Source organism: Lycorma delicatula, chromosome 8 (assembly GCF_047948215.1).
Source record: "Lycorma delicatula isolate Av1 chromosome 8, ASM4794821v1, whole genome shotgun sequence".
Lineage (NCBI taxonomy): Eukaryota > Metazoa > Arthropoda > Insecta > Hemiptera > Fulgoridae > Lycorma > Lycorma delicatula.
The window spans coordinates 51235968-51380146 of NC_134462.1; the positions used below are offsets into that span (position 1 = coordinate 51235968).

A 144179-nucleotide genomic window follows, 5' to 3' on the forward strand; every position below is an offset into this window, starting at 1 on the left:
TAAAAGGTGTTGAAAATAACCTTCTCTAACATCAATACAACATTGTACACGTTTCAATTTTTTTTCAAACACTGTAACCAGCTGATGTACTGGAATATCTCGTAAGTAGGCCGTTATTCCGTTTTTAGTTCGTCAATCGTCAGCAGTCTGTTGCGATAAGCTGCTTGTCAGACAGGGCCATCGTGTAAGCCACAATCCCCTTGAAATGATTCGTTCACCAAAGACATTTCGTAAACAAGTCATTGATCTGTTAGTTGTGTGCACTGTGGCGCCATCTTCTTGGAACTAACCATGATTGATTTCCACTTCTGTTAAATGACTAATGAAGTTTGTTAAAACAGCACAATAACGATCACTATTAACTGTACTTTTAAAAAAGATTGCACCCAAAATGTGCGTTCTATTCACAACGACCCAGACTCCAATTTTCGCTTCGTGTATTTTGTGAATTAATACATCATCCCAGATGAAACCACGCTTCATCGGTAAAAAAACGTAATGTTGAGGATACCTAAGGAATTTTAGTCAATAAACCGTTAAAACATTGACAATAATTTAGTGTTTTGGTATGATTAGTAGGTTTTAGTTCATAACACACTACTTTGTAGAAGAAAAATTTCAGTTCTTTTCTTTCAGTTTTATGCGTGGTAGCAAGTCCGATATCTTGCTGCCGTAATAAATTACGTATTGACTTTGACGGACTTTCGGCTACAACATCCAAAATATCAAGCAGTTTCTTCTGTTCCTTTAGTTTTGGGTGATCTTCCACTTCAATCGGCGTCTTAAACAGAGCCTGTTACCCGAAATTTTTCTCTAAGAGTTCGAACTACGTTGCGATGAGGTACAGGAATATTTGAAAACTTGTGCTTACTAAATCAGTATACTTGTCACCCTCACCAAAGACATGTTCAAAGAGAAAAATTCGTTCCTCTGCAGAAAGAACCATTGCATTTCTCGCAACTATTGATACCGCCGGCCTCCGCGGCGCGAGTGGTAGTGTCTCGGCCTTTCACCCGGAGGTCTCGGGTTCGAATCCCGGTCAAGCGTGGCATTTTTACACACGCTACAAATCATTCATCTCATCCTCTGAAGTAATACTTAACTGCGGACCCGGAGGTTAAAAAAAAATCTAAAAACTATTGATACCGATAAACGAAACAACACGAAATAAAACGAAGCACATTCAATCACAACTCAACAGCTGACGTCGTGGTTTATTACTGAACAACGCCCAACGAACCCACAGGGCAAATAACCTAATGACGAAAGAACAAAATGCACTACATAATTCTAAAGCATACTACACAGTGACTTTTCGAACTTACTGTATTTCTTTTCTTCATTCTTTCTGGTGACGAAATCCTTAGTTTCATAAGTTATATTTCACATAATTTGAATAATTTATTGAAAAATAACCCTTATTTCATGATTTTTTCTATGTTTTTTTTTTAATACTTATATCGTAATCACCGGTTAAAATTGGGTTAAATTTATTTAAAGCATTAAAAAATTTCATAACAAAAAATCGAATTGCAATTGTCTGCCAAATTTTATAAAATATAATTTACGAAAAATAAATTCTTTATACAAAAAAAAAAACCTTTTATTAATTAAACAATTTTTTCACTTATTACATTCTTTTAAGTATCAAAACTATTTTAGTTATTTGTTGAATATAAAATTGTTTTAATAGAAATACTGAAGGTTGTTGGCCTCATCTTCTTGTATTTTTTTTTAAGTTTTTTCCTTTTTTTTTCGTTTTGTTAGATTTATTGCCGACCTGATCGAGTTGATAATGAGAGTAGGCTGTAATTTTCCCCCGACCTGCCGTGTTGTATAGTCTTCTTTTACCATATGATGGGGAATTTTTAACGGAAAGAATTAGAATATATTAAAGAAGTATGTTTTGTGTGTGTGTGCGTGCGCATGTGTATACACTTACGTGCGTGTATTCATATGTACACTCTTGTATGTGTTGTTGGTGTAGTAGCTTGGATTCATCTATGAAGGTTATATTACTACTAGGTGACGATCCCTGACTAGAAACACGGACGTGCTTCTATACTGGCTTGCTTCTTCGTTCAGTGGCCTGTGCCTACATCCTAATGTCATCTAGTTAACCCAACTTTAATAATCGTAGCTCTAGAAAAAAATAAAATAAAACAACTTATACTCATCCTTCGAATAATTTATAGTCTATGATATTTTTCATCTATTTCTCAACATTATAAAATCTATGAATGAAGAAACCCACATTCATCCGATATGATTTACATTTTCTCATAATATATCTGATGAAAGAAATTTGTTCAGCTGAATGTAATATGCATGTAGAAATATTTTGTTTATGAATTGTATATTATTTATTCATAACCATGAGAGTGTATATATGTATGAGTGGAGGGGTGATTGATGATAAATGTAAAAAGGAAAGGTTTATTAATCATTTTCATAGATAAATTAATAAAACAAGGGGGGGTCTACAATTTAATAAACTCTATAAACAATATAAATTTTTAGTTTACATTCTTCTATTTATTTTATTTTTTAATGAATTAAAGTTTTTTCATCCCATTCTTTTTAATATATTCCGTCAATGTTTGTTATTGTTCCCTCATTTTAATGCATACATCTTATGTTCGAATTTACTTAAAATTATTTCGAATAGAAGTAAAAATAAATTCAATTATGAGAACTAATCTTTTTAATGTAATTTATTACTTTCCTGACGATATAGCTAGTCTGTGTATCAGCTCTTTAATATATTATATAAGGGAAAGTATGCTAATTAAAGTTTTTGCAGATCTTGACATTTCATGACCCCATCTAACCAAATAACACAATTTTACCACTGAAAAATTCCAGAAGGACATAATATATGTTTTTGGTTGATATCTCTGAACTGAATAAACCAATTTGGATTAAATTTAGCACAATGATTTCTGTGTATGGAATATTGATGTCATTTACTTTTGGCACAGACTGCAGGGAGATGTCTTCCTTACAGATCGTGTATCTCAAAAGTTTACTGAAAGGGTAAGAAACATTTTTTTTATATAACAATACCCCTAAGGTATCCAAGACACTTTCTGTTAGTGTTTGTTCTTATTTAAACCTCCATAAAGGGGTGGGAACAAAAGAATCTTTTTTATTTTTTTTTTATTGGATCCAAAGTTACATTCTTACACTAATTAGATAATTCCGTTATACATCGTAAGCAACATAAAACCGAACCCGCAACGTAACCGCAGAATCGGTCAAATTTTATGAAAGATACGGATAAATTAAATAAGAAAAACATAAAACATAATTTAAATGTTGCATTTATTTACCTTATTGTAACAAAATATGTTCAAAATGACCACCCTGGGTATCAATGCACTTTTGTGCTTGACTGATCATATTGAGAGTCGTCTGACGCAAAATGTTGTTGTCAATTGCATTGATTTCTCAACACAAAAAAAAATGAATGTTCACCTTCAGTTCATCAATATTGTGGAGATTAGATGCATAAACTCTCTTCTTTAAGTAGCCCTAAAGGAAAAAATCGCAAGTAGACAACTCTGGGGAATATGGAGGCCACCGTCCTCTACTGTCAACTCGTTGTCTGTTTTCTTTAGTTATTGCACCGTTGTTGTAACGTGGTATGGTTTCAGTCTTAATTCATAAAGAATTTTACAAGTTGTGTATTTAACACGATATTGTTGGGATAACTTGCGTAGTGATTTTTTTGGACTGGCGGTAATTTTCCTTTCAGTATCGCAATGGCTTGTTGAGTCCTAACTGAAGGTTGCCTATTTTGTTTTGCATTTGAAACTGAACCTCCTGTACGTCATTTTTTAACTAAATCTTCGCTGGGATATAGACATCCGGAAATTTTTCTACGAATACTTGACGTGATTCTTTAAACTATCCAAAACGAATATAAGCCTCAACTATAGCTATCCTCCCCTGAATTGAATTAGGCATTTTATACCAACACAACTGCACTCACAATACTGTACTACATCAAAAGATATACTGTACTGACACGTAACCACCTGGCAAACGGCAGCAACAATCAGTAGTAACATATACATCCACTAGTCGCGCTAGTTGTGTGACAGTCTTTCGTAAATAGTGTTGGGTAGCGGTTTCATTATGGGTTCAGTTTTATGTTGCTCACTCTGTATTATTAATGTCATTTGGGTTATACTTTTGACAATTTCTTTCAGGATTGGAAATAAGCTTAATATTTTGTGATCGGAAGTATTGTGATCGCGAAAAATTTCAGATTTCAACGGAAGTATCTATTTTGACCATCCCTGAATCTATTTTGACTTGTTTCAGTATGACTTCTGTACGTACGTATGTATCTTACATAACTCAAAATAGATTAGCCGTACGATGTTGAAATTTTGGATTTAGGACTGTTGTAACATTTACTTTGTGCATCTTCCCTTTTGATTGCAATCGACTGGACCAAAAGTGTCCAAAAAAGCCTAAAATCCAAAACTTTTTCTTAACTGCAATAATAAGTCCTCATTGAGAGCTTTTCAACGATATATCATAAGCGGTACTTATTTTTATTGGTTCCAGGGTTATAGCCAAATAAAAGTTTAATTAATGAACTATTTGGATCTTACTAGACCAAAATCGATATCATGATATCGGTTCAAATCCGACTTCATCTCCTTTTTTCTTTAACTTTTTTTTATTTTTAGTTTAAATATATTGATTTATTAATAATTATTAACCTCTGATTATAACAAATTTTTTCAATAAATAATAATTCAATGACAATAAAAAAAAAAATAATGAAAAAATATCAGAAGTTATTAATGAAATAAATTTTTTTTTACTTTTCAGTTTAAAAAATTGTGTGTATATGTATTTTGATAGAGGTACAAGGAAGTCATGCGATGTCCACATCAGTTGTTTTGTCAATTATCATTTTGCTAGTATCTTCAGTCTGGTTCAACCAATTTTATGAAATTTTACAATAAAACTTTTGAATATGGGTCATCAATGCCATTTAATTTTGGTTATTTGGTCATTTACATGGTTATATGGTCATGGAGAAAATGTCACCATGGTTTTCACATCCCAAAATTTTACTCAGTAGAGAATAACATTTTTACATGTATAAGTATCTGTTAGGATTCTGTACACTCTTGGTTGAAAGTTTTTTGTTTTGTTTTCATAATCAAAGAGTTTGCTAATGTATATGAAAGAAAAGCACAATTTGTCAAATTTGTTTTTGAAAACCAACTAAATGATTTTATAAGTGTGCTTACAATTAAGTTCACTTTTATTATTAAGTAATCTTCATTTATTGCCTCCTCTTGTTCGAACATATTTTATTAAACAGTGAGATCATTTTATCGTGCACATAAAATAATTACACTATAACTCCATTATGGGCTTTAATATATTGATACTCACATTTGATTTGATTCATGCAATCTGTGATTCATGGACTGTTCGATTCATGTAATCCAAATTTTTGGACCCTTCATAGGACATCAAGGCAAATGGAATTCATCTCAAAAAATATTGTGCAAAGGGGTTTGGGACCTCTCTTGAGGAAAATGATGGATATTTCCAACACTTGCTGTAAGAGATTACCAGTTGTGCATAACAACATTCCATGAATCAAATCAAATGTGAGTATCTCTGTATTATAGTTCATAATGGAATTATATGTATAGTATCATGATGTGTACGATAAAATGACCTCACTCTATAAGATATAATATATGTTTAATTTTTGAACCCAATATTTCATTAAGAAAATCATTTTAAATGATATATTTTTTATTGCTTACAAATAAATTTTCATTTTTATTTAAATTTTAATTATTATTTAACTATTAAAAATAATTAATTAAAATTCAAATTAATGAAACTATTCCATCTAAAGCCTTCCATAGCAAATTATCAGCATCTTCCTTCAGTACCTAGTAACACCATTATTAATGGCATTTATCTAAAATAAGCAAATAATCAGGTTATGAATTTGGTAACTGTGTTGTGTTTGATCAACTAATCAGATTTAATATAATGTATATAAATGTCATATTGTTTAATTGTATTGAGATCATTAGTTGTATGTTCTATATGTAAAGTTTGCTTGTTATGATTATGTTCTTTATGTGAATCCTATATCTAAGAGAGGTAATTTATAAAATTTAATTCTGTTGTATGCATTGCTTATAATATTCTTTGTGTTTATAGATGAATGTGCATCCACACTGTCTGATACAGAACTTACTGCAATTATTGCAGATTAATTTTTATAATCTGAGATTACTTTGTTTGCTAGTGTGTGTTTTGTTAAATTACTGTACAATCTTATGTATTATGTTCATTATTCTGAAAAAGATTCAGTTACTCTCTTTCCTGAAAATTGTGGCCTAATTGTATAACTCTTGGTTGATAATATGTTATGTATTTCTGTCAATATTTTTTATTCTGTTATAAGTTTTACACAGCATGGAATCTGTAAACATGAATGAGTAACCAGCCAATCATCACGCAAAGAACATAGTAAGAAAGGAGCATTTTTACTCATATGTTGTGTTAACTCATAAGTTGTATTATGAGTAATTATTTAATTTACAGTGTGTTTCCTTTTATTTTAAGGTATTTTTTTATCTTTTTCAGATATGTTGAAATCAAGGAATTTGATTTGAATTTGAAATGGTCTCTTGTGTTTAAATGTCACAGAAAACGTTAAATTTGAATACACATTTATTTTTTTATTTTTTATTGACACTAGGACTGTACGGCATTCTCTTACATGTATTTCATTCAAAAGTACACTATCCTAATTGTTGTGATGCCAGAATAATATTTGTCTGTGATTTTCTTATTTATAGGTAAGTCCTTTAAAAATATTGCATGTTAAAAACAGGAGACTAGATCAATTCGTAAGCTAATTGTTAGGTTAAACATATTGTTTGTCTAGTTGATATTTTATTTGCTGTACATCAAGTAATTTTCTTCTATTGCAGCTTGTGTTAAATTTGCGATTACCAATACTACGTAATTTGTGATTACAAATAAAATGTGTTCTGGTGGTATGTAATTGTTTTTAATGACCAAACTATTGAATAATTTAATAATGAATAAACTATTTAAATATCCTTCACTTTATTCATATCCATTGTAGTCATCAAAACCTGAATTTAATGTATTTAATGACTTCGTTACATAACAGTAAGTAACCCACAGTAAACCAGGTAAACCTGGGATGGCAGTTGTACTGTACTTTCTCTTAGAAATACATATTATGTATTAAATATACATATTTATCAAAAGCTTACTCTGTGTTTAAGCTATGAAAAAGTTCATAGTCAACTTACAATTTATACAGAAATATTCCTGTTAGAATATTTTAAAATCTTGTATTGCTAGATGAATATCAGAGGGGTGACAGGGATAAATTGAAGTATGCAGACATCAAAAATCATTAATATATCACTATATATATATATATATATATATATATATATATATATATATATATATAGCAGCAGTATCCAGCTACTGCTGCTGGGTTTGGGTGTGTGTGTACAGGCAAATACAATTACTGCTACTGGCTTGCCAAGCCTGACTTAGCTGTAGATGTAATGCAATGTAATTGTAAATGTACCAATAAACATGTAGTCTGAGACTAGTTCAACCAATCCTGAGACATATGGTTAATTGAAACCCAGCCACCAATGAACACTGGTATCCACAGTCTAGCATTCAAATCCAAATAAAAGCAACTGTCTTTACAAGTACTCGAACCTTAGAACTCTTGACTTCGAAAATCAGCTGATTTTGCAATGATGAGTTTAATCATTAGACTAACCCGGCATATTTAATCTGTCACTAAATATTAATAAAATAGACCGTATCCTTCTAACTAAAAGTTTATTTGATGGCACCATCGTACTGCATAAGATATGGCCAATTAAAATTTAGCCAAAATAATGGGCTCATTTACCCAAAATAATGAAAGGGAAAAAGACCATTTATGATTAGCATTTTAATAAATCCTTGTAACTATAAAGTCTATTTTTGTTAATACATTTAGTTTTTCTCTTTCAAAATATTGGATATTTTTATTATTTTAATCTCTGTTATTTTAAAAACAGTAACTTTATTTCTGCAACTGTGATAAAATCTGATAGTAAATATAATCTACAATTTTATATTTTTACCTTAAAATGCAAGCGACCTTTCATAAATATCTGAAAAAAATAATTTTTTGTTTAATTTGATGTAACATGTCAAATTATTTTTTAACATGATTTTATCATTTTCACACCCACGCAACCACAAACTTAAATTTTTTAATTAATGTAAATTGAATTTCTATTTTTGAACTTACTAATTCTTTATGAACAGCCTCATTCAACTTAAGACTGTTTATTTTAAATATTTTTCTATATATTATTTAAAACAGATGGGGGAGTTGTGTAAGTCGAGTACAATGCAGTTTGATTTTTAGGTGAATATTGGAGAAGGAATGTTTGAAACTTTTTATTCAATAATGCAGACAAAAAATTTGTTAATTTGTTTATTTTTAAGTTATGGATAAGTGTTTATATACTCCTTGAGTAAATGGATTGGGGAAATAGTATATCCCGCCATATACATTTTTTAAAAACATTATATGAATGCTAGATTATAGACATTCCTTAGTCTTTCTTGTAAAATATTTGTCTCTTATTACTGTGTCAACTGTCTTGCAATTTTTGTTTTTCTTTGAATTTCAGAAAACAGTGTCTAAATATAGTCTGGAATATTCCACACCATGATACACTCAGTCATGTAAGTATTTTTTAATGCATTTTTCTGCTTATCAAACTTATGTTTGATAAGCAAATTCATTACACATAATCTTCATTTTGACTGGTAATTATGAACTATAATCATTTATAGTCCAACATAAATATAATAAATAATTGTCTCGATGATGAACATTCTTAGTTTAATGCTGGGAATGAATTTTACAAATATTCAGATCATGATAGTAAATCTGAAGAAGAATTATTCAATAATGTATGTTACATCCAAAAATTAAGTAAAAAGAGATAGTGAAAATAAAAAATTTCTAGAACCAAAAGGAAATGTGAAAGGTATAACTAAAGAAGTTTATGCATTCACCCAAATTGTAGTTACCTAAATAAGACTGTGAGATGTACTAATTGTTATATGCAGAGGAAAGAATTTAGTTGAATTCATCGGGGGAGATAAAAGAGATTAAAGATAAAACAAGGCCAAAATTTGTTCACTGAATAAATGATATATTCGATTGGCATGAAAGGTGAAAATTACATCATTATATTAAAGTTGTAAACAAAAGATGCACTATTGAATAAAAGTTTAATTTTTCACTGTTGTTATGAGTTAATAAACAAATTATTGTATTAGTGAATGATAGAATAGTTAATCTTTAAAAAATGTTTACAAAAACTGAAACATTGCAAGATCAGAACAGTTTTATCTAGCATATGCCAAAACAGACTATCATATATTACATTACAGACTATCATATTACACGTAATGTTGCAAAAACAACATACATACATTTTATTTCGATTTAAAAAATATTCTAAAAATTAAAACATAATCATAATGAAAAATTTTTAAATAATTAGAAAAAATGAGTATCAGGATATCATAAATGAGGAACACAATACCTCATACTTGCTATTGTTAAAGTAAAGCAGCTACAATTCAAGAGTTAAATTGTTTTTAGGTATGTTGAATTTTGCCTACTCTAAATCAATTTTTTAAATTATACCTGAATCTATGAATGTATAATCCACTATTATTAAACATACCACATATTTGAAATGTGATTATATTTGAAAGTGTTTTTATATATGAATGAGTCTACTAGTTTGATTTATATAATAGTCCTTACTTTATAAACTTTTGTGAAATTTTGTTTCTCTATACTAATTGTTTTTGTACAAAGAATTTTTTTTAATCTGTTGTTAATTTTAAATGCTACTTCATAAGTTTGTTTTATGAACGATGTAAAAAAGCCTATACATATCGTGATTTTAGTTTTTTATATATGATATCATTTTTGGTAACTGTTTGTTATTCTGCATTTACATAGAGACTATCTAATCAATGATATCTGTACTCAATGTAATCTATCTGTAATCAATGATACCTGTAGAATTGTAAGAATTTTGTGAGCTACTGATTGTGTAGTATCATTTTCTTCGATGAAGCTGTTTTCAGTCATAAAAAATTAAGTGAGACGTGGTAAAAATTTGTGAACGTTGCTTGATGAGATACATATATAATATCTGCAATAACAGTTTTTTCATAGATTTTAAAGTTATGTTTTTCGTTTAACTTTGTAAAGTATGTCAAGAAACTCCCATGTTAATTGCGAGAGATACAATATTATTTCAGTGCATTGTTTATCAACAGAAAGAGAGTTTATTAATTTGTTGCTTTACACTGTCTGTTCAGTCTTTCCTATTGTTAATATATATCTAAGTATCTAAATTACAAGAGACAGAGTTGATTTGCTGAAAGTAATAATGTTTACTACCCCACCAGTTCCTGTATCAACAAATCTGAATTCACTTACAGGACTTAATATCCTCTACTTTTTAGTGAATTTGGCATGTTGATGTGCATATACCATATTCAGCTCAAAAGACAAGAAACCATTTCACTCTTCACTTCCCCTAGTATTTACTCTCCTGGCATAGGAACTTATTGTTGACAATGGCAATGCTATTTTTGGGGGCAACTCATCTCTGTGTCAGGTCACCTAGTTACCTAGATCCCCAAGAGGTAACCTGATACACATTATGTACCTTAATAGATACCTTATACAACATAGCTACATAATTATGAAGACTAGCATTATATGACCAAGTTAGTTTTAAATTGGATGGATATTTACCTCAAAATCTAACAATATCATAAAAAATATAATAACATTATCATTCTGTTCAAAGGAAATCAACATAAAACAACTCTTTATTGTATGTTTGAATAAAAATATCTATTCAAATTGCATTGTCATTTGTATCAATTTAGATGAAAATTGACCTTAAAGTTTTCAAAACCTAGAAGTATAAGTTTAGTTATGAACGAAGTGGTAAAGCATTTCCCTGTTCATCCTCAAATTTCTTTATATGTTCATTTTATAATCAGCAAATTTATTATACAAAATGGACTAATATAGATGCAAGCTTTTATGTAGACAGTATAAAATTGGTGTCACATTGGAATGTGACACCAATTCTGAACGAGGAATTAAATTGAAAATAAATAAAAAGTTTTCTTCATTATAATATGAAACTGAAAGTAGCTGAGTAAAATTTTTATTCATTTATTTAGATTACCCTATTTCTGAAACTGTCACCACTGTAAATTTACTTCCATGAACTTATGAAAGTTTTGCCACTTTAAGTTGACAGTTAACAACAGGTATTAACAATTTTTTCTTAATAATAAAAGTTTTATAAAACCTATTAAAACTATTATTATTTTATAAAATTTATTATTAAAGGTTATAAAGTTGTATAAAGGTTATGAATCAAGACAATGATAAATTTAAATTTGATTTTATTTTCACATCATTTTGATTTTAATGCATAATAAATAATTTTTATTTAAAAGTAATAATATTAATAATAAAACTCTATAGCTATTTATCTTGAAAAATCAGTTTTTCAAAAGTACATCATAATTTGAAGTAAAGTAATTCTGAAACCAGCATTTGCAATTTATAACTTAATAGGATTTACACTGCAATGTGTACATCAACCCAACTTTAGACAAAATGTTTATTAAAGGTTAGAAAGTAGTATTATATAAATTAATATAGAAGTACAAAAAAAATTTTTCATTTCGGATATATAAAAATATGCTTCAGCTATTGCAATAATTTTTTTATTATTATTTTTAAACGTACAGTTGCATATTTTTAACAATTTTCCAGTACATTTAAAGCAAAAAAAAAAAAAAAAATCATCAAATATTTATTTATTAGGATAAATAGAAATAAAAATAACAATGGGCCATAAGAGTAAACTATGAATAAGATCTATATCTAATAAGATCTATATCTTCTGTTGAAGTTAAATTTTATACTGTAAGATGACATTAAATTTTTTTAAAGTGATATTCTGAATAAAAAAGATTATTTAACATAAATTTTCTGTAGCAGAATTTGTGATTATTCCATATGTATGATTGTTTTCTTCAATTTTTTTTAACATTTAAAACCAGCGGCACTTAATGATAAGAGAATTACTGTCAATAGTTTACATTAATTGCAATTCATTTGCTAAAAGTAGTTATTAGTTTGTTTCAAGAAGCTGAAACCCACTGAAAAATAATTAATTTTAGTACAGAGGGAGTAAAATTTTATACTAAAGCATTTCTCAGATTATTTAGAACCGATAAATGGTATTGTATGTTTTTATTTAACATTTGAGACTCAAAAAGACCATCTTTCTTTTTCTGTTTAGCCTCCGGAACCACCGTAAGGTGTCTTACTTCAGAGGATAAGTGAGGATGATATGTATGAATGTAAATGAAATGAGGTCTTGTACAATCTCAAGTCAACCACTTCTGAGATGTGTGGTTAATTGAAACAACCACTCTCAAAATTAGCTAATTTGTGATTTTGAATTTATCACTACACCAACCAGTTGCAAATCAGAACATTTAGTAAAGGAAGAATTACATATAAATGTATACTTATATCAGATCATAGAATCTGCACACTTAGTTGGCTCTTAATTTTAACCATTAGCATGTAAACCATATTTGTTTAATTCTTACATCCATTATGAAGAAATCTCAATCTCCTTGCTATTCTTTTCAAATGATAAAATTATAATGGCTATTATTTACACATTACTTTACTGAGTTTGTTCACTATTTTTATTAATTATTTAAGAGTATATATTCAAATTATTATTGTTTATTTTTTTTTATAATGTATAAACATAAATTTCATTTCCCATAGACGAAGAACAGATTCAATTTTACTGAATCAAATCTGAGTGATGATTGACTAATTGAAAAAACTTGGACTATTTGTAAAATGATACGATTACACAGTTGCCCTCACCATATCATTTTGATTTTAAATAATTCTATTATTGATATTCTGTTATACAGTAATTATCTTTCTAACTACCTGTCATAATAAACTGGTCTTAAATAAATGTAGGTTTTATACTTTCTCTAAACAAACAAAAACAAAAAATTTAGAAATTACAAAAGTGATGCTTTGAGATTCACATTATATTCTGCTTGGTAAGAATTTAAAAAAAATTGTAGTAATTTTAATATACTATTTTTATTTTAGAAACTAACCTTACATAATCAATTGTTTTCTTTTGTGGCATTGAGTATTACTTTGTGAAAAATACAATTTTTTTTAAATCTTAGTACCCAAACTAAAATAATGTTAAACAAAACTTACTGTATCTTAAAATTTCTTACTTAAAATATTATTTTTTCCTATCTAAATTTCCAAATACTATATTAATAAATACGTATATACATATATATTTACAACAAATTAAATAAAAACAAAGAATAATCATAATAATGCATCACTATCAAAACTTTTAATCAAAATTAAAACGTCTTCCACCATCAAACCTGTAGCCATATGCTGGTGAATTATTTGCATCTACTAATGCAGGATTGCGATGTTGGTAAAATGTTGCATGTCCATGTGCTGGTCTTGATGAACCAGTAGCAACACCATATGCTTCACGAGCATAAAATGCTTCGAAGTCTGGTCCTTTTTCTGGTAAAACTGTATCTAATAACTGATCATCTGGGTCATATGGTCTTGCATATATTATTTGTAGAATATTAAATATCAACAGTATCTGAAACAAATCATTATTTATTTATTTCATATTTTTTATCATTAAGCCATATATGATTTATATGAGTGTATGAATAACAAGATTTGCTGTAGAAAAATTATGTTTCACAGAAAAATCTTACTTTGTCAATGAATTAAAAAAAAAAAAATATTAGTTAAAAAATCTTAATAACCCATATTTTTGTTTGAAAATGTACAAATAATCTCTAATGATTTCTAAATTATTATCTTTGTTTTTTTTTTTAATTAAATAGTATCTCACATAGTAGCTTTAATGTTATTATTTTTAAACATTATTATGGACTTTAACCTCTTTTTTTGTAATTATTGTGTACTTTTAATACACACTGATCAATGTCTTACTATGGTTTACCTAAATTCATTCAGAAAAATGGTAAAGCAATTCTTTTAAATCCATTAATCATGATATTACTGACAGGGTATGTCAAGAATATCATATAAAAAAATGACGTTAAATTAAAGTCAATAATAATGCATAAAAATAATAAATATATGAAAATGTAACATTTAAGCATTTACGTGGAGATATTACAATAATAAAAAAAAATTGTCAACATCAAAATTACACTATGTTGTCAATTGACCAAAAATAATAATGGAAGGTAGTAAGGGCATGTTTGAGCATAATAAAAAATTATAACAAATAATTAATAAAAAAATTAATTAGTTGTAGAAAATTCAATTGTAACTGGGATGGGGGTTCATTGGTTACTGAAAATTCAAATTGTTCCAAGTTTACCTTAGATCATTTATTTATTTGTGGTTGTTTCTTTTTTTCTGTTTTTCTATCTACCCAGTACATCTTCATTTTTTCTGATACCTCTTTCCTTTGTTCTTCAGAAAGTTCAGCTCTGTTCTTATGTTTTGGTGCTTCTCTGAACCTTTTATTTTCATCTTTTAATATTCTCTTTCTCTTATAATTTCTTCAATTATTTTCAGTTCTTTTAGGTCTTCTTGGGCTTGTGTGAACCATTTGCCTTTAGTTTTTTTACTTTGGAAGAAATCAAAAACTTGTTTAGTCAATCTACTGTTATTCATTCTAAATAAATGGGAGTAAAGTGCAGTTCATCTTTTCCTTATTGTTTGATAATTTTCCAATTTTAATATGAAGTTTGTTATTTGGAATTAATTTTACCTGATTATTTTGTAATTTAGGACCTAACATTTTTCTTATAATTTTCCTTTTTTTCTAGATTTTCTAGTAGACCTAGGACTGTTGCACAGTCTTAGGGTTTCTGCCACATTGAGTGCTTCTAGCTTTATCATAATTTATAGTGTCAAAATTTTGAGTTCCATGATAAAGACTGTTAGTTATGTGTGCTTTTTATTAGCTAGAAAGCTAATTCCATTTTATTAGCATTAACTGTAACGCTTTTAATTTCAATTTTATTTTACAAACATTAAAATTTTACCAACGTATTTTTATTCATGCATAAATTTACTAAGGAGGGATGATTTTCTACAATATGTGTATAATTTTATCAGCCATGACAAAATTGCAGTATGTTTAAACATAAACTTAACTATATAAAAATCAGTTATTTGTCAGTATATGTTCCATTGCACTGCATTACAAAAAAAAATTTATTTAAAAAATTGTGACTAAATTAGGATTAAAAATGAATTAACAGCAGAAAGGAGGGTAATCTTATGAGAAGTACTTTGCACTGATAGTTCCATAGTTGAACAGGCATCATTATGCTTTTTGCAATTTCATATAATTAAGAAATGATACCTGTTAATGGAAAAGATCTCAAATTCAGTAATCATCATAACATGAAAAGAAAAAATCATTGATGCATTTATAAAATTATAACATTAATAAATGTATTTTTAAAACAGAAATTGGAAAAATGTTTTGATAAATATATACTATATAATTTACAAACATTATCTAAATCTACATTATTAAAAAAAAATCTCTTCATTAGTCTCAAAATTCTTTTTTTCTCAGAAACTGTTTTTATCTAACTTTAAATTGGCCATATTTATTTTTTATTACATTAATAGGAAGTATAGAAGTTAATTTTTATTTCATATATTTTTTTATCACTTTCAAATAACTAAAGCCTGTAATAGTAAATTCCAATTTATTTACAAAGCAACGTTTGTTTATAAAAGATATTATTTTTCAGAAATATACTTTATAATATAAAGCAATTACTGTAAATACTCCTAATTCTTTTTTAACTATAGCTCATTTACCAAAATATTTTATACCTTTTTTTTACCACACAGATATTTTTACCACATAGAGTGGCTGCACTCTTATTACATTTTTTTTTGTATTTGATATATTCATGGTATATATATATATATATATATATATATATATATATGTTCTCATTAACTGTGTACCATTACACAGCATTGAAAAACAAAATAAATGATAAATAAATAATTGGAAAATTGGCAAAGTGGTGTTGAAATATTTCTGATTCCTATAATGAAATGAAATGTAATCAAATCTATAACAACATAAGTAATATGAAAATAATGGGAGTAAACTGAGCAGTAGAGGAGAATCATTTGGCTGGCTGATATTTCATCTCCATAATAATTAGAAAAATCTTAAAATATTAACAAATTCAAAAATTCTACATGTAATCTACTTTTGCAATCCATGGAATTTCAAGAATTTTAATTTTTTAATTCTTTACTGATTTTACCCTTTTAGGCGACCTTTCTTTAAATTTCAAGCCATATCGTACAGCAATTTTGAACACAAAATATTTAGTCAACTTGAGTTTCTAATGAAAAGATTTAAATTTTTCTTTAATTAAAGAATAATAAACTTCTCAAAGAGCACTATGTGACGGGGTTGATTATGAGATGAACAAAAATCAACGATCAAAATTTTAATGAAAGATGCTCTGGAAACAGTTGTCATGTTAATATCTAGCAACTGATCTCAATTCTTTTTAAAAAATGTTTTAACTTACTGGTGCACTAAGTTTGTTTTTTGTTTAAATTAACATGGAATAGACTAGGTAGCATGTTATTCATACCATATACTTTGGTTTTATTATATTCATCTGCAATTCAATACACATACAATTATTATTATTGTACGTGTATTATTCAATACACGTACAATTGATCATCTCAAAACATTCAGATTGTTAGCCAACACTACAGTATCATTCACATTGTGAATATTATTTATTCTACCCTTACTCTTTATGCTTGAAGTTTCCAAAAATACTTAAATGAAAATAGATGAGTATAAAAACTGAGAAGCAATGATGATAAATACCTGCTTCTACCTCCCCGCATCTTATTTGTTCCTTGATCTTTGATCATTTCACCATCAACCCAGTCATATGGTATTCTTTGACACGTTGATTGTAAATACAATTTCATCTTTAGTTATTTCAAGTCCTATAGTACAATGTTGTTAAGGGTTGTTAAGGATCAAAAACTATTTGATCCTTAACAAAAGGATCTAAAGGTACAATCTCACACAGTAACTATAATTTTTTCATCATCAAGGATTCATTTATTATTTCTATGTTTATTTATTCAGCTGCTTTTTAATTCTTTTATTTAAAAATGCTTTATATGTTCTTACTGAATGAAAATGTGATTTATTTATTAAATATAATTTGAACTACTTCCAGGTTGAAATATTATATTATTTTTTTAATGTGATTAGCAGCACTGTGTTTAGTACAATTATAGAAAAAAAAGTACATTTGTTGCTGTGATTTATTATTATTTATTACTTTTTAATGCTGATCAAATTAGTGACATTATAAAAATAAGGATTCTTATTTCTAAACCTTGCTTTACCTTGTAACCAAGGTAAAGCAAAAAATCATAGTCTAATGTTTGAACATCTCTCAACCACACCCATTTTAACAACAAACTCTTTCCACAATCTACTAAAAAGATAAAATAAAATTTCTGAAAATGCATTACAGTAATTACTGCTGCATTATGTCAAAAATATGACAAATTGTTTTTTGATTTGTATATATTATATATTTTCTTCACAAAAGTTTTTTTTTTATGATTTATGTTTTAAAATGTTAAAAATTCAATTTAATTTTTCAAATAACATAATTTTTTTTCTAATTCCCAATCAAACAGCTGAAAATTAATATTTTGGTTGCCACTAGATTATTTGCTATCTAAAATCAGCTTACATGAGTTGTTTTTATAAGATTTATATTACTTGTAATCAGTAGTAAAGTAATTTTTTCCTACAGAAAACGTTTTAGTTTATATTTTAATAATAGGTTTGGTCAGGGATACACTTGTAAATTTTTCAGTACCAAAACATTTGATTTTGTATTATAGCAGACTAGAAGAATATGGTTCATAGCCACAGGCAGCTGGCTACATGACAATATTATGAAAAACACACATTCATTTTTATATTTGTATTGTGGTAAGAAGTAAAACTTATCTTCTCCGTATCAAATATTTAATTTTTTTTTTGTGAATTATATTTTTAGCAATTTATTTTGTTATTTGCCTGGTATGATTTTTATGATTTGGGTTATATTTTTAATTAAGTTAAAACAAATTTTATGTTAAGGACAAATTTTTAATTCTTTCTAAAAGCAATACCAGAATGGTGTTTCGGTACCAATGTACCAGAATACTGATGAGCATAGTAGATATTTGTTAATAAGAATGTTGCCAGTTTTAATCCACTACTGGCTCTTTTCATAATACCATCTAAAATCATTAGACATACTTCAACATATCTAATTAACATAACATATCACCAATCAATATATCTTCATTTTCATTTTGTTTTAATATGCTTTTTTTCTTACCCTTTACTTTTCTATTTATTTTGAACAATTTTTTTTAAGTTAAATGTTTTTTTATTATAATTTTGCAAGTATTTCTTTTAAGTATTAACTTTCAATGTTTCTTTATTATTTCTGTGTATCATTACTATTATTTTAACATAAAATTATTTTTTTTTTCTTTCGGTTTGTAACAAGTTCCATAGTCATATGTTAAATATTAACTATATTTATAAATATTACAATTTATATATTTTTTTCTTACAAAATAATTTCGACACTTTTGCTATTTTCCCCGAGAGTGATTTCAAAATAAAAATGGAGGTATATATGAAGGTAAGAATTTTTCAATACAGGTTACGGTAAAAAATTATGCGAAAATATTTTTGGCGGGAAAAGTGATTGATGTTCCGTTTTAGGCGATCGGTATTACGTTTATGAATCAGGTTATTTGGTTTGAACAATGTTAATATTTTTTTTATTTTTCTATTATTGTATAGTCTTATAATCTTCCATTAAATTACAAAAATTGAATCACCATATTTTTACAAAAATTGAATCATATTTTTCCGCGCTAATTGAAATAATTAGTTTATTTAACTTAAACCCAAATCTTAACACGATTAAAACAAATTAAAGATTAAATGTTTAATAAATACTTGATAAATCAATGTTATCTTAGCAAGAGTTCATTGTAGGCTATAAATTATTAAAAGAAATAAATGTTTTTTTCATTAGACATTTTATTGGGAAAAAACTAATAAAACATAATCAAGAATTATGGACAGAATTCTGAATATATTTTTTAAGAACAACTTATTTTTTTTATTTCTGGCTTCATAAATAATAAAAGTAGCAACAATTAATTTGGGCCAATACAGATTATTTTAGTAGAAACATTATTCATCGAAGTGGTATCAAGGCATAGGGTAATGATTAGGTATTCAACACGTGCGAAATTAAAAATGAAATATCCTGTACTATTAAAGAATGGTTGCGGGCTTTTGTTTCAGTCAGATAAATATCTGCTATACAATGATGTCTCGACATTTAAGTGTTCCGTAAAAACGGTAAAACAGCTGTAAAATCAGGGTTAAATATTTTGCAACGATAAAATCAGAATATAATGTAAAAAACAAGTTTTAATATGTACTTTTTTAAGTTGCCGTAGTCAGCAATAATCTATTACTTGCATTTAAAACGTGCATTATGATGAATTTTAAAACTGCTACTGAAATTATTTTAAAATATGAAAATCTTTCAAGTTATATTGTTTCTTACCTTAATTACATGAAAACAGAGAAACGAATTAGTCAAACTAGCCATATTAAATACGGATTATAATCGTACAAAAGTAATCTTGACAACCAGTCAAGCTTTCTCTTTCATTCAACGAACCGCACTTCTGCTTTCAGTGTACCGTTGGCTTACTGTTCTTGCGCAACTCGCTTACTGACCTCCCCCTCCCTTTATTTAACAGTACGGGAGGTCGTCTTAGAACAATAGAATTAGGCGGGTTCTTATAATTTCATTGTATAGGTATCTGAAAAGTCATGGTAAATAATACGGACAAATATTATAATACAACCTCTTCAGTAATGCAAATATTAATTGATAGTAACTAAAAGAAAACAATAGAGCGTATCGACGTAAATATTTTTGTAGTATTAATATTTTGCATCAAAGTTAAAGTGCGCTTTGAATTTATAATTTTTTTACAATTCCGTGCAGCTGTGCGTGGTTTTATTTTTAACAACGGTATAAACCACATAAAATTATTGCTTATTGTTAAAAAGGAGCCTAATTATTATACATTGCACTTTATTTAGTCGTACACTTAAACACAATCTACTGGTTAAAATGGTATTGATAATATGTGAATATCAAATAATATTTGAAACTTAAATCTTATTATTACAAGCTGTGTACCCTGTGATAACTGATATTCTTTATACCCGGAAAGGAATCCTCAGTAAAAATTATTAAAAAAATACGCGGCGCAGATCAAACATAAGGGCCGATTAGTTATAAATAGCGATTGGAAAAAGTGATTGGTTAGAGCATGCACAGTAGCTTCATCACATTGCCGTCAGTTCACCGTTGTTTACTTTTGCAAAACCGTGTTAAAATGAGTGCGGTAGGGTAGTTCGATCAGAGATTAGATTTTTAAATGAAGGAAAAGGAAGGCAATGATATTGGGAGTTTAAGGAAGGTTTAAAAATGTTCACGACGAATAGAGGAGTGGGAGGCAAAAGGGAGAGAAAATCGTCGCTTTACGATTAGCAATTTTTCTCTAGAATTTCCAGAAATTTCAAAAGCAACATTGTTGAAATTCGTGACTGACACTCTAGGCTAACATAAACTGTGTTCATGATAAGTGCCGAAAATGTTGACAAGTGCTCACAAAGATCAGAATGACATCTGTACGTGCTTTTCTCGAGCGCTTTAACCATGGGGAGATGAATTTTTTTCCATGCTGTCACTGGTGACGAAATGCCGATTTCGTACGTAAATGCTGAGATGAAACAACAATCCACGCAGAGACGTCATTCCAGTACACCTAAACCTGAAAAACTCAAACAAGGCCAATCTCGAAGGAAAATCATTGAAACTAAATTCCAGGGCCAAAAACGTGTACTTTTGATTGATTTTATGAAACCTGAAACATCCACCACATCACAACTCTATTGTGAAACACTACTTTTTAAACTGCGTCGTTCCATTCAAAACCGACGACAGGAATGGTGACATCAGGATTGTTCTTCTTCACAATAATCCATTTTCACACACAGCTGCATGCAGAGAAGCAATTAAAAACTTCCGAGGGGAAATTCTTGATGATCTCGCTCCCAGTGACTATATCTTTTCCTACATCTCAAAAAATGTTTGAAACAAAATTGTGATTATGTAGAAAAATAAAGTATGCTAGTGTTTGAAACAAATAATACATTTTTTATTTTATTATCGATTGGCCCTTACTTTTGAATTGCACTTCATACATGTAGTTAACAAAAATATAAGAGGATAGTTCTAATTGTACTTGTTTTATTTCTTGAGTTCCTGAAATTTTTTATTAAAATTCATCCATTGACATCATCACTAAAACAAACAGTTCTTACAAGGTGAAATGACAAATCCTTTTCGAAATTCAAATAAGTTTCTATGAAAGTGATTTACAATATTTGCTGTAATTTATAATTCTTACCGGCCCGATTTCATTTATTAAACAATGAATAATCATAACAATTGTATTATTTCTGGTAAGAGTTTTGTAAAGAATTTATCTATTTTTTGCATGGAAAGATTTAACATCGTTTATTAAATATTATTGTTATCTGTTGTCTATTACATATATTTAACATGTAATTTTTTTTTTTAATTCTAAATTAATAACAGTTTTGATAATAGAAATGTAGTATTTTACCTTTTTTGATAGTATCGTTTTGTTAAAAACAGTTTTATTTATATTACAGAAATTTTTGTTTTTTGAGCAGAAGAAATGATATCTGTGAGACTCTTACTGTACGATTTACAATTTCATTGTAATTGTTTTGGTCATAGTGCTTATTATGTTGAAATCATGAACTTATATACTATGAGAAAGAATTTACAGGATGAAATTGTTTTGCGTGTGCTCGTTTTCTACGAATGATTAATACAACTTTATACCATTGTTATTGAGCTTATAAGTATACTTTATGAATTTGTATCAATTCCCCAGTTATCATTTTGTATTTAGTGGATTTAGTTTGTTAACTCTAAGGTTATGTTTTGTTAGTTTATCATACAATCTAGTACATCTTATTTAATGTTTTGAAAGGATTAGCATAACCACCTTTATTTCTAAAAATAATGACAACTTTGTATGCTGTTTGATTACTGAATGTTAATACTATATATTTTCTGTCTCTGCGTGGGTTTTTTATTTTTTATCTATTTTGTTACATCATAATTCTGTATTTAATGTAACATTATGAATAAGCATAAGTATCATAATTATCCATAACTGTCAACTGAGCTATTTGTAAGGTGGGAGAAGAGAGTAATGGGGCTGTGCAGAAGAGAGCACCAGTAAGGATGTGAAATGGTAATGAGTGTGATCTAGGTAAGTGGTTGGTTGAAGCAAAAGTGTTGAAACAATGCTATTTAGTTAGTTTATAGCATTCCCGTAAACTAATAGTGAGGTTTTAAATGGTTACAGCTTAGGAGCAAAGCTTTGTAGAAAAATGAACTTTATATTAAATGAAAGAGAAACTCTAAGTTTATGTGTGCAAAAGCTACCGCATGTGCGTTTTTTCCAGTTCACGCAAGCAGCATGTGCGCATTAATCATCATGTTTATGGTGCAGAGAAAGGTTCAATGTGTGTTGTGGCTTGCTATGTTTGAATCAGTTACAAATGTTAGGCGTGAATACAGTTGTGTGTATAAAGGGGACCCCCATGCATGAAAATAACATTCGGCAATGGGACAAACAAATCAAAGAAACAAGCAGTCTATAGAAGCAAACACATCCAGTACAACCATCAGTGGCTGATGAAATGATTGAAGCAGTGCAAACAAGTTCCTTGTGTAGCAAGTAAATGTATGGTGCGCTATTGGTCGAGACAGAGATATTGGCCCCTTCTTTTTTGCTGAAAGAACAATAATGGGAAACATCTTTCTGGATATGTTAGAAGGGTATACAGTACCCAAAATACCAGAGAATTCTATTTTGCAGCTTGATGGAGCTCTTTCACATTTTGCTGCAATTGTGCAGGATTTTCTTAAATCATTTCCTCAACAATGAGTTAGAAAAGAAGAGGAGCGGATTCCTGGCCTCCAGTCTCTAGACCTTACCCCTATGAATTTCTAATTTTGGGGTTATATAAAACCACAGGTATATTCCGTTCAAGTCTGGACCACTTAAAAGAAAGGATCACTGAAGCCGTCTCTTCTATTACATCGGATGTTCTCTGCTATGTATGGCAAGACTGAATGAATATTGTTTTGATGTCTGCAGGGCAACTAAGGAAGCAATCAACAAAATATATTTAACAGGTAAGAAACTTAGAGTGTTTTTTTTGCATTTAACATACAGTTCATCTGTTTTCAATGCTTTGTTCTGAAGATATAATTTAAAACCCCACTATTATTTTATAGAAACACTGTACAGCAATGAATATTGCCCATACTTCTCGTGGAAGGGGCAAGTAGCCTAGATCAAGTCAGGAGTAGAGGAAATATTACATTCAATCTGTCAACAGCTACATCTTCGTAATCAAAATTTTCCTCCACTGCTGTTCTCTCTATTTAAATTCATAAACTGTTTTTATAGTAAGTATTCGTTGTTTCTGTTTACATTTTAAATTCTTTAAGGCTTGTTTCCCACTAGGCAATCAGTTAACATGAACCACTAATAAACTCAAAGATTAATATGAGAGTCTGTGCACTTTTTTTTTCATGGTAACCAAGATAACAAGAGCAACCAGGTGGTTGCATGCTTACTTTACTTCAGGAGAAATGCAGGATATAAAATTCTTATCTCTCACTTATGATTGGACAAAATTTATTTAAGAAATCATCAAATGATTTTATTTTAATTTTTACAAAATTTTAAAATTTATCTTCATACCATCTCTCGCTTGTAAAAAAATGAAAAAGAAAAATTGTAAGCATTTCTTTTTCAGCATTCTTCCAGTAAATGATTTATAAAGTATTTTGTTTTCTTTTTTAGATATTTGTTAATAACTAATCTAGCTACTTCCTTGACATTTATTCATTCTGCTGATTGGTTTATGCAATAATAATTTACGATTTAGTCTCCAACTCTGGTCTCCTACATACTTTTTCACTGGAAAATGATTGCCTATTGGGTAAAACAAGCCTAAAAAATGGTTTATTGATGTGAACAGGTTAAAAATAGTACAAATAAGAAAACATTGAACTGTCTAATAATTTCCACACACTCTGGGACTGATTTTTATATGAGTGTATTACATCTACTAGAGACGTATAAAATGAAATTCACATTTAACTGTAGTAAAATTATTTTATTCATACAATTAAACATGATTTTTATATTTAATAAGTCTATGAACAACCCTGAAGTTATAACCCACACTTAGGGAAACTATGAGTTTGATGATAAAATCTCAATTAGCTTTATGGAATAAAATTTTTTAAATAAGAACAATTTAATATTTGTATATAATTTATAATCATAAAATTCTATATTATATGCACACTATGTTCATAAAAAAATCCCAACACATTTATAAAATCAAAATAATAAATATTTCTTAAAAAATTACACAATTAAAAGTTATAACTATATAAATAATTAATATTGTAAAACATAATACAACGTATCGTTAGTAAATACTAAATTAAGAATACAACTATTAGTCATCTGTATGTACAACATTTTTTTACTGCAATTTTTTTTTCTAATAATAGTAATTATGATTAAATACTGTCAATCAGTACACATTACACTAATTTATTATCAATTCATAATTATCTAGAAAATTATGCCATACAACAGTTAAAATACTGCCAGATATTTGATAATTCTGATGATTTAGTGCATCTCATCTAAATTTATGATAACCCTTAACTGGTTTTGTATATAGTTAATCCTTTTTAAGTGATCAAACTGATTTGATAATGTAAAAAAAAAAGTCAAGATAAAATGAATATTTGTTATCTTTCAACACCTGAGGATGCTAACAGAAGGAATGTATATTAAGAAAGAATTGCTATAAAGCAATTAATAGCAATTGCTATTAAGAAAGAGTTGATATAATTTAATGATTAGAAATAATCAACGGAAAAACTGGATTGAAGAAAGTTGCTTGTATTGGAGAGAGAAAATTTAGAATTATATAAATGTAAATGTATAAGTTGGAATAAAAGATGAAGAAACAAGAAAACATCAAAATAAGCATGGGTGTTATTACTTATTAACTGGAGGATTTGCTGATACGAGAACAGCTTTTCATGGATGAAATTGACAATGTCTAAAATAAAAGATGATAAAACAAAAATGCTGATAGGGAAACTTTACAAAAAAAAAAGAAAAAAGCAAGATAGGAAAAGAATATGGCATGAAAATAAACACTGATATCTAATAATATGAAAATTTTAAAACAAGAGATTACAGGTAATAACATCTGTGAAAGTAAAAAATTAAGAGTATGCTGACATTCTTAAATATTTAGGCACTTTAATGAAAGAGTGATGAAACTGCATAGAAAACTACTACTAGCATCCAATTAATTTAAGAAGAATAGCTGGAAAGCGTTATTTTGAAGAATATGATATTGCATTGTGCAAAAACATTAGTCACTGAAAAAAAATGGAATTTGCAATTGAAAAAGACCTGGTGCTTCACCAAACAGGTCATCAGTCATATCACAGACTTCTTTACAGCTGAGAGAATGGAAACAGATCCCTTATTTTGTTGGCAGAATGTCTCTCCTAACAGGCACGAAGGATACATTAACTAGTTCTTCAGGTCCTAGCAACTTTAGCGCTGAGAACCAAGTAATGTCCTGTCACTCATAGAATCAATAATAGAGAAAGCGTTAAGGGTAAAAAAAAAGAGAAGGGCAATCTACACATCAGGGTAGTTGGGACAGTTTGTCCTACCCATGACCAAGAAAATGATTTTGAAATAGTAGATTTTTGTGACAGAGTTGCTACCACTCTGTGGTAAAGGACCTCGGCCTTTGATCCAAGGTCCCAGGTTCGAATCCAAGTTCAGCATAGCATTTTTCATGTACTACTAAATTCCATTTTCATAATACAGAGTGATTTTTTAGTCCTGTTACCCAAGTGTTAATGTCTGGTAATTTTTTTCTACGAAAGAAAATTTTGTTTTGTGTCACGAAGTTGGTAGCGCTACTCAACTGGTATAGATACGGCGGTGTGAGTTGATTCTCCTTGAGCTGTGTAAACTTTTGTGCCGTTTCCAGTCGTGTTATGAACAGAATATCTTTTACCATAGAACAATGAGTTATCATTCTTGAACAATATTTTGTTATGAAATCGTACGCGAGTGTAAAAGAATCATTTCCAATTAAATTTGATGGTGTTCCTCCGCCAGAAAAAATGTCAATTTCTAGGCTAGCACGCCTATTTCGAGAGACAGGTAGTGTTTGCAACAGAAAATGTAGCGGTCGACTAACTCGCTTGACAGATGATGTTTTAGAAAATGTGAAAACAAGATTGCTCAATTCTCCACGGAAAAGTTTACGAAAACTTTTCACGGAAGTTGGTTTGTCATATTAGAGTGTTCAGAAAAGCTGCTAAAAAATTTTAATTGTATCCGTATCGTGTACGATTAGTTCAACAGCTTCAGCCTCCAGATTTAAACAAGCAATTGCAATATTGCCATTGGTTTAGGTCTCTCGTAAATAATAACGGAATCAAATTTTTAAACACAGTGTTCTTTAGTGATGAAGCTTGGATCCATCTCGATGGTTATGTAAATAGTAAATAGTGGGCGGTTGAAAATCCTAACGCTTTACAAGACAAATCTTTGCATCCTGAAAGAATTGGTGTGTGGTGTGCAATATCTCATCATCGTATAGTCGGACCCATATTCTTTGAACAGACAGTAAATGGTGAAGTATACAGGAATATTTTGCGCCAATTTGTATCCTTCCTGGAACCTCAAGAACATTATTGCTGGTTTCAGTAAGACGGCGTTACATGCCACATGTCTTGAGAAACCATGGATTTTCTGCAAGAGTTCTTTGATGATCGAATAATAAGCAAGGGCTTATGGCCTCCAAGGTCCCCAAACCTCACATCTCCTGACTACTTCTTGTGGGGCTATATTAAGTCCGAGGCCTTCAAAAACAATCCTCATACTATTGATGAACTTAAAGTCAATATTACAGACTTAATTACGAATATTTCCAATGCAACTCTTAACGAGGTTTCTGCTAATATGCTGAAAAGAGTCCATGTGTGTATGACCGCAAGGGCTGGGCATTTTGAGCATATTCTTTAACAATTATGTAAGTAATAGCTGTTTATTAAATCTCTTTTGTAAGCAAGGCTTTCGTGAATTAATTCATTAAAAAAAAAAAATACTGACCAGTAGGAAAGAAAAGGAAACAAATGAAAAATTATGCAAAGAATAGAGAGGGTAAAAAAATAGCCCAATAGAGAAAAAAAGGTAAATGTAGCCCATGCTACATTGCCTTAGGGTTCAAAATGTTATCGTAATGGTGTTTTTTTACTGAATTATCAATATGGTGAGTTTCTGTCCCATTTGTCCAAGTTGGTGAATACTTTTCGGCTGTATCAAAACTGAAATAAATATGTTAATTACATTTTCTGAGATCATCAAAAACTTTAAAAAACCCATCACTGATATGAGAGTTTGAAATATTTGCATGACAAAGAACAATTCAAAGAGATTGATGCAGGTCTTGAGATTGAAAAGAAACAATGATCACTATGATTTTGGCTTTAACTACAGTCAAAGCCAAAAGCCAAAATTATGTGATAATTACATTATCACATTTATTATATGAAGATAGTTCCTACTATAGTAATGATTATAAACATGAGAAGTACTGATGTGTAAAGAATGTTATTAATTTTAGGCCAAATTATGAGTTGTTAAAAAAAAATTTTGTCAACACCTTTCACTTTTCAAAAAATAGTAAAAACTTACTAAAATTAGTAAAATTTTCATTAATATATCTCATTACCATAGATAAATCAGAAGAAGTTGTATTTATGTGGATATAGATTTTCTCAAACCGGCTGTCATTTTATGATAAAAATGATACGACTGAACATTATTATGGTAACACTATTCCTAAACAATGAGTACCTAATTTATATAGAATGTAAATCAACTTGTGGAACATGAATTTATAATTATCTGATTTATTAACAGAGTAGTTAATACTATTATCTGGATAATTAACATGAAGAAGAATTGTTTACCATATTGAAATTGCATAGAATTTTGATTCTTCAGTTATATCTGCCTGCAATCTGATTTATAAGATGGATTAATAAATTTATTAAAAATATAATTCTGATTACAAATGCAATGTATTTTTAGATCTAATCGATTCATTACATCATGTATCAGATATAAAACAATTACAAATTATGTACTAGAAATTTTAGTTTTGGAAGTAAAATTACAAAGGATGGATGAATTGAGAGAAGATATCTGATATTGATGAATCATCCATTAAAAAATGTACAGTTGATATCAAACAGAAAATTTAAAAACATTTATTTGGAATGTACTTTACCTAGTAGAGAAATATGAACATTGAGAAAATGCCAGACAGAATAGATTGTATGTTCACATGAAGAAATGTTACATTTTTTAATTGTTCCATTCATATTTATTTTATAATGGGTTTATCATTATAAGATACCAGTCTTAAATAGTAAAAAAATGTGTGGACACATCTGTGTTGTTGGGATATATTAAACAGGTGGTTTATCATTCATTTAATATCTTTAATACTCAGTTTCAGTCTATTAATATACGTACAATAAAGTTTATATTTCATGGACAATAACAGGACAGTTTACTGTATTAGGATTTGTACTGTTTGATGCAGCAGTGACATATGACTACTATTAAGCAAGAAGAGTAATGAAATATATTAAACGTGGAGCAGCAGTACAAAGTGGTGGTACAGAAATATACCAGGAAAAAAATTCTTTCAATTTACACAAGTAGTACATAAAAAATGAATTAAATTATCAGACAATAGTAAAATGTAGAAAGAACATTCACTAATATATTATTATTTGAAGCAAACACATTAAATTAAGAAATCAGCTTCTGTAAACTACAAATAAAAATTTGTTAAACGTAAGCTGCAGTTACACAAGATGTATACATTAATAACTTTATAACTTTACTCATGAGAGAAATTGTGGTCATACTGGGTCAGTGTTTATATATATGCCATTTAGAAATTACAGGAAGTTTCCTCTGTTGTCTAGTATGAAAATGGAAGGCTACATACTTTTAGACAACCTGATGCTGTGTGTATTATTCTGGATAGATGAAAAGCAACATTGGGTTGACGATATTAACTCTACTAGAGAATATAAAAAAATTAACTGACTGTTCTCACAACTATGGACTAAAAAAAAATTATTTCTAGGATTTCCCTTGTTGAACACATAACTAACTCTATTCAGCTGTGACCATCAAACTTTTTTATACCGTTTATTTCATCTGATGACTATAAAATAACCTGCTAGTCATTACCACTGTATATGTTTAGATTACACACATATTGTCACTGTGCTAGTAATATCTCAAAATTGCATTTCAAATTGTTTTTGAATTCCGCTTCAACAAACAATGTTTTTATCAAATATTACAGCAATGTGTTATTGTTAGGTATAAACAATTGTGATGACAAGATAGAGTCGTAGAAAAATTTGTTCAGTTTGATAAGATTAGTTTACATAGTGAATTAAAACTGTTTGATGGGACTAATTTTACAGATTTACTAACTATTACAATCACCATGCAGATATGTATAAATAAATTTATACAACTGTACTATACTAATGGTCTCGTATAACAATGTGATAGCAAATTAAGATAACTTTCTCCACATATTCATGAATCCTAAAAAAAATCTTATTGTAAGATTACATTCTATGATACTGGTGAAACAAATTACTAATAATTGACACTGTCATGAAGAACAGTATACACATTTGACAACGAAACTGTTTATATTTCTAAATATAATAATATATATGAATAAAATTACCAACTACAAATAAAAAATTTATTAGCCAATTTTATAAAAACAGTAGTTATTTTTTAAAAGTTTCTAGCTGTTTAGCAAGTAATATTAGGGCATAAATATATATAACAAACTTAATGTAAAATGAATCCTCAACAGGCAATAATTAAATTTATAGTTAAAATACTAGTTCCACTATTCTCAAATTATTATCATAAGAGGCATGGATTATCAAACTTTTTCAAAAAAGAGCAAGAAATTTATTTATCATTAAAGAAAAAAGTTATTTATATTAAATTAGAAGTTTTACATATGCTTGATGTATATTTTAAATTGTGAATCTGCTATGTTCATAAAGAAAACTAAACTATTTTTTTGAATGTAAGTGAAGATTTTTTAACCTTTCTCCAAAATAAGAACTTTTAACAAGTCATCTCTACAAGGTGCACCTGGATATATCCAGAACAAATAGGAGAGATTTATCTGGTGATAGGGGAGATTTATTCTAAATCCAAACAACTTCATCTATCAAGTCATACCCCATTACCTTACTAGATCACATCTAAAATTATAACATGGGACCTAGTACCAGCACAGATGAACCCAAAAGACACCACAGACAAGACAAAATTAAACGAAAAAATAAAGAACAAAAACACTTGCTTCACACTCACAAGAAAGAAACAATGGAACATTTTCAACACCAGAAGCAGGAACGTATGAAAAATTACTGGAAGGACCACAAGGCCCTAAGAAGATTAGAACATATGAAAAATTACTGGAAGGACTGCAAGGCTCAAACAGTCCCTTCGAAGAGTCTTGAATGGACTGACTAAAGTGATCCTACGCAATCATAAATGAAAAAAAATAAAAAAAATATATATATATATATATTTATATTTTAATTTAGGATGTGGGTATTTCATAGGGTATGGTGGATTACTCTATGAATGTTTTATAAATGTGTAAGGTCACTAAAATTAATTTCTGCAGCCTATTATAACTGTCTTAAAACACATGGGACTGCCACTTAGGTTATGTCCTGTTATTCTTCTTCCTTAGCATTAACCATAGTACAATCCATATACAGTAGTTATTTATTATGATAAATAAACTTTATACTCTTCTTGAGTGGGATAGACATAAAAAATGAAGCATAAGAAGGTGTCAAATATATTCCAACAACACAGATGCATCCACGCATGTTTTTACTACATAAACCCTGTATCTTATAGAAGCAACAGCATTACCAAAAAACTGAATAGAACAATTAAAGAATTTAAATGACTTCTTCATGCAACCATACCAGCTATCCTTTCTGGAAATTTCATAACATCCACTACCATGGAATTATATATTTCACATAAAGGATTTACAAAATTTTTATATTTAATATCCACTGTCTAGTTTTTTTTTATGGAAAATTCATCAATTTCAGGTATTTTTCTTAATTCACCCATTCTTGTAATTTTACTTCCTAAATGGTAAAATTTCTAGTACATAATGTATTATGTTTTAACATAAGTTGTTATTACCTTCCTTTTTTCTCATATGCGTTTTTATTTCAATCTATATCTGATACATGATGTAATGAATAGATTAGATCTATAAAAACATTGCATTTGTAATCAGAAGTATAATTTTAATAAATTTACTAATTTATCTTATAAATCTGATAGTAGGCAGAATATTATTAACTGAAGAATCAAGTCATAATTATATGCAATCTCATTATGGTAAACAATTCTTTTTCAAGTTAATTGTCCACATAACAGTATTAAATACTCACAGAAAAAATCAGATAATTATAAATTCATGTTCCACAAGTTGATTTTCATCGGAATATACATTCTATATAAATTAGTTCTCTTTATTTAGAAATCTTGATCATAATAATTTTCAGTAGTATATTATATGATAAAATGAATATCAGTATAAGAAAATCTGTAACCATTAAGATACTAACTCGCTCCAGTCTGTCAGTGGTAATGAAACACAAAAAATAGTTAATTCTTCTAATTTTAGTTATATTATTATTAATATTTTAAAAAATTACAGCCGAAACAAAAACCTTTTTATAATTCATATATGGATTTGGCCTACAGTTGTAACATTCTTTACACATTAATACTTCTCATGTTTATAAGCACTAGTATGGTACAAATTATTTTTATAATATATGCAATAATTACAATAAAAACCATAATCATAGTGATCATTGTTTCCTTTATCCCACGACTTGCAGTAACCTTTACAAATTGTTCCTTATCATACAAATATTTCATTGTCATATCACTGGCGAGTTTTTCAAAGTTTGTGATGATCTCAATAAATATCATTAACATACTTATTTCAGTTTTGATACAGATGAAAAATATTCATCAATCTCAAGGAACAGTAAATCATCATGTAAGTAATTCAGTATAAATTCATTAATACCTCAATTAATTAATGAAATGACTTTTACTCAGTATCAGTATTACAAAAAGTATAGGTTCAATTGGAAACTGGCAATGAACACAAAGTATATAATTATGTTAATAATATTATTCTGAATAAATTAATAACAAGTGATGAAATAATTTATGGTTTAGCATGTTTTTACTTTAGAATTTGCAATAACTTCTCTATATTGATTCTGAACATATTATAAACATATCCAAATCATATTTTTTATGATTCTATTAATAAGCAGCCAATTAGTGTTTCTGAATACAATATATTCATTGTTGTATATAATAAAAGCTTTTCACAAACTACTTTATGATCTAATAATATACTTCCAGATTACTTTTCATGTTGTTATTTGCTGTTTATTTTCATCATTTTGTTGATTATTTTTTATTGTTTCCACATCAGTGTAACTTATTTTTTTAAATTTAATTATGAGCCAACTATTAATGTTGTTGTGTTAGAATGTTTGGAAATGTCGTTTAAAGTCTTTAATGAATATAGCAGTAAAATCTTTGACCTCATAAGGTCAAAAAAAAATCATAAATCATAAATAAATTTCAATCTCATGGATCATAAATCTTATTCTACCAATTGACGCTATAACCTAAATTAATTATGACAACATAATTAATTTTTATTCTGATATACTATGGAAAAGATTGGGGAATTTATCCCCAATAAATTATCTATTTAATAATTTTATTTGCCTGTTGACAAAATTATTAAGTTTAATAGTGAGCCAGATTCATATTGAACTGATTTAACATTGTTGAATGTAAAATAACCCGCAATTTATATTATTTGAATACAAAGTAGTTATCCAACATACTCATGTGTGATTATACACTCTAAGTACTTTTTGGAACTAATCAGTATTTATTAAAACATACAAAAGCATTTTTATCCTAACCTCGATCCGTAATTTCAATGTGGTTAAAAGTAATGTTCTAATTTTTTAACTTTTTACACTAAAATGAGCATTTGAGATAAATTAATGGATGCATTAAACATTAAATATTTTTTAAGAATTCAGATTATGATTTAGTGATAAAGTAAGCTGTTTACCAATAGATCATTAATAGTAAGATTAGTACCAGTTAAGTTCTTCGATACCATAATTAAAATGAATAGTGTATAATAAACTCAGTTCATTTTCAATCCTGAAAAAAATATGTTTTGTGAAGTATGTATTATAATAATGGATGTATGTAATGCAAAAAAAAATTAATCTCCTTTTTATCTTTTATGTCTAGATATCTATTAATATGTATAATTTATTATCACAAATAGAAAGAATTTTTAATAATGTTCAGACATATCTTGTACATTTAAAAAAATTCAATATTCAGCAAGACCCAAAATTCAAATTTATATTTAAATAACATCAATCATTTTTGAATACTTATATTATGAATCTAGCTTTGGTAGCAAGATTCCGTTAATCAATTATTGACATTATTTCATGACTAGCAAGCATTAGTTCATAAATACCAGATGTCTAACAGAAATAGGTATTTAACCCAGTTACAGTAATGGAAAAAACTGTGTTGTGAGCTACGTAATTTAAAATAATGAATATACATTTATGCATGTTTAGAATATTTTTATTTATTTTTCACTTTATTGATTGCAATTTTGTTACTATTTTACATGATATGAAAAAAAGCTAAACCAGTACTCTGCATGAAATATACAATTCACGATTCCTCTTAAACACAAAATAAAGAAATTTATAATTCACAACCTCCTCATTAGCTACAATTGAAGATAACATACAGAAAAACAGTCTTTATCAGCTGAAAAATTTCATTTAGACGCTGTTTACATCTAGTGTCCATACATATAACCAGTTAAGGGATAAACTTCTACAATCTTCTACTGTCACTTTAATATATATGGCTGCTAGTATCAAATTAGAATAACTTTGAGCTATGATATAGTAAATAAAACAAAATTAATGTCTTCATAAGGAAACAAAGTTAAAAAATTCAAATTAAGTAAATATAATTATTTAACTATTACTACATCCATACTTAAATTTTCATCTTATAAAAATTTGTTCTAATTATGAATGAAAGAGCACCTCAATTATTATTAGTTAGATAAATTAAAAAAAATAACAATACTTATAAATTAATAAGTTTAACTGAGTGCTGAGTGCATAGAAATTATCAAATTATTATCATACAAAAATTTACATCCATACATCAAATTTTCAACTTGCTGTTCTAATTGTTCTGCCATGGTTAAATAAATTAAAAATAGATATACAAAAACAGAATTAAAAATTATTAAGTGCTATCAAAGTTAATAACACTAAGAACAAATATATCCCCTGTGCAAATTTACAGAATAATCATTATTACATAAATTTATAAACATTTAATTTTAACAGTTTTATTTAATATTCAATAGTTTATGCACTGTTTTAATGAAATTCCATAGTTAAAACTGTAAATTACTACAGTTTCAGTTTGATAGTCACAACAGAAATATGATTTAATCAAAATCATTAAAGTGAACAGTTGAGACTACCCATATGTTAACATTATTTCATGTATTTATAATTTAAGTAATTAATATGGATCTTAATCAATCATACCTAGTTATATCTTCAAAATAAAAACTTTTATTAATAATCTGATTGGCACTAGGTTCTTTGAGATAGTGTTTTCTTATTTTGAAAGAATAAACTACATTTTTTCATAAAAAAAAACATATGGTAAAAATATTAACATCTGTAGATATATGTAAAACAGGGATGCTAAAAAATTAACAAATTCATCAACCATCTGTAAATTAGACTGTTATATGAATTTTATGTTTAATGAACAGTATTAATTACTGTTTATGAATAGGAACAGATTTAGGTCTAATGAGATATGTTTATTGCTATAGAACTCTACAACTTAATCAATTTTAATATAAAAAAAGATGCTTAACCAAAACTTTCTACAGAAATTGTATTGTCATAACAACATAAATAAAATTATTTAACAGTTAGAGGTTTGTAAAAATTTAATAGCAAATTATAAGTAAAGAAAATATAAATTACTTAGAAAAAGAATTCCTGATTATAAAAAAAGGATTTCTCATTGAAAAAAATAAAAAATTATCAACATCAATGAAATTATTATTCTCAATTAAATAGTATTTATCATAATAAATCTTTTTAATAAAATGTAAATTGCAAATAAATTATTTCAATAACCATGATTAGAGCCCAGAGAAACTGTTAGACAGTTTATAGTTCACCTTAAAGAAAAAAGATGGAGGATATTAAAAATGAAATTATTCTAAAAATCCTACATTTTTTATGAACAGTATAACTACACAATCAGGTGTCTGGAAGTTATTTCAGGTTTCTTCAACAGATCAAATAGAATTAAAAACCAATGCTCTGGGTGCTTGCAACACTGAATAATTTATCATAAGAGAATAGATATTTGAAATAATAATGAAAAAAACAATATTTTTTCTAATAAATTTTAAAAATTAAGAAATAATTAAACAATTATTTCTTAATAATTACATACATGAATATTAAAAAAAATAATAGTAATATTAATTTGTCATTTTTAGTCATAATTAATTATGATTAGCATGGTTTTTCTATTTTCTATATTGCAAATAACTAAAAATAACTATTAAGTTTTTTTTGTTAATTTCATTTTTACTCCTAACTTGTCAGATCAATTTTAAAAAATATATATAACATTTTAATGTGATAAAATATTTTTAACATTTTGATATTTTCTGTACTTGTTTAATAAATTTCACTTTTCAATTTTGTTTAATTAAACCTAATGTACTTATTGCAATTTTTTCCTTGATAAAAATAGGCACAATTTTATTAAATTAATTTTACTGGCAGTCTTTTTTAAAATAATAATAATAGTAGCAGTAATGTAAGTATCAAGAATTATTAATAGCTGACTTAAATAAAAAAATAAAGAAAGCATAATAAAATAATTTCAGAATGTCAGAAAAAAATTAATTTCAGCACAAAATTTATGACATTTTTTAAACAATTACTAAAGTTTTTTAAATCTTTTTTAAAAAAATTAATTAATCTTTTTTTCTGTTTTAAAACTTTTCATTTAAAAACTGAATATTAATAAACTGAATACATGTTACTATATACAAAATAATTTTTTTTTCACAACATAAATAAAATAATATAAATAGGGTCAATAATAATAATATATATATAGGGCCAAGTACACAGATGGAAGTAGTTAGTTTTTCTTTTAATATTTTAAGTACTACATTTTGATTGATTATGCAATGCTACTTACATGTAAAAGTAAACAAACATAACTCATGGCTCATAACTCACAACAATGTATTTGTTACAGAGTTGTAATTTAATTTATATTTTACTTTTAAAAACCTAACACAAAACATACAGCAATAATGTACGAAGGCTGCTTAGAAAGTAACTTATGTTTTGAAATAAAAAACCAACCGAATAAAAAAAATAAATTTTATTATATACAATTGAAAGGGACAATCGTAAACTATTTTTCTACATAGTTGCCATTTAAATTGAGGCACTTATAATAACGATGCACAAGCTTTTCAATTCCTTCTCTGTAGAAATCTGCCTTAGATTTTTGGCGCCTATCTTGCATAAAACTTGTGATAAACAAAAGCTTCCCCAATACAATTTCATGCAGTAAACTTCATGAAATTTGAGGGAAATGAAATAAGAGTTATGTAATCGTAATGCAGATTTTCATTTTATCATTGATTTTCATCAACCGACCATTCATCAACCGCTAGGCCGACCATTGCATTCCTCATCATGAACATTGGTGCGGCCATTTTTAAATTGAATGCACCACTGCCTCACTCCACCTTCACTCATCATTCCATCTCCATACACCTCACAAAGCTGTCAATGAATTTCAATTGATTTGAGGTTTTTTTCCAGTAAAAACCTAGTCACTGAATACAACTCACAACTCGCGGGATTTTCTACTTAAGTGCACATTTCAATAATTCAGTACGAACAAAGTAGAAAAATCACAGTCCACATGCTACAACAGCTTGATGTGAACCAAGTGTAGAAACATTTTGACGCCAAGATGGTGGCTCTATCTCCACCCATCTTCACACTAGGTATAAATGTAAGTTACTTTCTGGACTGCCCTCACATAATCAATATACTGTATAAAAAAAAAGCACGCAACTGTTTACTCTCAAAATGTCAGTAATTTTGTTCTATTTTATTCAAGAAGAATATGTTATGAAAATAATACAAAAACAGATTCTTTTCAGTATTAAGAGATTTCAATTTTATACTGTACTTTTAGCACTAATTTATTTATAACAAATTTTTCTCGATTAAGATACATTTTCAACGAATACAGACTGGTTTAAATGAAAATATTTTAATATACAAGTTGCCAAAAAGATGAAATTGTTTATTGCCACACCTGAAACCATACCTGAAACATATCTATGCAATAGTCATGTAATTGTTTTTTTTTCCAAATATGCTGTCTCATTGCCAGAATATTTACAATAATATGTAAAATTGTTTCCTTCAAGAACATAAAGTGGGCTTTTTTAAACTATATATTTAATTATATTTACTAATGATCTAGGTTTGACTTCTTATTAAAGTGGGATTATTTTTATTTTAAAGATTCATTGAGAAAAATTAAAAAAAAAAAAAAAAAAATGTTTGTAATAATTTGTATACTGTGTAGCAAAAGATAAATATTTAATTTTTCTTAATATTAATCCACACAATTTAAATAAAAATGAAGTAATTTCCTTCTTACATGACTACATGTTGTAAATAATTTGTAATTAATTGTATAAAATTTCTTTAATCTTACAAATACTTTAATCTTTATACTTAATTCATTTTTTTGTAAAAAAGAATCTTCTGAAATTAATTAAGTCACATTAATAAAATGCCAAATATATGAATATGCACATCTTCTAAGCAGTACTTAACTATGCATCTCTTATCAAATTTAGTTTTTTATGACTGCTATAATTTATCAGACCTGTATTTTCCACACTTTAAATTATTCACCACTTATTTTTATTTAAGATTTATATATTCACAATCATTTTAAAAATATATTTTTAAAAAGTAAATCATAAGCAACCTTTTTTTTTATAACAGAGAAGTTTTCAATACAGCATAACAGTATATGGAAAAAACAAAGTTTATAAAAGTATTGAATATGTCTATTTAAAAAATGTCTGCAGTAAGTACATAATAATATACATTTCTTATTTCAATATTTCAAATTACTTTTTTGGCCAAAGGAATCAGTGTTATTGGATGAAAACTATAGAATACATTTAACCAGACATCTAAACTATTAAATCACTTCTGGTAATATTGTGCATGCAGAGTGCATTTTTGATACAGATAAGCCGACATAAAAAAAATCAATAAAACCAAAAATTTTATCCTGCATCCTGATATTAAATTTCAACATTAAAATCACATCAATAATGAATTTAATTAGCATATATTTACAACCACACACCAACAGACAAACATTCAAACATGCAAATTCATTACCACACAGTAAACACTTCATTTCCTTACCTAATGTCATTAAATATATTATTTCAGTTTATATTTATATACATGAATAATAAAATTGACAAGTCTATCAATCCGATATGTCATAAAATTCATTAATAAACCTGAATAATGATGATGAAAAGTTGGTCATATAAAACACATTCACTTACCACCACACAATATACTTAAAAATGAAACAAAATAATAATAAATAAAATAACACATTAATGTCTCCTCATCTTTCTTTCCAATTTACGTTGTTTCTTTTCATCAACTTCTGGTGCAGGTGCTTGTTGAAAGAAGTAAGGTGATAATATATTTACCCATAGTAACCAAAATCCTCGAGCTGGTGCCTGAAAAGAAAATCAATTCAATTACTTGTTTTAAAATGTTAGTTTCACGTAATATTTTGTAACTAATTAAATACAAAATCAGAAAATTCTGAAAAACTAATAAAAATTATGTAATTTTCTATTACTCTAGTGCACAACTTCTAGGTATCTATGTAAAATCAAATTGAATTTATCTCTGATCTTTTTTGTTACATGCAATAAAATCAAACCATTATGTTTGGCTTTGAAGCATTTTGATAAAATGCTATTCTTAACATCATTATTAATTTATTTATTATGCCTATACACATTCGTATAATTAACATTTCTTGGATCTCCTCTAGAAAATGAGAAAAGAGTTTCAAAATACAAGAATGGGCTATCTGACGACTGTTAGTCTATACAGATATAAATAACATAGACTGATAAGAAAAAATTAAAAGGTCTCTTTTTTTAGTAATTAGAAGCTTATTTTCGTACGTTTTTTCTAACATAATTTTAAAAGTGAGAAATATAAAAACAATAAACACTAATAATGCAACTGAAAATCTGAGTTAATCTAAAGATAAATTTAGAGGAATTTTCTAATTGTGTTTATAAAAATTAGAATAAAGAAAAATTTACTTTGCCAATAATTTTATCAATACACGAAAGAGCCTAGAATTAAAAAACAGTAAAAGGATTAAGATTTGTAAATAACATTGCTTAAATAATTTTCATTAACACCTAAATTTTTTTGTACCATTTAGTTATCGTCACATATTTACTTTACTATTTCATGCATTTATTACTTTTAAGAATCAGTATGAACTTTGACACCCTCTGATTATTTTGTAATTCTAGCCTGTATTATGTCACGGTTCTGATCAAGGTTTTACCATGGTCCTCCCTTTGATCAATCCATTCAAATGCTTGGCCAATTTTTCTTACTTTTATCCACGATATAGTGCACCTTCTACCCATTTTTGATGTAAATTATGTACATAATGTGTTATTACATACTGAAGGCTGAATAAAATATTATTGAATTATGCTGGGCCAATAGTGAAATTTTGATTTAGAAGCAAAAGCCTAATTTTTTGTTTGTGTAAATTTAAGTAAGTTCCTTGTGCTAATAGACACATTTAAATTTCAAACATATTTAAAAGTAATAAAAACAAAAATTTTAATTAAAACAATTCTTTTAATTTTAAAATTTTATATTTTGCTTAGATGCAAAGAACAGCGGCAGGAAAAGGATTACTTCAATGGTTTATAATGCCACTATACTCCCTAAAAGCTTTAAATCACTAAATGTTATTCATTTCAAAAATTCTGTAACAAAACTCCTGTTGAAAAATGTACAGTTGTTTTATACATGCGCATGCATACACACACACACACACACACACACACACACACACACACACACACACACACACACATATATATATAAATAATAAATAAAGGGAACAATTGGATGAGAAGCCAATACATGTTGACTACTACATCAGTTGGCTGGCCAGATTATCTATACTAAAAATACACATGTATAGATAGACTTGAGTTAACATTCTAACAATTTTAAACATTTACATTTGCTTACACTTACCAGTAGCCATAAAACCCAGAAGTAATTTGATAAAAGTGATAAAACTTGAACTGCTGAGGTTAAAATTATAAGATCTTTAACATGTCTGAAAGAAGAACAAATCTAATTAATCGCAGAACATCCTTAGCTATTAAAATGCATTAAAAAATTAATAACAAAACAATAGTTTCATCTGAATTCTCATAATTTTTTAACCAACTAAAACATAATATTTATTTCTGCTTTATTTCACTAAGAAATCATTCATACAACTTGAAATATACAGTTTCTATATATATATACATGTATGAGTGTATCTGTATAATTTTTAATAAACTATTTTATAAAATATATATCATTATATATTGAAATATCAACACACCTTCATTAATTAATCAAATAAATCCAGGAATAGTTTGATTTCAGCACACATATAATGTGGAATAACACATTTAATAAGAAATAATACAAATTATATTCTGTAATGTTTTGTTGTTTCTCATAACTGAATAATAAAACAAAATATATATATATATATATATATATAATAAAACATATATATATATATATATATATATATATATATATAGATAGAAAAAAAATTGAACAAATTGTAAAAACTGTAATGAAGCCATATTTAATGGATAGATATTTTATTACATCCATTTTATCACAATTTTCACATTACAGACTATAATGACACATTTTCACAATAAATGAACAATGAAGGGTTTTGGTAACAAAAGGATTATTATATTTCAGTACATCAATAATTTATAATTAAAATGTACGGGCCTTCTCATTTGTTTACAGCATTTTAGAACCAATACAATATTTCAAATATAAATAATAGTTTTTTGAAAGAAAGAAATTAGAAGTTTTACTTTCAAATTAAACTGAATTATAAATATATATATATATAAATTTATCATCATCATAATTTCAGCTGTTACTGATCCACTGCAAGATGATGACCACTTCAGCACTATTACGGTCTTGTGGTGCGATCTTGTACCAATTTGGTTCAGTGTACTTGATAATATCACCAATCCAAATGGCCTTTGGTTTTTTTCATGGGTGTTTAACATCAAGCGGTAATATCCATTCAAGTGCTAATTTCCTTCCATCAGTTCTTCTTTCCAAACTGCCATTTTAATTCTTTAACTTTCACGATACTTTAGTCTGATCATATACTTTACTTTCATGTTCATATACTTTAGTCTGTTCTCTCATCCATTTACAGGTCTTCCTATCCTATCTGGTAATTCCAAACAAACATCGTTCCATATTTCTTTGTGCTACCCATAGCTTCTGTAATAATTGAATGGTTAATGTCCAAGTTTCGCTTCCATAGGTAAGGGCTGGCAGGATGCAAGGATCGAAAACTTTCTTTTTAAGGCAAAAGGGGAGTTTTTTCTTGAAAATTAAAAGTCTCTCAAATGTCAGCCACCCAAGCTTAATTCATCATTCAACTTCTTTGATTGTTATCACCCTCAGTGGAAATTCGATAGCTAAGATATATGTAATAATCAACCAGTCCGAGTTCTTCTCCGGAGACAAAAATCTTTCTTTCCTTGGCAAACTTGTTGAACATGACCTGGCTCTTTTTTTAGATTCATCCTTAGACCATAGGATTCACCAGCCACCTGCAGTTACTGTATGTGTTTTTGTAATTCTTCTGGTTCTTGTATGAAGAGAACTATGTCATCTGTGAATCTCAGGTGGTTTAGATATGCATACATTTATATATATATATATATATAAATATATATAAGGTGCGACAATAAAGTAATGAGACTGATGTGAAAAAAAATGTTGCTTACCGTTTTAGTCATGTTAAGTGTTGTCTCCTTCAAAGTAGTTACCCTCTGATTGCACACACTTATTCCAGCGCTTCTGCCATTGATGGTAACATTTCTGGAACTAATCTTCTGTAATATCCTCCAAGACCCTCGTCACAGCTTTTTGGACACAGCGTTTTGTGTTGTTTGAAAATGGTGTCCCTTGACCGCCATTTTGACTCTTGGAAATAGAAAAAAGTCGCACAGAGCGATATCTGGTGAATAAGGTGGCTGTGGTAGTACTGAAATTTGTTTTGAGGTTAAAAATTGCTGTACTGACAGAGCAGTATGAGATGGCGCATTATCGTGATGCAGAATCCAATTAACAGCGATGTTGGCACGGACACGAAGAACTCGTTTACGAAGTCTTTCTAAAATTTCTTTGTAGAAATATCGGTTAAATGTTGGTCCAGGAGGCACCCACTCCTTATGAACAATTCCCTTGGAATCAAAGAAGCACACAAGCATGCATTTCACTTGACTTTGACATGCAAGCTTTTTTTGGTGTGGGTGATCCCTTTGAGCACCATTGCGAACTTTGGCGTTTTGACTCTGGATCGTATTGAAAAAACCAACCTTCATCACCAGTGATAACACGGCTCAACAAATTTGGATCAATTTCCGTTTGCTCTAATAGATCGGCTGCCACATTTTTCCGTGTTTCTCGCTGTTGTTGTGTGAGATTTTTGGGGACCATTTTTGCACAAATCTTTCTCGTACCAAAATCTTCAGTTAATATTAGACGAACCATTTCTCGATCGATGTTGAGTTCTTCTGCAATCATTTTCACGGATAATCTTCGATCAGATCGTACGATTTCACGCACCCTGGTCAAGTTGACATCTGTCCGTGAGGTTGATGGTCGTCCACTGCGGTCTTCATCTTCAACATTCGTTCTGCCTTCACTAAAAATTTTATGCCACCGAAAAACTTGAGCTCTTGACATAACCTCCTGTCCAAAAGCAGCTTACCGTAAGTTGTCGTCGTGTTTTCACCCGATTTAACGCAAAAAGAAATGGCATACCGTTGCGCAATATTTTGCGGTTTCATTTCTGTGACGAGAGACACAAACACGTGTTCACTTATTACAGCACAACTCACGATTGAGCAGTTGCATCAATGTGCCGCTTGGACTAGAAGTAGCTTATAGACCAAGGTCAAAGATATGCAGCCTACGCAAGCTGCAGGGTTGCCACATCTTGCAAAGAAAAATCAGTCTCATTACTTTATTGTCGCACCTCGTATATATGTATGAGGTCTGTTCAGAAACTAACCAAACATTTTTAATTACGTAGCAACTTAAATAGTTAAGTTGCTGCTGTTGGCAGCATTGTGTTCTGCATAACCTCCTCTGTAATCAGATGTTCTTGGATTGTTGATATCTCATTTATTTTTCATGTTATTGTTATTTGAGTGCACATGTTTAAGTGTTAGTAGTGATTTTTGTAATGTGCAATTTTTGGGAGCAATGATAAAACGTAAAATTTTGCGTGAAACAGTCACAGAAAGGTTTCAACTTTTGAAACAAGCTTACAGAGATGATGCTGTCAATTGAAGATGACCCTCAACCAGGAAGGTCTTCACCTTCAACTGATGACACATATTAAATCACACAATCATATTTGCACACATATTAAATGTGTGCAAATCGCTGATTGACTGTCAGAGAACTTGCAGAAGAGAATAATGTCATGATATTTTGACTGAAAAATTGAACATGCATCAAGTTTCAGCAAAGTTTGCTCTTCCAAACAGCAGAAATATCACAACATAATAAATAAGAGTGCATGAATGCACCCTTTGCATGGGGGGAAAGCTGGGTTATGGCTGCAACATCGACAGAAGTTCAATCATCACATTGGATTGGCAGAGGATCTCCACGCCCCAAGAAAGCACCTCAGTCTCGATCCAAAGTCAAAGTGATGCTCTCTATTTTTTTTTATTTTAATGGAATTGTGCATTTTGAATTCTTGCCTCAAGGTGAAACAGTGAACTGTGCGTTTTACAAAAATGAACATGAAAAAATTTGCAAAAAGAGACTAGAGTTGGGGTGAGACAACTCATGGTTTCTTCACCGTGACAATGCACTTGCACACTCAATTTTATGTCAAAAATCAGATCTGCCCTCCCTCAGCCTAACTACTTGCCAGACTTGGCCACTCAGTGGCCAGGTTGTTGGACCATTCTACAATCTGACCAATTCACAATCTATTTGGTGATCTGTTATATTGAATTCTAAACTTACATTGGACCAGTGTATTTGAATTTGTTTTTAAAGTAGAAATAAATTACCATCATCTTTATTTTGTCAAGGAATATCTATCTCATGTGAACTTGGTGTTTACTATTTCACTCTCATGGTGTTTACTATTTTCCCACCGTACTAGCTTGAAACTTCCATTACCTTACTTAAGAAAATAAATGTGGACTATCCTCCCCCAAAAAATAAAGATCAAAATTAATAAATAATCTAGATAAGAAAAACGTAACTAAACATCATATTTAATTTTTCTATCAGAATCACTACCACTAACCTACAAAATATGATATATGCTTCTATTCATGATGGTTTTGAATGAAAATTTATAAAGCAGACTTCTGTAATGACTAACCAAATAGATTTTATACATAAAATTGTTCCACTAACTTACTTTAAAATGTTTTCAGTTGCGACTACTTTCAATTACTTGGTGAATTAGCTCTAATTTAGTTACTGAAAACATTTTGACGTTACTAAAAATATTTATTTCAATTACTGGATCAAAACTTTACATTATTACACATAAAACGATTAATAAAACTGATAAATAAAATTTATTTTTTGGCTGATGAACTTATACAGAAGCTTTAAAGCTTGTACATAGAATGTACATAAAATGTTATTTTTTAACATATGAAAATACATACCTAACTGGGATTTGAACCTGGAACCTCTGGATAACAGGATGAGATGCTACCACTTCACCACAGAGATTGGCATAATATTTTACAATTTATTTACATGTCAATAAATGACTACAAGACTACAAACATACTGGTATGAGGAAATATAATCTCAAAATGAAAGTTACACTCATTTATAATATAAATATAAACTTTAATTACTTACTCAGCAATGCCACCTTCCATGTTAAGGTCAACACCAGAATCAATTATTTGGCCAGTTTCAGTTAACTTTGCTTTTGACATGAATACCATGAAATGATAGCTTGCAGCATAACAGATACTTGCAAGAATAAAAAGAAGCTGCAATAAAAAGTAAACAGTTCTTGTATCAATTTAATATATGAATTTAGCTGTGTCAATACTACACTAATACTTAGAAATAAGAATAAAATTATACCATATTAAATAAGTACATCAGCCAACATAAACTGGAAAGGGGATTTCTCCAAAGCACAGAAGGAGCTTTATGTGTGTCTTCACTTTATTTGACCTTTTCCATCTGACTACAGTCTGTTGTCTAACTTTGTTAGCATCTTTTTCAAAAGATTGCAGAAATATTAATTAATTCCACACGTATTTAAAAACTCTTTCAAGTTAATACAGTAGCAATAATCTTAACTTTCGTCATTTAGACTTGCCCACAGACAGTAAGCAATACCTTACTTCAAAAATTACTGTATGGTATAAAAATTCAATTAGAACAAAATGTGTATAAATTATATTAAACTACACCTTCAATCCTGACTGTGCCTGTTTAATTCTGTACAAATTAATTTCAGTTTATATAAACAATGTTTCAAAAAATTTAATTTAATAAATTAAATATATTACGTGTTGTACAAAGCATAATTTAATCAAAAATGAACATTATACAAATATAATAAAACTGTACCAACTGAAATAACCTACAAATGTTTTAAAGACCACAAATAATACTTCAATATCTGTTTCTTTAAAATATAATCCAAAAATTAATTTAAATGACAATGCATGCTGTGCATTATTTTTCTTAAATTTAACTGTAACAAACATTCTCTTTATAGGAATTTTATTTTTGGTAAAAATTGATTCCCTAGATTAAACTCAAAGCCTGCACATGGTAATATAAAAATGGAAATTTTGTAGGGTAAGAAAAATGCCATGTCTAACTGGGATCTGAATTCAGGGCCTGTTGACCGTATTAAATAAACTCAACAATGCATCATCTAGCACAGGATGCAATGTACACTTAATTTATACAAAGAGGCTTGGGCGAATCTATATTAGATCCAATCTTCTATGGAAAAGGAGTTTTACAATTTAAACAAAATTAGGTGGATATCCATTATAAGGCGTTTTAAAAAGCTTATAAATACATGGCATAGAGTAATAGTCTTGAAAGGTTTTATTTGGAGATGTTAATTTTACACACTAATTTTAAGAAAAGTCCATAAATACTGTTAATCAGTATGATACTACAGAGAAATATCAATGATGCAGATGTCTTTTTACATAGAAAATCTGTAGCTTCATGTTGAAAAATTTTCAAACCAGTGTAGTTTCACTAGTGTTTAAAACCAGTGAGAATAGAATAACTGATGGTGTATTTATCAGTGCATGTGTTCATACATCTTAATATTCTGAAAACATAAAATTTTGTTGCTTTAAAATATAAGCCCTCCTGTCTTACAAATTAAATTAAAGTGCCAAGATTTTGATGGGTCAAGCATCAATTAATACTGCTTTTCCATGCACTACTGTAATCATGATTTTTAGAATAATTTTGTTCTATTCTTAAAAACTAAAAAAAAAATATGTTTAATACTTAATTTGTATTAATTAATTATTTATACTAACAATATTTTGTATTGTAAAAAAATCTCCTAATATAAATTTCACTAAAACAAAAATTCCAACTGCTCCAAGTATCATATTTCGGTAAAATGTTACTGTTGCTGTATTTTCTTCAACAATTTGTTTTTGCCCTTTTGTTCCTTCCTTTCCTTTCTTTGGCTGAAAACATTAACAATAATTATTAAAGTAAATTAGTACAAACAGTTTATGTAAACAATAATGCTGCTAACAAATAATGTTAATTAGTGAAGTTATTATCTTTTTAAAGAGGTTTATATGACAACATACATTAACATAATGGGTACAACAAAAACATACCCCAGTCTGTAGCTTTTGCTATAAAGCTTTTTCAATCTACTACCTGAGGCACTGACTATTTTCTTACTACTGCATGTGATGCTATGTGATTTGGATTATATTTTAAATGATCTTTACACTATTTATGTGTTTTAAGAGCATCTTTCATATAAATTGTGTTAACAATTAATATTAGTGCTTTATGTTCAGAATTGTGTCTAGTTCTCAAGTTCAAGATTTATTTTTGCAAATGTGATACTTGTTTCAAAGAAGTAGTTTGTGAAAGAAGATTGTAGTTAAATACTTTTAATGCCTTTTCATCACTATAAAAAGCCACACTCAGTATATCTCATGAAAAATTTATTTAAGTTAGAGCATTCTTGTTTGTAGAATCCAGTTATGTAAACTTTACAAGAGACAAATTGAGTGCAGCTTTTCACAGCGACAAAAAAATAAAAGCATTTCACTCCACTAAAAAATTCACTTCTCCAAATTACCTCATAGAAACATGTCACAAATGCAAAAATCAACAAGGAAATCTTATAAACATTAGCGTTGAAACTAAGCAACATTTTGAATCCTTTTTGTGCGAATTTTATGAATTTTTTCAAAATATAAAACACAAAAGCATACTAAACAATATATAAATAATTACAATTTAAATAACAAATATGGTTTTTAAACACAACACAAACAACCAAAATTGATAATTGTAACACCAAATTCATGTACAAAGGCAAGATAACATTCAGAAATTCCCAGTCTCTAAAGGAGCTAGTCAAGATTAATTTTTAGTGAAAAACTTTTCAAAAAAGATTAAAATTTATTGCAGGTGATTAAATAACTGTTCTGTGCTTTTTAAACAGAATACAACAGAGGAACCAAAATTCAAACTTTCTACTCTCTTTAAAATATTATTGCTACAATTATATACATCAATGTATATTTTAGAAAAACTGTTGTGCAGGCTCTAAAGAAATAATTTCTTGATTATTCTACAACACATACTGTATAAATAAAATGTATATAATTTGTTAATAATGGCATTAATTATTAAATTTATTTTTCATATGAGTTTCTTCAACAAATTTTCATTGTTTATATATATATATATATATATATATATATATATATATATATATATATATATATATATATATATATATATATATATATATATATATATATAATATGTATTTATAGATTTAATATGAAAGCTTCCTATTGTAATGGGTACCATGATTCAACTTGCAGAAAATGTTGACATATCTTCGCATCCCTCACACCCCCCAGACCCCAAAAAACCACTGTTCAAAAGTTTACATATATATATTTCACTTTCTTGTGGACATGATAACTGCCATAATTTTTTGCCAATCACTTTCAAATTGATACATAACATATAATGACCCAAAATATCGGTCAAGTTTGTTAATGGGCAAAATCAGACCCTGGGGGGGGGGGGATTTTTTGAAAAAACTGAATATTGCTATAACTTTCTTATTAAGTATAATATCAAATTCTTTTAAAGTTCCTATTCTTTGAATAAGGGCCTAAAACTTATCTAAGCAAAGTTTTTTGATATGCACCTTACCAGCACGTTGATATGTACTCTAAAACTTTCGGCTTACACTCCTGAGACTAAATGAGCATCACATGAACAGAGACATAAAAATTCGGTACAGCCAAAAAAAGTGAAAATATCCCCACATGTTCAAGATTATGCTGACAGTCTTTTTCGATTCTGAGGGAGTTGTTTACAGTGAATTTATGCCCCGAGGAACAACAATCAATGCCGAATCTTATGTGAGTCTTTAAAAAAATTGCGTAAAGCCATTAAAGATCGAAAACCCAGAAATTTGAGCGATGGAGTCATTCTTCTTCATGACAACGCTACTCCTCATCCAGCTTATGTGACAAAAGGAGTTACTACAAAAAAAGTCAAGTGGGAAGTGTGGTCTCATCCACCTTAGAGCCCTGACCTAGCACCATGCGACTATCACCTGTTTGGTCCTCTCAGGCGAGACCTGGTAGAGGAGCATTTCGCTAATAATGATGAACTAAAGGAAGCAGTCCTTAAATGGTTGAAGGAAATTGGACAAAATTTTTATGAGAGTAGAATTGAAAAACTTGTCACAAGTTAAGAAAAGTGAGTAAAAAAACATGATGATTATGTTGTAAAATATAGTTATTTGTTCAATAAAAAAAAAAATTATCTTATAAATATCTGTTTGTTTCACAGAGGGGATGTAATATAATTTCTGATTGTTCCTCATATCATATACCGAATATCAACAAAATCAAAATTAGTGATGCACTGATCATTTGTTGAATTAAAATGCAATACCCCTTGTTGTCATTGATTTATTTTCCTATCCTGATTGGATAGTTACAGAAATAATCTGTGAGGGCGGTGAATGTTAAGAGTAATCTGCGATAATGAAGAGTAAATGTATGATGTCATTGGTTTAGTTTCCTATTCTGATTAGATAGTTACGGAAGTAATCTGTGAGAAAGGTGAATGTTAAGAGCAATCTGCAACATTGAAGACTGAATATGTATTGTTTTCCTATTTTGATTAGATAGTTACGGAAATAATCTGTGATGTTGAGGGGAGGTATTCCATTTTAATTCAACAAATTTTCAGAACTTATATTGCACCACTATTTTTGATTTTCATGATATTTTTTATATGATAATTGCCCACCTTGTAGTGGCCAAAAAATAGTTTTTTTAATTTTGAAAAAAATTTTTTCTTAAGTATAAACTATTTTTTTACATGCTAACAGGTAAAAACAGTCATTTTCGTCACTTTTTCCATGAGCTGTAGCTTCTTATTTTTCATCATGCAGAGCTCAAAAGGGGTTTTTGAAAGTGTAAAGATGGAACATCGGCTTAATGGACTCAAATTTTATTTTGTTACATAACCAAAGTTTGTAATGTTTACTGAATCTACATTTACAATTTGTTGTTTTTTTTCAAAATTTTGGCCTAAAATAAATAATAAACGGCTTAGGGTAACAGGCTTGTTTTTCTTTACTTTTAACTCATTAGTATTATTAGTACTTTTAAAAAATTGGACTGTTACCGAGTGTCTTTCTTAAAAAAAAAAAAAAATGGCGGCAAATCATAAGATTTTGAAAATGTCTCATTTTTGGGGCCCATAAACCACATCTGGGACAGGTAGAGAAAAAATGAAATTTTTACAGCAGTAAATACTATATATGTATTTTTAAACCATTTAAAACTTATTTTATTACTTAAAGGGGTTGATGAGTAATGAAGCCATCAAATCTGCTAAGAACATCATTCCTTCTAATCATGAACAACTTATCTAAAAAATTCACAGCACGTATTTTTTCAGATAATAATTTTAGGTCTACTGCACAAAATATTTTGATATGTCTATGAGCTAGCTTATATTGAATTATATTGTGTTAGTTAAAGCATCACTCATACACACAAACTCATGTTTAAACACAAAAATGAATAGACATGCGTGGACATGAATGTTTGCGTAATCCTGAATGTAAACATTGTAGAAGGCTTAGTTACTGTTTTGATTTCAATGTGATATGTTGTACTGTTGCTTGTGTTAATTAATTCTGTGGTTAGGTGCATTCTGTGGTTAATGCACACTTGTTAATATAGTAATTTATTTTGCAGTGAACTTCTCTTTTATGCGATATCTTTTATTTTTAATATTATTAATTGAAGAGATTTTTATTTTAGCTGTAGAGAAACTGGAATAAGACAAAGTGAGGTGAAATTAGTAGTTTTATAATTTATACTAATTGAATTGTTATTGCAAGAACCCTTGCATTTTATAAAAATGGATATCTAGTGTTTAATTGGCATTCACACTGAAACACGATCTCACAAATTGATTTACAATTGATCTTCAGTATTGTACGATATTTTAGAGTTTACTGAACAGCAAATAACATTGATATCTTTAAGTGGATGTACTGAAACAAAAATTATCTGCACTTTTCATAAAACGAAATATTTAAATAAATATTTTCATATTAATGGGAAATGTTGCTCTGACTCATTTAGCTGTCACACTAAACTGGTTAAAAAATCTCTTCGAGATATCTTTGACATTTTCAACAATTAATCCAAATTTAAAATTAACTCCAAAAAGAGCATTGGGTATAAAATACTTAAATAAAGTACAAAAATCACAAGATGATACAGAAAGTGAACTGGAATGTCAAGATATATTTGAGCCTTAATACGTTACAGTCGAGTCTGTGAATAAAGCTTGTTCAGCACTTGGCATTTCCACCATTAAGGTTCAAAAATAATCAAGCAGTGCAAAGGAACCAATGTTCAAAAATAAAGTTACAAAAATAGCTGTGTCAGTTACCAGTAAATCAAATGATTCCTTTGATTTAAATATTTTTACAGAAGAAACCAGTTTAGTACCACAAAATTATGCGGATTTAGGTAGGGAATATGAAGAATTAATCATTAAAATAAAGGATAAAATGAAAACAGTTACAGCAACCCAAGAAAAAAAAATATATTTTAAGATTATTTCCATGTAGCTTGAGCATTCTAAAAATACAAAATGAATTTAGTGTTGATCAATATTTAGCCATCAATTCAAACAATTATTTAAAACAACTGGAATTTTGCCACAAATTGGCAAAAAGAAACCCAGTCATGTAATTAAATGTGTCCAAGATTTTTACCACAATGATGAGCACAGCCGAATGATGCCCGGCAAGAAGGACTGTGTCTCTAAGACAAGCTGACAGGAAGAAAATTAATATTCAGAAAAGCTTATCTTATGTAACTTAAAAGAATTATAGACAGCCTTCAATAAAAAACATAATTTAAAAATTAGTTTATCTTAATTTGCTGCTTTAAGACCTAAATATTGTGTTTTGGTTGGTGGGTCAGGTACTCACTCTGTATGTGTGTGTGTCTCACCCACCAAGATAAACTCTTGTTATCTACTATAACAATGAAATTTGATTCTAAAATTCTCCTTTCAACCATGGTATGTGTTATAGAAAATGAAGCGTTAATCCTATCAGTGTGAAAAATGTCCAGGCACTAATGAAGTGCTCAGATTACTACAAGAAAGCTGAGATGGTTTTGATTCTGAAATTATCCACAAATAGTAGGTTTCTGTTGAACATTGTGCACTAACTACACAAATTCTTCCATTTCTAGAGTACTTAGATAAACTTAGTGAAAATTTAAATAATCTAAAAAGGCCTCATTTTGTTGCACAGAAACAAGCTAATTTCCTCAACATTAAAAAGGAAAACTTGTTGGAGAGTGGATGTATTGTAATGAGAAACGTTTCTCAAAATTTTCCTTTCATGATACAGGATGAAGTCCAGTCACATCACTGGTCAAAAAATTTATTCTATAGTACATCTATTTCTGAAATATTTAAAAAAAAAAAGGAAAATTACAAAGCCAAAGTTACTGTGCGATTAGTGAGTACTTGAAGTACAATACTACATCATTCTTCTGCTTTTAAGAGCAAGTTATAAATAAAGTAAAAACATTGTTACCACAAGTTAAACAATTTGTTTATTTTTCTTATGACTCCTCAGGGCAGTATAAAAACAAAATATATTTCATAAATTTGTGCTACCATCAAGAACATTTTGAAATCACAGCTGAACGGCATTTTTTTGCCTCATACCACGGACAAAGACCATGTGTTGGTAGTGGTGGAACTGTAAAAAGGACTGTAACTAAAGCAAGCTTTCAAAGGACAGTCAACAATCAAATTGTTAACACCTTCTGAAATGTACAATTATTGCAAAGGCAAAAATATAAAAGCATAACATTTATTTTCTGCTCTAATAAAGATGTTCAAGAGACTGAAGAATACCTCCCTTCTCATTATCAGGTAATCACAACAGTCCTAGAAACAAGAACCTTTCACAGTTGTGTTCCAACAAGTTAGAAATGTATTCTGAAAGTCTGGGCGACCTCTGAATTAGAAACATTTACATTAATATCAGTACACGAGGTCATTAGTATTTTTGATTGCTTTATAGGTTTACCAAAGCCAAAATTTAAAAATTATGTCTGCTGCATATACGTTGGCAAGTGGTCAACAAGCAAGTCAAAATACATGAAAATGAAAAGGAATATCGAATACACTTTTTCCATCTGCAGAGTCCTGGTACTTCATTCAAGAAATCATTGAGGGATAATCAAACAGGGGTTCAACTGGACAATATTTTAAAGATTCTCACCCTTCAGAGCTTTTTCTATCAACTACTGGAAGAGGACACAACATTACACCAAAGATGAGTGAGGACTTACCAGTTCTACCCAATAAAAAAATGGCAGGAGCACTGAGTTATGTTTGTTATCAAAAAGTGCAAGATTTATTCATTACTTCCATTAGCAGTATTAAAATAAGGTAAAAGTGAATTGAACAACTTACAATGAAAATGGCTGTTTTTACATGTTCGTGAGTTAGAAAATAGTCTATAACTCAAGAAAAAGGTTTTTTAAAAATATGAAAAAATATTTTTTGGCCACTACAAGGAAGGTAGTTCATATACCAAATATCATCAAACTCAAAAATAGTGATGCACTGATCATTTGTTGAATTAAAATGTAATACCCCTTATATGAAAATAATTCTGTTGTCTTGTTTTGTAGAGGAAGAAATTGTTCGTTTTTAAGAATAATGAATATTTTTTTTAACTGTTCATAGCACATTTATATGTTATTACCGGATACATATATTAAAATTTTTAAATTTTAATAGGAAAACTGGATATTTTTGAAGAAGCCATTAGGAGTACAACTAATATGTTATTTCAAATACTGAGTATAAAAAATGTTTAATAGTTATGATGGGCTTTTGGGAAAATACTTATGATATTTTTTTTTTTTGTAACATGTTTCACGCAAAACTGTATGGTTTGATTTTGTTGGACAGTAAAATAATTTACTGTATAATATGACACTAAATAATGTAATGTAATAATACAGAAGTCTAATAAAATACTCAGAAATTTCACACAATGAAAAACGAAATACCAATGTTGTTATTATGTAAGCAATCAACTTATTTTATGTTTATCTGAAAAGCACATAATTTTATCCATATTTAAAGGAAGGTATTACAAACCATCTCTAGTGAATAACTTTTGGAATTGTTAATGAGAAATTTTGTTATCTACAGAATATGCAAAAAGTAACACAACTTTACGGAAGAATGTTTCCTCCTTTTGTTGCAGGTTTAATTGAGGAAAAATTGGTTATACAATGCAGCAGAGAATATTAATTGTCTCTCAATAGATTAGATGTGCCAGTTATGCCCAGACCCGGAATACCTTCACAGAAAAGTATGGTGTGGATGGACCAAACAAGTCCTCCATCAGGGACTGTACGATAAGTTCCAAGAGACAGGGAATGTGGCAAATGCAGCCAAAAGTGGTCGACCAAAAGAGCTAACACCAGAAAAGTTGAAGTGCAAGCTGCGTATTGTTAGTCCCAAGAAGTCTGTGTGAAGCCATTGCACCAGTGACGGGATTGCACAAGTGTTTAAAGATGCATCCGCATAGAATTCATGTTGTTCACAAGTAGTTACCTGCAGACACTAGAAAATTTGCAGCTTTCTATCAGTATTTCATGTCAACTGTAAAGCCAGATGGGGAAGAACTCTATGATTGGTTTTGGTGTTTCATATCCACCTTGATGTATATATAAATGCACAGAATTCACGCATTTCGTGTATGGAGAATCCACATTAGCTACACGAATCTCTTCTGCACAGACAAAAAGTTTTCTGTATAGACATTCCTGAATTGCAGAGCAAAATTGAACAATGTATCGCAACAATTCATCAACAAATGTTACAACATGAGAGACCATGTAACGTCGTACTGCATTGTGAATCGCATAATGGAGGCCAATTTCAACAACTATTCTAACTTACTCATTTTCACATAAGGTTGTATCACTTTTTCAACACCTTTTTTTTTTCTTTTCCCTGTTTAGCCTCCGGTAACTACTGCTTAGATAATTCTTCAGAGGATGAAATGTATGAGTGTAAATGAAGTGTAGTCTTGTACATTCTCACTTCGACCATTCCTTTGACCATGTGTGGTTAATTGAAACCCAACCACCAAAGAACACCGGTATCCACGATCTAGTATTCAAATCCATGTAAAAATAACTGGCTTTACTAGGACTTGAACGCTGTAACTCTCGACTTCCAAATCAGCTGATTTGGGAAGACGTGTTAACCACTTGACCAACCCGGTGGGTTACTTTTTGAACACCTGCATATTCATAGAAAGTTTTCCTAAAATCATGCTGATTGTTTGTTTTGTAACAGTTTTAATCGTTAAGTTTTTAAATTTATTTTCTAGGATTTTTTCTTCAAGTACTTTGGAAAATTCATAATAAAGAAATTGATGTAAAATTTAGTAAATCAAGAGCAAAGACTTTCTTTTGATGGTGTGTTACAAATGAAATCACAACTTAATGGAATCGTTAAATTGATAATAAGAGGAACAAATAATAGTTCGTTTATTTTTTGCTTGATAAATTAATTCGCTAAAGAAGATATGAAACTTGTAGATGGAAATTAAATTTTTTAGCGTATAAAAATGCTAGGTCTGAATGAAATTCAAACCCAGGATCCCAGGTCATTGTGTATAATGGGATTATAATCTACAAAAACATCATCAACATGCCTAGTCCATAATAGGATATCATGTGTATGAATAATGCCATAAATAATTTTATCTTCAAAATCCTGTGAATAAATCTTGGACATGATAGCTGATAATGGAAAACACACTAATAAAATATTTTTCTGAATATAATATTTATCATTAAGTATAAAGTAATTTTGTCTGCAAATATTTCTAGCAATAGTAATATTATCAATAAACAACAGGTCTTCATTATTGTATATTAATTTGTTTTTTATTATTTGAACTGTTTTATCTATGGATATGCTAACGTACATATTACTAATATCATAATGTACCATCCTAGTTTTTTCTCCAATTGTTAAATTTTTTAAATTTATTTACAAATTCAAATTTGTTTTTTATATTGTATTTATAATCTGAATTAATTTATATCCTAAGTATTTTATCTATGTGCAGTTGTGAAATCAATCAAAGGTTGCATACGTATACCAGGTTTATGTATTGTTGGGAGTCTTGTCAATTTTGGTGCTCTTAGTTCAAATGGCTATAATCTAATTAATAATATTATGGTACTTTTTATTAAACTTTTAATTATTTTTAGAAATTTATTAGTGGGGCAATTTATTTCTTTGAAATTATTTTCTAATTCATACTGTTTCATCAGAGTATTATATTTTTCAGTATACATAATGACAGGTGTTGGTTTTATCAGATTTTAAGATAATGCAATTATTATTATTTTATTTATTTTTTAATTGGTAAATTACTTTTTTATTAATATTTTTGGAAACTGGTTTGCAGTCAAATATTTACTTTTGATTTTCTGGATTTTACTGCTAATGTTATGTAATTGTTTTTGTCACCAGGATTTATTTTATTAATACTTATTTCAGAACCAAATACTACATTTTTAATAACATTATTCTTACCACAATCATTCAAATTAAATTTAAATATGTCTGTATGTATTTATATATTTAATACATTCATATGCTTATTCCTAAAATAATTTTTTTTTAATTTTGGCTATTCCTATTGAGAATGTTTAATCATTCTGCTCAGTACACTATTTTATAAATTATTGTTTTATTAATAATTAAAAATAGTAATTCTATAAAAGTTATGATTTCTCGTCATTTTTAATGTTGTAATGCTTTGAGCAATAAATCAAAACTACAGATTGTAGAAACAGCATAATAGTTAATTTTATATCAGTGATGGTAAACATACCTCTCTATATTTGTAATATTTTAATTATGCTTTTAATTTAATTAAAATTTCTGAAACACTTTGGTAAAATTTTAAACATAGAGAAAACCTAAAATAATTGGTGGAAAATTTAATTTCCACAAATAAATGTACTCGACTACTAGGATGCAATTTGATACTATTTATTAACATTGAATTATTGATTATAACTATATAAGAAGTATTTGAATTAATCATGTGAATATTTTAGTATTTACAACAGTATGTCAGTTATTGTTATTTAAGCCATTGTTCCAGTATCATTTTAAATGGCTTTGAGTAGGAAAATTAAAAAAAATTAATGAAAATACTACAGCTAAACTGTTCAAATGTTAAAAATGTTGTAAATATTTCTGATGTGATAAAATGTAATAGTATTTTTAAGTTATTGTACAACATATGATTAGTTATATAAAGTTATGGGTTTGTCACAGCATTTTAAGAGATTTTGACTGGGATTTTTAAATGATATCTAACATGGAATTATGATGGAATATAAAAAATCTGAACTACTATAAACCCAAACTGGCATAATTAAAGACTTATACCATAACTTTTAAGTATAGAATGTGATGAGAACATTTTTTTAACTATTAGAATTTGCTAATAGTTTTTAAGTGTAAATTCAGTGATATGTTTGGATTTTTTGTAATTATTGAAATGCTATCACAATTCAAAATATTAGCTGCAGTATTAAAATTTCAGGGTTTGATTCATCACTAACCACTTTTTTCATTTTTTGATAATCTTTTCTTTCAATAGAAGTTTGCTGCACATTCCAGTAATTTGCTTAAAATTACTAAAAATAGCTTGTTATATCCAGCTAAGTATAAAAAACCAATATTTTGTATGGCTTTATACAACAAGCCTACTTTTTCATTATTTTGATACTAGTTATAAATTTTACTAATGAACACTATTCTTTTAAAGTAAACAAAATACACACATACCACTCTTTTCCTTAAATAAAAGTTTTCAAGCTTTAAAACAAACTATTTAGCACATGTTTTTTGTTCAACATATTTAATAATATATTTATTATTCACCCACAAACTACTTGTTATTCAGAACAAAATATTCATGTAATAAGTGAAAATATTTTAATTTTAATTCACTAGTAAAGCTATCCGTACTTGAAGAATACACAAAATTTACTGTGAAGAGAAATTAAAACTAAGCACACAGTGAGTAAAATATCAACCCTTTAAATTAACTCCCTGAACACAATTTGAATGGTGATCGAGGAGTGAATTTCCAGCTGTTTTCAAGCACTTCTTTAGACTTAAGTAAAATATATTTTTCTATTTTGAAAAAACTAGTCGCATTAAAAGTGATATATTTTAGTGCATGAAACAAGTCTAAAACAATCGTTATTTGCCTTGAAATTTATAGTGCAGGGCCCATTTAAAATGGTCAACATGTTTAGCTACTTACATTGATAATCAAGAAAAACATTGATGCTTCAAGTTTCTGTATCCAACTGATGTGGAGTATAATTGTATAGATTTTTTTATCTCCAAATGAAATCAAAACCTCTAATATCAGGTCTTTACTCACTCAAGACTACCAGAAATGGAGAATATGCTTTCAACCATATTAAATAAATGATATCATAAAGAAAACAAACTTTTTTATTATTTGCATATTCAAAATAGTAAATTTTAAGAACAGGATCCCATGACAAGCTGACTAGACTTTAAATTTTCATAAACAATTTAACAATATTGTAAAAAAATATGTAAAAAAACAATAAAATTATTTTTTTATTATCTAATCCGAAATTTAATTTCAAAAACAGTTGTAATAACCACTTACCGGCATTTTTATATACGAAAACTGAATCAAAGCACCAAGAAGTGAACTACCTGATTAATTTTAAAAAAATTGTAAAATACCTAGGTACTACTAACTTAAAAGAGGTTATATTTATTAACACTTCGTATAATTTCGCGAAGCCATTAAATAATTAAATTAACTAATAATTAAGAAAATGATTTGAATATAGCTTAAGGTTCAGCAATATATTAAAATGGTTACAACAAATTTGTGAAATTAATTAAATACCGGTAACGCAAAACTTATAATTATAACCCTCATAAGATCCAACGACCAGCTCCACGTTGGATGCGAGTTGGTCTGCTACCATTTCAGCCAACAAATGAAAATTGAAAACCAAACTTTTTAAAGCATTTTTCACCAACTTAAATCTATGAAACATTTTTTTCTAAAGCTAAAACTATTTATTTAATTGTATCTTAATCTATAATACTACATTATTTATTTATTATTTTTGAGTTGTACAAATGAATGAAGGAATTTTATATTTAATGAAGAAATGATAGAATAATTTCATTTTATTTTTTTTTAAATACTAAATCTAACATTTTTTAAACTTTTAATGACTAACATATGGTATAATTTAAGATATTAACTCTAAAAAATTCCCTTTAATATAACTGTTAAGGGAATGTTTTTAGCAAAATTTACCAGTTTTATTTATCAGCTGAAACCTGCGACCAACGGTATTGGGATGATGTTTGGTTTATTTGTTTGTTATTATTTTAATGTTTAAACATCGTAATCATGCACTTAAAATGTATTTTTAATAATATTAATTGTTAAATGGATATACGGTTAAAGTTCCACTTCTCTTGATAGTAGGATAGTTGTTTAACCCAATTTTCACAGGTAAGTTAGGTTATAAAGACAGTTTACGGAAATTTATTTTTTAGTAGTTTTAATAATGAGGTCGTTTGTAATTTAGTTGGTATTTTATCTTATTTAATTAGTTGTGATAATAAGCAGCAATTAAAAAAGGTACTGTATAATGTCAACTTCTTGTGTGAATTTTGTTTTAATTTACTTACTTTCTGTTACAAGATATTATAATCCAATAAGGATAAAAATAAATCGCTCAGTAGGTGTTCCAACTTTTCGTTCCTTTTTTCTTTTTTGTTTATTTAAGATTTTTTGAAGCCTAACTCCAGTTGCTTTAATCAATTTTTAATAAACTACTTAAAAATTAATCGCCATAAGAAGCTGTCGATTTTTGTTGTGATCTATTTTAGTACTGACTATGTAGGAAAGGGAGAAGATTTCAACATATTTAAATTATTCTAGGTAGCCAGAAAATTGTGAATAACTTATCTAAAATATATTTATTTGTCATGTATTCATGACGGGAAGATAAAAGGTATTCATGTAACCTGACAGTTCTTTAAAATAATTTTTTTTTAATGACAATATTTATTAACATATGATTTTTTACTTAATTAAGATTGTATTTTCAAACAGAAAGTTATATATTGCCCTACTTGTAAGACACCATCACCAAACAGTTGCTGGTGACCTGACATAGACATCTCGTTACTTTTGTTCTCTGAAAAGTAACATAACCAAATTGAAGAATAACAAGATTCCATGTACTACTGATTAGGAAAAGTGGTAAATGGGTCAATCAAATTTCATTTTGGTAATTTTTTTCAAGAGGCAGGGATGGCATACACAGTTTGAATTATTTTTTTATATGTAGGTATATGTTAGAATATTTTTAAGCTAAATTTTTATGAATTTTTGAAAACTATATTTAAAAAAAAAATTCAAATTTTGGCTTCAAATAACTGATGGGACTCAGAAGTTTCTGAAAATGAAATTCCAGCCCAGCCTTCTTCACATAAATATGATGATCCTATTTTAAAACTAAAAGAAAAATGTGTTCATGCCTCTAAAGAAGATAAGGTTGAAATTATCAGTTTACTTCCCCAATATATTTATATAATTTATATATATATTATGTATTTCACTTTTTTATGGACACGATAACTGCCGTAATTATTGCGCCAGTCACTTTCAGATTGATACATAAAATATAATGACCCAAAAACTCGGTCGAGTTTGTTAATGGGAAAAATTGGACCATGGGGTGGTAATGAGGGGGCTTTTTAGAAAAAACAAAATGTTGATATAACTTTCTTGTTAAGTAAAATATCAAATTCGTTAAAGTTTTTATTATTTTTTGGATAATGGCCTAAAATTTATCTAAGTAAAGTTTTTTAATATCACCAACCATTGGCCCAGGGGGTGAAAAAAATGGGGTTTCAAAGACCAAAAAATAGGGTTTCAAAGACAAAAAAAATCATACCTCTCTTAATAGGTACCGTATCTAATTGGTTTAAAGTGGTCATTTGTCTGAAACAAGTTTTGATCTGAATCAGTTTAAAGTGGTCATTAGTCCTCTAAACATTACCTAAAACTTTTGTTTGAAAAAAGTTTTGATATGACCAACCCTTACAGCAAGAGATGACCAAAATTTTGCTGTAATTGTAAGAAGATGGGCTTGTCGTATGCTTAACATGTGAAACTTTTTTCACATGCAATCATTGTCATATTTAGTAAATTTGAAGTTTTTCTTAATTTTAAGGTGGAAATTTTTTTATTCCCCTACTTAGCACTGGTGAAATCTACCTCTGCCTTTAGGCTTGCCGAAAGGAATTTTTTTTTATTAAATCCAATGAGATAGCTAAGATTTCAGAAACTCTAAAAAACCATTTTGACTGCTGTGAAAGAGTTGTTGGTATTACAAGCTATCACAAGTATGTCCCTGTGTCAGAAGGCATTGTAAGATCTTATAATGCCTTACTTCAGACTTTACGTCATGGTTACTTTACTTCAGACTCCAAGGACCATGAAGACCATCCTGTGTCAAGTATTGTATCACTTTCACTTTAGGAAAAAGACTATTGCTTGTGTGTATGACGATCAGTAGTGGATAGAAGTGGTAGATAGCCTCGAAAATGGTGATGTGCAGGTTCATTTTTTCCACCAGCTAGACCATTGATTCCCAAAGTGGTCCAGGTGGACCTCCAGAGGTCCACGGGAGACTCGACGGGGGTCTATGTTGGCGTGACAAAAAATGGGGGTTCACAATTCGTAAGGGGGGTCCACGAAAATTCATCTGATTTCCATAGTGATATTTAATGTCCTGAGTGAATTTTTTAAACGAAAAATCAATTCCATTTACAAACGTTATTTCGGTGGCAACAGTTGGAGCTCCTGCCATGGTCGGGCGATATCGTGGGTTTATAAGCCATCTTAAAAGAATTACACCAGAGGTAACTGCAATTCACTGTCATCCACCGACAACACCTAGTAGCGAAAAATCTGATTGATTGCACCAATCGCTTCAACTTGTAATTAATGCTGTTAACAAGATAAGAAGCAATTCATTGAATACGCGTTTATTTGCCCAATTGTGCGATGAAAATGATGAAGACTTCCAACGATTGCTCTTACATACTGAAGTATGCTGGTTGTCGAAAGGTGCATGTTTAACAAGATTTTACTCACTTTTTGAATCGGTTTTAGAATTTCTGCAAGATAAACATTCAGATTTAAAAGAAAACCTGATCTCTTTGAAAGCTGACATCGCGTATTTGACAGATTTGTTCAAAAAATTTAATGACATTAACTTACAATTACAAGGGGACAGTCTCAATTTAATAAAAACAAAGGGTGTAATTTCAGCTTTCCTTGGAAAATTGAAATTTATGAAGCAAAATATTAGTCGGCGCGTATTTTCCCAGTTTTCAAACTTGTCACAGGTAGAATGCCTTGATGAGGATATTCAGATATACGTTCAACATTTAATTGCCCTGCATGATGACTTAAAAATCAGATTTGAAGATATTCTGACGATGGAAATACCACCATGGATCATAAATCCATTTGATGAAACGGAAGTGGAGAATGTGATATTACAAGAGGAGCTACTCGAGCTTAGCACTAATGAGGAGCTGAAGGTGAAATTTAAAAGAGGTTATCAAACATTTTGGCTGCAGGCAGAAATACCAGAAAAATATCCTGGACTGTGGGGAATTGCGAGAAAGCTTTTGATAGCGTTTCCCTCGTCATATCTTGTCGAAAAAAGTTTTGGTGTCGTTACAAACCTTTTATCAAAAAAAGGAGCAGATTTAATATCACAGAACGGGGAGATTTGCGCTTATTCCTAACAAAACTGAAGCCAAATATTGATAATTTGCTGTCAATCCATCAAGTACATCCCTTCCATTAAACTTTTAACTATTTTGTGATTGTCATTGTAGAAGTTACATTACGTTATTAATGTTTAATTTTAATTATATTACGACAATTTTATTATATTACATTGCAATATGATAACAATAATAATTAATAGTGTAATGATTACATATTTGAATAAATGCAACACAAAAAATATACTATTTTTCTTTTGCTTTTTACCACTCTGAATGGGAAGTTATCTAAATAAAATAAGTGAGAAATGATTGCTTTCTTGTGCTGTGAGTAGATATCAAAAATGTAAAGTTGGATGGAAGCATTTTTTTATTGGCCAACTTTACTTTTTTGACATCCACTCACAGCACAGTCAATCAAAAATTAACCAATCAATTCTCACTTTTTTTTCGGAAGCTGTTAGTTCGTGGAACTCAGCCGTAACGCAAATTTTCATAGTTAGATCTGATCTTCACATTTTCCGTCGACTGGAAATATGGTAGAAATGTAGCTGCAGGGGGTCCACCGGAACCAGGAAAATTTTGAAAGTGGTCTATGAGAAAAATAAGTTTGGGAACCTCTGAGCTAGACCATGCACATCCTGTACATCATTTCAAAATTCTCAATAAGACAAAGTGTGGGTACCAATCTGCAAAGTCCTGGGACAGTTGATATCACTTGAATTAACTACAGTGACAGGTCGTTGTCACACAATTTCAAGAGAAATATCAGAAGAGATATAATAGCTGTTGGTTAACCACACCAAATAATAAATTTTCATTGCTACAAAAACAGACTATTTCATTGAAGAATAATTAATATCTCGCTGCAATTTATTTTTTCTTTGATAGTGTTTACAAAAATAAACCAATATAAAAATAAAAATAAATTCTTGAAAAAAGATGTAGGGTGCTCATTGAAATCTTAGATTGGGTAAGTTTTACAAGCATTTTTGAATCAAAATTGTATTAGGTTACTGGTATTGGTTAATTTATCATTGAATTACGACCTATCATTAATATTTTTAAAATATTGAAAACGTCAACTTTAACAACATAGGGGCTAAATATAAAAAATTCAAGTGTAAAGTAGACAAGAAACCCCCTTGGAACACTTATTTAGTGAGTCAAAATGGTTTCGCTTTTAACAGAATTTTGCATATGTTATGCAGTGTTGCATCGCAAATTTAAATTGCAGAGAAATATTTCTCAAATTCTAGACAATAATAAGAAAGTTTTAAACCGGGTGTTGCTATTTTTATGAAGTGTTAATATTTTACCCAATTTGATATTGATTTTAAGCTTCTAGTAATATTTTATCCATTTTATTTGTTGTAAGTTTTAGTTTTTAAAAGCTTTTTATTTAACTCGCTTTAGGAATAATCAAATCTTGCAACTGCTATATCTTTTGATCTATCGTATAAAAATGATTGAAATTTGATACACGTATGTAACTTCGATGTGTAAAAATAAATATTTTTACTTTTTTTAGTCATAAAAAAAATACAAAAAAAAATTATAAAAATATATTTGATTACATATAAAAAATTATTTTTTAAAAAAGCTTTTATTTAACTAATATTAATATTAACATTAATAAAAAAGGAAACAAATTAGGAAAACCCTCTAAAAAGTAAAAAATAAGAATTAAATCAAATTGAGAATTTAAAAAAATATATATAATAACAAATATAAAATGTACTGAAAAGTAAAAAATAAATTATATAAATATCTAATTAATAAAAAATAATTAATTGTAATAATTATTAAATTTTTAAATTAAAAGGTTATCTCTAGGAGCTAGTTAGGACAGTGGTTGCTAAACTGTTTTGAGGCTCAGTAGCCGTTTGTGGCACAGACATTCGTTCTTATGCTTTAGGGTGACCGAATGGGGTGGTGGCAGGAGAAATGCCAAGCAAACCAATATGCTATTCTTCGGGTTCAAACCCTCCAGGTTGAGCTGATGTCTCACATGCACCCATCTGTTGTACACATAAAAAGTGTGTTCAGGAGTGTCCTCGGCTCCACATTACAAGGAGTCCGGGGCATCCCTCTGGCGGAATCTATGAGGAAGGACGCGAACCCGCCATGAAAGGAAGTGGGCGAGGTAGTAGTCTACCTCGCCAAATCCCCTCCGGACCCACGGCTCAATCCTGGGAATCAGACGTCTCGTCCAGGTTGCTCTGTGTGGGGGGCATTGTCCCACATCGCTTGCCATTCCTCCAGGGACAATCTATGGGCTTCAGGTTTTGTCATACCAGCATATGTTCTTGCCGTTTGTTCAGCGTGTAATTGAATGGGATTATACCCGCTATCATCTCAATAGCCAGACTCGATATAGTTCGACAGGCAAAGGTAATCTTAATAGCTGCTCCTCTCTGGAGGGAGAAGAGCATCCTCATGTACCTCTTTCTGGTAAAGACCCCGATCCAGGCATTTATACTGCTTATAAAATACTGGACAGCGCAACTACCAGATCAGCTTCCGTTTCCTTTCCCTGGTGCCCGAGTAATTTTCCATCAGATGGCCTAGAGTGAGTATCTTTGATTTAGCTCTCGACGTGACCTCGCATAGGTGGGCGTTAAAAAATCCAGATCGTTTAAGCCTCATGCCGAGGTCTTAAACGACGTAAATACACCCGGGTCTTAATACACCCCGACGTGGCGACCTTCACCCCATCAACCGAGATGACAATTCGTAGAGTACTCTTCTTCCCACCATAGCCATGGTGATTGTTTTGTTGGGAGCAAGACCCATTCCCCTTGCCGCAAACCAATAACTTCTACGCCGAACCGTATCATTAGCCGTATCTTCCTCCTCGTCCCTGTTCTACTCAAAAGGCTCTCACAGGAGCGGATCCAAAACAGAGCCTTGTGGAACTTCCCCAAACATTTCCAGATCTTCTAGTCTTCTTCAGCGTTGAGGACCACGTGGTCTATTATGTAAATAGTCGTTGGTAGTGACAATCAGATATTCATTGATCCCATGTGTCTGCATTGCGTCTATGATGACTGACCACGGCAAGTTATTAAAGGCCCCCTTAACATCGAGGAGGACAACCAGCGGTATCCTCACTCAGCAGGAGCTTGCCGCCCTGTCTTTGGCTCACTTCAGAACTCGACTGACCACATCGGTGGTTGATCTCCCCCGAACAAAACCATATTGGTTGGGGGAGAAACCACCAGCCGATTCCACCTCAGCACGAATACGCTCACCCAACAGCCGCTCGAATAGCTTACCCATAACATTGAGTAGGCATATAGGTCTGAATTTGGAAGCCTCCACACAGTCAGAACCCGTTTTGGGGATGAGCACCACTCGGGTCTGCTTCCAGCACTCCGGAAAGCAACACCTCTGAAGCGCATGGTTCATTGCATCAAGGATTATACATGGATAAGCCTTAGCAAATATCCTGACAACCACAGCCGTGATCTGGACTTTTCCCGATGTTTATTTTTTGAGTTGCCCAGTAGAACTATTGAGAATTCGTTGTCATGGACGCAATCAATTCTCACTACACGGGAATAGGTCAGCCACTGCTCGAAAGGCTTGTGCCCTGGTCAGCTGAGGGAGGGTTCTACTAAACCTCTTTGTGACAATCTGGTAAGCCCTCCCCCATGGGTTGTCAGGTTCTTCCAGAAGTTGGTGCCAGGCCTCAGACTTCACCCGCTTAATCATGGCATTCAGCTCCCTTCTTGCCTTTCAATATCATTCTGTCAGCTCATCAATCAGATGGCCTTTGGCTTGCTGAAGACATCTCCTAGTATAAATTACCACCACCTTCAGGTTGGCTGTTGAGGCCGACCACCAGTAGAACAATTCTTTGCGCATCCCTGGTAGGATATTCGATTCTAATTCAACAAATTTTATTGCATCACTATTTTTTGATGTTTATGATATTTGGTGTGTGTGTTATTTTTTATGATGTGTTTGGTATGTGTACTGCCCGCCCTGTAGTGGCCAAAAAAAGTTTTTTTTTATATTTTTAAAAAAGTTTTCAGTAATACACTACTTACAGGTGAAAACAGTCATTTTCATCACTTTTTCCATGAGCTGTAGCATTCTTGCTTTACATCGTACAGAGGTCAAAAAGGGCTTTTTGGAAAGAATAAAGATGGAGGTACTTCATTTTAATGTACTCAAAATTCATTTTGTTACATAACCAAATTTTGTAATATTTACTGAAGTTACTTTTACAAATTGTTGTTTTATCAAATATTTGGCCCAAAATAAATAATTAAGTGTTTAGAGTAACAGGCCTGTTTTACCTTTTAACTCTTAGGTACTAGTAGTACTTATTAAAAAAAAAATTGGACTGTTACCGAGTGTTCTTTGTTAAAAAAAGTGGCCGCGAAATCATGAAATTTTGTAACTGTCTCATTTTTGGGGCCCAAAAACCACATGTGGGACAGGTGGCAAAAATTTGAAATTTTAACAGACATAAATAATATTTATGTACTTTAAAGTCATTTAAAATTTATTTTATTACTTAAAGGGGTTGACAAAGTAATGAAGCCATCAAATCCGCTAAAAACACCATTCCTTATAACTGTGAACAATATATCCAAAAAATTCACAGCATGTATTTTTTCATGTAGGACCCATAAATCTATGAGATAGCCTATATTGTAGATAGTTTGTTACTTAAAGTATGGCTCAAACACACACACAAACTCATGTTTAAACACAAAAATGAATAGACATGCGTGGACATGAATGTTTGCGTAATCCTGAATGTAAACATTGTAGAAGGCTTAGTTACTGTTTTGATTTCAATGTGATATGTTGTACTGTTGCTTGTGTTAATTAATTCTGTGGTTAGGTATTGTAAACTTCTTTATAAAGTAATTTTCTTAGCAGTGAACTTCTCTTTTATACGATATCTTTTATTTTTTATTTTATTAATTAGAGAAATTTTTATTTTAGCTGTAGAGAAACTGGGATAAGACAAAGTAAGGTGCAGTTGGTAGTTTTATAATTTATAATAACTGTTGTTATTTATGCTAACCGTTGCATTTCATAAAAACAGATTATGGAGTGTTCAGTTGGCTTATACACTGAAACAGTATGTCACAAATTGGCATACAATAGATCTTTAGTATTGGATGATATTTTAGAGTTTCCTGAACAACAAATAACATCGATATTTTTAAGAAGTGAATGTACTAAAACAAAAAAAATCTGTACTTTTCATAAAACCGAATATTTAGATAAATATTTTCATATTAATGAGAAAAGTTTCTCTAATCCATTTAGCTAAACTGGTTAATAGATTTCTTCCAGAAATATCTGTTATTTTCAACAAGCAATCTAAACTTAAAATTAATTTTAGGCAGAGCACTGTATACAAAATGTTAAACAAAATACAAAAACCACAAGATGATACAGAAAGTGAACCAGAATGTCAAGATATATTTTAGTCTCTCTGTGTTGTAGTCGAGTCTGTGAATAAAGCTTGTTCAGCACTTGACATTTCCTACATTAAGGTTAAAAAATTATCAAGTATCACAAAGAAACCAATTTTAAAAAATAAAGTTACAAAATTAGTCGAGTCACATACCAGTAAATTAAACAATTCTTTGATTTAAGTATTTCTATAGAAGAAACCAGTTTACTATCACAAAATTATGCCGATTTAGGTAGGGAATATAAAGAATTAATCATTAAAATGAAAACAGTTACATCAGCCCCGGAAAAATTAATATTTTTAGTTTATTACCAAGCAGCTTGGGCATTCAAAAAATTCAAAATGAGTTTAGTCTGTATTTAGCCCGTCAATCCAAACAATTATTTACAAGTGGAATTTTGCCACAAATCGTCAAAAAGAAACCTAGTCATATAATTGATGAAAATATTATTAAATGTGTCAGAATATCAGAATGAGCACAGCCGAATGATGTCCAGGAAGAAGGGTTGTGTTTCTGTAAGACAAGCTGGAAGAAAATTAATATTCAAAAAAGGCTTATCTCATGTAACTTAAAAAACTTGTTCACTGTCTTCAAAGATAAACATAATTTCAAAATAGGTTTTTCAAAATTCACTGATTTAAGACCTAAATTTTGTGTTCTGGCTGGTGGGTCAGGTACTCATTTTGTGTGTGTGTGTGTCATCCACCAAACTGTAAAACACATGTTATCTGCTGTAAAAGTGATATTCAATTATAAAACGTTGGTATATGATATAGAAAATGAAACATGCATGCTGTCAGTGTGAAAAATGTCCAGGTACTAATGAAGTGCTCAGATTACTGCAAGACAGCTGAGATGGTTTTGATTCTGAAATTATCCACAAATAGTAGGTTTCTGTTGAACATTGTGCACTAACTACACAAATTCTTCCATTTCAAGAGTACTTCACAAGATAATTTCCTCAACATTAAAAAGTAAAACTTGTTGGAGGATGGATGTATTGTAATGGGGAGACTTCTCTCAAAATTTTCCTGCCCAGTCACATCAAAATTTTCATAGTCCAGTCAAATCACTGGCCAAAAACTTATTCTACAGTACATCCATTTCTCATGTATTTTAAAAAAGAAGGAAAATGACGAAGTCAAGGCTACTGTGTGATTAGTGAGTACTTGAAGTACAATACTACATCATTCTTCTGCTTCCAAGAGCGAGCTATAAGTAAAGTAAAAACACTGTTACCACAAGTTAAACAATTTACTTATTTTTCTGATGGTTCCTCAGCGCAGTATAAAAACAAAAAAATATTTCATAAATTTGTGTTACTATCAAGAACATTTTGAAATCGCAGCTGAATGGCATTTTTTTGCCTCATACCATGGAAAAGGACCATGTGATGGTAGTGGTGGAACTGTAAAAAGAACTGTGACTAAAGCAAGCCTTCAAAGGACAGTCAACAATCAAATTGTTACACCTTTTGAAATGCACAATTATTGCAGAGGCAAAAATGTAAATATAAAAATATAACATCTATTTTCTGCTCTAATAAAGATGTTCAAGAGACTGAAGAATATCTCAGTTCAAGTTATCAGGTAATCACAACAGTCTCAGAAACAAGAATCTTTTATAGTTGTGCTCCAATAAGTCAGAAATGTATTCTGAAAGTCCAGGCTACTTCTGAATCAGAAACATTACCGTTAGTATCGGGAACACAAGGACATTAATGTTTAAGGTATATAAAAAGTAATTACTGCAGTAAACATTTCAGATTTGTGCCATCTGTCCCACGTGTGGTTTTTGGGCTCAAAAAATGAGACATTTTCAAAATCTTATGATTTGGTGGGAATTTTTTTTTTTTATAAGTATTACTAATTCCTAAGAGTTAAAAAGTAAAAAATAGGCCTGTTACCGTAAGTCCTTCATTATATATCTTGGGCCCAAAATTTGAAAAAACAACAATTTGTAAACGTAACTTCAGTAAACATTACAAGATTTGGTTATGTAACAAAATGAATTTTGAGTTACATCTTTACTCTTTCCAAAAAGCTCCTTTTGACCCTCTGTATGATGTAAAATGAGAATGCTACAACAAATGGTAAAAGTTTGAAACTGTCTGTTTTTACCTGTTGGCGAGTTAGAAAATAGTCTATTACTGAAGAAAAAGATTTTTTTTAAACATAAAAAATATTTTTTGACCGCTACAAGGTGGATAATTATATACAAAATATCAACAAAATCAAAAATAGTGATGCACTGATCATTTGTTAAATTAAAATGGAATACCCCTGGTGTGGTCTACCCCAATCACATGCCCCACTATGTGTCCATCAATCTATCCCAAAGGGGAGCAAGCTCCGCTGCTGCCACGCTCATTACCTTCTCTGTTTGAACAGGCATGAATTTCCAGAAGGGGACACACTGAGGACCCATGTGCCTGTCCCGCTGCAAACCGAACATAATCACCCGTTAATCGAACAAGAATTCATCCTCCAGTACTGTACTCATGCAAACAACTCTCCATGATTGCCATTATGTCCAGCATTGAACCACTACCTCTTCAATGAAGGTGGGGACTCTCAGAGCATTTAAAACCTCCATGCCTGTGCCCCCCAGGACAGAGGCCAAAGAATAACCCCTCCTGGTTGATCTAACACTGCCCAATTCGGCGTACTCCACATTCGGGTCACCTGTTAGCACAACTGGTCCTCTAGAGTTTTTTTTATCTAAGTCTCAATGCTGTACTCAGACAACTCCACCACGATGAAGCCATGCCCCCATGTTACATGCCGCACGCCATATTTATCCGAGAGGTTGCGAATTGCGGTATCTTGATTATCGTCCATGAACCAGCTTTCTCCCAACATGACCCGCCTGTTGGCTCAGGAAGGAGGAGAAAATCCATCCTACTTGCCACCACAGCCCTCCAGACCAAGTCGTGGATCAATGGATGTCTGTTTACATTTAATTGGACACAATTCACTGTTTATGCAGTCAGCAATGACGGGCCCCTAACAGATGCCCCACTTCTTTGCATGTCACACACACACTTCGGTAAAAAGGGTTATGTTGAATCTGGGGTCAAAAAAAATTTGGGGTGGTAAGGGTTGGGAAAGGACCCGATTTGCAAAGAACCAGAAGGATTTCAGGATTGGAGAAAGGGTTGGGGTAACAAAGGTGAAGGAAAAATTTTCCTAGTCTACGAGCCAGCACCTAGAAATAATTCACTAGTACTCATCAAGGAAGAATGAAAAATTCACAAAGTGCTTGTTTAGGTGCTGTGTGTTGCCTGTCTATGCACACACACAGCTAGTAGTCAGTTGAATGTGAATCTTATTGCCACTGACAATAAGGTTGTTCCCAGAAAACAATGTGTCCGTTGTCTGAAAATGTATCCAGAAAAAATTCACCCAACAAAAACAATCGTCCGTACCAAAAAAACCTAATCAAAAGAACAACATTGTATGCAGTTTCAGACATGTTGTTGACATTGATTACTTCAGTGGTAATCGCAGTGAATGCCGCGCATTAACTTTTTATTTTAATTTTAAAAATAGAAGTCTTTTGCAATTATATGTTAACTTTATTCTTCATTTTAGCAAAACATTATTTATATGTTAGTTTATAATTAACCAACATAGAAAATTTAGAACATTTTAATTTATTCAGCTAATATTTTTTATTTTATAGATTCCAGTGTCTTAACTTGTTTGCTTGGATTTATTTATTTTTTTGTTTTTTTGACATTAAAAAGTTATTTTCATATGTATACCCATTGTAATGTTTTACTTTTTTAGAGGTTGTGTTTGCATAAATTTAGACCAACCATAAATAACAGTTAAAGTTCAAGGGAGTTTTTAATAGTTTATTTTAATTTCTTTTTTTTACAGATATTGTAATGTAACAAACACTTTATCATGCAGCAGGTGGGTAACTCTAGAAACTGGATGCATAGGATGGAATATGAACAACCATTTAGGCGTGAAGTTGATCGTCACAATAGATGTTGTGGAGGATGGTTATGGTGTGTTAAGGTAATACAGAGTCATTTATTTATATTACCATATGATTGTATTTTTATTTAATATTATTTAGAAATAAAGTTGCTTATTTATGTCCAGTAACTGATAAACTGGTTTTATCATTTTCTTTTGTAATGCATAATGAGCAAGATTATACTACAAAAGAATTTTACACCGGTGCAACTATTTAATAAATAAAAAAAAATATTGATATGATGTGATGGGTTTTTACTGTTTCCAGTTGTCTTAATCAAATTTTGAATTACATCCATAAAAATACATTTTGATAATTGTATAACTATTAATATAATTTTATAAATAGAGATAATATATATATATATATATATATATATATATATATATATATATATAGTTAGAGAACATATTTTTGTGTAAAAATACAACCTCAGTAAGTAATACACTAATTCATCAGTGTGTGTAGTGAAGTTGCCAGCACTAAAAGCATGATGCAACTACCTTTTTTACCTCAAGATGAAGAAAAACAATTTTAATTTACTTAGAGCCTTCAGTGTTTTAGTTTGAAACACTTAATAAGCTTTTTCATCAATTTTGTCTAAAAATATTCATAAACATTTTAAGTTTGATATACATCTTCTTTACCTTCCTATTTGTGCAAGTTTCATAGTTGCAACATGTTTGTTACATGGTTAATCATCTGTTTTATGTAGTATTTAACTTCTTTTACTGCTTTAGCTTTTATACTTTCTGTTAGAATCAAATTTGTTATCTCTGTATGTTTTAACTTTTATAATAGTCTGTTCTATAATATAAAAATTTCAAAAAATTACCTTCTAATTGCTAAATCTTTATGCAGATTTCTTTCATGTATTAATGCTTTCCTAGGTTGCAATCATCTTTTTTGATATTTTACTTCATCTGTTCTTTATTATGTTACTAAGTCACAAATTTCCGAAAGTTTTATTTCATTTAATTCTGTCTTAGTATTTAAGTCCTTATCCTTCTTCCTATCATATTTCATCATCTTTATTTTGCATGTTACTTCCAAATTAAATTTCCATCTGAGCTATTAATCCATTTTTTTTTTTTGCTTATAATTCATTTCTGGTTTCAGTCAAAACAGAAAATTTAAATATTTTAAAATATTTAATATTAATATTTTTATTGTTTTTTTTCATTGACTTACTCCAATCTCAATTTTTTTTTTAGTTCTTTTATTGCTTCTTCCATATGCAAACTAAAAATAAATGAGGCAGGCTACATCTTTGTTCCTCTCTTTTCTATACTAAATCCAAAGTTCATAAATCTTAAATGGAATTTGTTTGTTATTTTGTACGTATTGTTGCATGAAATAGATTTAATATGTAAAATCTTCATAGGTAAAGGCAGATTTTCAGGTGAATCAGAAACTATAGTAAGATATTTTCTTTATTAAACAGTCACTCACTTCATGAATAACATAGTTTCATATTTATTGAAAATAATTTTCCCAAAAAATCATTTCATGTAAAAAGTTATTGAAAATTACATTTGAATATGAAATAGTCTTTAGATAGAAAAAAAATTATTCAGTTATGATTTCAAAACTTTGAAAGCTTTCAATAAATTTATACCTAAGCAAGAAATAAATTTTCAAACAGAAAAATCACTTGATAAATGACAGTTTATGAATGACAAATTTTCTTTTGAGAAACATTAGATTATGAGTGAACCTAACAAGGCTCAGTAGATATTATTATTATCAACTTTTATTTTATTTTTTAATTTCAGATTAAATAGGCAGTTAATAAATAAAGGAATCTTCATCTGTCATCTTCAACCCTCTTCTTTTGTGACCTATATCGTAAGTCCTCGCTTGAAATGGGAAAATATGTAATGACTTTTCATATAATTTATAGTCTGCCCAGATACAGATTCTATTTCCTTAAAATTTCTAAAAACTAAATTTGATCTAGCATTTAAGACAAATGCTGTCTAAAGTAAATCTGCTCCACTTATGTATTGTAGTTTTCTGATTTCAATTTGCAATTATTTACTTATTTTTTATTTCTTATTTTCAGGACATATGTGGAGTGGTATGTGCTATATTAACATGGTTATTAATACTTTATGCTGAGTTTGTTGTTATGATGGTTATGCTGTTACCAAGTCCATATCCTTTTTATAGCTACTTTAATATGTTTATCTTCCAGTCTCTAGCATTACTCGCCTTTGCATCACATCTCCGTACTATGTTTACTGATCCGGTATGTATTTATCTTTAAAATTTATTTTAAATATTCATACATACACTGGTTGCATTTGGATAATTATTTATTAAACAAGCTCTGATGCATTAATAATTGAGAGCCCTTGCATTCTCTTTAAGTTGCATGGTGTTTGGAACTTTCAGATGTTGGTCCATTCTGTTTAATGTAACTAGAGTAGTTGTTTTGTTTCTATCATGTATATTTTGTAGCGCACATGATGTTATTCTGTGATTGCATCAAACATCATTTTGGTAAAAAGTAAGTGATTTTGTTTACATCTGAGTGTTACGTTTTCACCCCCTCTTGCCATCGGGTGCTGAAACCTAGCAGTAGGGTGCCCACAGCATACTTGATCGCCAGACCATCACGCCACTCTACGTCACAAGCTGCTCCCTCAGGCACTGTATATAGCGCCTTACACCAATCTACACTCATACCTGACCCAAGGCGGTCATGTCCGGATAGATTCTCTCAGTTCTTGGTCAGATGAACATTACTTTAGGTTTTATTTAGCTTATGTTTGCTATCTTTAAAGTTAAGTTGTAAGTTACAAGTGTTATGTTACAAAATTATTTTAAACTGCCAAGACGGCGTACAATTAAACAATCCTTCAGTAATCAACAAGGTGTTTCTTCATTCATCACTTATGAACACATACAGTCCACCCTTGCTCTAAAATCTATCGCAACGCTGTTGAACAAGGGCATCCTGTTGACATCGCAACACGTTTTTTGATCAAGCGGATAGTTACGCCGCCGAATTCAATACATGTTTTTTGGTCATCACGGGTTGGATGAGCCAGATGAAGCCGGATCATTCAAGCCAATGTCTACACGTTTTATGATCATTTGTCTTCACATTCAACAACCAGATGGATAAGTCACCGTACCTACCGGATTAACTACTTTGTTAACCAACATTTCATCGTCAAGTCGTATTAACGACACGAACTTAGCCGCTCTACAGCATTCATCAATGGGTTTCGATAAGGTCAAACCAAGTCAACAACATGGTATTTATAATTTATTTATAAAAAGTGTATCAAAGATTAAGGGTGTATGTTAAAAAGTGCAATTTTAATTAACATTAGTGAAACCTTTAAATGGTTGTGATTATTTCAATAGTTAAATATTTCAATGTTTTATAATACAGTTAAAATTGTATCTAAAGTTAGCCAGGTATAAGGTACCAATCTTGATACCAGTTTGGACAAGTTTCCCTTTGTTGTACTGTACAAAACAGACGCGTATATCTCAGGCAATCTTTCTGTTGTTCGCTGACCTGCATGCAGCAGATGCTAGCAGTATTGTATAATATTTACAACCAATCCAGTTCATTCAACTTTATACGTAGGCTATACTTTAACAATATTTCTGTATATGGCATTATCTTTTAACCTTATTTTATAATAACTTTATTTCATTCAAATTTAATATTATTTTGTGTATTATTCCAATAAAAGTGGAATACAAGGATTTAATTAAAAAACGAGGCATTGTGAAGAATAGTATAGCCAAATTAAAAACATTCATTGAAAACTGATCTTAATTCTGGCAATTACGATCTATTTACCATTAAGTTTGATAAACTGTTAGAATACAAAAAACTATTTTTCGATGTTCAATCGGCAATCGAATTGCACCAAGTTGTAACTGATAAAGACCTTGAACTCAGAGACACTTATAACCTTTTTGATAAACTTAAGTTAAAACATAAAAAATTAGAAAATTGTTTCAAAATTTCCGAGGTAACTGATGCAACTAAAGTGATTAATAAACCTAATCCAATTACTTTAAAACCTGTACAAATTGAGTCCTTTCACAGTGATGTCAAGGCATGCCATAAATTCTTTGATCTTTTTAATAGTTTAGTTCATAACCGAGCAGAATTTTCTAATGTTGAAAAATGTTATTACCTTACAAATTTCTTAAGAGGCAATGCTCTTGATGTAATAAAAAACTTATCAGTAATGTCTGAAATTATGAAACTGCAATAGAATTACTTAAAGCTTGGTGGTTTATGGGAAGCTGCTGTGAAGAGCAGGAAGTTACACCTGTGAAGAGTCGTGGGAAATTCTGTTCTCAACTATGAAGAATTATGTACACTGTTAATCTGTTAAATAGAGGCATGTTTTAATTCAAGACCATTATGTTTACCTTTATCTGACACCACTGATCCCGCTCCATTCATTCCTGGACATTTTTTAATTTTTAAAATGATTTCTCAGGCATTAACGTAAATAAGCTTGCTAGGTAGCAGCTTACACAAACATTACTAAGAGATTTTTGGAAGGCATGGTCTAGCGACTTACATTCTCTACAACAGAGAAGTAAGTGCAAGGTTTCAAATAGCAACTCGCTCAATTCTTGTTTGGATGAACATTACTTAAAGTTTTATTTAGCTTATGTTTGCTATCTTAACATTAAGTTATAAGTTACAAGTGTAATGTTACAAAATTATTTTAAACCGCCAAGACGGCGTACAATTAAACAGTCCTTCAGTAATCAACAAGGTGTTTTTCATTCATCACTTATGAACACATACAGTCCACCCTCTAAAATCTACCTCAATGCTGTTGAACAAAGGCGTTCTATCGATGTCGCAACACTGAGTAAATACGATCAATTGACATTACCTTTACATACCTTTTGTAAATTCAAAAATTTTTTTAATATATCTATGAGAGTTGTTCAAAAAATACTTGAACTTAAAAAAATGTTATTGATTATTTACAGCATTATAAACTATTATCCTTGAATACTCTCCTCCCCATTGTACACACTTTTCCCAATGTCCCTTCACTTTGAGAAGCAGCTCTGGAACACACCTTTCAAAACATTTTCAGGGCATTCTTCAAATTTTTTTTCTAGACTTTCTTTTCTATTTGTAGACGCTACTGTCACAAATCTCTGTCCTTTTTACAGCAGTTTTAATTTTTAAATTAAAAAAAGTCGGCAAGGTAGGCTGAATATGGTGAGTGAGGGATTACTCTGAGTGAATTTGTTGTACAAAACTTGTGAATTAGCAGCGACGTGTCGACTGGGCATTTTTGTTATGAAGGAATTATAAGTTATCAGGTTAAAGTTCAGGTCTCTTCTTCCTCACACTTTGATGAAGTAGTAGTGGTTGATGACAGTCAGCAATGCCATTAGAAATTCATATTGAACAGTGCCTTTGATGAAAACATTTGTTAATGTTTGTTTAATTTGTGTATGAATAACTTTTATATAGCTTTTTCAGTCTCAATGACAATTTTCTGACTCATTGTGAGGACTGAGAATTTGTCTGCATATCTTACCCATGCATTCATGTCTAACAAGTTCCAATCATTTGAATAATTCAAAAGTTCTTGATAACTACACAATTGTTGTTTTGTTCTTGTGTCAAAAAATATGAAACAAACTTGGCAGTGAGATGATGGATTACTAATATTTTGGTTAGGATTTTGTGACATTAATCTGCTAAATGTTGATTTGACTACGTTGAATTGTTCTTTTTGACAATGTGAAGTATCCATTGATGTCAGTGGACTTCCGTGTCAAGCATCATCTTCACTAAACTGTTGAACACTTAAAAAACCCGTAAACCACTATAGCACTTTTTTTGTGAGAGAGTCTCCCTGTAAGCCTCTTGAATCATTTTGTATGTGTTTCAGTAAAGTTTTTACTAAGTTTAATATAAAATATCACTGAAACTCTTTATTTGTGTAAGTTACTCATCTCAAAAATCACTGAAGGCACCAAATAACACCTATTTTAAATTAGCACTACAAAAACTAATTGTCATAAACACACATGGGTTGTAAGGGAGTGTTTGCTAGTTCCTATGATATGCAATAATGCCAACTTCACATCTCAAATAACTCTGAACACCAGTAAAAAAAATGCAATTATCTTTTAAATAGTATTTATACATATTTATTATGAAAGAACACACTCATTATTGATTTTTCCATTTTCCAGCTTACTAGATAGATAACTGAATTTGGCTTTTTTTATTTAATGTTAACTTCTTTTATTGTATTTTTTAGTTATTTATGTTAGGGTAAACAAATACCCTACAGTATACATATATTTTTTAAATTTACAATCTCTAAGGAGTTAAAGCAGAGATATCTAACTCAAAATATAGTATTTGTTAATGTGAAGTACATTAATTGAACCAAAGTCAGTTCATTAAAATCTGAAACAGAGAATAAAGAAATGCATGTGATATTGTTATTTGTTGCCGCCTACTTCTAAGAACATTATATAAATTTTACTGCAAGTTATTCGTGTTTTTAATACCGAAGCTTCAATTTTTATTTTTATTTGTGAAATTTGTTTTAATTAACAAAAGGTTACTTTTCTAAAAACATTTTATTATTCCTAAATATCATTATTACTAACTAATAATGCTATATTTTAATCAGAAGGAACGTCTGAGGTTACTACTGTTAATAAATAGTAACACTGGTTCTGTCATTACTGTCATCAAAATTCATTAAAAATTTTCTGTAATATTTTCAGTACATTGTGTTTCCGCATATCTTTTTCTTCCTTATTGTCAACAAAATCTATACAATTTTTCTTCTTTTCTGTTCTAATTTGAATTATACCATCATTCAGAATTTTTTGTTTTCAGAAATTTTAATGGTTTTATTATTTTTTCTGATAAAACGTTTTTCTTGTGTCCAAATCTCTTTCATGATATTAAGTTCTTACTAATATGATGGTGGTAATAGCTCTATTTTTCAGGCATTTCTTTAACAACATATTGATCAAATTTTAATCTCTGTTTTTAACTGTATCTTCAGTGTATCTTTTCAAAGTTTATATTTTTAGACTGAAGCCAGTCTTTTATTCTTCTGTTGACCAGTTTAAAAAAGAGTTATTTCAACTTTGTGCAAATGATAGAGTGTTGCCAGGATTATCATTAGCACCTTCAAGATATTTAATTTTTTATAAAAATAAATTTCAAATGATTTTGAGTTAATCTTGTAATGGTAATCATCATTTTTATTTGATTCAAACACCCATTCACATTTTTCTATAAATCCTGCTATGTGAAATACTATTAATTTCTTTCCTTTGCTGGAACAGTGTTTATTTTAGTTTACAGCCTGTCACAAATGCATGTTTTGCATATTGGATGGTTTTATAATTTCAAACTGTAAAGCTTTAAGTCCAGTATTGATCCAAGAAAGTCTGTGTAATAAATTTTACATTCTTCTTTCTGTAAGATTTCATCTTTTCTAAATATTCTCTTCTCTACGGAATAATTTCCTCTTTATGTGTTAATAAACTGTACCTTCTATGCTGCTCAAATGTTTAATAACTTATAAAAGATAGTTTGTCTGAAGTTGCTTACCATGAAAGTTCATAGCTTTTTATTTTTTTATTAGTCTATAAACAGAAGCTGGAGATATACTGATTAAGTTACAGTATTATTTAAAATTTCAGTGAAAAGACCCCGCCCCCCCCCAGAAGAGATTTTTTCTTGTATACATTTAAAATAATCTTTATTTCTGAGCTGCTTCATCTTCTATGCTTTTTTGGTGAAGTTAAATTATAGATAACTTCAATAGATTATATAGTTGAATACGGGAAAGAATTGATCCAAACATATGTACCATAATATTAAAAACACAAAAGACACAATAATTACAGTGTTAAATGGAATTTAAATAATTTGTTAAAATTATTTATCAAAACTTGAAAATAACTATGTACAGAACTGTAACAAAAAATGTTCTGCATTAAACCATGTCATTAAAATGTTATGAAAATTATTAAAAGATACAGTAATTTAAATTATTTAAAAATGTAAAAATTATTAACAATCTGAACTAAAAAGGTATTTGCTCAAGAATACACAACAAACTGACCTAATAGTGAAAAAGGGAAATTATGGTATAAGTATAAAATTAAATATTATTGTACATTTTTAACCTCTATTTGGAGGAGAATTTGCTAGTAAAAATGGAATATCATATTAATATCAAATCATTTCCTGCATATATAAAAGAAAATGATTAGTGTGATTATTTACGATTAATGCATTATTGTTCATATTGGCTGGTAACAAAGAAGTTCACTCTATGCACAATTTATAATTTATGTTCTGATGCTTTATTCAGAATGTTATATATGACGTATTTTTATAATCATTATAATTTCTACCTGACTAAAGTTTTTTTTAGCCAAATTATTAATTAAAAAAGAATATGTAAAATTATTTTCTTTGTAAGAATCAGTACATTAGCTGAATAAATGCTTTTGATATTTTGTTTTCTACAATTAGAGAAAAACAAAATATGGTTGCCATATTATTATACACATGTAATTTTATAATTTGGATATATCATAATGAAATTGATCTTAAAATGAACGTGTAGGCACTATGTATTTTTTGTTTATTCTTTTCAATGAGTATGTATTATAATTTGCATTGGTATTTGGTCTATCATAATTTTGTATGGGTAAATCGATTGATCATATGCATTATATCTGAGACATACCCCTAGACAAATTAACATTTTGAACTGTGATGTCATCCCGGCTCATATCATGACATGTAGTGGATTTTTTCCAGCTCGCATACAAAATGAAGGTTCTCTTTAGCCCAGAAACCGTATTTCTCATTCACGAACTCTGATAAATTGAACGTTCATCAGAAAACAACTGTTGTGCAGGACCGCAGTTGAAAATCATACTAATAAAGCATGGCAGGCTGCAACACTCTTTTCCACGTCTCCATTTGATAATCCATTCATGAAAGTTAGTTAAAATGGTTTCATATTCAAGACTTTTTTAATATGATCATGCATTGTTGACTGTGGTATATTAAGTTTGGCTTATTATTTATTAATAGATTAAATTTTTAGATTACTCAACCAATTTGGCAATGGTGGCTCTTATATCTTCTTTTGCCACTATATAGCCTGTCTTTTATACTACCTGAAGCAAATGAATGTTTCTTCCAATTAGCATTGTTGGTTTATTAGGCGCATCTCTGTTAAATCATTTATGAAATGTATTCATTGTTTGCTGCATTGTTTTCCCTGTGTAACATCTTTTGTATACCCAAACCAATGTCATCAATTGATTTTCAATACTTAACTGAATCTGCTCACATCATCCATTACTGCAACTGAAATAAGAGTGAGCAAGTGTCCTGTGTGACCTTGAGAGTATTGATAATTATTCCCTATTCCCTATTCTCCAACCACATTAAATAAATTATTTCTGAGGACTGAATACTATACAACTTCCAAAACAATTACAAGTTAATTGCAGGAAGGGGTACTGGGAAAGCTAGTAATGTAGTTTTCTGAAAACTACATTTTGTATGCGAGTTGGATAAGAAACCAGTTATGTGTCATGATACAGGTTGGGTTGATATAGCGATACACTGCCGATATTTGTCTAGGGCTGTAGGAACTTCTTGGACATTTTGTACACCACATTTAATAATTTTACATTAAAAAAATATTAATTATAATTTTTTTTTTACTCCATCTTTCTTTGGTTTTGTATCTATATCCCACTTTTTGCTGTTTAATCTTCACCAAGTTTATTATTAATTTGTAAAAAAGTTTCAAATGAACCATTTCTGACTTGAAGTAACAGCTACTTGAAAAATGGTGAATAATAAAAGAACCGCTAGCCCAAAATCATTCAAAGTATACAAAAACTGAGAAAAAAACATTTTATAATTGTTTATTGAAAATAGAAATTTTATATACAGGATTTTATAAAGTATAAAGTGAAAATATATTAGAAAGAGGGAATTTCCTTTAATTTTCCAGAATTGTTAAGTATAGAATTGCAGTGAAATAAAATCGGACGAGTTGCAGAAAACTGATTTGAAAATGAAGCATGAACTTAAAACCAGCCCTCTTCTGATTTTTAAAAACCAACTGGGGTATATTTGTTTATTGATTGTATCATTTTTGTTTTTTTGTGAAATTTTTGGTAAACTAATGCAGTATTAATAACTTTTTAATTTATATTTATTTTACTGATCTTTTAATAAACGTAACTTTTTTAGGGTTCTGTGCCTAAAGGAAATGCTACTAAGGAAATGATTCAACAGATGGGCTGTAGAGAAGGACAAGTAATTTTTAAATGCCCAAAATGTTGCAGCATTAAACCTGAAAGAGCTCACCATTGCTCTGTTTGTCAGAGGTAATAATCTATATGTATATTTATATATCAATAATATTATAAATGAATGTTAGATATTTGACACGTGGTAAAATAGTAAGTTGCCTATTGATCTGTTCTCATCAGTGGCATTTCCTCTGTGAATTCTTCATAATTTTTCTTACCCATTACATAATCCTTCAGCCCTTCTTTGTGGACGGGATTGTATTATTATCAGCAATGCAATTTGATAGAGTGAAATTGTTCCTTGGTACTATTCCACTTCGTGGTGAGCAAGATTGTTGCTTCTTTGTTGGAATATAGTATTGTGGCATTTTGGTTTGTAAAACTACCCAAAGATTACACAAAAAGCCACACTGAGGCTGAGATGGCTCGGGTTAAATCCAGACCTCCTACTTTTCCTAAAATCTAAACATTTCTTTATATTTCTATTATTTTACTTTAAATGAATTTAATACAGATATTTTTATCAGCTCAAAATTATATGTCACTTTTTTTTATTTATATTCAGATACCCATACCACTAGAACATTTTGTTCAGTTTATTAGTTAATATGGAAATAAGATAACTCTATGAAACATAATTTTATTACTAATGATCAGTGAGTGATATTCAATGACTTTTATATTGGACAAAAGTGGGGGAGGGTTTGGTATCTCTTTCAAGTTTATACCATAATTAAATCCTGTTTCTTTCACAGAAATCAATTCATAATTTTTAAATTAAAATTGCCCTCCAAACTGGATGCTTTACTAATGTACTAAAAACTACTAAATGTTACACTACAATTTTTTTTTAAATATTTTTCACTGGACTTTGGGAATAACTATACACATTCTGTACAAAATGTTCCAGGACTAAGGCTATAAAAGTAATACTGGTGATGCTTGCTCATGGACGAGGTTGTAACCTATCAAGAGAACCTTGAGAACAACATAACTAAAGTTCATTCCATGTGGGTTAGTGGTTTGTGTTGTATATCTGTTTTTATGAAGGTATTTTTGTATTTATTGTCGGATTTTTAAAATATGGAACAAGCTAATATAAAATTTATATTTTTTGTAGGATGCTTTAAACATTTAATGAACAGTTAATAGCAACATGAGTTAAGATTTTTCAACAACCTCATACATGCAAATTTTAAATCTAACAAAATACACATAAACTTATAATTATTTCACATACATTTAATAAAAGGAATACTCTTAATATACTTGAACATTATAAAATATGCAACAACAGTTTACTAAATAAATAGACATAACTAAAACCTAACTCACTTTTTGATAACTTTGTAAATACGTGTCCTTCTAATTCGATCAAACTTCCAACAAAAGTTATGAGCTGATGTTACTGTTAGTGAGAGCAACACTAGTAACTGAAACTGACAACAGAAATGGCCAAAGCATCATATAGTATATACCCATTGTAAAAATTTTATGATTTTTGGAAACTGTTTCATTGAACATGACTTTGGCCATTGGTGTTTTATTTTATTTCACACCCATCATTTTCCAGTTTGCTTTAACGAGACATTCCACAATCAGATTTTAATGTGAAGTGCATTAGTATTCCTATCAGTTTATAACTTTGGGTAGTGATATAGAATCAGTGAACCTGAAAATAAGATATATTTTTTGGTTCTGTTTTATTTGTAAAATTCTTTTTCTTTGTTTTATAAAAATAAAATTTATTGTCCTAAAATAGTTGGAAGTTAATCCATAAAAGTGAATTTTTTACATTCTGGTGAGATTGAGTAATTAGGTACTGAAACCTACTTTATATAAGTAATTTATTAGCATGAATAAAACCTGTGTGGATGGATATCATATGTGTTGGTGAGTGAAAAAAATCAAATATAATTGCTTAACCTACAGTGTATAATATATGTATAATGCATGTAGTGTATAATGAAAATCCAGCTTAAATAAAAACATTAAAAATTAAAAACCAATTATGTTAAAGTTCAGTGCAGAACCTCTCTCTCTTTTTCCTGTTTAGCCTCCGGTAACTACCGTTTAGATAATTCTTCAGAAGATGAATGAGGATGATATGTATGAGTGTAAATGAAGTGTAGTCTTGTACATTCTCAGTTCGACCATTCCTGAGAAGTGTGGTTAATTGAAACCCAACCACCAAAGAACACCGGTATCCACGATCTAGTATTCAAATCCGTGTAAAAATAACTGGCTTTACTAGGACTTGAACGCTGTAACTCTCGACTTTCCAAATCAGCTGATTTGGGAAGACACGTTAACCACTAGACCAACCCGATGGGTCAGTGCAGAACCTCTAAACAGACATTTCTGAACTCGGTTCCACGAATTACAAAAATTGAACCAAAAAATTTATGTTTTGAAAACACAACTATTTCATATAATATTGTTATTAAGGAATTGTAATAGTATGTTACATTAAGCTTCATCCTTATTCTGCCACTTATATTTATATCCATAATGTTCCATTTTATCTTTGAGTGCTTTTTGTAATTTTTCACTAACTTGAATCCTTTGTTTTTAAGTATTTTTTCAGTAGTTCTCCTTTTATTTATGTTTTACACTTTTCAGTCTTATTCTTATCATTAAGGTTTTAAAAATTATAATTGTAGAAAATAAAGATAAGCTGTGCTTATCATTTGATAATTTTATTTGAGATTAAAACAAAAGGATGGAAAATTTAAATCCAGGTAGCCAGTCTCTTGATGGAGACTAACAAAAATGTGTAACTCTGACAAAATATTGAAAGATAATTTTTTGGAAAATTTGATTGGCGTAATGCGTTCTTCATAGTCTTATCATTTTCCTCATATTTTGTATTGTAAATGTTAACTTTATTTTTTTATTAATTTTGTTTTACAGATTGATTGTGTAAAGATCAACCTAGAAAGTCTAATGTTTAGTTTTCATAGATCTTTTTCCTATTTTCTATTAATTGAGTTTAATTTTATACTCCTCACATACAATTTTATTCCTTTGTCACACACTATAATAGTTTAGTTAAAATAATGCTATGATTCTCTGTATAATCAATTTATATTGAAGGCTAAAGTAAATAATCTTTCCAATTAAGTTGTCCGAGCCGTATTTTGGTGCATTCTGCTGCTGCATTCATTCATACACAAATTTTAGAATTTTAATGGTGAAAAGTTATGTGACAATAAATTTTTATTCATTGTTCTCTAAAAGACAAAAAGGATCTTTCTTACTGAATTTCTTTGTCTTGGAATCAGTTTCAATGAAATTGTATATTTCAAAACCCTAAAAATAGTTTGATGAGGAATTATTTAAAACAAAAGATGTAGACTGCTGTCTACTGATATTTAATTTTAACACTGTAATGCTTGATCATTCACATAGCTAATAAAAAAAAAAATATTATTGATTTGATTTAACAATATTTTGATCACCCTTTCTAGAGTTCAGCAGTCACCATCTGATTAATAAACAACAAAAAACACAAACGCAACAACAGAACTAACTAAACCTTAACAAGAAGACAAGTAGCCAAACAAAGTAAAAAAAAACTACACCGAAATAACAAAACTATAAAAATATTAAAACTAAGAAAATGATGAAGCAAGAAGCAGGGACAGCAACAGAGACAACACAAACAATGGAAACAACTCGAGCAGTATGATAACACACATTAACAAAAACATAGAAACTTAACGAAACATAATTATGAACAAAACATAAATGTAAAAGAACTTTGAACTCCCTATACAATCACCTAGGTCTAGGTGTCAGTCTTGTTACACAAAACCTCCCTTGCTTGCCTATATGCAGGACATTCATCTGACCTACAGTCATGAGACGAAGGCTTCCCAACATGGGAACAATTAACACAATTAGGAGGACCACCTTCTTTCCTAATTGGACAGTCCTTTGCATAATATCCCTCCTTGTTGCATTAGGAACAGAGATCCTTGCCCTTACATGCTTTGGCTATATGCCCTAATCCGGAGCACTGGAAGCACCAACTCACTAATATAATCCTTAATCGTGCAAGATTCATAATACACACATAACCTATCCTTCCCTAGAAAAACAGCATGTAACTGCTTGTCACATTCAACTATGTAATGTACATTACGCCTATCGCAGTTTCCTATATGAAAAACTATTTGAAACAATTTTTTTAAATCATCCTTTGAATATTTTGTATTCTGAGTCTGAACCGCATCCATGAACTCTTGCTCTCCTAAATCTCACAGGATGTCATAAACAATCATACAGGGTGTCTTTATTGAATATTAATCCTCTCATTTCCGTTGATATTTTGTTCAGTCTCACTATCATCCATTACAATCCTGACACCTTTCTTTCAAACTGAGAATGCACAAGCCTTCCTTCCTGGCATCTAAGTCCTTTATTACCTGGCCTTTAAAGGCTGAAGAAGTAACATCTGTAGATTTATCAATTAATAGTATTTTAGGCTTAGACTTTACAACATCAGAGGCAAGCTTCTTCACAAGTGGCAGTGTTGGTGGTGAAGCGGACACTCGTTCACGCATTCCAGCCCTGAAACCCTTGATATATCCCTGAAGTTGGTTGTTCCTCTGTAACTTTTAATAAATTTAAAAATCAAAGCTTACACATGCACAAATGTATGAATGTTCCACTTCTTTCTTTAACATTTTTAAGATTGCAAATTCTTCGTCCTCAACACACAGTCCATTGAACATGCCCACCAGTTTGCTAACAACCTCATTAGAGACTATGTCAGCAGAAGTTAATCGAGATTCCAACTTTCGCAGTGTTGCAGCCTCAGCCTTTGTGGCCTTTGTGGAGGGTTAAGTTTTGTTTCTCAGGACCTACAGAGGTACTGAATATCTCTACTACTATTCTAGCATCAAAATCAGAATCATTTTCTTCAGTTGCCACTTCATTAACATTCCCTTAGGTTTCCTAGCTGCTTCTGCTTTCTCAGACGTTTCCTCTTGCTGTCGTTTACGACCTGACACACCTTCCCCAGTGACAGCACCAACAGATCCACTATTGGATACATTACTGCTTTTTTCAGCAGCTACAGCCTCAACAACCTTTCTTTTTCCTGTTTAGCCTCCAGTAATTACCATTAAGATAATACTTCAGAGGATGAATGAGGATGATATGTATGAGTGTAAATGAAGTGTAGTCTTGTACAGTCTCAGTTTGATCATTCCTGAGATGTATGGTTTCCAAACCACACATCCAAAGAACACCGGTATCCATGATCTAATACTCAAATCCTTTAAAAATAATTGACTAGGACTTGAATGCTGGAACCCTCGACTTCCAAATCAGCTGATTTGGGAAGACGTATTCACCACTATACCAACCTGGTGGGTCAGCCTCAATGACCTGCCTCAATTGAACTTCCTGACCTGTCTTAGGTCAAGAAGTTCTCCTTTTCCTCTTGAAACTTAGCCGTTTTGGCTTCCTGAAGCTCTTTCTCCCTAGCCTCCCTTGCCTTTCACTGATAGTCCCTTTCCTTCATTCTAATTTACCTGTTTCTGCTTCTTCATAAAATATCTTTTTTTCATATGCCTTTTGTGCCCTTTTCTCCTTATCTGCTTTCCACTTAGGAAATTCAGGAGAAAACAGGGGAGAACATAGACACCGGTCATCCGAATCACTCACGCTGACAATAGAATAAAACTAAAATCAAAATATGTAAACAACTATGAGATGTTATCTCTAAAGTAAAGACCGTTTCATTGTAAAAAAATTTGTTCTGAAAACTTTATAAATATTTTTTATTTCTCTTAAACTACATACCCTCCTCTATGAATCATGAGACCTTGCCGTTGGTGAGGGGGCTTCAGTGCTCAGGGATACAGAGTAGCTGGACCGAAGGTGCAACCATATCGGAGAGGTATCTGTTGAGAGCCAGACTAAGGAATGATTCCTGAAAGAGGGCAGCAACTCTTTCAGTAGTTGTTAGGGGCGTGAGTCACAATGACTTAAACGGCCATATCAACATCACTCAGTCCTCCGAGTACTGCGCAGCTGAAAGCAATGGAAAACTACAGCTGCTTTTTTTCCAAGAAAATGTGGCTCTCTGCATTTTCACACAACAATAATGGAGGCGCCTTCCTTGGTAAAATATTCCGGAGGTAAACTAGTCCCCTGTTCGGATCTCCGGGTGGGGACTGCTAAGGAAGGGGTCACCAGAAAGTTAAAAAATAACATTCTACGAGTTGGAGCGTGGAATGTTAGAAGTTTAAAAAAAGGTTGGTAGGCTAGAAAATTTAAAAAGGAAAATGGATAGGATAAATGTGGATGTAGTAGGAATTAGTGAGGTTCGGTGGGAAGAGGAAGGCGACTTTTGGTCAGGTAATTTTAGAATAATTAACTCAGCTTCAAATAATGGGCAGGTAGGAGTAGGTTTCATAATGAACAAGAAGATAGGGAAGAGAATAGAGTATTTCAAAACGCATAGCGATAGAATCATTGTAATGAGGATAAAATCAAAACCTAAACCGACAACGATTGTTAACAATATATGCCTACAAGCGCCCATGGTGATGATGAGGTAGAGTGTGTATACGAAGAGATTGATGAAGCAATTAAACACGTAAAAGGAGATGAAGATTTAATAATAGTTGGAGATTAGAATGCAAGCATTGGAAAAGGCAAGGAAGGAAATATAGTGGGTGAATACGGGCTGGGCAAAAGGAATGAAAGAGGGGACCGACTTATAGAGTTTTGCACAAAGTATAATTTAGTAATTGCCAACTACCAATTTAAAAATCATAATAGAAGAATATACACTTGGAAAAAGCCAGGCGATACTGCAAGGTATCAGATAGATTATATCATGGTTAAGCAAAGATTTAGAAATCAACTCGTTTACTGCAAAACTTACCCTGGAGCAGACATTGATAGCGACCATAATTTGGTGATAATGAAATGTAGATTGGGGTTTAAAAGCCAGAAGAAAAGGTGTCAGATGAATCGGTGGAATTTAGAGAAGCTTGAGGAAGAGGAGGTAAAGAAGATTTTTGAGGAGGACATCGCAAGAGGTATGAGTAAAAAAAGATAAGTTAGAAAATGTAGAAGAAGAATGGGAGAATGTTAAAAAGGAAATTCTTAAATCAGCAGAAGCAAACTTAGGCGGAATAAAGAGAACTGGCAGAAAACCTTGGGTTTCAGACGATATATTGCAGCTGATGGATGAACGTAGAAAATATAAGAATGCCAGTGATGAAGAAAGTAAAAGGAACCATCGGCAATTAAGAAATGCTATAAACAGGAAGTGCAAACTGGCGAAAGAAGAGTGGATTAAAGAAAAGTGTTCAGAAGTGGAAAGAGAAATGAACATTGGTAAAATAGACAGAGCATACAGGAAAGTTAAGGAAAATTTTGGGGTACATAAATTAAAATCTAATAATGTGTTAAACAAAGATGGTACACCAATATATAATACGAAAGGTAAAGTTGATAGATGGGTGGAATATATTGAAGAGTTATACGGAGGAAATGAATTAGAAAATAGTGTTATAGAGGAAGAAGAGGAAGTTGAAAAGGATGAAATGGGAGAAACAATACTGAGATCTGAATTTAAGAGAGCATTAAAAGATTTAAATGGCAGAAAGGCTCCTGGAATAGACGGAATACCTGTAGAATTACTGCACAGTGCAGGTGAGGAAGCGATTGATCGATTATAGAAACTGGTGTGTAATATTTATGAAAAAGGGGAATTTCCGTCAGACTTCAAAAAAAGTGTTATAGTCATGATACCAAAGAAAGCAGGGGCAGATAAATGTGAAGAATACAGAACAATTAGTTTAACTAGTCATGCATCAAAAATCTTAACTAGAATTCTATACAGAAGAATTGAGAAGAGAGTGGAAGAAGTGTTAGGAAAAGACCAATTTGGTTTCAGGAAAAGTACAGGGACAAGGGAAGCAATTTTAGGCCTCAGATTAATAGTAGAAGGAAGATTAAAGTAAAACAAACCAACATACTTGGCGTTTATAGACCCAGAAAAGGCATTCGATAACTTAGACTGGAATAAAATGTTCAGCATTTAAAAAAAATTAGGGTTCAAATACAGAGATAGAAGAACAATTGCTAACATGTACAGGAACCAAACAGCAACAGTAACAATTGAAGAACATAAGAAAGAAGCCGTAATAAGAAAGGGAGTCTGACAAGGATGTTCCCTATCTCCAATACTTTTTAATCTTTACATTGAACTAGCAGTTAATGATGTTAAAGAACAATTTAGATTCGGAGTAACAGTACAAGGTGAAAAGATAAAGATGCTACGATTTGCTGATGATATAGTAATTCTAGCCGAGAGTAAAAAGGATTTAGAAGAAACAATGAACGGCATAGATGAAGTCCTACGCAAGAACTATCGCATGAAAATAAACAAGAACAAAACAAAAGTAATGAAATGTAGTAGAAATAACAAAGATGGACCACTGAATGTGAAAATAGGAGGAGAAAAGATTATGGAGGTAGAAGAATTCTGTTATTTGGGAAGTAGAATTACTAAAGATGGATGAAGCAGGAGCGATATAAAATGCCGAATAGCTTCAAATAGACAAGCGAAACGAGCCTTCAGTAAGAAATATAATTTGTTTTCATCAAAAATTAATTTAAATGTCAGGAAATGATTTTTGAAAGTATATGTTTGGTGTGTCGCTTTATATGGAAGTGAAACTTGGACAATCGGAGTATCTGAGAAGAAAAGATTAGAAGCTTTTGAAATGTGGTGCTATAGGAGAATGTTAAAAATCAGATGGGTGGATAAAGTGACAAATGAAGAGGTATTGCGGCAAATAGATGAAGAAAGAAGTATTTGGAAAAATATAGTTAAAAGAAGAGACAGACTTATAGGCCACATACTAAGGCATCCTGGAATAGTCGCTTTAATATTAGAAGGACAGGTAGAAGGAAAACATTGTGTAGGCAGGCCACGTTTGGAATATGTAAGACAAATTGTTAGGGATGTAGGATGTAGAGGGTATACTGAAATGAAACTACTAGCACTAGATAGGGAATCTTGGAGAGCTGCATCAAACCAGTCAAATGACTGAAGACCAAAAAAAAAATCTACATACCTTATACTACTTCTCTATAATCGCCACATGAATTAAAACATTGTAGCAATACACCGACTTTAATATACCCTCGTTGTGTTCTTCTGCTCCCAGTCCATATAGCCACTGATTAACAGCATTTTTAAGTTGATCACTTGTGAATTGTTTACCACTGAAAAATTCTTTCAGTTTCTAACAAATGGCAAACAGAAGGAACTAAGTCTGGACTATATGGTTGGTGATTGTAAATTTTCCATCCAAATGTTATCAGTAAATCACATGTCGGACCCGCAACATGTGGATGTGCATTATGTGCAGCTGGATGACATGTCAGTCAGCTGCCCATGTCGCTGATTTTGAATGGCGCTCTGTAACTTAACTAGAGTTTCACAGTAGGCTTCTGCATTTATAGTCATTCCACATAGCGTGAAATCAATAAGCAATCTGTCAAACCAATCCCAAAAGACTGTGGCCATCAGTTTGCAAACAGCTGTGGTTTGCACACTGTATAAATTATTATTTTTTATAAAAGTAGAGAAAAAATGAAACTGTACAACTTATGTTTTGCCTTAATGATGAACTAATTAAAAATAAAAGTCTAAAAATATAATTTTATCAAAAATCTAGTAAATTTAAAATCTCCACATTTCACATCTCTACAGAAGTATATCCCAAACATAGCATTTCACAGTACATTTCTTGAATTCCAACTCCATCTTATTACATAATATATTTCTGTTGATTGCTTCCATAGCCATTAAGGTTCTGCTTTTATTTACTTTGCAATCTTATGTTAACATGGTACCTAGATGTATGCTGTTTTACTTGTTCAATTTTTTACTCTTTTTTGAATAACTAGTATCTGTTGAATAATATTTGCTTCATTTCCTAAAAAATCCATTTCATCTGGGAACTTGTAGAATTTTTTCCCTTCCTCTACACAATTTCCCTTCAACTTCCTCTAGAACATATTTGATCATATCTTCGCCATACATATTAAACAAGCTGATAAGCAGTATCCGTGCTTTAATCATTTCTCTAGATCAAACCACTCGGTTTGTGCATTCTTTATTTTCATAGTCTTTTTCTGATTCAGGTATAATTCTTTAATTAATCCTTCCAATCAATTTAATTTGTCTTTCCAACCAATTTTTTGCCTTTATTTCATTTGTAATCGAACACTAGAACTGTTTGTTTTTTTGTAATGAGTTTTTCTCATTCCTTTTTTTTTTATTAATTGAACATGTTACTTCTCAAGTAAAATAATTTCTTGATCTAATCTGTGAATGGACATGAAATTTTTTGAGACAGATTATGGAATGTTAGCAGAGTTTAAATAAAAAATTTCAGTTTGGTAATTTAAAATAAAAGATGAATAGGTTAAAGCAAGTAATTAGTAAGGTGAAAGGAAGACAAACAAGATTTTTGGTCAGGAAATTATAATTAGAATATTGTTTTTGACTGCCCAAAAAGGAGTGTAATGTATTTATGGTATGTATGCATGTTTGTTCCACTGTAGCTGCTCAGTGGCTGAGTTGATTTAGATGTATGACTCATGTTGTAATTCTTAAGTTACCGGGAGTGTCATAGACTATATAAAAATGTATATTTATATACATTACATGTATATATGTGATAGTGAAGATTTGCCAGTTGAAGCACTAACTTTAATGAATTGAATTAATGAACTTTGAGCCTTTATCACTGTGTGAACTGAGTTTGTACCAAATGATTCGAATCAATCAAATGAATAATATTACAAAAATAATAGACTTAAATTTATGTTAAATAAAATAATATTAAATAAATTATTAAAATTTCTGTTTAATAATTATGGGCTTTTGGTGGGGACTGTGTGTGAGTTCAGAATGGTGAGATGATGCGAGGCTAGATAAATCATCACCATCAACTGGTAACAAATTAGATATCCCTGAGACACTGTTTTGGAAGATGCAATAGGATGCTCTTATAATATCTCTACAAACAATCGTCCAATTTTGAAAATTCATACGGGATATTTGTTAGTAAGTTAACTTTTGCATGCATCAGGTATACTCTCTATATAATGGATCACATTTATTCAGAAATATTACATCTTTGCATCCAGTTTCCAATATTCAAATTGGGTATTTGCTAGTATAATACAAAATCACGATGAAACCAAACCAGAACAAAAATTAAGTGATATACTGAGAAATGGACCTTATTATTACACGACTGCCCAAAAAGAAGTGTAAGGTATTTAGGTTGTATGTATGTATATATGTTTCTTCAACCATAGGAGCTCAACGGCTGAACCGATTTAGATGTTTGACCCTCATTATATTTAAATCCTTTTTATCGTTTTTTTAAATCCTTATTTTATCAGAATTGTTGTAGGTTTATATATATATATATATAAATAATTTGAAAAAAGGTAACTAAATATAAAATTGTCACCCGCACGCTCTTTATCTTATAATAAAGAACAGTGACAGCTATCAGCTATGTTTTTTTAATAGTCTTGTTTTTTAATATTTATCTCTTATGATCAAGATAAATTTAAAGATGAAGTTTGTAATAGTAACTCAGATTTATACACCTAACTGCTTTATTAGAATAGAAGAGACATGAAGAAATTGATGATATGAGTAAAGTAAATGCTAATTTGATAGAACTGGAAGAGTGGAATACCCTCAATAAGAGAAGGAAAGTAATTAAAGATTATAGGATAGGTAAAAGCAGATGAATGAGAAACTAAGCTTTTAGAATTTCTCACTACATATAAATTTGGCTTGTAAAAACCCTTTTTAAAATTTATGAAGAGTAAAGATACATATAGAATCTTTTTTGGCATATACTGACCAGAAATGATTAAATGTATAAACTAAAAATAGTTTATCTCTAGCATGTCACAATGTTGAATATTTGTGGTAGTGATGACACATATTACTATATTCATTACTGGTTCTGTCCCAGACCTGTTTTTATTTATGTTTAATAATAATTGTTCTCATTCATCTTTTTCAGCTGATTTGTCTGTTCCATTAATTACGATTAACATTCCGTAATAAATGTTGTCTGCCAGGATGATTCTGTATCTACATGCAAATCTGATGCAGGTCTAATAAATACAATGTCAAAATATAATTAAGTCCTCTCTTATGAATCAAAGTACATTGTTAATTAATTTAAAATCTTCTCCATGATGTTTATAGTATTATTTACTCCTTTATTTCCCAGTTTCCTGTATGATTTATATTAATATTAATTTTTTATTTTCAGTGCACTTTTAGTTTATTTCTCATTTCACATCACCTCATCTTTAACATTTGTGCATTTAAGCACTTACTTTATTTTGACATCACGTTATTTTCTGGCATGTTACAATAGTACTCGCTGCTGATTGGACATGGTTGTTCCAAATAATCATTGTTCCGACCTTGTGAATAACATCATCATTAATAAAATTTTACAAAGTGTCAGTCAAAACTTCCTCTGGCCTTCTGCTGCAATGAAAATTTGTGACACTTGTTCTGCCAGATTTAAATTGTTCAATCCACTAATAACAATTTGCATAATGCACTTTTTACCATACTATTTTAATATCCTTGAGTGAATTTCAAATCAGTTTTACAGCTTTAGAAAATTAAAATCTTATAGCACACTGTTCTTCCACAGTACATGTTTCAAGCATATATGGCATTTTGAAATAAACAAAAGAGGTTACAAAAATGGATATTTTTTCATACAGCTTATTTTGTTGTCAGGGTTGCCAACATGAAAGTCCAAAAAGTTTATTTTATTTTATTAAATACTTTTTCTTGTTTTGTCATTTATCTCTTTAATTATTAAAAGACCCTCACTCATGTTTAAAGAGTTTTTTGTAATAACAATTACGTTTAAAAAACTGATCAAATAGTAAAAATTTTAGGTAACTTATTCTGAACATTTTGTCATCTTTCAGTTAAATTTTATATTAGTTGTTTAATTGCCTGTTTTTCAGGTGTATTAGAAAGATGGATCATCATTGCCCTTGGGTTAATAATTGTGTTGGTGAAGACAATCAGAAGTATTTTGTGCTTTTCACTGTAAGTTCTTTTTTTCTTTAATAAAATTAATTAAAGCATGTTTATTTCTATGTTTGTTGTTATTCAGTATTTTATAAATTCCAGTATAAACCAATTATCAATGAAAAGTCTAGTAAGACTTTCCCAAATAAGCATTCATATTATTATTTCTGTTTTCTCAGATATTTATTTAACTCTAAGTTATTTTACCTCTATCTTCTACTGATGCTAAGTTAATATAATTTATTATCTCTTGTTTTGGCGATTTATGACTTTTTTTTCAGTTATTAAAATGTTAGTTTTTCTTCCATTTTGGGGGGTCTTATACTTGATTTACAAAATTAATATTTACTTATTTTATGCATCTTAATAAACCTTAAATTGGTATGTTTGAACCAACTTGATAGCTTACACTGTTATTGTGTAATGATAATTATCACAATCGGTGTTTGCTCTCATTTTTATCTTTTACTTGTTAAAGGAATTGAGTGAAGTTATGGTAAGACTGAATTTTAGTTTCCTCTCAGTCAAAAAATTTGGTATAATCATATTTACTCTATTTATAGAAAAATATTGTATAAATATTTATAATTGTTTTATATTTATAAAATCACGAACTTCGAATAACTTATTACTAAAATTATTTAATTAAAACTATTTAATTTAATTAATTATTTAATTAAAATTTTTATTTAATTAATTTATTTAAAATAACTTAAATTATTATTTTAAAGAAGTGTTTCTTCCTCTTCTGTTATATTTATTGGAATCATTATTTTATTAATATTTTTCTCTTATGGTAGAAGATGCAGTAAAACTGAGTAGCAATTCTGTTTATGAATATGTTTTTGTTTTTAAATTTATACATTCTTATTTATAATATTTAAATTTTATTAAATAAACCTCTCAGAACCATTTGAGATCAAAAAAGTACTATTCTAAGGCAATGGACTCTCACGGCTATTATTCTGCTAGCAAATGACATTGACAAAGCTAAAAGACAGATATTAGAACTTCAAAACATTGCAAATGAAATTGACCTCAAAATATCATTCGAAAAGACAGAAATTATGACCCAAAAACCAACAGAATTAAAATAAGTAAACATAAATGGTAATAAAGTCAAAATAGTAACCCAATTTAAATACTTGTGAGAAATAATAACAAACAATCTACATGAAAAAACATCAATCCAAACAAGAACAAACAAACTAACTAAAGCACAAAAATTAACCTGGTGCACCTACAGTAAAAAATGTATATCAATAAATAAGACACTACACAATAATGCAAAAATAAGACACTACAACACAGTAACATATTTTGTATGTCATGTACTGTGTATGTACACAACAGTACATACAACTAAAAACCACATATGCAGTAGAAACACTCCTCCAGCGGATTGAACAATCAAAGAGTGACAGGCTTCAGAAAATCAAACAAAAAATTGGAAAAACCTTCATCAACAAAAGGTCCCAGAAAGACTTGCAATGGTGAATGGTGCCCAAAAAAGTTGTGTACAAAGTTAAGACCCCATCACTGATACCATGCATAAGAGAGAACTAGGATTCTTTGGACACATCATGAGGATGCAAGATTCAAGACTTCTGAACCAGCTAGTGGAGTACAATCTCTACTCGAAAAATACCTGGACAGGATGCAAATTAGTTAGAGAAATAAGAGAGGATTTGAAGAAAATTGGTCTTACACCAAAAGACACCACAGATGAGATAAAACTAAAAAAAAATATAAGGACAAAAAAGCTCATGTCACCACTTACAAGAAAGAAACTCACAACATGAACATTTTCAACATCAATAAGGGCACTGAGATCAGAAACGTATGAAAAATACTGGGAGGACAGGACTGCAAAGCCCAAACATTCCTCTGAGACAATTCATTGATTGCCTGTGTGGGTAGTGGCCCATCTTGTTGAAACAATAAATTTTTGGTTTGATTTCGAAGTTCATTAACTTTTGGTAGTAGTAAGAAATCGCGTAACATTTTTGCATAACGTTCAGAAGTTACTGTAACTGATTGCCTTTCTACTCAAAATTTACAGCCCTATTATTCCAAATTCAGCAACTGCACACCAAACTGTAACATGCCCATGAAGTTGTAGGGAACTATTTTCTGCCCAGAATCAAAAGTTTTGTTTGTTAACACAACTCAATTGAAAATGGGCTTCGTCACTTGACAACACAATCGAGTTCAATGGAACATTTTCCAGAATAGCCTGGCAAGAAGCAATATGATTAAATCAGTCATGTTCATTTAACTGCTGCACGACTATCACTTTGTAAGGATGAAAACTTTTTAGGTCGAGAAGAATTCTCCTTACAGTCTCACTGTTACAATATTTTCAGGTGTTCGAACGTAGCCTACTTGGTGGTATCTTCTTCAAAGCTGAACTGGTAGCTCAAAAAAAATTAGACACAACTTGGTTGTCTTCTTATCTGGTAAGAAGAAGTGTGAACAAAACACTTCTGGCAAGAAGTGTGAACAAAACACTTCTGGCAAGAAGTGTGAACAAAACAATTGCTGCATCTTGATAACAGAATATAATTTTTAAAATACATTTCAATAAAGGTAGCACAATGCTCACCACTCCCCGCCATGGATGTAACATGGCAAGACATACACTACAAAATGGCAAACTGACACCACGCCGTGTACTATTAACGGTCCACCAGCAGTGGTGAAAAATCAGGGAGATATTTCTACTGGACTCTGTATTTATGTTTTTCTGCATTAATTTTTTCATTAAAACTTGAATTTATCTAAAGTAGTACATTGCAATTTATAAAAATGGACAGTATTTTTGTGTTTTTTTTAGTATAAATATAATTATATTTATAAATATAGTATCTTACAATATTACAGTAATAAATAGTTAGTAAATTACAGTATTACTGTTATATTAATTATTTTCTACTTATAAAAGAGTAAATAGATTAACACAAAAAAAAGTTTAGTAATTTATCTTATTGTATGAGACTCCCACAGCCCAAGCACTCATGAGTCTTCATGGAGGAACTTAGAAATTTTAAATGGAAAGGGACGTGTAAGGAATTGTGACATATACTTTTAAAGGGCACTGAAAAAAGTGAGACCACTTCTTGGGGTGTATTATACATGAGAACCTCAAAATACACAAATCTGATAAAATGTTATAATATTATCCTAGAAAATCTCTGTTCTTTCTCCACACATTAATATTGTTTAATGAAATTAAAATTACTTTTTTTTTTTTTACAGTAGTTAATTTGTTTTTGAAATTATTTTATTGTGTACCATTTGCGTATTGGAACTGTTTTAAAAGCTTGACTCATCATGTATTAAAGATGGTTTATTATTTCATTTTTAATACTTCTTTTTTTATATGTAGTAGATTAAATTTTTATATTTATATTTTTTTCTTATTGTATGTTTACAGTTTTACATTGCTTCTATCTCAGTGCATTCCTTATTTCTTGCTGGTAATCAATTTTATACGTGTATACGTGTTGAATGGAAAGATTGTTCTACATTTTCACCACCTACTACTGTAATTCTCCTAGTCTTCCTTGTATTTGAAGCGCTTTTATTTGCTATATTTACAGCTGCAATGCTTGGAACACAACTTCAAGCAATTTGGAATGATGAAACTGTAAGTTATTATTTAATTTTTTTCATACATAATTAAATAGCTTATTTACTATTCTCTAAATCAATAATTATTACTTTAATCAGTATTACTTTCTAAAAAAGAAAAGAGGTTTGGATGCTTAAATCATCAAATTTCATTTTTATATTTTTTAACGCCTTTAATAAAATAACATTTGTCTCATTGATTAAAAATTTGAATAAAATTTGGATGCACTTCTGCTCCTAGTTTTTTTTGCAATTTCCAGATAGAAAACTGAGTTCTTGGACAATTCCACAGATATAAAGATCTGCAAACTCACCAAGCTCCAATAAAAAAGCAGCTGCTCTGCTGGCTACAAGTTCCATTAAGGCTCCAGGATAGCTGACCCAATCCTTTGGCACTTGTCTAAGAAAGAAGAAGTAGTTTATAGGGAAATGAGAGCCTACTAAAAAAACACAACAAACACTTAAGACTTTGACACTTGTCTCAGCTTCCTGAGTGATTGCCTTTGATCTCTGATTGAGGTTGATAAAAGTAATAATCAGATGCTAATTTTACTTGTCAGATGTTTAACAAATCATCACAACAAAAATATAAAAAATATTCTTTTCTTAATCAGACTTTTGGAAAAATGTTAGGAGTTGATAAATAAAAAAAAATGAAGAATAATAAAGTTTTTAAAAAATATGTAAATCCAAACACAATTGGTTGAAATCTACTGAGATAATATTCTCCACCGGTGTGATAAATTTAGAGTATATATATATATCATACTTTCATATACTACTTATAATTTAGCCTTAATGCTTAATGATTTGTTAAGATTGCTGATTTTTTTAACAAAACTAATTTTAAAATTAAATTAGTCCACTTGTCAGGTTTTTATGTATCATAAGTAGACATTTGTAAGCACTAGAAAAAAATTATTAAATTTTTTTTCTAATCTTTTGCTGATCCTTTGTTTTAACTGGTAAAAAGCCGTTATTAGAATAATTTTTAACTTAATATTTCTGCTTTTTAGGGTATTGAACAGTTAAAGAAAGAAGAAGCTCGTTGGGTAAAAAAATCTAGGTGGAAAAGTATACAAGCTGTTTTTGGACGTTTTTCAATAGCATGGTTTTCACCATTTACAAGACCTCCTCCAAAAGTGAAACTAGATAATTATTTATATTCTGTTTAAATCAGTTAATTAATAGTTATATTTAATTTATGGTTAGGTATATGTTATGTATAGAATAATTATTTTAATTATGTAAAATGTCCTCTATCATTTACCGTTATGTACAGTATAAAACTTAAATAATTTAAATGATTATATCATATGAAGTATGTTTTTCATGGTCTAAGTGTATTTTTAAAATGATATTTATAAATGTGTGTATGCGTCTCTCTGTCAGTATTCATTTTTAAAATTGTAAATGAATTTTGTTTTGATTTTTATTTTTACTTACGGTAAATTATTTCATGCAATTTTTGTGTAAAGGTATGTTTATATGTATTTTTTTATATCATAAGGGCACTAATTTACTGTCAGAAACTGTCTGAAGATTTTACAGTCCATTAAATTATGCACAATCATGAGACAATTCATGATCATGTCTCTTGGGGATGAAATTAAAACCTGACTTCACTCTGCATTTAAAAATAAAGAATAAGTTAAACTGCATTATGAGGTGCTACCAGACAAAGCTGTAATGTATTTAAAACTTAGTAAATATTTTCTCATAGGAATGTTCATACCAATTCTATTATTTCTTTTAAGACTGTGAGCATCATAGAAGTCCTTTATCGGCTTATCCACCATCTTTTGATTAATTATATCAAATCTTCATCCCTTTTACTTGATTTTTGGTTTTCAACTAAATACAAGTTATAGGTGTCTGAATTGGACTAAAGATTTCTGTCATTTTTGAGACCAGTACTGCTAAGAAGCTAGAATGGTATGCAAAAGACATGAAATCTCTAGAGGGAAAAGTAAGCTGTTGCATGTTGAGCTGGCTGTTAGGAAAATATGATTAGTTCTGTTAGTGTAACTGTGCATGATAGGCATTTCTTGGTGTAATATTACTACTTTAAAGGGAAGTTGTTATCATTGATTTCTTTTTAAAGCAGTTGCTGCATATTTAGGATTATACAGCACTATAAATAGTAAAAAGTTATGAAATTCTTGTTTAGATGTCTTTCATTTCCAGTACATTCTTGCCAAGTTTGAACAAATTTCATTTACATTCAGCTCTTTTATACCTGTAACATAAACTCAAGTAAAATCATGCTTAAACAGTAATGAAATTGTATAAATGTGGCACTTTTGATAGATTGGATTACAAAAGATACATATTGTAGATAACTGATCCTGGCAGTTCGTATTTATCTACTTTTTTCATTACAGTCAGATTTCAGGAATTTTCTGATCAGCCTATATAACAGCACCAAATAGTCAAATATTTTTGTTGAAAATTTACATCACTAAATATTTCCATGTGTACTAAGTACAAATTTATGCAATTTAACCAGTACTCTGATTTACATCACTTTGTTGGATATAGTTACTTTATTTTATTTTTTTAAATTATTGTGTTAGTTAAATGGTTTAGAAATTAATTATATGTAATAAATTTAAGTAACTTAGCTTATTAGAAAAAACTATTTCTTTAATTGTCAAATATCAGTTTCAGTAGAACCCTGTTAATCCAGTATTTGCAGGATCATACCTGGTCTGAATTTTGGAAAATCTGATTTAACAGAAACACATTATAATGGATCAAGAATAAATTGATAATTAAAATGTGTAAATTGCTTTATAAAAAAAACCAAGGGTTTTTGATGTTTTTCCATCATGTACATTCAGAAAAATTGAAGAAAAAAGGTAATATAACTACTGAAGCCATAGGTTAAAGGAAAAACTGTGCTGTATTTCTAAAAGGAGAAAGATTTAGTTTCAAATTATAAGTATAGAGATTTTATACTCTTATCATCCTGAATAAATTAATTAAAATTCAGATTTTCCATAAATATGTCCAGATAGATTATCCAGAAGTCAGAATTAGCTGGGTTATTTTGTATTTTATTTTGCTTTTATGAAAAAATTGTGTATTGCATGTTCTTACATAGTGATATAATGTACTAGAAAATCATTCTGTTACATCTTCAAGAATGGAATTTCAAATATTTTATGGATGTGACTAACTCTGGTGGAAACCTTATCTGTTCAGTTGATTTTCTAGGTTGAGATTCATAGATTCATTGGTAGAATAATTTAAATATCAAATAATGCCACAGAAAAAGTTTTTTAATTTATATTTACTAAATAAATTTAATGCTACAATTTTTATATACTGCATACAAGGAAAACATTTATGTATTTTTTGTTTCGTCCCTTATGTTACTATCTTATTGTGAGTCATGCATTTACCTATAACATGTATGAACAACATTAATTTAATAAATAAATATCTTATTCAGAATTGTGCATAACCTTATATAGTTCAAATCAGAAATAATGGATTAGGTACTATTGCACCAATAACTAAAGGAAATGATTTTAACATTTTTCTCCAAATATTGAGGGAAATCGTTGACAAAAGTAACAAAATATATATTCAGTTTCATCACATATAGTATATTAAATTTATTCCATTCGTTTAATCAGATTTCATTGAAAATCTTGTGAGTATTTTTTCTCTGATAAATAACTTTTGAGAAATTTGAAACAATTAAAGTTTTTGTAATAAGCATAAATGTTATAATTCTATAAGGGCTCAAATTGAGAATTAGAATTTCAGTGTATACCTTGTTATAAAGTCCATTTAAGAATAGGTATTTCTGGGTAGATATTAAAATTATTCAAATGCATAGAAGATTTAGCAGAAGTTTACTCTAAAAATATCAACTGGTATAATAACCACTGTCTGTACTAATCCAAATCCCCTTAAACAAGCTTGACTGTTTTCTGTTGCAGTTTGTTAAAATAAAGTTATTATTTTTATTATTTTGGTTAGGAATGAAAAAATTTTAATATTGATAACTAGCTTATTTGCCTTACATCTTGGTTTTTTTTTATACTACTATACATCTACTACATTATACTTTTCATATTGCATTGTAATAAATTTAAAAATCAAAACAGATTATTTGATACTTCTACATTAGAAAAAAATATTTGTGTAAATTTACAATTCAAGATTTTATTATTTGTGTTTTCTATAAGTATCACTCAAATGAAATTTAGCTATGATTTCATCAGATGTCTACGCAGCCCAATTGAAGTGTTCCATTCCAAAAGGTTTTAAGTGCCAGAAATGGAAATTTTACAGGAGAAGCAAAATATGTAAAACCTGTTGAATCATATTTTCATACAACTTAAATAATATAAGATCATAAACAAGCATAAAATAAAATAGAAATACTGTTTCTTTACACATTTTATTTTTATATATAGAAATAGAAAAGAAAAACTTACATGAATCCACAAAATGTTTTTACTCTTTTTTGTCACTGAATTTGGTACTAGACGCCAATCAACAATGTAACCACCAAACTAATAAAAACTGACATTAGAATGACAAAAAAAAACTTTGCAGTTCAACTAAAATATATACCAATAACTTCGCTTACAACTTTGACATAACTTTTTAACTAATAATAACTTTTCAATATAACAACTAAAATGGCATATACACAACTTTTATTTGGTAATGAAAAAACTTTTTAACCAGTATTTTACTCTTGATTCTACAAAATAATAAATAATAAAATACTGATCGATTTCTTGGCAAATACCATTATGAATATTGTGAATCAATAATATAGTGACTACAATACTAGGATATCAATACAACTAGAATGTCAAATACAACTGCAGTTAAATAATAATAATAAAAACTGCAACCAAACACTGCTAGAAATAATAGAACTTTTTTTAATCAACATTTGATACTGTTGCCAGCAGATCTTCATATTTCTTTGCAGGCTTATTGAGGAATGGGAAATTGCTCATTTCCAATTTCGTAGCTGCTGATAATCCCCCGGAATTATTAACTTGTACCAGATTATAGTTTTTGAAAAATCTTTTGCCACTACTTTCTTTAAAATATTAGTGTAAACCCATGGTGCTGTACTGGCATGGCCCAATCAAGCTCCCAATGATCCAGATATTTCAGTTGCTATTTTTAGTTCACTAACTTGAGATATTTTTAAAGCAGAAATTGCAAGAGTCTCTTGGGACAACATTTTCCAGTCCATGAATAGCGGTGATTAAATAATAACAATTTTCAATGAACAGACTTATATGTTTGGCCTACCCGGTGTTACGAGTATGTTCACCGTGGAACTACTCACTGTGGATAGGGCTCTAAGTATCGTTGGCCCTAAATATAGGAACATTCTTATTTGCAGTGACTCGTACAATGCTCTCCAGGCGTTGGAAAACCTTTATTCCGGACATCCTTTCGTCGTTGGCATTTATGATAAAATCACTGAGTTAGGAAAACGAAACAAGGGGGTAGGTTTTGCTGGATCCCTAGCCACGCTGGGATTCTTGGTAATGAGAGGGCCTATTCTGCTGCGAAAGATGCGTGTATTCAGCCTCCTTTCACCACCCGAGTTACTACCTTTGATTTTATTAATCATATAAAACAATCACTGCGAGCAAGGTGGCAAAGTGGCTGGACGGCTGCCGTCGATGGTAAACTTCGACGGATTAAAGACTCAGTGTTGCCGTGGGCCCTCTTGCAGGAACTCTTCATCGTGAGGAAGTGGTCCTCTGCCGGTTATGGTTGGGGCATACGAGGATCACACACGAATATCTATTGTCAGGAGGAGACCCACCCCTGTGCACACGATGCAACTGCCACATGACTGTGCACCACATTCTCGTGGACTGCGTATGTTATGCGGCGTTACGTCGTCAGTTAAATATACCCAGCAGCATTCGTGATGTCTTGGGCAATGATGGCAGGGTTTTGGAGCGAATGTTTTTTTGCGTAGTACTGGGTTACTGCAAAGAATGTAATATACTTATATATGTTTTCTGTAAGGAGAGTTTTTTGATAATTTTAATCTTTATTTTCGATTTGATTTTTTAGTTCTATGTGTTTAATTTTACTATCCGGGGTGGGGATTTTTGCACAACCCATCAGAGTTAGGTAAGTTTTTATAATTTCTTTATCACTTTCTCTGTGATATTAGTTTTGGGTTTTATTTTGCCTTCTTGGCTTGTTTTAGTACATTTTTATTATATGATTAATATTACATTTACACCTTGTATAGCTTATTATTTTCGAGTTATATTACCCTTTTAATAATAACTACCAGGCGATGATAATGCTCAGGTGTTTTTTGCCCACAAACAACCAAAAAATAAAAAATAAAAAAAAATAACAAATGGATTGTCTGATTTAACTGCAACAATTAGCCTTTCAGGTCTCTGGCTACCTGAGATGAGGATTTATGTTTCTTTTTTTTTAAAAAGAGCAAAGTCTCTATCGCATGACAAAAATTTATGACCACAAACAGGAAACTTATGGACAATTTCATCAAAGTAATCTTTAGCAACTAGAGTAAGAAAATACACGGAACATATTGATTTTTATTTTGTGCTGCGCAGTTATCTGACTACAGACCTAATTTTCTTGGTAATGGTTTTACTGTATCTCTAATAATGTGAGAAGTAAACATATTGAATAAGTAACTTACCACTTCACTTAAACTATGCCCACCACAAGTTTCAGGCAATAAGGTCATTATTCTGATATTTTTGTTTTCAACATGCACCACTATGTTCCATGCATCAAATTGGCTATAAAACATTTTGAAATGGGTTAAATGAGGCAGAAAGAGTTGCTGTTGCATGTCAAAAGACAACTTATGTTTCTTCATTTGTTTTACTCATTTCTGAGTTTGCTTTCATTGCATCCTGACCCATTTCAGCACGGCGATGGTGTTTTTCTTGTTCAGTCTTGACCGCCTGCTTGGCTGTTCAATTTCAGCTTTGTCAGTTTTAATTTTCAGTTGGTTGCATTTATCACATGTGTCTGTTTTAGAGTGCATAAAACTTAGGTTAAAATGTTTACAAAAAACTGTGTAGTACCACTGATGGAAAACACGAAATGGATTTATATCTATTAATTCATATTGTCCTAAAAAATCTCAGTACATGATAGCTACTGATTTTTAACAATTCTTCAGTCGGGACACAGGAATTTTTTTATTAGGATTATCACTGCAACTGTTATGAGTTTCAGCAGTAGGATATGATATATGTTCTAAATTCTTAGGTTTCCATTCATTACTTTTTTAACTCTGAAACCATCATGATTATCTTTTAACATAATGACACCGTAAACAATTTTTTCTGTTAAAATCTTAAACATGCCTGTGAGTAATTTTGAAAGTATTACATAATGTGTTTTTGAAAACTTGAATTTCTGATTAACCCTTTAAAGGTAACAAATATTTAAATCTTCTTTGCCTGTAACTGTTTGCTGCATTTTTATAACGTCCATGTCTATGTCGTTTTATAAGAGGGGACAAACAAGGCCTTTCAGAAATCCTTGTTACTTATCATAGTTGTAACTCATAAAATTTATTAAATAGATCTATTAGTGTCGCATGAGTAATGTTTTTACGAGCAATTTGCACCCATAAGTGACCTAGAAAGATAAGAAAAAAGTTAGGTTAGGCTTGAATAAAATAATGTTATCTTTTCTAACAGGTCTTTATATGAGATTAACATTTTATATATAAAGTCAGATCAGCAAAACTTTTCAGTATTTTATTTTACTACAGCTTTTGCTTCTCTATAAAATATGTAAAAGATATTTGAAGTTAGAGCTTACTAGTATTGATGAAGTTTTTGCAGCTACAATATCTCATTTAACCAGTATACATTTCTCCTGAATTTCTCTTTCTTTTACCAGTATTTCTCTTCCAGTTATTTTCATCTATCTTTCTAATAATTACACTATTTTCTTCTAATTCCATGTTAATAAACACTACTCACTTCTTTGGTTACAAGTACAATCCAAAGTAAACGTATGGTTAAACAGCTGGTACTTATGATGTTATGGTGTTACAAAGCTTCTTTGCAAAAGGTACATCAAACGTTATGTTATTGCCACAAAAAATAATTCACTAAAAGCACTAGTAGTTTTATTAAATCTACAGTGGTATTTAGAACGTTTTGACGTCTTCATCTCAGTTTTGAAAAATATAGTTTTGGAATGGAACCCTTCAATTGGTGCTGGTTTTATAATGAATAAGGATTACATATTTTTTACTGAAAAAGATAATTTTGAGTGGTTCTTAGTATATTTTTAATAGTATGTACTATATTTATCATTAAAATGTATTTTTTCCCATCTCTTGAATTGTTATAAATTTATTCCAGTATTTCTTATTAAGATTTATGCGTAGTATTATTTGCTGTTAATAATCCCTTCTGATTTGTTATTATATAACTCATCAGTTTTGACAAAAAAAAAATGTAAAATTACATTCTTTAATATTTCTTAGTTTTGTTTTCTGTCAAAATAATATATTTTTATATTTTTGCGTAACTGTTTGGTGTTTACTCAATTTTATAGATGTACTAAACTAGTTGGCCCAATTTTTTTAAATATTTTTATGTTTTAGTTATTAAAAGCCTATGTTAAGACATTAGTGTATAATTTGTTTTCTTATTTTGTTTAAAATTTAATGTTTAGTTTGATAATTTGTTGCTTTTTTTGATATGAGGATAAAATTTTCTTATTGTAAATAATTTGGTTGATGATATGATACCTAGGATTTTTACATGAAGTGGTTATTTCTTTAATTTATTTTCTATTGAAAGGTGATTAAAATATTTGTATCATTACTCATTTTATAAACAGAAATGTGTTGAGTGATATACAATAAAAATATGGAAATGCAGTTTTTTCTAAGTATGAATATTATAAGCAAATTTTATCACATCATTTTTTTTTAATTTTAGTTATTTTCTTAAAAGATGAATTTTTTTAAGCATTTAAATTGGATTATTTATGATATTTAGATAGATAGAATATATTTTTAAAAAAAATCAGGAAGTGATTAATTAAACAGCTGTCAAATCAGTATACTGACTTTGTGCCATGGTATTGGACTAAATTGTTATGGACTAAATTGTTATGCATTTTTTCTTTTCTTTTTTTTAATTGACTAGTGTGCATCTTTTTTTAATACTAGATTAAGTTTAGATATTATTAAGTTCGTATATCACTATGTTTAATTTTTTTTTTTGTATTTTTATATATGTATTTAGATATGTTCATTTTCTCTTGATGATATTGCCACATAAGCTTGAAGCTTGGATATGGAAACAGAATTTTGTGGCACATGAAAAATGCCATACCTGACTGGGATTCAAACCCAGTATCTCCGGATAAAAGGCCAAGATGCTACCACTGTGCCATGGAAATCGGCAAATGTAAAAATATACTTAGATATTTATTTTTAGTTGCTATCCACTTTCCTTATTTATCTACCACAAAACTGAAAATATGTCTTTAATATTTAAAATTATTAAAGTATTTGTTTGCTAAAGTTCTAACCTGTAGCCACATCTGAATATTTTTAATATGATTTATTAATTTTAGACCTCTTTCAAACAAAAATTAGATAAGAGATATTAGTTTAAATGTTATGTGTCTTGATTATTAAGAATATTGTTATTAATTTTTTTTCACTGAATACAATCTTAAAACTTGCTGTAAAAATTGGTAGATTGACTTATTGGATCAGAATATTCTGTAACTGAAATTCAGATTTTTCAAAAATCACTAATAAAAAAATATATTACAGGTAAAAGCATGCATATACATTTAGGCAATTGCACTTAATAGATACTTGTGTTCAAATATTTGTTAATAGTAATATTAACCATACTGTTTCATATACAGAGAAATAGAACAGTACATCACGTACTTAATAAAAATAAAAATTCTTGTAGGGGAGGTATGTTAAAATATTTTAATTTCTTTAATCCAGTGGCCATACACATTATTTATAATACATGTATGCATTATTTATAATAACTGTATGAATCATATCTCTTGTTCCAGTTTCAATGTGTTACTTTTTTCTAATATAAATAACCGTGTAAAATTGAACACAACAAAAAAATATTTATCTTTTTATTTTTGTATAACACATATTCATAAAGTAAGAGCCGTTTTAATCATTAAAGAAAACTAACTCATGAGAAAAAGTTTTTTTTTTGCAGTTTTACTTTATTACATATCTACTTCACTTTTCCACATAATTGCCATTTAGTTCTAAGCACTTATCGTAATGCTGCACCTTTTTTCTTTAACCCGTCAGAAGTTCACCACCTGGGAATTGAACCAGTTTATAACAACAACCTTGAGTTCCTTGTCATTTTCAAATCATTGTTTTAAAAGATTTGTTCTAAAAGATAAGCTGCTACCTTCTTTTCAACAGTGAGTCTCACTGTTGCTCTGTGATATTTTTGGGTACAACTTTCAAATAAATTTTTCTCATTCCCGGATCTTCAGATATTATTAGATAGATGTTTTTTGTAATAATTTTCACTATTCCAATCTTCAATCAAATCATACAAAATTTCACATATCCTGGCATTTTGGCCTCTGTCCATGAGATGAATGTTCATCTGTTGCGTTCTTTGTATTTAAAATTTGTACTGCCTTCAAAAAATATTTTATGCCTGTAAAATACTTGTGCTCTTGACTTAACATCGTTTCCAAGAGCCTCTTAATGCTTACTGAAAGTTTTCACAGAATCGTCAGTTTAACACAGAAAGAAATGGCATATCATTGTGCAATATTTCTCAATTCCATTTCCATGACAAGAAAGGAAAACATGTCTTAACATATTACACCACTACTCAGAACTAAGAGGTCACAGTGATGTGCCATTTGGATTCATAATAGCAGGAAGTATATAAAGCAAGAAGTGTATTGTATGTAAAAGTATTGTATTCAGATGAGCAAAAATGTTGTTTTTTTTTTAATCAGTAGTATAGCTCAAGAGATATTTGGTTGATTTTTTTTAGTTTGAACATTTTTTTACCCCTCCCAAACTCTGTATTTCAGAAAATTGTAGATAGATTTTAAAAATAAAAATAATTTGATATTTTTTGTTATATTTCTAGTATCATGTTTTGTTACTTAGCTAATATAAAAACCTTTAATTCTTGTGTGTATATTGCAATGTTATTAATATTAATATACTATAGATATTATGAAAAAAAACTTGTCTTATATATTACTGTGATGTTTAAATAGATAAGTATTTTTAATTAAAAAAAACATTAATTATAAAAATAATAGCATATGTTAAATCAACAGTACCATAATTTATCTTTTCTTCTCTAAACATTATGCGTTATTTAAAGAGTGAGTGCATGTGTGTTAAGTAAATGTAATAATGGAAAATATATTTCCTTATGTATTTTGGTGTGTGTGTGTGTGTGTGTGTGTGTGTGTGTGTAAATAAATGCAATATTAAAATGTTATTTATCTATATACATATATAAAACAAATTTTTGAACACACTTAACTCAGAATTTTTTATTTATTATATTTATCCATTATCAGTAATTTTTATGATTGCAGTATTTAATTTTTTTTGTTTTTATGCACTATACATGTATGATAAAGTACCTTTTATAAATATAACTTATTTTTTAAACTTTCTTGTAGCTTAATTATGTTTATAAATTTAGAATTCTAATCCTTGTACTTTTTATAGGATTTATTAAAATAGCTTTGAAAATGCAAAGAAGATAGGTCGTTAAAAAATGATATTAAACAAAATGGAAGAATATCAGGACCTGAAAAATTTAGCTATATGTAGAAGTTAATGAAGACAGATTGGTGTGATGAGGGACCTGCTTCAGAGAGAATGACCTTATGATGATCTTACGTAGTTAATTGAAGGTCTCCATTATCACCTGAGTTAGTCAAATTAATGATTCCTATTTTATGACTTTTCACGATTAATTATTTTGTTCAGAAGGTAAATCATAGATAAAAATAAAATATATTTTTACTAAAAATTAGTATATTTATCTTAAAATTGTGAACAGACTAATACCCTTTTTGAATGAAACAGATAATTATGTACAACAAATAATCCCTCAATCTTTACTTTCTTAGATTATACATGTATATTTAAACAGTTTTATAATTTAAATTTTAACTTAAGAAATAACTTCTTCACAGTTAACCTTTTAATATGATTTTGGTTTAATTTTACAATGAAATAGGTTTACTCTATCTAAAGAGAAATCCCTCTACACATCACTATTTAAAAGATAAAAAATTTAATATACAGAATTAATTAAAAGTAAACCAATCAATTAAAAGTTTGGTAACAAATAATCAGCAGTTAAGTATTATTAAAATAAAATTATAAATAATTTAATTCATTTCTTTCATTTACATTTCTTATTTTTGCTGGAAATAATGTTGTCCATTAAAACGATTTATCATTTTAATAGGCATATAACTAGTGAATTTATTTTTTTCATAGCTAAAGGGTAATATTCATAAGAATAAAAATGACCATGTTAAATGCAAATTCTTCCATTTTGGAAGAATAAACAACATTGGAATATGTTGTAAAGCCTTTTTTGCTCGATTACATCATATCTATATTTTATCAGTTGGTCTGCCAAGATCATATTACATCTATAGTGAATCTTTTCTTTGTGTATTTTATATTCTTCTTATGTTATTCTCCATGACAGTCAGTAATGTCACTGACTGTCATGTAGATATAGTTTACTTCCCATTATGTCTGAAAAATCAAAGAGTTTTAGTCTTTTCTTTATTTTATTAATATTTAATCTCATTTTAATTTTCCAAAATATATTATTTTTTAAGTTTGATGCACAGTCAACTTTTATTTCAGTATTTAAGTTCATTCTCTTGACTATTTATTTACATTATGGATCTTACTCTGAAGTTATTTATTTCATTAAAATCAAAATGTTCTGTAAAATCAAATTTTTATAATGTAATTTTATATATAATTAATGATTATGATAATTGCAGGTTCATACAAAATTAGCATTTATTGTTATGTATGAAGAAAAATATGTATTAAATAAGATTACAAATTTAAGTTAATCAGGTCTTGGCACATATAAACTACAGGTGTGAACACTACCCAAGTATATGATCTGAAAATCTGCAAGCACCTCTCTTTTTGCTCAAATTTATTTTTTTCGATAAATTACTAAATGTTCACTTATATATTACGTTAGATTATTTGGTTTTCAAAAAACTTCCAAGTTACAAACAAGAAATTTTTTTTTAAATTTAGTTTAATGTTATGATCATTGAGTATAATTATCATGTTGTAGGAGGTGCATTTTTAAATTGATTTATTTTGTTTGTGCTACACAAATAATTTATTATACCTAGCAACCCAAAATTTTATCTAAACTACTTGATTTTTAAACCATATGAATATAATTGTTTTATTAATTTGTTTCAATGATTAAATGTGGGTGAAAAGTTTTTTTGTTGATTTTTTATTTTTCAAATCTATATTTTAATTGCCATTGAATTTTTTGTTTTAATTTTTAATTAAAATTTGTTCTAACAAAAGTAATGTAATAACATAATACATTAAAGTAGAAAATAACAGCTTGTAAAAATAATCAAAAATAAGTTTCTTGTCTCTAACAAAAGCAATGCAATAAATAACATAATGCATTAAAGTAGAAAATAACAGCTTGTAAAAATAGTCAAAAATAAGTTTCTTGTTCACCTACAGAATCGAAGAGAAATCTTGGAGAAGCAGTTAAAATCACATGTCCTCCAAAATCATTTACTTTTTAAAGTTGTATGACCTGAATATGTCGAGACAAAAACTAAGAAATTCAACTCTATTTGAAGGTCATATGAAGAAGTTTCATAAACATTCTCTTTATATCCAGTCCAGATTAATTTTTTTTTTAATTTTCAAATACTGTAGCATATTTTAAAATATCAATTCCTATAATATGAATTGTGAAGAACATCTAGGAATACACTTTAGGTCAACAGACACTCATTTCTTTTTAAAATATTCATGGCAGTATAAGATGCACTGTCAGACTGGGAAATCAGTCTGCTATCCTCTGAAATTGGATTAACAAAGCTCTAAATATTTGTATTCTGTGTTTAAAAAAATAGAAAATAAAATAAAATACAAATGTTTCATTTTCAAAATTTTTTTTGTTTTTTAAAAATATTGCCCCTATATGTAAATTTGCTATAAGTAATTTAAATATCTTCAACTGTGTAAATGTTTTTATTAAAATAAAAATTCAAATTCTAAACTTTATTTAAATGTAAGTTGCATATTAGTGTGAATTAATTTTGTTATATTTTTTGGGGTAAAAAGGTGTTCAAAGTAATGTAATGCAATTTTTATTTTTAATGTAATTTTATATCTGTGAATACAGACAAAAAAGATTTTTCAGATTGTATACTCATTCAGCTTGAGAATGAGAACTTAAAAGTTACATGTACTTAAAATATAATTCTTTATGTTATGATAAAGTCATCTCAGAGATATTTGTGATTTATTGATACTATGTTAAAACTAAATAATAAAAAATTTATTAAGTGTATCCTTTTTTTTTGTGTTGTGATACAAAATTTGTTTTTTTTCCTTATTTGTTACAGCTCTTCCATTTAGTATTTATCTGTAAATTGTATAGTTTATCAATTTAAAAAAATAGTTTTCTTAGCATTATTTTAAAATTATACGAATTGTAAACAATCCTTTACTAACTATTAGTATTTTATATATATTATCATGTGTAATATTCTTTCTATTTTGTATTACTTTTAAGTTGTATTTAATGTTTGTAAATACTATTGTTTTATATTATATATTTAAAACTACTTTCCTGCACTTAGTTACCATCATGCACTTTCACTTCACCTTCTAAATTTGTTATACTTTGCTACTTCAAGATTTGTATTCATCATTATAAAATTCAATAATATACACAAATATATTTTGGATTTCATTTTATGAATTTTTTTATACATATTTACCGTAAAGTAGAATGGCAGTTGACCTGAATTCTGTGAAAGTCGTAAATAGATCAAAATTCAACAAAAATCTTGTAAAAAACAACAGATTTTTAAAGAAAATAATTTATTTTTTGTACTATGTCAGTTGTATATTATGTAATTTGTTAGGTAATTTTTGTAATGTAACATTTTCTGACAAATGTCATTTACATGTTACATAACATTAAGAATATAAATAACTGTTTACTTATCAGTTAAGGTCATATTCAATTACCTTTCTAAAAGATCTTTAAATTTTTTTTTATCTTTACTAATGAATAAAAAGAAGATAATGCATGATTAGGATCTTGGGATGGTATTTCTCTACTAAATCTGTCAGATTTTGTAGCATGCTCTTTTGCCAGTTGAAAAGCTTACTATTAATAACACATAGGAAATTTTTGAAAACCAATGTGGCAGAAACATGAACAAAAGTATTTATATTTCTTTATTAGTGACATCAGTGCTTTTCTTAGTGTTACATTTTGCAAATGTTTGAAATGGATTTAGACTTAAGTTATAAATGTTTTGCATACATAGACAAATAAAATAGTATGTATATTTTTTCCAGTTACATATTAATATTTTAACTTTTTTTACGATTAAGAACAGTGCAGCCATTATTTTATATAAAAACTTATAGAAAATATGTTTTGTTAATACCAGTTTGAATTAACCCTTTGTGGGCGGCGATGTTTTATAGCCGTCCGCGGAAGACATTTTCAAAAAAAAAGTTAATGCAAAAACTATTTAAAATAATTTAAAACATGCACTCGTGCATAAAAACAACATATACCTTGTGTTTTTGCTGAATTCTGCCACTAATCTGGTTAAGGAACACTGTTTAATTATCTTGCAAGAAAAAGCTTGCTTGAAAACGGCACAAGTCTTACTGAGTGCACTAGAATTTGCAAACTGTAGGTGATGCTTTTGGTTATGTTTTACATTTAGTTCTTTTCTTGTAAAAGACATTGAATAATAATAGTAACAGTAGTAATATTGATGGTAAAATAATAAAAGTAGCAATTTTGAAGACGTAGTGCATCTAGGCAGGGAATATAATATGGTTTTATTATAATAATAATAATATAAATATTTTTATTTATTTCCTTCTGAATTTTTGACTTAAACATTTTATTTGAATTCAAACAAAGCAAGACGAAAATGAAGTTTTGGAAGGAACAGTTTGTAAACAAATTACTTAAAAATGAGCGAAAAACACAAAAAAATGCACGCATCATGTTACTTACATATGGTCATTGAACTCATCTGATAACTGAAGTAAAATGGATTCCCAATCACGTTGTATCAGGAATTCAAAATGATTGAAAGAACACATCTCCTGCTATATCTTGGAATTTATATGTAACTACGCGAAGACAGATAGCCGGTCACATTCAGAGACTCATATATGGCTTTCCGCCCTCCAGCGTATGTACAGGTAGCCCATACATGTATTTCCACCCGCAAAAGGTTAAGATATTGAAACTAAAATTATAATTATAAAAAAATAGGAACTAATTTATAGACCAGTGCCTAGATTAAGTATGTTTAAAGTCAGAGTTGTGTTAAAGCATTATTAAAATAGATTTGTAAGTAAACACTGCTCATCAAAAACCACTTTCAAACATTAAAATTTAAAAAACTAAATACATATTTCAATTGTTAAACAATCATTAAATTAAGAAAAATTAGGAAAGGTAAATTAAACAGAAATTAAGAGAAATTGAAAAAATTATAAATATATAATTCAAATATAAACTGGAATTTTGCCACGCAGACTGTGTAATGGGATGCTGCAGATAGTTAGTTGGATATGTATGGATGGGAGCAACCAGACAGTCCTACGTCTGCAGGTCATGTTCCCACATCAGTTGTAGAATTCTGAACAGGAGATACCATTGTATGTTGTGCATTAAATTATAATCTGATTTTTCATAATAAAGGTGTCACATCCTCTGATTTTGATTTGACAGTTCAGAGATGCTTCGCTGTCAAAAACTCAAGTGTTTGTTTGGGCCAAAAAATGTCGAAGGAGATGTGATACAGTGGAAAACAAAAGTCACAAATGTCATCCATGAACCCAGGGTCAATGATGACAGCGTTCAGGCCATTCATGACCTTTTTGAAGGTGACCACCACATAACCATCGCTGAAACTGCATCAGAGATGGGCATAAGTTTTGAGAGTGAGCATACAGTGTTGTTGGACACTTTTAGATTGAGCAAAGTGTCTGTGAGGTGGGTTCCATGTCTCTTCTCACTAAGGCACAGAGAAATGACTTCTGAATCATTTGAGAAAGAATAAGAGGCATTTGTGGACCATAATATTTTGTTATCTGCAATGAAAAGAGGGTCCACCATTACACCCTAGGAAGCAAAAGCAAGAGAATAAGTGTGGAGTGATGGAAAAATGGGGTGGGAGCACCAATCAAGACCAAACACTTGTCACCTGGAAAAGTTTTGGGACTCAAAATTTGTGCTGCTGATTAATTTCCTGCATATTTCCTACATGAGGAAATGAGGTGTACTTCTGCCAGTTGTTGGATGATATCAAGGCTGCTTAACACAACAAATGATGCTGACAACCAATTCCCAACATCCTCATTCTGCACGACAATGCACAATCGCATACAGCAGTTCACTCATGATAAATTCATTGGATACCTCTTGAACATCAACTCTTATACATTCCAGACTTGCCACTGTGTGATTTCCACGTGTTTGGTTTGCTGAAAGAAGCTTTAGAAGAGAATAATTCAAACATGATGTTGCAATAGAGCATTCTGTGCATGATTGGTTATTGGGACAAAATGATTGTTTAAATAAAATTGAACATTTAATTAAACATTTTTATTTACTTGTAAACAGGTTTTATGTTGATAAATTCACCTACATTACATTCATATTTTGCAAAAAAAGAAGTAACTATAGTAATATTGGTTCATTAATGTTAAAAGTTTCCTGGTCTTTTGTTTATTTCCATCATCGTACAGACTAATAGCACAGTATGTGCCAGTGGAAAAATTTATTAAGTTTTCATACAACCATTTTGTTATATGGTCTCTTAAATCAAGTCTAAATGCTTTGCTTTTTATTTGTACAAAATGTATCTTAATAAAAGTTTATTAAACTTGAATAGTTATACTTTGTGTAATATTAAATAAATAAAAATTGTGTCAAATTTTCAAAAGCGTAAACAGATATATGTACCCGCCTGGGGTATTTGAAGTAGTGTTAGCACTCTGAATAGTATCATGGAGGGAATATAGTACAATGTCTTAGGTAGCACAAAACCAGTAGCTGTCGATTAATCCATCCCCACTCTGCACATCAACTGGGTGTTCTAAACTTTGTTGAGTAATAACAGTTTTGTTTACAAGGCCAAAAGATAATAACTTTGATGTTAAATAAGCTCTTTGAACTTTGTAATGTGTTAATACTAGTGGTGGAGATTATTATTGCTATTCTGATGTAACGAAGTTCATTTATTTATACAATAGTGGAAGTACATAATCGTGATCTGTATGCAGTGGTTATATTTTATTTTAATAGCCCATTTTATTTGTGAAATTATGTTCATAATAATCAAAAAGTACTCCTAATGTATCATTTAACAAAAGCTTTTCTTTGATGTTACTTATACAGAATTTAAGTTATGTCAACAGCCATTCTAAAGATTTACCATAGTTGTAATACCAACATATATATATATATTATATTCTGTTATTTCAAATTTATTTTGGCAGTTTATTCATGACATTTTACCTTCTTTTAGTAACCAATTAATAATAATTCAGGTCTGATGTATGCATCTTTGTTAGATTAAAAGATTTTTATTTTTTTTTTTTTTTGTAAAGGTTATTAATTTTATTTTGTATAATTAGAATAAGTGTTTTGTTATGAAAGTTGATTAATATAATTTATAAACAATTAATTTTAATTTTTTTTTAACCTTTACTGAAAGAAGCCAGATGCCTTAATTTTTATTTGTTAAGAGTAAGTATAAAACAACATAGCTTGCAGAATTTCTTTTGTTTGTGCAAATCTTTTTGGGATTTCCATGACTAATTTTGATTTATAAATTAATTTGAACAGCAGTTTTATTTTCTTATGGGTTTTATTTATTTTTATTGTATAAACAATAAAATTTTTAAAATCTATTTACAGAAGTTAAATAAAAATTATATAATTAAGGTATTTTCAGTACTTTATTGAAATACTTATTTTCCCAAATTTTTGTGGACGTATGGTTGTAGGTTTTGGTGAAATTTTTTCGGTTGGTTATAAGTAATACAGTGAAATCTCCTTATTTATGCTTCCCATATTCACGATTTCATTATTTGCAATGCTATATTTTGTGATGTCTTTTCTATATTCACGGCTAAAATGCAGTCGCATATATTACATTATGTAGTGACATTAAAAAATAAAAATATTAAAAGATTTAATGAGTGATAGATACGATCCCTGGAAAACAATTAAATGTCAAAATGCTTATTGAAGGCATTAAACTATCTCATGATCTTATCCAGTTTTTTATAGCTGCTGATCCATCTTTGAATAGAAGCTTAATCTTTAAGCGCAAAATTGAAGATGCTATGCAAGAATACCCAGAACTTCACACGGCTTTAGAAACAAGTGTGAGACAAGGAAAAATTACAAATTTTTGTAAATGCAATCCAAATTACTGTAGGTTAGTTTTGTAAATTTCCTTTACAGTAATTTTATTTTTAGTGTGTGTAGTACTGTAGTGCTGTTTTCTTGACTTTTTAAGACGATTACCAAATGATTTGAATATGTAATAAAGGTTTCTAATACAGTACGTACTGTACATAGTGTCGTGAGTTTTTAAATCAAACAGTTTGGTAAGTGCTTACAAGTAAATTAGGAAATATACTGTATTTCGTTAAATATTTTTTGTGAAGTGTACTTATGTACTGTATTAAACCAGTGCTTATAATTAATGTTGCCATCTGTATTTCATCAATAACATCGCCCTAAGTAAGTACACATGATTTTTTTTTTATTTTACAAAGAACCTAACCATTCTTTCTTAAATGAGATTAGTTCCATTCTATGTTTGCGGCATTTTTACGGTCTCTTAACCCCTGCGAATAAGGTGATTTTACTGCATATGATTTAATTATTGTTGACTTTTTTTTAGTGATATTTTTAAATTGATTAGGTACAACATTGTTATCTTATTTTAGTGGCTTGATTCAGTTACATATGATTAATTATTATAATTAAAAAATGGTAAAAATGAGTTTAAGAGGTGAGAAGTTAAAAGTTTTTTTATGAATATTCCTATTTAAAACTTAAGATTAGGGTATTTAGTTATTTATTTTTATGATGTACTGTGTCTGGTTACTATGAACATAAACAATATAAAATTGGTTTTACTTATAATTTATTGTATTACACTAAATGTAATCACTTTGAAGTATTTTTAATTAAGAATTTATTAGTATTAATTAAAACTGATGTATCTTGTGTTAGTTTTAGTTATATAAATATAGATTTTATATATGGAATTTGTATATATATGTTGTATTTAACAATTATTGTGTTTTAGTTAATTTTACTATGTACTGAGATTTTGTTGTCTGATTTTTCATGACTTTAACATTTAAGTTGCATGAGCTACTTGATAATTCATTTATTTTTATTTATTATCAACTTAATAATTATATTAATTCTACTGTATTTCTTTTTTAATGAGAAGTCCTTATTTTTGTTTATGAAAATTTATTTTTATAATGTACTTCTTCATTGTCAAACTGAATAAATATTTATTTGAGCTATGAACTTTATCGGTTAAGTTAGTTTTAATTAAATATTAAAGAACTGTTTATTATTTTAGTTGATTTATTTCTTCATATAAATTTTATAAACGTCATATATATTTTTTCTGTATTAAGGTTGTAACAAAATTCACATTCTTCTGAAATGAATTGAATGATTGTGAAATTGAAAATACTCTCATAAATAACAATTCATGGATTTGTGTTTTTTTATTTTTATTATTATTAAATATGTGGTATTTGATTAAAATATTAGTTCTGAGACAAACAAAATAATTACTTTTTAAAAATTAAACAAATCTAAAAAACCAAAAGTTCAATTTTTTTAAATTCTTTACATTTCAACTTTTTGAAGTTGCTACCAAATTTAAAATTTTTACTAACAGCTTACCAACCCTGAAGTTTTTGCTTACTTCAAAACAAACGTAAAAAACTAAAATAAAAGCTTTACTTTTGTTACTATTTTTTATAGCAATTTAATTCTCTTTAAAGAAATTTAATTTAAAATTTTGTTTTTATATTTGAATTTAATGTGTGGGAAAATAAAAACCATTTTCAATAAAGTTTAAGAAAAAGAATGCTAAGAATCTACAAAGAACCACTATTGAGTGTGGGCTAAGGCTCTATGTATTGTTCAGAATATCTTCTTTTTTTACCCCAAATTTTCATGATTTCATGGAGAAACTCTGTAGCTCTTGGAAATGTCAGAAATATGTATCATATATATATATATATTTTTTTTTTTTTTTTTTTATCACCTTATGTTTTCTGATTTCTATTATAAAATATTTTGAATACCAAAATGACATCAGGACTTAACTAAAACATCAAATAATATTAAGTAATATCAACAACAAAATAAGATAAAGGATGTAGAGAATTATCTTAATTGAATGTTTTCCAGAATGCAGAATATGTTCTGCTTGTTTATCTTAAATTTTTGTGAAAATTTTTAAACAGTAATAATAATTTTAAAAAAACAAGTATTTTTAAATGTAAACTAAATTTTTGGTAAAAGAAATATCGTACATTTAGAGTATGTGGAAAAAACGTATATTAGTACTATTAGAAAGTGGGTCCATTGGGTACGGCTTAAGCATGCATAAAAAAGGGGGGGGGGAAATATATATAATTTGAATTGAAAACCCTTTCCTTTTATTTATGTGGTTAAAAATGGTGACTTTTATTATGAAGTTAAAATTTCTTAAAAAGCTTGGAACAGAAAACCAAAATTTCTTACACCCTTGTATTGCGGTAACTGATTTTTTTTTCTTTTATAGATTATGTATAAATATTTTGCATTAGTAATTATTTTTGTTTGCGTTTTAGCATAAATTCTTAGAATAAATAAGATATCAATTTTATAATAGTGAAAAAGGACAACCACTTTTCAGTTTGACAGTGAAATGACCAGTTTAATTTTAATGAACATATTAGAATTTGTATTTTGATGAACTTACAGCATTGAAATTTTTATAATTTAATTATATTTTCTATAAGTAATTTATAATCTGTATTTATCATGAATTATTTGTACATTTGTTTATATGATTTGTGATTAATTGTGATATCCAGTACAAAAGAAATTTTTCAGATTTGACATTTTAATTATGTGTTCCATAATGAGAATATTTATTGTTTAGCTAGTGATGTATATATGATTCAGTTTATTGTATCATTTTTTACTACTTTATTTGCCATAATTTTTTATTTAGTTACTGGTTCACACTTTGTTAATTCAACTAAACCACTTTATTTCTGTATTTTATATCCTTCAGTGTCTAGCCAACTGAGACTGAATATAACTAAAAAGCTATTCTTAACTTTTTTTTCTAGTTTATATGTATTATAAACTAGAATTATGATTGTTTCTTTATCTTCTATGCGTGAGTAACAGTAGGATACTGTTATTACTAATTGAATCATGGTAAGAAGAATAAGTTAGGTTACTGTTTTGTTGGTAATACTGGTGCTATGTTAAATGAAATAGGTGCAAACAAAACAAGATATAGAAATAAAAGTTTTGACTAGATTATATTTAATTTACAAAAAAAAATTCATTTTATCCTAAATTATTTTAATAAAAGTTTTAGTTAATTATTGTTTAATATATTCATAATCATTATTATTGAAAATAAAGATTACAGTATCTTTGGAAATTATTTCTTCTTAATTTTTTTTAATGTTAAATTTTGAAATAGTTGTATATAAATGTTAGCCCAAGTTATTACACATTTGAAAAATTTACTTTATTCCAATTCATCACTAAAAGTTAAATCAGACTGCTTTTCTGATGGTCTGACGTTTTTTTCCTCTTTCTCATTTATATAGAGGCCAGTGTTTTTTCCATGTCCATATTTGTACTTTTCTGTTTTCAGTGGGCCCAATATTTTTCTATAGGATTTCTTTTCTATTACTGTTTTCATAGAAAACATATTATTTTGCATCTACACTTCTCAAATTGATTACTATATTGTAGTGCGTTTAATTTTTTTTTAACCAATAGAGAGGTTCCTGTTGTCGTAGATATGTTTGGTCAGTCGGTATGTGTATTCTGTATTTATCTACTTTTGATTTTGTCGTATTTGGTTGTTAGGAGATTTTTGGGTTTTTGATGTTAGTTATAAATTATGTCTTTTTGAAGGATATCTTAAGAACAGATTATTTTGTGGTTTTCTTTAGGGGAATAATTTTTTCTGTTGTTACTTATGTTTTCAAAAAAGATTGTCATGTCATCAGCAAAGATTAGGCAGTTTATTCCAATTCCTGTGTTCTTGGTGCCTAGTTTGATTTATCATTTGATTATTTTTCTTGGAGTTTCTTCTCCCACAATGTTATTATTTTCTCCAGAACACAAAGAGAATTGAGGAAAGCCCATTTTATTGTTTAACTCCCATTTTAATTTTAAATTCTTTGAAGATTTTACCTATAAATTTCACTTTAGATTTTGTGTTCAAAAGACAATGTTCAGTTATATTAATGGTTGTAGGGTCCACAGCAAATTCTAAAATGTTAAATTAAGAAGTTATGTCTCCAGTTCATATACCGTTTTAAAGTAAATTGTTATTCTTAGATTTAGGATCTGATCTTACAGGATCTACCTTTATTAAATCCATTTTGACATGCTCCTACTGTTTTATGTATTATAAGTTCAATTCTCTTTTGGCAGGCTTTGGAGAATGTTCAAGTCCTAGTAAAGCCAGTTATTTTTACATGGATTTGAATGCTAGATCATGGATACCGGTGTTCTTTGGTGGTTGGGTTTCAATTAACCACACATCTCAGGATTGGTCGAACTGAGAATGTACAAGACCACACTTCATTTACACTCATACATATCATCCTCCTTCATCCTCTGAAGTATTATCTAAAAAGGCTAAACAGAAAAAAGAAAAGAAAAAGGCTTTGGAGAAGGATTTATTGTTGCTGATAAAATGAGATTTCTTTGTAGTTCTTTACATTGGTTTGTGTAATGGGTGTATTAGTGCATTCTTCCTTACATTGGGAATTTTATCTTTTGCCAAGTTTTTTCTATTATGGTTCTCAGTTTTTTGTCTTGAGTGATCACCTGATTCTTTCCACAATTCTGCCGCTATCTAGTCTCCAGGAGCTTTTTTGTTTTTTAGGTTGTCAAATATTTTTTTGTTTCTTTGCACAATTCTAATAATCCTAGTTTGTTTTTTTTGTCCTTTTGCGTGTTTGGAACTCTTGCTTTATTTTTCTGAAGGCTTGGTTTTTTAATTTGTGCATTGAGTAGATTTTGATGTTATCTATTGAACTTAATAAATTTTGTTTTCCAGGAATATCAAACATTCTTCAATGTTGCCTAGATTTCTCCTGTCTTTGTTTATTGAGGTGTGGTATTGATTAAGGTTTAGTTTTTGTCCTTGAATCTTATTATTTTAGAAGAGAAATTTTTCTGACAAGGAATGTAGTTTTGTAACATCTTATGTTTTTGTTTACTAAGATGCTGTTCCTTAAATGTGGGATGCATTTCATTATTTTATTCCTTGAATTTCCTTTGTAAATCCTGTAGTTTTTCCAAGCCTATTGTGTTTTTTTCAATGTACCAAGTTTCTTGTAAATAGTAGTACTTTCTGTTTACCTAGTATTTTTGTTTTTAAAAAGAATTTATATTCAGAGTTAGAACAAAGTACTTGAGTTTAAGTTTTAATTTTAGTTTAGGGTTCCTAAAAGGCTCTGATTCCTTTATCCACATTGGTTCGGACTTTTCAGAATTGTTCATCCCAGCTACATTTTTGGTTGAAGCAGTGGATTTTAATTTACAATTACCATCTGAAGTAGTTATTCTGAAAAGTTATTAATATTTGAGTACCATGGGGAGTAACTGTAGTTCACTCTATAGTTAAAATTATGGTTGGTTGTGCAGCGTAGAGTTTATCTCATCTTTTTTTCAGTTGAATTTCTTCAACTTATCCAGAGCCACCATATGGAGGATCATCTTACTTTGATTTCTTCAGCAATTTTCCAAAAAAAAATCATTGTTCCAAATCTTTTATTTTGTTGTATATAAATAAATATGAATAAAACAAATTATACATTTCTTTATACAAATTATATAAAACATTTAGCTGCTTAGAATAAATGATTTGCTCAAAATATATGAATTTTAGTTTAAAATTAATTTCTGAAAATAATTTGAAGTACTGTAGTCCATTTGAGAAAATATTTTAATTTTATTAAAATATGTTATTATAAATACACCAGCAAAGTAAGATTAATCAAAATAAAAAAATGAAGATTTATCAGTTATGTTTACTAATTGTCCAAAACATTATTTCAGTTTTTTCAATCACAAAACATTAAAAATAGCACAGTTTAAATGTTAAATGTAATAAGATGTATTGAAAACTGATTTACGTATTTTTAATGTTTGTTTAAACTTTTTTTTTAATCTTATAACTATAAACCACAACTTGTATTTTTCAGTGCTGTAATTCTTGGATGTGTGTATTTAGATATAAACACATGAGATATGAAGATAGTAATATTGTTGTTGTATTTTTATTATTAAATAAATAACTATAGATTATTTTATATATATTTATATGTTTTATACATTATAATAATTGTGATATAAATAACTTATAATTACACATAAAGAAAAAAACATATACATGTATAAATTCTTAGTATCAGGTGTTATATATTATTTGTTTATCAGAAAAGTATTTATATATTTGTGTATAAGAATATAGTATTTATTATTGGCTGTTTATAAATTATTTTAAACTTGTGATATTACTTGCTGAACCATTTTATTATGCCTATGTCCAGCTCAGTCCAAATGGCTTTATCTTCCCCTTTTGATTTGATGCATTTCTCTTTCCATTACCTTAAATCCTTTTACACCCTATCTTACCGTAATATCTTACATCCACATCTTTCTCTTTCACACATTATAAACTTCATCCATCTTTACTGTTTACCCACTAAATTTCTTTCTAAAACCAAATTTACTAACACTGGATCCTTTTTGGCCCACCAGCCATGTACCTTTTTTTTACAAGATTTCTATAGAAATTTCTTTCAAGTTCATATCAGTATGTGTTATTGTGCCTCATTTCAAACATTTCTTTTAACACCATATCTCAAATCTGTTTGTTTATTTTTTGGCTTCATACACACTTTTTCTTTTTCTGTTTAGCCTCCGGAACCAGTGTAAGGTATTACTTCAGAAGATGATATACTTCAGGAGGAATGAGGTTGATATGTATGATTGTAAATGTAGTCTTTGTACAGTCTCAGGTCGACCATTTCTGAGATGTGTAGTTAATTGAAACCCAACCATAAAAAAACACAGGTATTCATGATCTAGTATTCAAATTTGTATAAAAGTAAAAGCAATGTCTTTATGTTATATATTTATTACATAATATGATTTTATTTGTAACTGAGATTATTATATAATAGAAATAATAAAGTTGGTTCCCATATGTATCAGACACTACATCTTGTTTAATGCTTTAGATAATAATAAACACCATCAGCCAAGTTGTGTTAATTGAAACCTCTTTGTTGGCCTTAGAAGTTTACATATCTATTTTTATTCCCAAAGAGATCAAGAATAGCAGGTCTTTTGTAATTTTATTCATGTAAACTCATCTGGATTTTTCTTTATCTTTCAAAAGAGGTACTGGTAATGCATTTCTATTAAATTTTAGTAATAAAACATAATTAAGCATTGATTCTTATCTGCCCTATTACCCATATTACTTACGTAGACAATTGTCTACATATTATAAAATGACAATCTGTAAAAATATAAATAAATAGTTTAACAAACTATTTTTTTGAATAAAAATAGGTCAAACAATAACCAGAAGAAACAAATGTTTGGTATCAATATTCTTAGTGTTGAAAATACATAAATATGCTTTTTATTGCACTTCAGATCAACCATATTTTCAGTGTGGAAACTACCAACCTTGAAATGTGCATGCCACTTAAAACGTGTGTTCAATATAAAAAATATTATTTTAAAGTCTGACATAGAATTTCAAAACTTAGTTCCTGATTTACTGTAATGCAGAATTTTAAGTAAGTAAATCATTTAATCATTCGTTGCAGAGCAGTACTGACATGAGGTTATAAAATTATACCTACTATACTTGTTAAACAGATGACCAATGTCATCTGGAGTACTAGAAATTCAGTGCTTTGCCAATTCTGACGACTCCTTTATGGAACCAAAACCTTGAGTATAGTAGACACAGATCATTTGTAGAATTGAAGGATATTTTACAATATTTGACTGAAAGTTGCAGAACTTACCAAGTCCAGTGAAAAAATGACAATTAAAGTCGTTTGTTAAAGTAGTGCCAGAAATTCTAAAGCTCAAACCTCAGATTATCAAACTGTTTAAAAATTTTAGCAAAGAAATTTATGTTTATTACTATATTTGTTTGTTAACACGTTACTATAATGTTAGTTGGCTGACTTCAAAATAATGACTTTCAATGTTCCGCATGGTTTCTTTGTAAACTAATATTCTGGTAATTTTTAACACATCTTATTCAGGTTTTATTTTAAAATAGATAAAAATCTTTTAAGTTGTTAGCATGATGAAGAGATTTATTATTCAGTTGAACGTTTGCCGTGCTTGACATTCTAATAAATTACTATGCGTTTCTCTCAGGTTGGGTATTTGTATTTTTTTAGTAAAAAATGTTTGTTTTCAGATATTTCCAACAAAATAGGCAGGAGTTATGTACAGAAAGATTTTTTGTGGCCACTAACATCTTCATATGTTAAGATTACTCATTCGTGAAAAAAATCTTGGCAAGTTACCATCTATTCTTCAAATGTAAGCTGAAATTTGAGCTCTGTTCTTCAGTGCCAAAAAATTTAAAAATTTTTAGCATCTGTTAAATGTTCAATATATAATTTCCAATATCTTCGTCACAAAATTACCCCTCAGAGGCTCTCAAATTTTGGAATGCAGATAGTTGTGACCCCAGGTACTGAGTTGACTAGTCTTACTTATGGCTGCAAGCACATTAGTAGTAACTATATATGATTTACAAAACATTACATATTGCACAATATATATATATACATAATACTTTTTCTTTATACTCAGTTCCATCAAGGAAAAGGTCATTCTAATATGTTTCAAACTGTTAACTAATATTCTATGTATGAACTGTTAAGCTGATGGATGAATTGCAGTTTATAGTTTGTCTTGTGTGATTAATTTGGGAACCATGTTGAGCTCAGTTGTAATTTATCTGAATTCCAGTATGTGTGTTGTTTATTTTGTCAGCAATTTTGACACAAATCCACTTGCCCAAGAATAATGCATTGATTGCTGATTTACTTGACATACCACCTTCTGGTATTATTAGGAGACTTCATCAGAAGTTATTGAATGACAATGTTTAAATGGAAAAAGTAGTCCAGTTTGTGATGAAAATATTAGTAAAATATTAATTAGGCCATTATTTTTAACTATGAGAAATATTGAAGATGGGTGTCTCAAGAAAATGTGAACAACAGAGTGTAGAACGTTATAGAACCCCTAAATTAAAAACAATTTTTCTTCTATAATTAATTATATTTTATAAAGTAACTAATGTCATCTGGAATACCAGAAATTCAGGATTTTTTCTATCCTGTTGACTACTTTATGAACCCAAGCCTCAAAACCAAAAAAATTTCAATTTACACCACCAAAGACTTCTAAGGCCATAACTGAAGAAGAATCTTCAGTTGGCTTTTGAATTTTTTGATGAAAAAAAGCGTATATTGTATTCAATAAATAAATGTTATAAAATTTGGTGATTTTCATGGCAGAGTGGAAGCATCTCGGCCTTTCATTTGGGGGAATATTGGGTTTGAATCCCAGTCAGGCAAGTCATTTTTCTTATGCAACAAAATTCCATTTCCATATTTTTAAGATTTGTACTGAATTAATTCATCTAGCAAAAAAGAAATGAAACTTTAAGATATCATTTTTTAAATTAATTTGACAATACTGTGCTTCATGAAACCACACCTCTAAAAATAACTTTTCTGATGAATTCCTGGATAAAATAGAACTATTACCTTTTGGTTTGAATAACTAATCTAAATTCTAAAAATGTACACAGTAAAAAAAAATGAATACTACACCAATCACTTAAAGCTGAAATGAGACATAAAGATGGCCGTATTCTATGACTCACTTTTACAATTACCATAGCAGAATAATTCAATCAAAATTTGTTACAAATTTACCTTGTTAAGAGAAAATTAGAAATTTAAATTGAAGAGTGACTGTTAACATTGATAATGCAATAAATTAATTATTCATTCAATGGAATTAAGTTAAATGTTTCTTAAAGAATATTAGTGGAAAATATGATTACAATAATAATTAAAAAATTCACTGCACAAGTTTGATTAAGAGTAAACTGTCTTGTTCAAAGTAATTTCGTATTGCAGGATATACATTTGTTTTAAAGTTAATTTAAAAATAGTTGTGTATTGGTATTAATAATTTTTATTTTGGTAATTGTTTTAATTACCTTCCTCTAAATTTAATTATGAATTTGTTTTTTAACAGTCACCAAATGAAAGTTGTTCTAGCAGCCCTGTATATAACTTAACTATACTACTCCAGTTTTTTAAATTTTGATTTCATGACATACATTGTTAAAGATGTGCTTGTTGAAATACATTAATGTTCTTAAAAACATTAATGTTCTTAAAAATTGGGACTATAGATTCAGTCTTAGTTTATTTTGTTTACATAACTGCTGAACTGAAATTGTTTTTAGGCTGTACAAAATTTTCAAATGATGACTGCTAACTTATTAAGATTTATTTCCGGTTGTGACTATTATTCTGCTGCTTTGATGAAATAGTATAATTGAATAAGCTCCCACCATATTTAATTTGAGATAATTAACCTCCGTAAAAAAATTAAATTAGCCATATCAATTCTGATAACTTAGCACTTTTGTGAAAGTAACTAAAACAGATTTCGTTTAATTTATTTTTTCCTGATACTTTTTTTCCTTATATTAATTTTTTACGTGGTTACCGACATGTTGAAAAATAGAACGTATCCGGGTTTTTTTCTGTTCGGTTCCAAAATTGGGTCATATCGGATGCAAATATGGTATACATTCAACGAAGTCAGTTGCATGACCTTATAAATCGTAAAATTTCAAAAACGAATGTCAAATGTTGCGATTTCAAAAGAGAAATATGATAAAGGTAGATACGGACTGGTACGAATTCCTGGCCTTGTGTATAGAAAAAGTGCCGAATGTCTTGACAAAAAGCAGAGATTTTACAACGTAAAAAGGTTTCGTGGGGCAATAAAAAATAAATAAAAACTGCCACTCCTGATTTCAAACATATTGTAGAAAAATTGCTGCTAGGTGATCGTAAAGATTCAAAGGCTTTGAAATTGATAACTGCTATACAGAAACGAAGCGGTACCGATAGATAGACTTATACGGAATAGCTTTTCTCAGGGATTCATGAATTTGTAGTGCAGAGTTTCGGAAAATATTTAAGTTTAAAAACCGAATGAGAAAATAAAACTGATTACTTTCAATTTTAATGTTATTTATATCTGTTAATTGTTTAAAATATTAATTATTTATATTTTACTGAACGCTTGAAATTTAATTTTGGAAATGAGTTTAAAAACAATTTTTTTATGGAAATTCTGTTGCTTTTTTACAGAAAGAAATGTGTATTTTATATATATTTCATTTTTGTAGTAAAAAAACAGAAAACCACACTTTATAGTAATAATGACGCCATAATCAAGTGTACGTAATATATTCTTAAAGTTTTTTATATAGAAAATGAAGTTCCAGGGGTTAAAATTATTATTTAAAGATACAATTGGGTAAAAACGACATCAAGAGATGAACCTCAATTATCAAATCCTCGCCGTATAAGTTAGCCTGAAATGACCTTCAGCATCCGATAAAAAAACTTTTACTTCTAACTACGTAGTACATGTTGATTGTCAATGAAATGTGTTGAAATAAGTTATAGAAGACGCCGACTGTGGCGGTAGCAGTTAACGAGTTGAAACCAACTTGCTACACCATTGCCAAATCTTCCAATATCTTTTACCCGTGAATAAATTAATACCGATAAGTGGTGATAATTTCTAGTAAATCATATGTTTATTACAGAACTATTTTACATAAGTATTTTGGTAGAAATCCTGCATTATACAATATTTTTGAATTATATGTTTCAAGAATCCCAATAAAAACAATTTTTTGTTAATATGATTAAATTATACATTTGCACCAAGATAGAAATATATTGTTTGGCTTTGAAACGTTGTGATTAACCTCTAAAATTACCAGTATTATTAAATATTAATTATACTCTCGTCTAAAATATAAAATAAAATCGCGGACTAATTTAAAACCAGTTTTTAAGATAACCATTTCAGCTGTAAATATAATTATAAATATTATTCGTGTAGACGTATACAAAATTGTTTATATTAGTTTGCATTTATGTTTAAAAATGGTTATAACCTTTGCTTAAAAAGAAAAAAATTAATTATTTATTTCTAACTCTAAACAGACGGATAACTTTTTTAAATATTACTTTCCTGATATCATATCTATGCGATCTATGTGCTGCAAGATGGAAAGTAATCATTAAAAAAATAGGGTATGGGTTTTTTGCATTTATCAATGTTTCATGACCCAGGGATCTCAAAAATAAAAAGGGGAGTAATGTTCGTTTCTACGTACAGACGTTCGTGTGTAGGGCGTGTTTGAAGCTTAATAACTTTTGACTGGATAAACCGATTTTAACGAAATTTTGTAGAGACTCGTCTATATGGGGAAATTTTTTTGGTAAACTGTTTATGGTCATTATCTCCAAGGGGGGTGCTAAATAGTTTCTTTGGGAACAATTTTTTCAAAATTTTGCAAACATAACCTCAATTTATTTTAAGCTTAGTACATGCGTACATGTTTATCTTACCATTTAAAAAAATGTGTTCCAAAATTGAAAAAATATTCTGTCTTTATTTATTGAAAATGTTTAAACCATTTTTTTTATGTCTTCCTATGCGTAGCATTAATGCAAAGGACAAAAAAATACCTTCCGCACAATATTGAGGGTGGATGAGCCGATCAAAGTTTCAGTTTTTGAAACTTTTTTTGGTTTATGTAAACGTTTAATAATATTACAATAAAATTGTAATATTAATCACAATTTTAATGTAATTTAATTCTAATTTATTTTAATATAACAGTAATATAAATTGTAATAAAATCATAATTCACCCAACCCCCAAAAAATAAATCTTAGGTAACTTTTAATTGGTTGTACATTTCTCAATAGATTTTTTTGCACTTAACATAAACGTAGAAAAGTCAAAAACTTTTCTTGGAAGGTGATTTTAGTGGTGGGGGAGAAGAAAATGTTAAAATAACCAATTTTTTGGTTTTTTAAACATATAATTTTGCAATAAAACTTCATCATAAATTTCCCCCCACCACAAAAGAGAAATATTAAGTAAATTTTTTTAGTATCATTATTTTTTCACGATATAAGAATAAATAACCAATGCAAAGAAAGTATTATACTTTATTGTCACCTTTTTATTTTAAAATATGGCTAATTACATGAGAATTAAAAGTAAACAAGACCAAATCGCCGCGTTACATTTCGGTGTGTAGCTGATCGATAATAAAATTACAATCCTGTTCTTCCCGAGGCTGATGACTATAATTAACTGAACTGGATCATCATCGTTGATTAACATAGAAATAGTGTACAGCGTTTAAAAGAAGATTTTTTATCTGAATTTCGGAAAAAAACATTATTGAATCATATAAAATCTATTGCCAGATTTTATTGTAACAAAATATATTCAAACGAAACTTGAAAAAGAAATATTTACAAAATTTACGTTAAAAGAGTAATACATATCAGCTGTCAGAGAGGCTTACTTAACGTTCAGTAGTATTATTTTAAAGTAATATTTTAGCATTATTTTTATTTCCTTGTACGAAGTAAAGAAAGTATTGTAATCGCGAAAAATTTCGGTTTTCAGATTTCAACGGAAATATCCATTTTGATCATCCCTGAATCAATTTTGACTGGTTTCGGTATGACGTCTGTGCAAACGTACATATGTATCTCGCATAACTCAAAAACTATTAGTTATAGAATGTTGAAATTTTGGATTTAGGACTGTTGTAACATCTAGCTGTTACCTCCGCTTTTGATTGCAATCGACTGAACCAAAAGTGCCCAAAATCCAAAAATTTGAATTTTGGCCTTTTTCTTAACTGCAATAATAATCCCTCATTGACAGCTTTTTAACAATTTGTCATAAGTGGTACTTATTTTCATTGATTCCAGAGTAATAGCCTAATGAAATTTTAATTAATGAAATAGTTTTATCTTACAAGGAGAATGCACATCGGTTCGAATTCGACTTCATTTCCTTTTTTTTAACTTAAATATATTGATTTATTTATAATTATTAACCAGTGACTGTAAAAAAAATTACGATAAGTAATAATTCAATAACAACAATTAAAAAAAAATATAAAAAATATCAGAAGTTATTAATGAAATAAAATTTTATGTAATTTCTGATCCACTGATCAGAAATGAAATCGAATCTAGAGTCTTAAAAGTTAAAAATTTGTTAAGCAAGTACAAAATGTATCTTTTAGAGATTATGAATAAGCTGTCACTACTGTCAAAAAGATTTATCCCAAAATGCTTCAGATGTTACTTAGTATTTTTTTCGTACATGATTTAATTTTTTGCTTCATTAGATTAAAACGAATACTTTTGCGTATAAATGAATTTTTAACAGTACATTCTGTAGAATTGTCCTTGGATATTTCGCTTGGAAATGTTCTACAATTTCAGTATTACAATCGAAAAAATTTGGATTTGGTATTTTTCTTAACTTCAGTAATAAGACCTAATTGAAAGATTTTCAACGATATATCATAAGTGGTACTTATTTTCACTAATTCCAGAATATAGCCAAATAAAATTTTTTTAATTAATAAAATATTTGGATATTTTGAGGATGGCACATCGGTTCTAATCAGACTTCAACTTTTTTTAAATTTAAATATATTGATTTAATAATAATAATTAACCTCCGATTGTAAAAAAAAAGATTTATGATAAATAATTCAATAATAACAATAAAAAAATATATATATATATGAAAAAATGTCAGAAGTTATTAATGAAATAAAATTTTACGTACTTTTTATTTAAAAAAAAATTGTATATGTAATTTAATAGGCGTACAAGGAAGTCATGTGTTGTCCATCAGATTTTTTTTATTTATGTGATTGTTTTTCTTCATAAAATAATGAACTATAACCAAAAACCAGGCACTGGAATGTACCGATCACTAGAGGAAAATCCCGATTCGTTAATTCAATTTCTAATTTAACTTTCGTTATATCAATTTTCATCATTCAAAAAAAAATATTTTTACACAAGAGGTAATCAGTTTTGGACACCTAATAATTCCATTCCGAGACGCCGTTCGCCAGGGCAAGCCGCCCGGAGTGCCTAGCTGCGGAGGGCGTGCCTACGGCACGCCTGTTCAGCTAGTATTCTGCTGAAAACGTTATTTCATTGGTCTTTTCATTATTTAACTTTTAACTTCTATTGTTATATTTAATTCATTATTAAATAAATTTAATCTGCCTTTGAATCTAAAGGTCGGTATCCATTACCCATGGTTGCTTCGCAAGGTATGTTCAAAATGATTGTCACCAACAATGGAGATATATTTGCCTCGTGCTGATGAAAGAACACCGCCGCGCTCGAACATGTCGCTGGCGACCCACTTTAACCGAATTTAGCGAAATTTACTACAAAAAATGAAGAATTACTATTTTTTTATTATTTAAATTTTCATATTTTGACACTTTTCATCAATATTTTAAGTATTCTTCATGCATATTTGCATACATATTTCAAGCGTTTTATGTTGCATATAATCCGGTCTCTAATCATCAGTAAACATCATGTGCTTCTCTTTCGTCTACTTGTGCATTATTTACACTCCAGTACAGTGTTAAAGTGTAAACAAAAGTTAAAAAGCAGTAACATCATCGTCAATAATTCGATTTTCGTATCATATAACAGTTAAAATGTCATATTACGAAGTTGCATGGTTTTTTCCTATAAAAACTTGTATTCCTTTACACATATTTTATGTGAAACTAGCAGTTCCGGCAATGATTCGCTATGGCTAGATTTGAGTATATATATATAGATTAAATAAACACAATTGAAAGTTTTATAAAACATTAACAAAATGAACATTACGGAACTTCAAAAAATTTAACCTTTCCCTTCTACCCTTTCTCTCTTTTCACCCTCTCCCCCTTTCCTTTCCCCCATTTTCCTTTTCCCATTTTCATTTTTACTACATTCCCATTTCCCCTTTCCCTTTCTGCATTTCCCCCTTTTCTTCCTTTGCATTTTCACTCCCCCACTTATCTTTCCTTTATTTCCCTTTCCCCCTTTTCTTTTTTATCCTTTCCTTTTTTCCACTTTCCCCTTCTTCCCTTTTACCTTTTTTGATTTGTCCCTATTCCGATTTTTCCCCTTCTCTTCCTTTTCCTCGCGCGTAAATCGGTCCAGTAGTTCTGTGGCGGAAACACATATCGAAAACATTGAAATGGAATCGTAAAATATTTAGTATAGCGTGAGTTGCTTTTACGTCCAACATATAACGCTGTTTTTTTTTAAAAAAAACATGTTTTTACCTGTCATAGGTGTGACATCGTAGGTATATAAATTGTAGGTATATAAAAACAAGCGCGTATTCGAATGCAATGTTATGTCAAAATTTCAAAGCAATCGGTGAAGAACTTTAAGAGATTTAATATTCTGAACAAGCATTTACATTTTTATTTATATCGATTTATTTCTTTAACAAGTGTATGAATTGATAAATGAAAATAAAATTAATAGTTCTACATTAAAAAAAAAATTTAGGTATAATATTTAAACTATAAAACGATTGCATTCTGTTATTTTCAAATCTTGTATTTTTAAAATATTATTTGTAATAAAATTATGATTAAAATGCATTTAAAAATAATAATTTCTAATGATTATTGATAAATAACCTTGAAGGTTATTTGTAAATAGAATTTTGATTATTAATTCTCTTCTATAATAACAAATTACATTTCGGTTATAAAAACAATGATTTCTATTTTATTATGAAATGCTCGTAATATCCATTACCTCTTTGGCTTTTTTTAATAGTTTTATTACATTTTTTCGATGTTGTTGAAGTTTAAAAATTCGCTTTTTTATAACGATTTAAAAACAGGAATCGTATTGTTTTGTTCCTTATTCTTAATTTCGTTGTAATATTGAAATTTTTGTTCATAAAACTGAATAAAAACGATAGAAAAGTACCCTTTCTGATAATCTCGAATTTACAACTGTAGGAAATCATTAAAAAAATATGTTCTATTAACCCATTTTTCCTTATTATCTTATTCCAGTTTGGGCATTTGTGAAACAATAGTTTTATGATTATTTGCTGTTTTTAATGTGATAGATATATCACTTAGGAATAATTATTATTTTAAAAAAGCCACAATACCTCATTTGTTTGTTTTTCTAAGTTAAATTTTATACATTAATTAAAGATATACGATTTTTCTACCAGGAGAAAGCAATAGTTGAAATTAAAAAAACGTCTTTAAATATCTGAGACGTATATTCTATTACGAGCTCTTCAAAAATAAACTTTATATATAAACTTTTGCTCATTAGACAAGACTTTAACTAATGATTTTCTTGTGAAAGTTATTTTATGTCGTCACGAAATATTTTATTTATAAATATCACTTTATCGACAGTGTGTAATAACGGCTTCTTTTTATCGACTTTTCGATGAAAAGTGCGATTATTTTCCTTCTCATGGTAGGAGTAGGGAAATGAAAATGAATTTTCTTTACGTTTTGAGGTATGAGAAGTACGAAAATATCATTCACTTAAATTGGGGTTTCCTTATACATATACCATATATGTATGCCTATGTATAAAATCTCCAAAACTAAATGATCAATTTCATTGAAATTTAGATATACTGTAGTAGTCTATCTGAAATTGTGCTTGTGAAAATTTTATGAAGATTGGTTGAGTCGTTTTTGAGTTACGCTCAATTTAAAGTCGAACAAATTTGAGCGGGGCAAGTTAGAAGCGTGGTTCGTTATAATGCTGCAAGTTGGAACGTTGACGTTTCTTTATCTGCGGTATCGGCAATGTTGTTCGACGTATTCAGTTAGTTTTTTTCTATTTTGAGGGTCGTGATGACTGGGTATGCGTTTTTTATCTATTGGTTGATAGTTGATTGACTGTTTTGTAGTGTATTTTTCATACACGCTTAATACTGCGTCACAATGGTGTAATGAAGCTTGATGCTTGTGTGTAGGTTGTGCTGGTTAATCGACGTATGTGGAGTACATTGTACTCACTGCGTTTCTGACTCGAAATAGTGAGGGAGTCGGAATTATTTTTTATATTTGTGTATAATTTTATTTTATTTTAATTTGATTCTTGATTGTTTACTTATTTCTGTTTCTTATTTATTTCTTCGTCCATTTCATATTTTTTTTTTTTTTTTTGTAAAATTTTAGATTAGAATGAGTTGATACTTTTTCAAAGAAAAATAAAATAAAAACACGATTAGTCGATCTTCTGTAGAACAACGCAAGAATTTTTTTTAATTACTGTACACATTTTCTCATTCAGTTTACCAGTATAAAAGTAGGATTTTTTTCATAATCATTCCTTACTAAAATAAAATTAATCTTTACTTGAAAAGTGATCGAAAACCGTAAAATTTTTTGTCAAAAGTCATCCAAATTTGGCGAGGACTGTGACCAAAAAAAAAAACATATTTTCAGAAATTTTTGTACTTTTAATCAATTTCTAAGAATGTATTACCCTTAATTTTTATAACAAATTTATCTTTAATTTAACTGTATAAACTTTTGTAACTATAAGCCGAACCAGATTTTATAAAAAATCTTTAAAACGTTTTAAATCGTTTTTGCGACCACCTACAGTGGCTGTTGTTACTGATATCTACTGTTATTACTTCTGGCGGTTTTTTTTTTTGTTCTTGAGTACACAGACGCGTATTTAAAATGTAGTCGAAAATTTTATTAGATTTGAATTGTGTTTGTTTATTTAACATTCCGTTGTTGTGTGTTGTTATGTGTTTATATATTCCATAAAAAATAAATATGTTAAGTTGTGTGGTCCTTTCTTCTATATGTATAGAATATCAAGGTTGTTGGATTTCTGCCTTTAACATAGTTGAAATATGTTAATTCTAATTGTTGTTTAGGCCTTCTTAATCTTCAAAGTATTGTTTCATTATTTGAAACTGCGTATTTTAATATCGGAACAGTTTAATTTATGTAATCTAGAAATATCGTATTTTTTTGGTAAATGTGTTTACAATGATTTATTATTTGATCTGAATACAGCTTGAAATAAGTATGGCCTTTAAAATTAATTTAATTGTCTCGCAATAAGGCTACAAATTTAATTACAGTTTGTAAGACTATTCAGGGAGTTTTGAATAGTCTTAGACCTATCATCTTTGTGACAGTGCCGTTAATTGAATTAAAAAAAATTAAATTAAACTAGTAAATACGGATATTCAAAGGCAGTTAAATAAATTCACTTTTTATTTTAAACACCCTTTGCAGGGCAACATAGTTTTCTATCAGTCATACCGCATTAAAACCTAATTTTTATGCAACCCTTTCTCATTGATGTGGTTTATATTGGTATTTGAGAAAGCGTTATAGATTTCTTTTAATAGTGTGTTATATTTTCTTTTGTAGGGCGTAAATAATGAGTTTAATATCTTTTTAATGAACATTTAAATTTAACAAATTGTTTAAAGCAGTGCTGAAACTAATTACTATTAGTTTTGTAAAAAATAAATCTTACTTACTTGTATTCTGTATTGAATCTAATAGTCCCCTTGTTAGCAAGGAACTTGTTGAAGAATCTCATAATTTAAAAAGTCGTTTGGCCATAACTGAATCAAAGATATTGATATATAAAAAGATGAAAGAACTTTTTAAACCAGGATTTTGTTCATTTTTATCAACTCATTTAAGTAATTCCTTTTATAAATTCTTTATTTCCGGATGGTTCCAGGTTTGAATCTCGATTAAGTAAGTTATTTTTATAAAATTTATATTTCAAGTAACAGTGGTATTTGTTCATCAACGAATGGTTACTATATTAATAAGTAGACAGACGTTTGTAGATAATTTGAATATATCATAATTCACTGCCGAAAACATCCGATCTCAAAAATAATCAGATCCCATGGCAAACTTACTTGGAAAGTGAGAAGTAAGTAATTTTATCATTTTCTTCTTTTGTCAACCGAAAATACTGTTTTTTTGTTGTTTTTTTTAACAACCAAATACAGATGATATCCAGCTCTGGGACACCTTTACTTTGTTTGTCATAGGGGCTGGCTGTATAATAAACATCATTACTCTCAAAGAAAGTCATTCTGATTTTTTCCTCTTATATTTTTAAGTTTTTTATGTGTCTCAGTTTAAAATAATAAACACGGGATTTAAAATATAAATGTACATAAACGTTTCAACCCAGTAGTGGAAATGTACGATATGAAGCCTTCTATACCGAATTATTGCTGGTAACGAACAATTCTATGCTACTGTGTGAAATAAATCCGTGAGTTATTCATAATAAGAATCAGTTCAATAATAAAATTCGAAAATTTTGATTTTTACGTTCTTTTTAAGGAAAAAATTGAAAGTGGATACTTGATATTAATCTAGACTATAGAAGTACATATGTCGATGTTACAGCTAAAAAAGGATGTTAAGTACACTTTTATATTTATTATGAAATTAATGGTGCCTGTTTTGATAAAACATTAAACCGAATTACAAATGATATTAGGATTTCTTTTTAAATTATTTTTTCTGATTAATTTTGTAATCCTCATGCGAATATTTACGTTCAATTTCCATAATTTTTTCTACTAATACATTTTACTTTCTATAAATAAAGTTTTTTAAGTATTAAATATATCTGCAGCCTTAAAAATGTTATCGACAGTGAAATAATCCCGTAGGAGTTTTAAGCGTTACAAATTCGTATTCTCATCACTAGACAACCGCCCTGATCCAATCAGAAATATAATCCGCCGTGTATTTTTCCTCCTTTCGAATTTTTTTCGCTATTACGATTATTCTACACTGGTTTATAGCATCCTTAAAGAAGTGTGTAATAATATATATATATATATATAACTTACGTAAAACAAATTTCACTTGTAGCAGATAGGTGTAGCCGCAAGGCTTAATGTACCAGGTACCGAGTCTACCGGGCGATCGAGTTCCGAGACCTAACAAGACGAGTTACTTTTTTACACTTTAAATGTTATTAATTTCTTTAATTCTACGCTCATCTGTGACATCATAACATAGCGGATGACTACAACGGCTGTACGCTACATTAGCGTTGTGTTCCTTGTGTTTGTGTGACAAGAAGTACTATAGACGCACTGTGCCCACTTAGCCACGTGGTTTAGAGAATTTTTTGGGGTGGGGGTGCGATTTTGCAAAAACGTTTTTTTGCAAATATTGTTATTTTTAATCGTTAACAAATGTGCCTAAAAAAAAATATGAAGTCAATTAGGCGAAATCTCGAGATACTGTGGGTGACCTTGCTCTACAGCCTCACTCCCTTTACTTTTAAGTTGAAAATGTAATGGCATCAATGCCCCATATATAGAAGTAATCTGCTTAAAATCGGTTAGTAGTGGAGATATAAGGTGATTTAGAGGGTAATACAGATAGACGTACATTTGGAAAATTTCCATTCGTTTTTTTGGGTTCCTTAGGTGTTAAAACGTCAAGATCCGGTGAAAACCGCATATATCTCGTTTTTAACCCTCACCAGAACTTTAAGGAAAAATAGGCCTGTAATCTCGGTTATTATATTTTATACGTTTTTCTAAAGTAATATTTTTTCAACTTATTAACTTTTAATCATTTTAAGTAGATTTCATAAGAAAGTTACCTAATGTAATGGGTACCATGATTCGACTCCCGGAAAGTTTCGACATATCTTCGCGTTTCACATCCCCCAGACCCCAAAACAACCGTCAGTTCAAAAGTTTATATATATGTATTTCACTTTCTTGTGGACACGATAACTGCCGTAATTTTGTGCCAATCACTTTCAAATTGATACATAAAATATAACTACCCAAAATCTCGTTAGGGTTCTTTAATGGGCAAAATTGAACCATGTGGGTGGAAATGGAGGGGGGGCTTTTTCTAAAAAAACAAACATCACTATAACTGTCTTATTAAGTAAAATATCGAATACGTTTAAAGTTTCTACTATTCTTTGGATAAAGGCGTAAGATTAATCTAAGTAAAGGTTTTTGATATTACCAATCATTGGCCCAGAAGGTGGAAAAACTAGGATTTCGAAGGCAAAAAATCATACCTTCCTTAACAGGCACAGTATCGAATCGGTTTAAAATGTTTGTTAGTCCTCTAAACATTATATAAAGCATTTGTCTGAAACAATTTTTGATATGACCAACCCTTACGGCAATGGATGACCAAAATGTTGCTGAAATTGTAAGATGGGACTTGTATACTAAACATATGAAACCTTTTTTCACATGCAACCATTGTCGTATTGAGTAAATTTGAAGTTTTTCTTAACTTTAAGGTGGAAATCTTTTTTATCCCCTACTTAGCACTGGTGAAATCTACCTCCGCCTTCGGAGTGCCGAAAGGGATTTTTTTAATATTCTTTATTTTTTCAATAAGGTAATATTAGAGAAAGAATAGCTTTCTTATCTTTGTTATATGGGTTGTGGGTAAATGTTTTTACTAAAGTTTAATACTGCCCAAATTTTTTTCGTGAAATTTTTTTTTTTACATTGAGAGGAATTAAATTTTTAGATTATAAATTTAATTGAGATTGTTGCTTAAAATAAATATTAAACATTAAACAAAAAATAATTAAATTTTTATAAAAAAAAATTATATAAAAGATACTGTTTTCCTCCCCCACTACAGAATGGTTATTATATATTCCCACTTATATATTTAGTGAACTCAACTTATCTTGAAACTAGTTGCCCAGTACCAGTTGAGTTGTCTTACGCTGAACAGACTACAACCAAGTTTTAACAGTCACGTCTACTTGTTTATTTGCTTTTCTCTGAGCATTTATTTTTTACTGTTATATTGTATTAAGTTGTATTGCATTGTGATCGCCGTCAACCATATAAACATAGGTAATTTTTATTATTTTTTTATTTATAGTGTAATTTTATTTGATAACAGTTTATCATTTTTTTATTACATTTTAACTGTATAACAATTTTCTTTCTTTAATGTTTTTTTTTCAGTTTTTTTTTTTGCGTTGAATATCACATTATAAATAATGTGTATTTTTATCCGTGTTTTATTTTTAATTTAATGATATAAACATGAAATCTAATTTTTTTTAGTAATGATGGTATTTCTGGATAAATTACTTTTTAATCTGTATTTTACCACGAGTAAAACATTACAACGTTGATTAAATTGAAAATCAAAAGTATTTAGATAGACATTTTTAACAAAAAAAACGTTTTCTTAAAACGTTAACGTTATTTTTAAAAAAACGTTAAAAATTTCTTCTTTACATTTTATTTTTATATTTTTGTTAATTTTAAAAAATTTCGACTTTTTACTTTAAATTTGTAAAAAAAAAAATATTTAATATTTATATTTTAAAATTAAAGATGCCTACATAAAAAAGTGAAATAAAATTCAGAATAGATGAAATTCAAATAAAATCGGTTATAAGGGATAAAAATATACATAAACATTTGACATGGAATTTATAGCTTAAATATTAAGTTAATTTAGTCAACGAATGTTCTACTTTATTTATAAAAAGTATTTTTGTTCTTAATGAATTTCATTTTTAAAACAGATAATTAAATGCGAATCTCCGGGGGGGAGTGGTAGCGTCTCGGTCTTTCATCCGTAGGTCCCCGGGTTCGAATCCCGTTCAGGTAGGG

General features: G+C 29.2%; 3 protein-coding genes across 8 annotated transcripts; 1 reads left to right on the plus strand and 2 right to left on the minus strand.

Moving 5' to 3' along the window:
- Nucleotides 1-11578: 11578 nt before the first annotated feature.
- Nucleotides 11579-20173, minus strand: LOC142328623 (uncharacterized). Its single transcript, XM_075372462.1, has 2 exons — nt 19936-20173; nt 11579-13871 (listed from the first exon to the last, which is right to left on the minus strand). The coding sequence occupies exons 1-2, from the start codon at nt 19978-19980 to the stop codon at nt 13602-13604; spliced, it is 315 nt and encodes a 104-aa protein (XP_075228577.1). The 5' UTR covers nt 19981-20173; the 3' UTR covers nt 11579-13601.
- On the minus strand, nt 13734-60260 carry LOC142328621 (transmembrane protein 208). 4 transcript variants are annotated; one of them, XR_012757318.1, is made up of 6 exons: nt 59570-59850; nt 47934-48089; nt 46261-46397; nt 41332-41416; nt 39579-39761; nt 13734-13871 (listed from the first exon to the last, which is right to left on the minus strand). XR_012757318.1 is itself a non-coding variant. In XM_075372461.1 (5 exons), exons 1-5 carry the CDS (start codon nt 59954-59956, stop codon nt 39633-39635), a joined length of 513 nt encoding a protein of 170 aa, XP_075228576.1. In that variant the 5' UTR covers nt 59957-60260; the 3' UTR covers nt 39309-39632. The 4 variants fall into 4 exon arrangements, 2 of the variants coding, with proteins under 2 accessions (XP_075228576.1, XP_075228575.1); XR_012757317.1 differs by having other exon boundaries at nt 13766-13871; nt 39430-39761; nt 59570-59848; XM_075372461.1 differs by lacking the exons at nt 13734-13871; nt 59570-59850 and adding an exon at nt 59951-60260 and having other exon boundaries at nt 39309-39761.
- A 391-nt stretch (nt 60261-60651) lies between these two features.
- On the plus strand, nt 60652-112796 carry LOC142328935 (palmitoyltransferase ZDHHC3). Of its 3 annotated transcripts, XR_012757384.1 has the most exons (9): nt 60652-60823; nt 73457-73600; nt 75628-75813; nt 83848-83984; nt 96984-97068; nt 100487-100699; nt 101700-101825; nt 109959-110123; nt 112427-112796. XR_012757384.1 is itself a non-coding variant. In XM_075373114.1 (8 exons), the coding sequence occupies exons 2-8, from the start codon at nt 73484-73486 to the stop codon at nt 109992-109994; spliced, it is 900 nt and encodes a 299-aa protein (XP_075229229.1). In that variant the 5' UTR covers nt 60652-60823; nt 73457-73483; the 3' UTR covers nt 109995-110259. The 3 variants fall into 3 exon arrangements, 2 of the variants coding, with proteins under 2 accessions (XP_075229229.1, XP_075229230.1); XM_075373114.1 differs by lacking the exon at nt 112427-112796 and having other exon boundaries at nt 109959-110259; XM_075373115.1 differs by lacking the exons at nt 109959-110123; nt 112427-112796 and having other exon boundaries at nt 101700-101904.
- Nucleotides 112797-144179: the final 31383 nt, after the last annotated feature.

Coding starts and splice junctions, on each gene's coding strand:
- LOC142328623 (XM_075372462.1), bottom strand. CDS start 19,980: ATGGCTAGTTTGACTAATTCGTTTCTCTGTTTTCATGTAATTAAG. Junction 13,872..19,935: donor TCTGTTTTCATGTAATTAAG/GTAAGAAACAAT, acceptor GATTTGTTTCAG/ATACTGTTGATATTTAATAT.
- LOC142328935 (XM_075373114.1), top strand. CDS start 73,484: ATGCAGCAGGTGGGTAACTCTAGAAACTGGATGCATAGGATGGAATAT. Junction 97,069..100,486: donor AGTATTTTGTGCTTTTCACT/GTAAGTTCTTTT, acceptor GTATGTTTACAG/TTTTACATTGCTTCTATCTC. Junction 100,700..101,699: donor CAATTTGGAATGATGAAACT/GTAAGTTATTAT, acceptor TCTGCTTTTTAG/GGTATTGAACAGTTAAAGAA.
- LOC142328621 (XM_075372460.1), bottom strand. CDS start 59,590: ATGTTTTTCTTGATTATCAAT. Junction 48,090..59,569: donor TGTTTTTCTTGATTATCAAT/GTAAGTAGCTAA, acceptor TAATGTTTTCAG/CCAAAGAAAGGAAAGGAAGG. Junction 46,398..47,933: donor TTTTTACAATACAAAATATT/GTTAGTATAAAT, acceptor TTTTTATTGCAG/CTTCTTTTTATTCTTGCAAG.